This window comes from Bufo bufo, chromosome 2 (genome assembly GCF_905171765.1).
Source record: "Bufo bufo chromosome 2, aBufBuf1.1, whole genome shotgun sequence".
NCBI classification, from domain to species: domain Eukaryota; kingdom Metazoa; phylum Chordata; class Amphibia; order Anura; family Bufonidae; genus Bufo; species Bufo bufo.
In genome coordinates, this window is record NC_053390.1 from 273,875,936 (window position 1) to 274,020,114 (window position 144,179).

The 144,179-nt window shown below is 44.7% G+C and overlaps 2 protein-coding genes across 4 annotated transcripts; both read left to right on the top strand.

Moving 5' to 3' along the window:
- The first annotated feature begins 2,677 nt into the window (after nt 1–2,677).
- Nucleotides 2,678–12,684, top strand: CRYBB1 (crystallin beta B1). Its single transcript, XM_040420261.1, has 6 exons — nt 2,678–2,771; nt 3,086–3,241; nt 6,006–6,124; nt 10,098–10,230; nt 11,962–12,104; nt 12,498–12,684. Exons 2-6 carry the CDS (start codon nt 3,107–3,109, stop codon nt 12,682–12,684), a joined length of 717 nt encoding a protein of 238 aa, XP_040276195.1. The 5' UTR covers nt 2,678–2,771; nt 3,086–3,106.
- Nucleotides 12,685–46,696: 34,012 nt separating this feature from the next.
- On the top strand, nt 46,697–111,510 carry TPST2 (tyrosylprotein sulfotransferase 2). 3 transcript variants are annotated; one of them, XM_040416550.1, is made up of 7 exons: nt 46,702–46,825; nt 89,964–90,017; nt 96,453–97,374; nt 101,321–101,519; nt 102,624–102,674; nt 106,404–106,446; nt 111,485–111,510. In XM_040416550.1, exons 3-6 carry the CDS (start codon nt 96,527–96,529, stop codon nt 106,431–106,433), a joined length of 1,128 nt encoding a protein of 375 aa, XP_040272484.1. In that variant the 5' UTR covers nt 46,702–46,825; nt 89,964–90,017; nt 96,453–96,526; the 3' UTR covers nt 106,434–106,446; nt 111,485–111,510. The 3 variants fall into 3 exon arrangements, with proteins under 3 accessions (XP_040272485.1, XP_040272484.1, XP_040272486.1); XM_040416552.1 differs by lacking the exons at nt 46,702–46,825; nt 89,964–90,017 and adding exons at nt 67,087–67,158; nt 67,194–67,227; XM_040416551.1 differs by lacking the exon at nt 89,964–90,017 and having other exon boundaries at nt 46,697–46,825.
- Nucleotides 111,511–144,179: the final 32,669 nt, after the last annotated feature.

A 144,179-nucleotide genomic window follows, 5' to 3' on the forward strand; every position in this document is an offset into this window, starting at 1 on the left:
ACCACTCAATTAATGGCCACGGGATGGTTGGAGGTGCACTTTGTTCTATATTGATTGCATTAAGAAATACAATATACAGATGTCTTACTCCGTAATATCCAGAAAGCAAAGCGGTTCAATAGTGTTTGGAAGCACAAAGGCAAAATCACAGCCACAATAAATTGAATTCATAATCTAGATGGATTGGCTTGTTTAGCACAACGTACCAGTTAGATGTCTTTACAAAGTCAAATTAAAGCGACAGTAGATGGAAAAGCAGGAAAAGCCGAATGCAATTAACGTCTAGCTTTACTGCAGCTATTTCCAAGCCACAGATTAACACGTACGTGTATGTGTGTATATATTTATCTATATTACACTGTATATATGTAAAATACCCTCCACCTGCATACAGTTTTAAAAAAAAAAATCTTTGCTTCATGGCAAAAACAAATTCATCTTTGATATGCACTAATTATGAGACACTTTCCATATTCATTTTCAACAGAGGACAAAAATGTGGATATATTGGATATATGGGGATATATATACATATACTGTATATGGGGAATATGTAGAACAGTGGTTCTCAGATCAGTTACATTTTTTTTTTTTTTTTGGAGGGGGCAATTAATAGTGAAATGTATTTCACATGCGATAAATCAGGTAAGGTCACACACCTTTAAGGCTGATCAACTGAAGGACATCAAGACAGAGCCTCCGATGGATACCATTAAAGAGGACCTTTGACTAGTCCTGACATTATCATATAAATAGCTGGCAGGGTAGGGCATACTGAAGGCATGTGAGATCGCTTGCTATTTTTCCTATGCGCTGCTCCGTTCCCCCGCTGTGCCCCCCGTTCTAGTTTTAAGCTCTGTATGTAAATCCATACCATCGGTACAGGGAAGAGGAGACGGCCGTGTTTCTCAAGGGGCGTCTCCTTCTCCAATCGCAGCGGAGAGTGTCACAGCCAGGGAGAAAAAAAACTCACCTTTTCCTGTGACGATCTCCGCTGCGAGTGGCCAGCTCACAGCCAGGGAGAAGGAGACACCCCTTGAGAAACACGGCCGTCTCCTCCTCCCTGTACCGATGGTATGGATTTACATATAGGGTGGGAAACCAGAACGGGGAGCACAGTGGGGGAACTGAGCAGCCCATAGAAAAATAAGCGGTATCACATGCAATTAGTATGCCCTACCCTGCCAGCAGTGGCATACATAGAGAAGTAAGGGCCCCATAGCAAGGATTAAACATGACACCCCACACAGGACAGAAGGGTGTCTGCCTAAACTCTATTCTATGACCCTTGGCCCTTTTCCCTTTAGAAGGTAGAGTTCTGACCAAGTTTTCACCTCCAGAAGAGGAGATAATCCCAACTAAGACTGGGTCCCCTCTTTCCCTGGGCCCCATAGCAGTCGGATGGTCTGCCGCTATGGTAGTTACGCCCCTGCTTGCCAGCTATTTACATGATAATGTCAGGACCGGTGAAAGGTCCTCTTTAAAGTCAGCTGGGTCCTTTGGGCCCAGTAGGGTCTGTCATGTAATGGATCCAGCACTGCTGTCATTTTCTTTTCTTTTTTCTACGATGGAACGCACATGTGAACCTAGCCTAAGACAGGCAGTATAATATCAGGGAATGCTTAAAGAGGTTATACCATGATTGATGTAAAAAATGAAAATCAGACATCATATAGGACAATACCATTCTAACAAGACTAGAACCAGCCCTGGGTTCAGAGATCTCCACATTCAGTACTCCAATTGCTGGGATAGATTATCTTCAGCCTGGAAGCACAGGGGGTCCTTTCTGTTGCAGCTCTCTCCTGTGTAACTGTCACAGAAGATATGGCTATTGGCAGTTAAAGATTTAAACTGAGCACGTTAGACCAGATCAGTTAGATGGACAAAGAACAAACAGCAGGTGGCGCTATACAAATGCATTTTATTGAATAGCTCACTGGTTATGCTACATTTTTAATTACTGTACATACAATTACAAAGGTATTCAGATCCAGGTGCTGGTTTGAAAAATGTAGAATATGTTTCTTGACACAACCCCTTTAATAAAGAACGTATATCTGATGCCCAAGCCATTTTCTCAGCTATCAGTAAGGCTCTGTTCATACCACAGCCATGGCTTCCATTCTTAATAAAACCATGATAGGTGTGTTGGATTTTTACTATTGGTTTCCTCCAGGTTCCAGTGGGGTCCATTGGATGGCAAGAATAGTGCCCTTAGACTACATTATGCTTGCTGTTAAAACACCGGAACCTGGAAGGAACAGAAGACAACTCCTCTGTGATCAGAAACTAAGTTATAGGTCATCATTTCTCAGTTATATATTATCATATCTCCTCATCACATATCCACTTCCTTTAGTTTATCAAGGTGAAATCATCAATTTGTAATTTAACTGTAATAAAATAGTAATGCAGACATTTTCCTTAACGTCTCAATGTGTAGGTCTTGTAATAATCCCTATATACAGTACCTACCTTCCTACAGGACCCAATATACCATGTCAGGGATTTCAGCTATACATACTGAGCACACTTCTGCCCAACAATGTAAAGTGCTTGGTTCAGCTGCAGTAGATGGTGGTTGTTTCCAGATGACTGGGTACATTGAAATATGTGATGACTAGCAGCTTCCTAAGCAGACACTGATGAGCTTTGAGTTCTATTGTCCTGCACTATTTGGAGTCTGCCTTTGCCAGGGTATAAATTCTGGGTCATACAGTATCTCCGACAACAAGCCTTGTAGCTCCAGCAAGGATCACCTTCATCAGGTAAGAAACAGTTACTACTAAGCACGTGCAACGAGTTGGTAGGTACAGTATGGTGAAACACTTGGACAGTCCGTTAACCTTATGTGGTACATCCAGCCTTCTTAGCTGATGGTCATCGCCTTAGTAAAGTGCATTGGATTGAAAATATCACTTTATAAAATATCACATAATGTATTCATATATTGTAAATATAAAGCGTGCAAGGGTCTAAAAACTGTATACTACAATAGATACTACTGTTAATAATAGTCTGTTAATCAGCATACAATAAATGTGTCATGTGCGCCTCACTTACAGTCTTATTTTTATTCCAGTTTTAGAACTACAGCTTCAAAATGTCCCAGACACCTAAAGCTGCTGCTGCTGCCAGCCAAGGCACTGATACCAAGGAAAAGGGGACCCCTGTTCCAGTTCCCGTTCCTATAACCAAGCCCTCTAAATCTGGTGAAACTAGCCTGGGAACCTTCAAGGTCAGACTGTCCAAAAACAAGGAAACTAAACACAGTGGCGTGCCTAGGGTGTTTGTCACCCGGGGCGGGTCCTTTCTCTGGCATCCCCCCTAATACTTAAAAAAAATTGTACCCCCTCACAGTAGTATTGCCCTCATTGTACAACCTTCACAGTAGTTTGTACAAATGTGTTCCCATCTCACAGTAGATATGCCCACATTGTGCCCTCTCACAGTAGTTATGCCCACATTGTGCCCCCTCACAGTAGTTATGCCCTCTCTGTGCCCCTTTCACAGTTGTAATGCACTATTTGTGCCCCCTTCACAGTAATAATCCCCATTGTGCCCCCTTCACAGTAATAATCCCCACTGTGCCCCCTTCATAGTAATAATCCCCATTGTGTCCCCTTCAAAGTAATAATCCCCATTGTTCCCCCTTTATAGTAATAATGCCTACTGTGCCCCCTTCATAGTAATAATGCCCATTGTGCCCCCTTAACAGTAATAATGCCCTTTGTGCCCCCTTAATAGTAGTAATGCCCTCTGTGCCCCTTCACAGTAATAATGCCCATTTGTCACCTTAATAGTAGTAATGCCCACTGTGCTAGTAATGCCCTCTGTGCCCTTTACATAGTAGAAATCCCCATTGTGCCCCCTTCACAGTAATAATGCCCATTGTGCCCCGTCACATTAGTAATGCCCTCTGTGCACCCTCCATAGTAGAAATTCCCTCTGTGCCCCCTCTATAGTAATAAAGTCCTCTGTGCCCCCTCCATAGTAATAAAGACCTCTGTGCCCCCTCCATAGTAATAAAGACCTCTGTGCCCCCTCCATAGTAATAAAGACCTCTGTGCCTCCTCCATAGTAATAAAGACCTCTGTGCCCCCTCCATAGTAATAAAGACCTCTGTGCCCCCTCCATAGTAATAAAGACCTCTGTGCCCCCTCCATAGTGATAAAGACCTCTGTGCCTCCTCCATAGTAATAAAGACCTCTGTGCCCCCTCCATAGTAATAAAGACCTCTGTGCCCCCTCCATAGTGATAAAGACCTCTGTGCCACCTCTATAGGAATAAAGACAGCTGTGCCTCCTCCACGGTAATAAAGTCCTCTGTGCCCCCTCTATAGTAATAAAGACCTCTGTGCCCCCTCTATAGTAATAAAGACCTCTGTGCCCCCTCCATAGTAATAAAGACCTCGGTGCCCCCTCCATAGTAATAAAGACCTCTGTGCCCCCTCCATAGTAATAAAGTCCTCCGTGCCACCTCCATAGTAATAAAGACCTCTGTGCCCCCTCTATAGTAATAAAGACCTCTGTGCCCCCTCCATAGTAATAAAGACCTCTGTGCCACCTCTATAGGAATAAAAGACCTCTGTGCCCCCTCCATAGTAATAAAGACCTCTGTGCCCCCTCCATAGTAATAAAGCCTTCTGTGCCTCCTCCATAGTAATAAAGACCTCTGTGCCCCCTCCATAGTAATAAAGTCCTCTGTGCCCCCTCTATAGTAATAAATACCTCTGTGCCACCTCCACAGTAATAAAGACCTCTGTGCCCCCTCCATAGTAATAAAGACCTCTGTGCACACTCTATAGCAATAAAGACCTCTGTGCCCCCTCTATAGTAATAAAGACCTCTGTGCCGCCCCATAGTAATAAAGACCTCTGTGCCCCCATAGTAATAAAGACCTCTGTGCCCCCTCTATAGCAATAAAGACCTCTGTGCCCCCTTCATAGTAATAAAGTCCTCTGTGCCCCCTCTGTATTAAAAAAAAAACACAGTAACTACTTACCTTGTCCCCTTCCTGAAGCTCACATACCTCTCTTCCCTGCAGGCACAGATCGCTCTGCAGCACTGTGTGGGCGGGGCTTATGCAGATTTCTAGGCTGCAGGCTCCTCCCACACAAGCTAGCAGCGCAATCTGTGTCTGCAGGCTGAATGGTGGAGTGGGGAGAAGTCTTCCTGCTCTACCATTCAGAGCGCCGGCCTGAAGGAGGGGAGGAGTGCAGGGAGCTGAGCGGTGAGTGACAGGACCGCAGCTCCCAGTGCTCCAGCAATGAGCGCTTCCATCTGTATTGATGGAAGCGCTCATTGCTTCTGGCACCTCCCTGAGAGCTGGCACCTGGGGCAGAGCGCCCCCACGCCCCCTTCCTTAGCACACCACTGACTAAGGGTTTATTCACACATCCGCGTGTGTTTTGCGGATCCACGGATCCGCAAAACACGGACATCGGCAATGTGCGTTCCGCATTTTGCGGACTGGACATCGCCGGCACTTAATAGAAAATGCCTAATCTTGTCCGCATTAGGACATGTTCTATTTTTTGGTAGAACAGAAATGCGGACCTGGAAGTGCGGATCCGCATTTCCGGATCTGGGCAGCACATCGTGCGGCCCCATAGAAATGAATGGGTCCGCAATTCTGTTCCGCAAAATGCGAAACAGAATTGCGGACGTGTGAATGGACCCTAAAGGAAAACAAAATCCATGTCAGTAACATATTTATATGTACATATTTATTCACCAACTTAGTGCGACGTTTCGACCGTTATGGTCTTTTTCAAGCCTTGAATAAGACCATAACGGTCGAAACATCACACTAAAATGGTGAATACATTTTGGAATACAGAGGACAAGTGAGTGCTGCGGTTTCCTTACAAGTTTTGCGTATAGCTGGGGGAGCTTCAGTCAGACTGGCGCTCAACACAGTTGGCACCACCACTAAAAGGTTCTGTATACTTATCTTTTTATCGTTGTGCTGCTACACCTTTCCTTTTTTCTCTTCCATAGGTGATCATCTTTGAACAGGAAAACTTCCAAGGAAGACACATGGAGCTTCTGAATGAGTGTGTGAACCTCGGGGAGCGAGGCTTTGACAGAGTACGCAGCGTTATTGTCGACTCTGGACCGTAAGTGCTAAAAGCCCCAGCTGACATCCCCCCCTTCATTTACCAAGTGCTGATAACAGTATTGTCCATAACTGACATCTATTTTTACATTATTTTTATCACCTTTTTAAATTTTCCAATAACCAAGGAAACAGTGATCAACAATAGATATGACACAAGAAGACTTGAATACTTTAACGGCCTTATTTATCAAAAACTGACCTTGTTCCCTTGGCAGCAAATCACAGAGCAGCTTTCATTTCTTACACTGCTCAGGAAAAATAAAAGCTGCATTGTGATTGGCTCTCATGGGCAACAACATAAGAACTGTTTTTTGTCCGGGATTTGGCACTAATTCCAAAAACAAGCCATATCCCTGCCGGGTCCCATTAAAGTCAAGTGAGGTCTGGCAGTGCTCTGGCCCTTTCCGGATAAGGTAGGCTGTTCCTCTGCTGAATAGTTTTAACGCTAGAGTACATCTAGCCTTCGTGTCGATAAATGGAGTCCAAAGTGTTTCGGAAATGATCATGCACCAGGTACTGGCTAAATAAGTATTTGTGCCAATGCAGTGCCCTTTCTAAATTGCTACTACAAGTATTGGATATGATGGGGGGCATTTATCAAGGCCTTTGCGCCAGTTTTGTGGCATCAAAAAGTAGCACATTTTTGTAAAGTTATTATTTGTGCAATAACTTTTAAACTTTTTGTTTTTTATGACGTTCACACCCTTTATGTCATAAATTGGCATTAAGTATACTACAAATATATGTGTGCACATAAGTGGAGTAGATTTGGTCATTTATCATTTAGTAGTGCTACTAATTTACTAATTCATTATTAAAAATATAAAGCCTCATTTACACGTCAGTGTTCGGTCAGTGATTTCAATCAGTGATTTTGAGCTAAAATCAGGTGCGGCTCTAAACACAGAACAGATGCAGATCTTTCCCTTATGCCTTATGTCTGTGGAGGCTGTAATCTTGGTTTTGGCTCACAATCACTGATGGTAATCACTGACCGAACACTGACGTGTGAATGAGGCTTAAGACATGGTGCAGGTTTTACCTCGTGCCACATTTGTTAACAAGGCATGCGTAGTGTTGATATACGTGGCTCTCTGTGGGCATTTTTTTTAATTCACTCTTAAAGGGGTATTGCCAATTTAAATTTTTTTTTAAAGTATAATTCAGTATGAAAAACTAGTTACGTTTGTCATTTATTTTCTGTTACAAAAATGCTCCAGTTGTGTGTTATTCCATTCACTCTATTATAATGGTGGCCCCTGGTGTTTACTCTGTAAAGAGGTGGTCGCAAATGCTCAGTTCCTTCCTTCAGCTGCCACCAGCCATATCTAAAGTTAGAAGCTGTGGCAGTTACAGGGAGAGAGCTGCACAAAGGACAGGCTCTCTGACCTTTCATAGGGAGAGAGCTGCAGCAGAAAGGACACATCCCCTGAAAAAGTATATGCCCCCTGAGCTGCCAGCCTGAAGAGAATCTAGCAGAGCAATTGAAGCAATGCATGAGATGATCTCTGGTTCCATCTGAAATACAGAGCTGGTTCTAGTTTGTCATGTACTAAATGATTCTGATTTTAATTTTGTTCATCAATCAGGCCATAATCTTTTTAATTTTACCTTCAAAAAATCGAACATGTGAAAGCACACTGATATAAGCAACGGAAAAAAATTGAAATCTTAAAATTCCAAACCTGAATCACCTTCACAGCACAGTACAATGTTATGATATATATCTATATCTATATCTATATATATATATATATATATATATATTTATATTATATAAAATTTGCACCTTACAATATGTTTTATTAGCCCTTTTGGGCTCAAGAAGAATTATAGCTGCTCAGAATTCGATCACATTTTGTTTTAAGCCTCTGAATGACTAAGATTAATATATCTCACTCTCCTGGTGATCTTTCGTTATTATCCCCATCTCATGTTCAATGGTAGCAAGTTGGAAATATTATAGGCACCTTATAGAAATTTCTTAGCTGGCGCCAAAGGCTAATGCTCAGCTTAAAGAAAATTGGAAGAGACAGTGCCAGCGCAGGATGTCCATGGCTGATTTATGAGTAGCACTCTAGTCCATGAATATGACACTTGAAAATAAGTGAAAAATGTAGGTAGCAATAAACTCCTACATCTTCCCCTGGCAAGAATGATTACACGGGTTTGTTTATACACCGTAAAATATATTGAAATGTATATAGCGTATATATGATTTATTAGCCCGAGAGGATGATTCAGGCCTGTGCATCCACGCACCTGAAAAAATACTTCTTATTGTGAATGGGAAATATATTCCAAATATTCAGATAGGATACAGAGGACGTACTAACAAATGAAAGGCTACAATTTGTATCCATATTGTAGTCATTACATACAAGGAGGTGTCAGAGAGATCAGAATATATGGATAGAATCGTTGTGGGATGGGCTCTAGTGAAGAAAGATTTCCTGAAATTAGATGAGGAAAATGTGTCCATCTTCACAGTGCTCTATTTTAAGAAATTTGAGGAAATGCACATATCCTTAATGGATACTGTCTCTTGAAATATTCCTGCTCAATGATTTTCTTTCCCTTGTGTTTTGGGTTTTACCATTTTTTGTCACTTCACTGAATGTTATACATTTAAAGAAGCACTATAGATTTTTTTTGTTTATTTTTTTTAATCATTTCCCCGGTTGTAAACTACATGAATAGGTTAGTGCAGTCAATCGTCTTACAGCTGCTTTATTGCAAGATTATCAGCTCCGGTTTGGGTCTGCTATTACATCATGTGACCTGCATCTGTTATGTGGATTGGAAATCAGTCTCTCTACGGATTCCTATAGGAACCACATTAAGGCTCTCATATGACTTCCAGTCTACACAGCAGACACTGTAGGACTCAGGTAGTCAGACTTTGGGTCACACAATGTAACAGCAGACTCCAACCCACAGCTAATAATACTGCAATAATGCAGCCGAGAAGATGATCACATGGTCACATAATGTAACAGCTGACCCGAATATGAGCTCTGAATTGCCCATTAAAATAACTGTACTTCTCTATCCCTGAAGTAGTTTATAAAATGGGACCACCATAAAAAAATCTGAGAGTGCTTCTTTAAATGGCTTGTTCACCCGTCTGCACATTTTCTACAGACCCCCATTTGGCGAACCCGTAGAGGGAATTATACTTACCCGATCCATGCTGGTGGGTTCTGACTCCATCCCTGCCCCATCTGCTCTGTCGATCCTGGGTCTTCCTGCATCAATATCTGGTTTGATGGCAGGTTATGTGACTGCTGTGGCCAGTCACCCATGTGGCACGTCCATGAGTCATGAGCCAGATCGGTGACACGTGACCCGGGCCCCTGATGTGGGGGGATCCGGACCTGCAGAGCGAGGGGGGCAGCAATGGAGCCAGAACCCAGCAGTGGGAATCAGGTACGTATGACCACCACTGGCATTCCCGCAACATTGTGGGGTCTGTAGAAAACCCCTTTTAAACATCATGAATGTAGCATTTAGACTAGGGCTACACGGAGACACTGGTCGCAGCTGGATTTCTTGCGATTGCCGTGGCAATCCCATTAATTTCTATGGAATAACCACTGCTCTGTGATCCTGCCAGCGACAGTGTCGCCGTGAAGTCTTAAAGGGGTTGTGCAAATGTTTCAATTTAGCTCCTATCCATAGATAAGTTATTGGTGGGGGTCCCAGCGGTTAGACCTCCACTGATTAGTTAGTTATCCCCTATACTGTGGATAGGGGATAACTTGAATACTTGGCCAGCCACTTTAATAGATGTTTTCATCCAAAAGATACACTTGAGTAAGAGATTTACTAGTCTGACATTGACATAGACTTTATTCTTATTATTTTCACTTTTCTCTTCCACTGTTGTCATTGTGTGTTTTGTGGTGATCTTTGATGTTGTTCTGTTGTTTGTCATGTAACATGTGGACTCCACGTACACATCTTCTCAGCTGGGTTGCTTACGAGCAGTCCAACTTCCGTGGCGAGATGTTTATCTTGGAGAAGGGCGAGTATCCTCGTTGGGATACCTGGTCTAGCAGCCATAGGAGCGACTGCTTCGTGTCCCTACGCCCCATCCGAATGGTACGTTTCAGACATTTCCACATTTATACATTACCCCCAAACAAGATTAGCATTGAGTTAGCTGTGGCTGCTATGGGGCTTATAGAATACAGTTTGTCTTATACCTTCTCCCAAAATGGGGGGTGTAGACCTGAGCAAAGCTCTTCCTCTCCTTAGGCCATACCTTAGTGATCGAGATTGACCCGATAGTTTTATCCCCCTTCTTATACAACTAATGAGAAAGGGGATGGGATGAGCAAAAGCCAAGCCATCCTATACTGGGTGAGTCATGTAAACCTACACCAGGAAGGGGCTTCTTTTGATTTCTCTATATTGATGTATATGTACTTTGTTAAACATGTAAAAGGCCTTGTAGGAGGACGGTCCTCTCAAAGAAGATGCCAATATACACAGAAGATAGTGGAATTGAAAATCTGTGATAGATAGATAAACAGATGGTTATCCAAAACCAAGTAATCTGTTCAATGGAAACATATCAGTACTTAAAGGGGTTGTGTCACTTCAGAAAATGGCATTTATCATGTAGAGAAAATGAATACAAGGCACTTACTAATGTATTGTGATTGTCCATATTGCCTCCTTTGCTGGCTGGGTTCATTTTTCCATCACATTATACACTGCTCGTTTCCATGGTTATGACCACCCTGTAATCCAGCAGCAGTGGTTGTGTTTGCATTCTGTAGGAAAAGGTGCCGGCCTCTATGGTGGACGAGACCGCAGGAACGCATACAGGCTGGAGCTTTTTCCTATAGTGTGCAAGCACGGCCACCTATGCTGCATACAAGCAGTGTATAATGTGATGGGAAAATGAATCAAGCCAGCAAAGGAACAATATGGAAAATCACAATACATTATTAAGTGGCTGGTGATAACTTTCTCTACATGATAAAGGCCACTTGCTGAGTTGAAACCACCCCTTTAAGATGTCATTTATCATTTTGCTGAAATTCTTTACGCTTCAAAGACATAAGCAGGTCAAGCAGAGTAAGCAGGTTTTAAGGAGGCATTTTCTGAATCCTGTTATAAACAAAAGAAGTTGTCAAAATTTAGTATCTGAGCCAAGAAAAGTATGCAACTCTTAAGCAAGATCTCTGTGGTATTTACATACAGCCTTAAGCCTGAGAATGGTTATTTTCTTGCCAGATTTACGTCTCTCCTCAGCATTTTGAAGGTTCAATTTATTTTCAGCTGGTATCTTTCTTTCCACCGTTATTATGGATTGTTAAGGACAAAGCACAGTATTCTGGCCGCAGTTGCAGCTGAACTCTGAAAAAACAAGTTTATTCTGGTAGAGTGTCTTTATCTACAGCTGTTTTTACAGCCTGTTGTTGGCTCCAGCTGCCCATTCAACCAGTTCATGAGAGTAAGGCTATGTTCAGAATCCAATCAGTGTGAAGTCATAGGATGTGAGCCAAACACTGGCCAAGCACTTAATGTCAGATTCCTAGCTAAATCGAATCATTCACCGATGGGAAAAACATTTCCCTTAAATAAGAAAACAGTAACCAGCGAAACAATGATTTTTAAGGTTGCTTCAAATTCGACAAGTGATTAGTGTTTGTTGTAGAAGAAAATGACTTGATAACCATGAGAAGGTGATGAAAATGCTTTAGCCTTGATGCTTTTTTATTTACACCTTGTACAGTATTTTTCAGGAAGTGGAATATAACAACCATATAGACAGTGTCATTGCTAAGTCTTGTAAATTGTATATTTTCTGCACATCTGCAGGATAGCCAAGAACATAAAATCTCCTTGTTCGAATCCGCCGACTTCAAGGGCAACAAGATGGAAATCATTGAGGATGACGTGCCCAGCCTGTGGGCCTATGGATTCTGTGACCGCGTGGGAAGCGTAAAAGTTCCTAGTGGAACGTAAGTCATGCACATGCTAAGTGGACTATAAAAGGACTATAGACAATGGGGGTCATGTACTAACATTCTACCGCAGTTTTGAAAGTGCAATTTCCCATTTTTACACTTTTTCAAAAAGTAGGTGGGATATAGACTCATTTGACAACACTGTGCCAGAAAACTGGCACACATTATACCAAATATGTACTCCAACTTTTAGCAGCACAGCTCCCCAGACCTACTTACCTCCATCTGCAACCTTTAGGATAGACCACACACACATAACACAGAGAAAAAGGACATTTTAACCCCTTATGCAGTTGGCCGCTGGTGAACTTCACAACCACTTCACTTTTTCTTTTCATAACTGTCCAGGAAATATAATAACAATCTTTGCTTTTTGCTTTGATACAGTTGGGTCGGATACCAGTATCCTGGATACAGAGGCTACCAATACCTGTTCGAAATGTGTGATTACAAACATTGGAATGAATGGAGTGCTTTCCAGCCCCAGATCCAGTCTATACGTCGTATCAGAGACATGCAATGGCATCAGAAAGGGTGTTTTCTTATCCCCACCTCTGCCACCATCACCAAGTGAACATACCAGATGTCCCCAGCTTGACAGAGAACCTTTAGGAATCCTTCTTGCAAATTGACCTCATCACCATTTTTTTAAATGACTCTGTCAATTAATTTGTTGTATATTGCACATTTCATGGATGTACTACTTTATGATGCAAATAAACACAGTTTCTGAGGTATACGGTCTTATAAATCAAAACTATGCACCCTTTCAGGCCCACTGCTCTACAGAGAATCACATAGCTAATATTTAGACCTGTGTGGGACAAAAGAGCGCCTATGTTTTTGAAGCAAATTATTTAATGGTTTAGTGAACTGTAGAACTACACACACACTGTGTCATTGTCACCTGTAATATATAAATGTCATTTAAGAACTTATGCCTTCAATTTTTAGTTACCAATGGTTTCGACAGATGATTAAAATTTAGTGGCCAGATTATATATTTCAATCACTTCCTTAAAGCAGCCCTCTGGTTCAACAAAAAATGCACAATTACTAGGAAATGAAAAGAACTCTTAAATGGTGCCTGGTTTTCATGTTTTTAGTTGCAGATCCGGTAACTATTGGGCTCCTTTTTGATGGCCGTACCACATCTCCACTTCACCCAAGACACTTCCTACTTGTCCATCTCTGCTCTTGGATTGGCCATCACTGTTCATGTGAGCAGTGCTGGCCAATCCAAGGGCAGCAGGAAGTGTCTTGCACTGTATACATCAGGCAGACTATGAAGCGGTGCGGCCATCTTAGATGGTAGAAACGGAGCCAAGAAATTGACGGTAAAAAGAGGAAAAGGAAGGTATTGTGTAAGTGTTCTGTTCTTTCCCCAGTTAATGTGATTTTCTTTCCTTAAACCGGAGGATATCTTTAAAGTGGTCATCCAGTGTGATTAAATTTTTTATATACAGCTGACAGAAGTCATGTTCACTTTCACCATGACACTGCTGTTGCCATTCTGATCTTGCTCCAGTTCCAGCTGCTCTCCACTTCCCAATCCCAGCTTAACATACTGGAAATGCTACCACCACTACGGCCAGTGATTTGCTTAGCAGGCCTTTTCTAGCATTTCTAACAGCAGACATTGGAGAAAAGCAGGGGCCGGAGCAGCATCAGAAAAACAGAAATGGGGGATCTGGGAGAGTGAGTATGACTTCTTTTTTTATTTAACACACCGTGAGCCACATCTATACTGTATTTTTTGGACTATAAGAGGCACTCCACAGTTGGGGGAGACCAGCATCTACTAGGGGTTCTATCTCAGGCTGCATAGCAGTTAAGGATGTGGACCAGGTAAGTGTTAAAACAAGACCGGGATTGGGAGTGAGATCTGCAGCCATTGCCTGCATCACAGCAGATAGAACAGGCCATCCCAACCAGCTCTCATGTTGCATATGTTGTAAGATATGAGGGTATTAAGGAGCTCCAGGCTGCCAGTGCCTCAGGATGCACATGTGGCTAACCGCCAATTGATGGGCCGCACATGTACTGCTATTTGTTTCAAACAGCATGTACAGTTGCTGCCTGGCAATTAGCAGTGAGCTGCATACGCGTCTTGTATGGGCATTCTAAGTGAATGCCTGGATGTGAATCACATGAACCTATTGTGGAATATTTTAATACCCTCATTCTGAAATGCCGGATTTGCAACATTGACAAATGAGAATAACTAATGTCAGCATTTCCTAGAAATTGATGGATGTTCACTTTAGGAAGCATTTCAAGAGTCGCATTGTGGATGGTATAGATATTCTCAACTTACAAAAGGTTTTCCACTCCCAACCCCAATTTTTTTATGCCCAGAACAGTGGTTAAAATAAAATAAAAAATTCACTCACCTATTATTCTGGAAGGAGTCTGGTGCACCACATTCACGTGCCGCTTAGGAAATATTCACATCACTGCTGAGGCCAGTGAATGACTGCAGCAGCGCACTTGATACTGTCCTAGACTCACACATCGGGGACTGTAAGGAACCGTACTTTTCTTCACAGCAGCAGTGAATAGGTGAGCAGATTTTTTACTTTTTAAACACTTTCCAGGGCCTAATTAAAATTGGGTTTTGGGACAGAAAACAACTTTCAGATCTCATTGCTTCTAACATTAGATTGCCTGTTTGCACATAGGAACAAAGCGAGGTTTGTTTTCTAAAATGTATAAGCTTTTGAGTCCATTGGGGAAGACAAAAAAGGATTTGGGAGAATACACTATTGATAGTGTCATTAATGAATGCTCTTTAGATTATTCACACTGCTTTGCACAGTTTATGCTGATACACAGATTATATTTTACCCCAAAATTGCTAAAGTGTATGGGTAAAACAGAGGATGATCTATGTCCAAAATGTTCTGAAGATAAAGCTGGCTTTATTCACTTGTTGTGGCAATGCCCTGAGTTACAAAGATATTGGAAGAACGTGATAGGAGTAACTGGACTTACACTGAAATGAGAGATCCCAGCGGATCCACTTCTATGTATTTTAGGGGACAAAGGTGTTATAAAATCAAAAACTAAGTTCATTCTTTTTAGGCAAGTGGTTAGCCGAAGTCTCTCCAGATATGAGTTAATAGAACCAACCAGTAAATAATGCTATATGACAAAAGGTATTACTGTAATAAGGATAAGGAACAAAGATTTATAAAAAAAAATTGCTTGGTATCTTACATGAGATTTTTTCTATTTTCTTCCCAACCCCTTTTGGGATCATTATACTGATCTTGGTGTAAGCTATAACTGATGGCAATTGTCTTAATTTTTTTGCTCTTTAATTAAAATTAAGACTTTAAAAAAGGGCGCAATAACCATAGGAGATAATGGCATTGTTCCATCTTCCCTATTTCCATTCTCCTGTTGTCCTCTCTGTGTTACCGGTAATTGTGTTAAGCAATAGTTCTGCCAGTTCTATAATAAATTCATGATGTAAAAACACAGTGGATGAAGACCAGATTAAAAGGAATGTGGCATCAGAAAATGACCTATTGTTTAGGTTTTTATATTAAACATACTTTTAAAGAATCTTTGGTGATGTTATTTTTTCTGTACCACAATATGCCACAAAATCCTAAAATTCTGCAGTTTTCACACTGGCCATTAAGCCCAATAATAGGCACCACCTCCCAATTCTGCACAGATAATTTTTCAGTACCGTATTGTTCGTCCTATAAGATGCACCTGTCCATAAGACGCAGCTAGGTTTTAGAGGAGGAAAATAAGAAAAACTATTTTCACCAGACCTCAACTCACAGCCTCAATGAGACCCCCAATGTTAATCAGACCCCAGAACAGTTAATAAGTCCCCCAATCAGACCTCCATGTGAATGACCCCCAATCAGACCTCAATAATTCCCCCAATTAGACCTCACATCAGACCTCCATGTGAATAACCCCCAATCGGACCTCAGATCAGACCTCCATGTGAATGACCACATGCTCAGGTCAGATTAAAATAAAAAAAACAACTTAACTCTGCTCCAGATGCCACTGCCACTTCTCACATCCAGTGCTCTTATTCTCATCCCTGCTGCTCGCTGTGTTGTGACCCAATGCGCACAGTGTGAGGTCACAGATCGCTGATGTCCTCACGCTGTGCGCAGTCACATCACAGTGAGCGGCCGAGGAAGACCAGGAAACGGTGAGTACAGAGCCCGGGGAGTGCTGCATTCACAGCTTCCCGGTCCTCCTGTACGAATGAGCGCTCATTAGTATTCGCCCCATAAGACGCTTTTTTTTTTAGGGGGGGGGAGTTTGTCTTATAGGGCAAAAAATATGGTAGTCATCTGATTATAATAACAGGCAGACTAACAATAACAGATATCACCTATATATAGATAACACTGAATCCCAGTAGGTGATGGCCACAGCTTATCTACCCGCTTCTTGTACAATGACCTCTGCACAGGTCACATAGTATAACTGGAAAACTTTCCCGTAAAAGTCAATAAGGTCCCCTCCCCACTGTGCCTATTGCCTATGTGGCTGCTGTACAGCAATTATCTAATATTTAAATGCTGTTAACAACAACTCGGGCAAGATGGCTGACTCCATAATCATATTTAGGAAATAGAATAAAAAAGAAAAACAGACATGTATCTGGTAATAGGCTACTTTCACACCTGCGTTTAGGTCGGATCCGTCTGGTATGTGCCCAGACGGATCCGCACCTATAATGCAAACGTTTCGATCCGTTCAGAACGGATCCGTTTGCATTACCATGAACAAAAAAATAAAAATAAATTTTTTTTCTTTTTTTGTTCATGATAATGCAAACGGATCCGTTTTGACTTTACATTGAAAGTCAATGGGAGACGGATCTGTTTGAAAATTGAGCCATACTGTGTCAACTTCAAACGGATCCGTCCCCATTGACTTACATTGTAAGTCTGGACGGATCCGTTTGCCTCCGCACGGCCAGGCGGACACCCGAACGCTGCAAGCTGCGTTCAGGTGTCCGCCTGCTGAGCGGAGCGGAGGACAAACGGAGCCAGACTGATGCATTCTGAGCGGATCCGCATCCATTCAGAATGCATTAGGGCTGGACGGATCCATTCGGGGCCGCTTGTGAGAGCCTTCAAACGGAACTCACAAGCGGAGCCCCGAACGCTAGTGTGAAAGTAGCCTTAACTGGCAGAAAAAAATGATAGGTGACACATCCCCCTCAAAGGGGTTGTCCTATTAGGATTCTTCTCCTCCAGAATTTTGTATTGGACATCCACTAGGCCTATTCAAATGATCAATCATACCATGTCCTCCTTGAACATGGGCTGTTGTTTCCAGGAGCATCTCTAGCGATTAGAGAGTGGTGTAAAGCAAGAGATCATCCTTTATTGTAGTCATATGACATAACTGGGCATATGAAAAGGGTGTTGTCAATGTGGGGCAACTCCTTTAATAAAAGCGAAATAGGGCAATAATAGGTTATTACATACCATAGGCTTTCACAACCTCACTGGGCTTTGTTTGTTAGCCTGCAGCCATGATGTGACCACCATAGCTGCAGTTGGAGGGAGGATCAGAGTGGTGGGGGATAAAAAAGGCAATTACAATTTCTCTTCTCACTATTACTGGCTATGGAGATTTCTTTAATGAGTCAAACAAGCCGTTTAAGGTTAGTGTGTCCTACTGGCATATGCAGGGCCTGCTTACTTTTTTACTATACAGTTTTCCTATATAGATGGATATAATTAAAAAAAAAAGATCTATACCGCAGGGTATAATTTTTTTAATTTTTTTTTATTTTACTATGGAAGTCAGAAGGTGCTACTGCATGCCTACACAGTGGTATACATCACAGCCTTCCCCTGGCTCTATACATTCGGGAATACTCCCTACATATACCACAAATGGAAGGAGAAAATAAATATGTGGACGAAGCCAAAGAAGTATCTGTAGGCATAGCAGTTCTTGTTATTTCTGTGTGTTTTTTCCATCTGATTTTATTTAAATTGTTCCACTTTTTTATTCTAAGCTAGAGCAACCTTTACGCTCATTTACAACCCCCAATGGAGCTTTAAAGGGGTTTTCTGGAACTACAGTGAAATCTTTGTTCTAACGTGTGGAAGGAAGATCCATTCTTCTGTACTTATCGCCCAATGTGTCACCAATTCCTCCCTCTGCACAGTACTCACATGACTGCCTATGCCAGGAGTTTCCGCTCCCGTCTCATCCGGAACGTCTTTCGATCTTCTGCAAAGTACAGGTGTCATCGCTGATGTCCCATACATTGGTTAGGAAACCCAGCACAGAGACAGGAAGTATGGCAACAAAACATCTGGGACCACAGTGGTGACGGAGAGAAAACAGTAAAAAATACAGAAAACCAAAAAAAAATTATAATCATGTGGACAAATATGCATTATTTGGTTAGCTATGGCATATAAAATAATTTGCCGTTTGGGCCAGGAGAACCCCTTTAACAATTAATAAGCTGCAGTAAATTGTAGTGAAATATTGATAGGTCAAAATATGCTAACAAAAAGAAAGAAGACACCAACATCAGTGGGTTTACTTATTGTTATTTGTACAGGGAGAACTATTTGTCTTTGATTAGACATTTTTCAACAGCTCCTAGACAGCAGAGATTAGTAGAAAGCCCAGAGACCTTCTCGGGGTTCATTTTGGCCTGCCCTCTTTTTCCTGCCAGTTGTGTCACCTAATAAAAATCCTTGACACAGAGCTATGATATTCCTATCAGCTAGATTAACGTGAAGATTTTACCTTTCTTTAGAAGTGGGGATGGCACAGGAAGACATGGGGAGTAAGTGGAGTCAGCTCATCATCTCTGAAAATATACAGTACAGACCAAAAGTTTGGACACACCTTCTCATTCAAAGAGTTTTCTTTATTTTCATGACTATGAAGGCATCAAAACTATGAATTAACACATATGGAATTATATACATAACAAACAAGTGTGAAACAACAGAAAATATGTCATATTCTAGGTTCTTCAAAGTAGCCACCTTTTGCTTTGATTACTGCTTTACACACTCTTGGCATTCTCTTGATGAGCTTCAAGAGGTAGTCCCCTGAAATGGTCTTCCAACAGTCTTGAAGGAGTTCCCAGAGATGCTTAGCACTTGTTGGCCCTTTTGCCTTGACTCTGCGGTCCAGCTCACCCCAAACCATCTCGATTGGGTTCAGGTCCGGTGACTGTGGAGGCCAGGTCATCTGGCGCAGCACCCCATCACTCTCCTTCATGGTCAAATAGCCCTTACTTTCAAAGTTTTCCCAATTTTTCGGCTGACTGACTGACCTTCATTTCTTAAAGTAATGATGGCCACTCGTTTTTCTTTACTTAGCTGCTTTTTTCATGCCATAATACCAATTCTAACAGTCTATTCAGTAGGACTATCAGCTGTGTATCCACCTGACTTCTCCTCAATGCAACTGATGGTCCCAACCCCATTTATAAGGCAAGAAATCCCACTTATTAAACCTGACAGGGCACACCTGTGAAGTGAAAACCATTTCAGGGGACTACCTCTTGAAGCTCATCAAGAGAATGCCAAGAGTGTGCAAAGCAGTAATCAAAGCAAAAGGTGGCTACTTTGAAGAACCTAGAATATGACATATTTTCAGTTGTTTCACACTTGTTTGTTATGTATATAATTCCACATGTGTTAATTCATAGTTTTGATGCCTTCAGTGTGAATCTACAATTTTCATAGTCATGAAAATAAAGAAAACTCATTGAATGAGAAGGTGTGTCCAAACCTTTGGTCTGTACTGTATTTGTATCTAACTGCAGAATTTAATCCTTAATCCTGAACAAAACAGAAATGTAGAAGGAACTACTAGCCTGAAACCGAATAAGATAAAACATCTATAGAAGGCTGTTCAACCATGGGTCCCATGACCCTAACTAACAAGGAAAAACTGCCTATGTCTGTTAACCGAAATGTGGCAGTTTTGGTTCCTTCCATCTTCAGCATGGGACCAAATATAAGCGTTCTCTAAGCTAAAAAGGGACACTGCACTTTGAAAAACCTTTTGAAATGTCATAGCAATATATCAAAAGTTTTTATCGGTGGGGTCTGAGTGCCAAGACCCCCACCGATCATTAGAATGAGGAGAGAGAAACGCTCAGATAGTGGGCTTTTTCTCCTCACTGCAGGAGATGGAAGCTAGATGGACTCATTGGAAAGTCTATGGGCCCGTCTCTTGCAGTGAAAAGAGAAAGAGTACTCTATGTGAGCGCATCTCCCTCCTCATTCTAGCGGTGGGGGTCTCAGCACACAGATCCCCTCCGATCAAAATCTTTGAAATGTCGCTATGACTAGTGAAAAGTTTTTTCAAAGTTCAGTTCCACTGAAAGCTGAACCTAGGAATGAATAATAACAGTACAAAGGAGGTACACTTGTCCCCAATGCTTGTCAGTCTGCAGGGTGTTCTGAGACAAACCATCTTAAAGATACACTGGAGAGAAAACAGGGGTTAATGTCTCTTCTATTTTCGGCATTCGTGGGGCTTAGTCAGAGGTGCAGCTTTTTAAGGGGAAGATGAAGCTTCGTACTAGCATCGCTTCCTCTTCAAACAGCTGATTGGTGGGGGTGCAGGGAGTCGGACCCCAAATGAGGATAGGTCATCTATAGGCACAACTGTAGTATACGGGAGTTGTAATACCCGTTACTACCAAAGGTCACTTGGTGTGCTGTCGTCCCTCCTTAATATTGGGGAGTTGTTGTATGCCAGTTTTATAAAATGTAATGTAATGTGTGTATTTCCCTGTCACTGAAACTTGCACTTACAGGCCTGCTAGGGGTGTCATTCCTACTTCTAGTCCATAGAGGGAGCTAGGGAGCCCTAGTTTATATAAGGCCAGTCAGGGAAGTAGAAGAGGAGACGGAGTCTAGTTTCAGTAAGCTACAGTTGGAGATTAGACAATGTCTGAGACAAGTCCAGGCCTGAAGCCTGCTGTTCAGGAGAAGATTCCCTCCTGAATACCCATATGCTGAAGCAGGAACATCTTAGCCTAAGGGCCTGAGGAACCATTCAGAAGCTAGGAGAGACTGAGGCAAAGATCAGAGGAGCCAGAGGTACTGAGAGAAACAGAGGAGGTACTCATTTAAGCCATAATCAAGGATATAAAGCCAGACTTAGGTTAATGGGCCTTGGTGAAGAATTGCTACATTCCAGGATCAGACAGAGTTAGAGTGCAAGCTCCTTTGCTGCAAATCCTGTGTTCAACACTCTGTAATTACCCTGCTGTACTGAATTGCCTGCATCGACCGAATTGCAAAATCGACTGTATGCTGAGGAACTGCGTTTCCAATATTGTCTCTGCCTGCAAACTACTAAAGTTGAAGTTCTGTTTTAAGACTACGTTTCCTCAATTTATTCCTGCATCCGCAAACGGCGTGCCACCGTTTACTTGGCACTGGCGTCACGAACTATTCCTTACCTATACCTGCCCTTGCAGAGAGTCAGCTGTACCAGGTTAGTGTACATTGCACTACATCACCCAGAAACACCTACTACACACAACTTGAGTACACTGCACTTCTCTTTTGGCGTTCCACGAACAGGATACGCACGCTTTCTAGTGCAAGAAGCGTGAACTTTGTGCCTTATACAGTTGCCCTGTGACCAAAGTGCCAATTTGCCTGTTTATTCAAGTGGACTTTGTGGATTAAAAATCATACCCAAAGTGTACCAAAAACTTCTAAAAAACGCTGTACAGTATTGCGCTGCACAGAGGAATAAAATCGCTGCATTGGAGTGTGGTTTTGTGGACTTTAAACATTCCTGCTTGCCGTCAGTGAATAGACAGCGTTTGTACCTAAAGATGGCCGCTGGGCTTGCTGAATTTACTGCTGCGTCACCTTCATCCCGAAAAGGCGGGAAAAATTGGCGCCTTTCTGAGGAAAAAGCGGGAAGAAGGTCAAGGGCAGGCGCCACGGCTTATCTGGACATTTGCATGTCTGCCAGCATGGACACCGCCTTCCATATACTGGAATACCTGGGGGGCGGCTCCCCAGTGCAGTGGGAGGAGCTGGCTACTCTAATTGACGCGACCCTATCGCTCTCCTCAGAAGGATCGAGCATGTTGGATTGTGAGCAGAGTGTTGCTGCAGCGTCCGCACCAAGGATTGAAAAGATGACTGACACCGGTGTAGAGCCAGAGGAGGCTCCACCGGCCTACGCTCCGGGACCGGAGCAACCCGCCTGCCGCACCAGGGAGAAAGAACCCGAGCCCTACTATGGCTCATGGAGGGACTTTTTTCAGCCATCGTTCAAATGGTCTTCCCTGATGGCGGAGATCCGAGAGGCCGCTATTAAGCGGAACATAAAGACTAAGATCGTGTATGAGGAATTGACCAAGACCATCCACGAGAAGCATACGCACACCCAACCCCGCCTGGAAAGGAGAAAGGGAGTGGTGCTGTCGTTTGACAAATCCCGTGGCTACGGGTTTATTCAAGACTATCTGACTGGCAGAGACCTCTATGTGAATCGAAGGTCTGTCAAAAGAGACTACCTCCCTTCGTACCAGCACAGCCTCCGCGAGGGAGAGGAAGTGGAGTACACCCCTGCCGAGGGCCTGCGAGGCCCCTATGCGACTGCTGTGACCCGTCCGAAGCGAGGACCTGAGGATTGGGAGGCAGAAGAAGGAGAAGACTACTCTGGCTGCGAGCGAGAACCGGAACGCTCTCCAGAGCCGGCCCATCACGCCTTTCAGGAGCGGAGCTCCTTCATCGGGCCGAACGTCTTCTGGCAGCCAACCGTGTTGGAGAAATGGGTGAGCCCCTATCCTTCCCCCGAGCTGCCTCGTCGGGAGAAGACAATATCTGAGCTGGAACAGTTAAAAGGACTTAGTGCTACCTTTGAGAACATCCGGATGGGACGGAGACCAGATGCAAGTCCAGAACCTGAAGAGGCCGAGTCTGCGTCATCGGTGACTGTACCTGCGCCGGCGGCGCCAGCAGAGAACAGCGACTCCGACACAGAGAGTATCGGTGAGCAGATCGTCCGGCTGGAGGAGAAGTTGCGGGAGTTGCGTAAGACCTACACCGCCAGGATCCAGACACCGCCGAGGAAGGATGAGGTAAGGGTGCCTGTCACCACCCGCCGACCGCCTTCTGTTGTCACCGCTCCGTCAGTGCCCCAGACCGGATCCACGATTGCCGTGAATTGCTGCACCCAGAGCACCGGACCGCTTGCTGCGGCGGTGCCAAACATGTCACACCCTGCAGTGATTATGCCAGGGCCGGCACGGCCCACCAGAGGGTTCACCCCTAGGCCTATGGGGCCAATACCTATTAGGGGCCCCTTTACCCTGCAGCTGCCCCCTGATACTGTTATGTGGGCGCATCCTCCTGTAGAGGAATACTACAGAAGATACCTGCCAGCAGAGCCAAGCAGCTACAATATGCCACTGTGATCAGCCTGCTAGGCCTTTGATTTATTTCTTCAGAAGGTGATGTTAACCCTTCCAGGACAGGAGTCCTATGTTGCTGGTCCTTTGTTGCAGCTGCCAGTTTGTCCACGGCTCAGTGGTAGGTGTTGACCACTGAAATCACAAAGTCAGCAAGGCCACGTTTGTTTCCAGGACCTCCTGCCTGCTTTTGCTACCCACGCCAAGTTGTGCCTGTTCCTTTGTTGCACCTTTTACCCTTCACCCCCTTTTCAGGTTGATCAGGGGTATTACAGCACTTGTCTTTGCTGTCCATTTTATTGTGCAACCAGTTACCAAGGAACCGTGCCCGGAGACAGACTCAAAAGTACCTGAGCCTCTGAGATTCTTACTCTTTTAAAAGTATTGTGCCCAGAGATGGACTCCACCGCATGAGAGCCTCTGTGATTTAATAAGAAATAACCTGGGTACGGACTCATGTTTGTTATTTGAGCCTCCAAGAACTTTTATACCGTTTTCTACTGTTTTATCATGGACTTATTCATTGTCATGGACTATCCTGGTTCTAATGTTACGCTGTGCCAGGTCAGCGCCCCCGTTCCATTCACTATCCTGAGAGAAGAGAACGACGCCCCTTGTCACCACACTTCACTTTTGCCAATTGGACCTGATGTAAATGTAAATGCAGATGAATTACATGTATGTATGCCTGCATGTCTCTATTTTCTATTTCAGGTAGAGATTCCAGTTGGGAGACCCATGATGGAGTACGAGGTCGTACTCAGCTTAAAGCAGTGGGGTATGTAGTATACGGGAGTTGTAATACCCGTTACTACCAAAGGTCACTTGGTGTGCTGTCGTCCCTCCTTAATATTGGGGAGTTGTTGTATGCCAGTTTTATAAAATGTAATGTAATGTGTGTATTTCCCTGTCACTGAAACTTGCACTTACAGGCCTGCTAGGGGTGTCATTCCTACTTCTAGTCCATAGAGGGAGCTAGGGAGCCCTAGTTTATATAAGGCCAGTCAGGGAAGTAGAAGAGGAGACGGAGTCTAGTTTCAGTAAGCTACAGTTGGAGATTAGACAATGTCTGAGACAAGTCCAGGCCTGAAGCCTGCTGTTCAGGAGAAGATTCCCTCCTGAATACCCATATGCTGAAGCAGGAACATCTTAGCCTAAGGGCCTGAGGCACCATTCAGAAGCTAGGAGAGACTGAGGCAAAGATCAGAGGAGCCAGAGGTACTGAGAGAAACAGAGGAGGTACTCATTTAAGCCATAATCAAGGATATAAAGCCAGACTTAGGTTAATGGGCCTTGGTGAAGAATTGCTACATTCCAGGATCAGACAGAGTTAGAGTGCAAGCTCCTTTGCTGCAAATCCTGTGTTCAACACTCTGTAATTACCCTGCTGTACTGAATTGCCTGCATCGACCGAATTGCAAAATCGACTGTATGCTGAGGAACTGCGTTTCCAATATTGTCTCTGCCTGCAAACTACTAAAGTTGAAGTTCTGTTTTAAGACTACGTTTCCTCAATTTATTCCTGCATCCGCAAACGGCGTGCCACCGTTTACTTGGCACTGGCGTCACGAACTATTCCTTACCTATACCTGCCCTTGCAGAGAGTCAGCTGTACCAGGTTAGTGTACATTGCACTACATCACCCAGAAACACCTACTACACACAACTTGAGTACACTGCACAACCCCTTTAAGAACATAATATTAGCAGATTGCCTAGTAATATATTTTTACGTTGTTCCAGTAGGGAGCTTAGGTTTAAATTTCTTTAATGGATCAAAGATCAATTCAAATGACTCTCCTGTATGTACAGTTGTCTAATAAGAAGCCATGACTAAACTGAATGAGTTAAAAACAGCATGGACAATAGCATACCACATTGGTTTCTGATGTCACTTTGTATGCATGGATCAAATTCTGCAACTGTAGGCAATTTATTTTTGTATGAGCTTTGTCAGCAAAACTGTCTGTCTGATATCTATCAAATACGACTTTCTGAAGGACTGTCCGCATTCTGCCAAGCTGAAATGCTTGGTTTACACAGGGTGTTTTGTGCTATTTACTGTACGTATCTGGTATTTTATATACAAAAACACCTTACCAGCAAGAAGGGGTAATTTATTAAGACCAATGTTTTAGATGCTGGTCTTAATAATGCCCTGTGCTGATGGTGGATCCGCCGGAGTAATGTAGAGGTGCCAACCTCTGCATAACTTCGGCAGATCCACCACCGCTTCTAAATCTACGCCGACTCCCTTGCTGGTGTAGATTTAGACCATTTTCTACACCTAAAACAGGCATAGAAAATCATGAAAAAGACTGGCCTGCCATCCCATCCCCTTTCCCCGCCACGCCCACTTTTGTAAACCTGGCGTGAGCAGGGAAAAGTCACGGCATGCAGCGCAAAGAACTTTTGCATCGCAATCTGCGCCAAAAAATACGCCTAATTTAGATCCCCACTGATCCTCAGGATTGCGCAAACCCCACCAAACCATACATTTACTGTATGCATGCCCAGAAGCTGCACCCTGCTATGTATGTAATGTTTTTTTTTCATGGACCTCTAGACTATAATGTGTGTGAGAGATGCGCAATCATAAACAAAATAGTACATGCTTTAGTGGTGTAACCGCGGACCCACGGTCAGTGGAAGATCACTGATGTGAGAATACACACACTAATGTCATTGGTTGCGTGGAGACCACCATGTCCGCGATTAATTGACTTGTGAAAGAGGCCTAAGGCTTGAGTCAGTAAAATACGAGGGAGAGTTAAAAACATCTTCACATACCAAATAAAACAGCATTCTTGATTATTCAAGCAGAGTGCCGTACCCTTCTATTGTTATAATCTGGACCAAATACTTAACTCTGTAAAAGGGGCAAGCTGACTACAAGTTTAGTATTTGCTACGTATATTTAAAAAACTGTGACACATAGGAAACCAACAATAACCAAACACCTTCTTCAACTATCTTTCCACATGAAAGCAACTTCTTACAAGTGATATCTGACAGGAAGTAATGCTACTGTATCTGCATGCTCTCTTCTCAGAAATAGTGCTGCAAGCCTTTGTTATATCAGCTTCAATGTATGTTCTAGAAAATACTGACTATAAAAAAAATCATATACAACCCGTAGTCTTGCACTCAAGATCTTCCAGTTTGTTATGCCTCCATAAATTGTATCCATAGGCAAAATAAAGGTTCTACGGCCCCCCCCCCCCCCCCACACCAGTATTTTAAAATTGTTTGCAACACTAGCTAATGGCAGAGTAGGCAGTGTGGTTTGCAAGGTCCCACTTACCTCATCATTTGCCAGGTGTTACAGACATCCTGACACAGACACCTTTTACCTTTTAATGGCTTAGAGAGAGACTTCCTACCTCAAACATATACTTGGGTCCTTGTTTATGTTTGTGTTATTCTGGGGGTGAACGGATCGCTGCTCTAGTCTAAGGCTCTCCCCCACCTAGGGATGAACAACTCCTGTGGTGTCCCAGGCTTATGTCTGACTTTAGCTGATACCTGTATGCGACTATTCTTTTTTATTTATATGTATCTCCTGTCTTTGTGTTCCCTATCCCTCCCCTTGTGTGTGTCCTTACCTTTCCTTCCTCAGAATGGTGATGACAGTCAGGTAGGCTTTGCTTTTTCCCCATCTAGTTATTATGGTTAACTTAAATTTTTGTACATACAATATGAGGAGCTTTAACAAACTGAAAAGAAAAACTAGGTTCTTTACTACTCACTGAAAAAAGGATCATAGTTGCCATATTCCAGGAGACTCATTTTTAAGACATGTACTGTATATACCTAAATTAGTCTCTAAATATTTTCCAACCTGGTTCCAGGCTCCTGTCCCATTCCACAAGATATGTGGTGCCTCTATTGCCCTACATAAATCTGTCCAATATCACTTTATAGCCTCTGAATTAGACTTGGTGGGAAGATAACTATTCATCAAGCTCTCGATTGCCCATGCAGTTTATACATTGGCTTCTGTTTATTTTCCTAATGAGGATCAGTTTTGCTTTGGTTCTGCTGTGCTGATCGCTCTTGCCAAATTAGCTGATGGCTCTCATAATCATTTTTGGTGGAAACCTCTTCTATAACTCTTATCTCGATTCATCATTAGGTAGGACCTCCATCTCTGTTATTCATGAACTACAGAGCGTGCTAGGTTCCCTTAGACTAACTGAACTTAGAAGAAGTTCTCCATCCTAGGACTGAGATTATAGCTTATCACTCAATGTCCCGCAACAGCTATCCTCTTCTCTCACCACCTGTTAGTTCTCTCCACTAGATGTTCCATTGACTCCTTCCTGTTAAGAGACCATGCCCCAGTTGTGGACACCCAGTATCTCGGGCTTGGGTGTGGAACTGCGTTCTGGCTCCTGGTGTCTCAACAAAAATATTTTAAGTTACCCTTTATGCCTGGAGGAGGTAAGGACCACTAGAGACTTCAACGTTTTACATGTAAATGACCCTTCTAGTGCACCAGATGGGAGGCCTTGAAATGTGTTATTTGGGGTGTCTTTATTTCCCATGGCTAAGCTTTCCTCTTTATTAGCTGACTTCTACTGTAAACAGTTCTCCAACATGTTCCTCCCAACAGATATCCTGAAGACCTAGACTATCCACCAACAGATTGTCTCTGATTTAGATCACTGTTCCCTTTGTCTTATGCATACAATTTGTAGGGGTTACTTTGAATATGGAAACTGCTGTACTCTATTAATTCCCCTTTAAAAGGGCCCTTTTACTCCCCATCAGAGATATTAGAGGAGTTTTGTACTTTTCATTCAACATTATACTCAATCCCTAGCGATAGGGAGGGTCAGGAGGGATTTTTTAAAATCCTTGTGTCTTCCTACTTTAAGTCAGGATCAGCTAGACGTCTTAAATGGAGAAGTTACAGCAGAGGAGGTTCAGCATACTGTAAGGGATTGCTTTCAAAAGCAGGGCGGCGGTGACAGATTCTCTTGCAGACCACAGGGTTAAAGTCCAAATTATGCTTTATTTTTTCATTACACTCCGGCAATACAGGCAAACCCTAGTTATGGCTCATTGGGTAAGGTGAAGATCCAGCACCAAAAAAAGCATAAACCAAACCAAAATAAACACCTGCCCTCTCTGGGCTCTGGATAATACAGTGAAGATCCTAGCTCACCTATTGAATACAAGTCACACAGAGAAATCGGCTTCCCTAGCCCCAGGGCAGCTAGCTTCCCAGACTTTCTACAGGCATCACTCTCCCCAGACTGACAGCCTGGACTGTGTCTTATTTCCCTTTAATGATCCCAGCTGGCTTCAGCTGGGGATCCCTCAGGCTAGGGGAAAGTCTGCCCCGGAATGGGGTGGACTGGGGAGGTCCCTCTACCAAGCCTACCTTCCCTAGTCCAATAAAATCCAGCCCATAATCTTAACAAAACTGTCTCAGCAACCTACACATTGCTGAGTTGACTCCAATAAAATGCCCGCCATCCTATTAGTACACACAAAACCTGTCCTAATTACACATGAGGACAAGTTACTTCAGAACACTGAGGTAAAGAGCCGCCTCATCCTCCTCTCTGCTCTACTTGGCAGGGATTATTATCCTGAATACAGATTATAAGATCCTCAGCTAAATCTCTGTAGGAATGGAGTTCATGTACTTCACGTCTCCTCATGAACTCCATTCCTACAGAGATTCAGTTGAAGATTATATTAATCTGTATTCAGGATCATAATCCCTGACAAACAGAGCAGAGAGGAGGATAGGGCAGCTCTTTAGCTCACTGTTGTGAAGTAACTTGTCCTCCTGTGTTATTAGGACAGGTTTTGCTTGTACTAATAGGACGGCGGCCATTTTATTTCTCCTACTGATCTGATTCCTGTTTTAAAATGGTTTTCAATTTTAAAAACTGAACGCCAAAGTTATTCACTGAAGTCTCATAAGACTTTGGTGATAATTCATTTCAACTCTCCGGAGCCCATACATTTAAAAGTTGTATAGTGACGAATTTCTGTACAGTATGCAAACAAAGTTTTAACTGAAGCAACTTCGGATCCAGGATCCTTGCTTCGCTCAACACTAATTGCAGTGTATATAATTTATTACTGTGTATTGTATGATGATATTACTGTGCATATCCTTTATTACTGTGTGTTCTCTGGTTATATTATGGTATATACCCTTTATTACTGTGTATTGTATTACTGTGTATGTCCTTTGTTACTTTGTATTGTATGGTGATATTACTGTGTATATTATTTATTACTGTGTATTGTATAGTGATATTATGGTATAGAGTCTTTATTAACTGTGTATTGTATGGTGATTAGTGATGGACGAACATCAGCCGGTACGATTCGCGAACGCGCGTTCAGGATCAAATGTTCGCGAACCGTGCGTTCGCAGCGGGCCTCATTCACTTTAATGGCAAACGAACCTGAAGAACCTTCAGGTCATATTTGCGGCCAGCAAACACTAACTAAAAGTACACAAATAGTCCTACAACATGGACAGTGATATACCAGAGGGGGGATCATTGGCAAAAATTCCCACAAAAAATATGTATTTTAATCAGGGGCCATTTTTATGCGTTTTTAAGGGAAACTCTCAAAAATGTGCCCTGCTGGAGCCTAGAAAACTTTTATTTCCTATCGGTTTGATATATACAAATGTGCAGCGCTCCATATTTTTCTATCCTGCGGAGTCCATAAAAAAAATGCATACGTTAACGTAAAGTTTTTTCTACCATGGAACTGTATGATGAACGGACGCCACAGTACGGCATCAGTCTGAGGCATCTGTTAACGCATACATTTTTGGTATGCATTAAATGGATGGCAAAAATAGGATGTGAACCCAGCCCTAGTGTCAGAATAAGCACCAGTACACAGCGGAGCGGAGAGGGGAGGCCGCCATGTACTGACAGAGCGCTACCTGGTCCTGGTGGTCAGGGATGAGAACTGCGCTTCCTAAGGATCATTTTCTACTGGGAAATACAGGGCACAGTATAATACACTAGAATCTATATAATATAAAGATATTATCCCTACCCCCCGAGTAATAATACAATTAGGTGGTTATTTATTATATAGAAATACGTCTATGTTAGGCGTATTTCGGACACAGATTGTGGCGCAAAGGTCCTTAGCACCGCAATCTGCATATTTTTCCCGCTCATGCCAGGTCTAAAAAAGGATGGCGTGGGCAGGGAAAGGGATACAGTTATGGCCATCCAGTTATTAGATACCACCGCCATACATTGACCGGATAACACCTCTGTACAGTGACCGGATAACACCACCATACCGTGACCAGATAAAAGTGTATAAGAGGGCACAGTACAGGAAATGACTAGGGGCTCTGCACAGGGTGTGGTAAGAGGGCACAATGCAGGGTATAAGGGGGCATAGTATGGGGTGAGGGCACAGTCACATGACCCTGTGACATTAGAAGGTCCTTATGGTGAATGCGGTTCATAAGCCACCATAATGAGAGGCAGAGGAGTGAGACAGGGGTGTGATTATGTGGCTAGAGATAAAAAAATTTAACTGTTGGCCAGTACAGGCCCCAAAAATTAGGCAATAGGCATTCACCTGACAGCGAAGAACTTTGGATTCTGTGGCTGGAGGTACATTAGGCGGTCACAGGATAAATATGTAACTGTCGGCCAGTATAGGCCCCAAAAATTAGGCAATAGGCATTCACCTAACAGCAAAGAACTTTGGATTCTGTGGCTGGACGTACATTAGGCGGTCGCCGGATAAATATGTAACTGTCGGCCAGTAAAGGCCCCAAAAATTAGGCTTTTACCTGACATAAAAGGCCTTTTATGCCGCTGTATATACATAAGGCAAGGGCCATTCTTTGCTCTGTGTTGTGACGGATATGTGTGGGCTGACATGAGGAAATTCAATTACACGTGGTCATCACAGGTGTTGAATTCCTCCGAGATCCATGCCTCATTCATTTAAAAAAATGTGAGGTAATCCAAACTGTCGTGAGCTAGGCGAGTGCGCTTATCGATCACAATCCCCCCTGCTGCACTGAACGTCCTTACGGACAAGAAACTCGACGAGGGGCAAGCAAAGAGTTCCATGGCAAATTGTGCCAGCTCTGGTCACAGGTCAAGCATGCACACCCAGTAGTCCAGGGGTTCCTTGCTTCTCAGAGCGTCCACATCGGTTGTTAACCCGATGTAGTCGTACGCCTGTCGGTCTAGGCGTTCTCTGAGGCTGGATCCGGGGGGAGGCTGTCGATGGGTTGGTTGCAAGAATGATCTCTCTCATATCCGAAGTGACCAGCACATCTTCAAACCGCCCTCTTTTTGCAGGCACGGTAGGATTGGTATCCGCAATGGGTAAAAAATCCTCTGCTAGTGTCACGACTGTGAATGATCCAGACAGGTCTGGGAGGAGAAGGTCGCAGCGACTTGCTACTCGCGATAACTTGTGAGTTTGCTCCATGGTTCAGGGTATGTCATCCGGGTTTTGCCTTGTGAACCTTTTTGTCCTGACTGGAAGTTTGTAGGCATCCTTCTCAGGTGAGTCCTGTCTGCCACTCCCAGCTACTATATTAGTTTCAGCTTCACTTGCAGTCATTGCCAGATATAGTCCTTACTTCCAGTTCTATTCTGACCTTTGAAGGAGATCGTTTGATGGTGTTGCTGTGGAGCTTTTGTCCGGCGTGGACTGTCGTGATTGGGATCGCCTTCTCTGCTCGTGACTGGATAAGTCTATCTCTGCTATAGTTTGTTTGTTGCTGTCTTCCCCTGCTGTTCTCCTAGGCATGAGTGATGGTGACTAGTGCTCCCATCGGCCTTTCCCCACTAGGCTTGTTAGGGTGACTAAGGGTTTAGGCATCCTGCTCGCCGGACGGGTTCACACCCCGTCTAGGGTATCAGGGCAGACAGGTGCCAGCTTAGGGTTAGTCAGGGGTGGTCATACTATTCCCATCCGTAGATAAGGGTCCCCCTTCCCCTCCGTCTGGTGCGACACGACTGCTGCTGGGATAGCGGTCGTGACAGTATATCTGGCCTTTTAAAAAAAATAAAATGTGACATTTCTTTTTTTTTTTTGCTTGCTGTTTTGCTTTGTATTTTTCTGTTCCACTATGGATCCGGTTACGGTTTTGGCGAAACAATTACAGGGATTATCCCTTGAAGTGGCAGGATTAAAAGCAACAGTGCTGCAGCAGCCATCCTTGGGTTCCACCGTTGCTACGGGAAACCAAGGTACTCCTGAGCCAAAAGTGGCTTTACTTGATAGGTTCTCAGGAGGGAGAGACCAATTTGTAACCTTCAGAGAAGCTTGCAAATTGTTCTTCAGGTTACGCCCTAGATCCTCCGGCGGTGAGGAACAACGGGTGGGCATTGTAATTTCTCTCCTGCAAGGAGATCCGCAGGCTTGGGCTTTCTCCCTACCATCAGACTCTCTGGCCTTACGATCAGTGGAGGAGTTTTTTGAAGCCCTGGGTCTCGTATATGATGACCCGGACAGGGTCTCACTGGCTGAGTCTAAGCTACGTAGACTTCGGCAAGAGAACCGGTCTGCTGAACTATATTGTTCCGAATTCCGTAGGTGGGCTACTAATACGTTATGGAACGACTCGGCCCTTAGGAGTCAGTTCTGCCAGGGGTTGTCTGAAAAATTAAAAGACGCGCTGGCGGTATACGAGGTCCCTGGGTCTCTGGAGGCTGCTATGTCTCTGTCCATAAGAATCGACAGACGACTCAGGGAGAGACTATTAAATTTTACGGAGGCCTCTATAGGGCAGGGATCGATTTGTTATGATCCAGTCGAACCAATGCAAATAGGGGGCGCCACTAGACGGGTGAATCCTCCTAAGTTCCGCCGTAGGTCAGAGGTTTGTTTTCGTTGTGGGGGGAGGGGTCATTTTGTAAAGGTTTGTCCCTCAGAACCCAAGAGACCACAAACAAAGGAGCCGCCGGAAAACTAGAGTCCTCAGATTGTGCGGAGGATAACAGTCTGGGCGTATTCGTTTCCTCCATACGCATGTCTCAGTTTTTGTTGTCCGCTACCGTTGAGGCGGGCAATAAGACAGAGATCTGTTCCGTCTTTTTGGACAGTGGGGCGGGGGTCAACTTGGTGGATTCACGGTTTGCTCAGGCTCTGGGTTTTACTCCGGAACCGATACGCAGAACTATTCCTGTTTTTGCCATCGACTCCTCCCCTCTTACTCAGAAATAGTTAACTCAGATCATCCATAATATCCATCTGCAGGTAGGGGACCTCCATAAAGAGCATATCTCTTGTTATGTCCTGGACGGTCTTCCGGCTCCTATGGTATTGGGGCTTCCCTGGCTGGTGACTCACAATCCAGTGGTGGATTGGCAGGCCGGGGAGATTGTGGAGTGGAGTGAACATTGTAAGGACAACTGCTTGAGTAGTAGGTGCTCTACACTCTCTGTAACATCTTTACCTGCCTTTCTGTCAGATTTTATGGATGTGTTCTCTGAGAAGGGTTGTCAGGGGTTACCACCTCATCGTCCATATGATTGCCCGAAAACCCAGTTATACAATCTTTCCGGCCCGGAGAGGAAGGCTATGAAAGATTATATTTCGGAGAGTTTGGCTAAGGGACACATCAGACCCTCTTCTTCACCTGTGGCTGCAGGGTTCTTTTTCGTTAAAAAGAAATATGGGGGCCTACGTCCTTGCCTGGATTTCCGGGAATTAAACCGGATAACTATCCGAGATCCCTATCCTCTTCCTCTCATTCCCGACCTCTTTAATCAGGTTGCTGGTGCTAAATGGTTCTCCAAAATGGATCTCAGAGGAGCCTATAACCTGGTTCGCATCAAAGAGGGGGATGAGTGGAAGACGGCTTTTAATACTCCGGAAGGGCATTATGAAAATCTGGTCATGCCATTTGGTCTTACTAATGCGCCTGCGGCATTCCAACATTTTGTCAACAATATTTTTTGTCACCTTATCGTTGTCACCTTATTTGTTGTGATATATCTTGATGACATCCTGGTCTATTCCCCGGATCTGGATACACATAAGATCCATGTGAGACAAGTTCTGCAGATATTAAGGGCCAACAAATTGTTTGCTAAGTTAGAAAAATGTGTGTTCGCCATAAAAGAACTGCCATTTCTGGGGTATGTGTTGTCTGATTCAGGTTTCCGCATGGATCCAGAGAAAGTCCGGGCGATTATAGACTGGGATCTGCCTGAGAACCTGAAGGCATTGCAACGCTTCCTGGGGTTTGCCAATTTTTATAGAAAGTTTATAAAGAACTATTCCTTGGTGGTCAAACCACTGACGGACATGACCCGAAAGGGATCCGATTTTTCCAAATGGTCACATGCAGCCAAAACTGCCTTTGCATCTCTGAAGGAGAGATTCACCTCGGCCCCTATTCTCGTACAGCCAGATGTCTCGCTTCCTTTTATTGTAGAGGTTGACGCATCAGAGGTGGGGGTGGGAGCGGTACTATCTCAGGGCCCGTCCCCTGGTGAATGGCGTCCGTGTGCTTTCTTTTCAAAGAAATTGTCTACTGCAGAAAGGAACTATGATATTGGCAACAGGGAACTTTTGGCTATTAAGTTGGCTTTTGAGGAGTGGCGTCATTTTTTGGAGGGGGCGGTTCATCCCGTCACGGTGATTACTGATCACAAAAACGTATTATATCTGGAGTCTGCTAAACGTCTCACCCCTAGACAGGCTCGGTGGTCATTATTTTTTACTAGGTTTAATTTTGTAATAACCTATCGCCCGGGGGCAAAAAATACTAAGGCGGATGCCTTGTCTCGAAGTTTTCCTGGAGGGGGTGATGTTGAGGTACCAGAGCCCATTTTGCAAAAGGGGGTGGTGGTCTCTGCATTACACTCAGGTTTAGAGGGGAGGGTGTTGGAAGCTCAGGGGGACGCCCCGGCCTCCTGCCCCTCGGGTAAACTGTTTGTGCCAGAAAATTTACGCCTGGAGATACTAAAAGAACACCATAACTCCACACTGGCAGGACACCCAGGTAGTAGGGCAACCTCTGAATTAGTGTCTCGTCGGTTCTGGTGGCCTAAGTGGCGCCAGGAGGTGTTGAATTTTGTGTCTGCATGTGCTACCTGTGCTCGTTCTAAGGTAAATCATGCTCGTCCGGCAGGGCGTCTTTTACCTCTAGCCATCCCCAACAGGCCTTGGACGCACCTATCAATGGATTTCATTACGGTTCTACCAGTATCAGCGGGGAAAACTGTTATTCTTGTAGTTGTTGACAGATTCAGTAAAATGCTAACACACTGGCTCAGGTTTTTATTGACCACATCGTGAAGCTTCACGGGGTCCCTTCCGATATTGTTTCGGATCGTGGTACCCAATTCGTTTCTAAATTTTGGAAAGCTTTTTGTTCTCGTTTAGGGGTTCATCTGTCGTTTTCTTCATCTTTCCATCCACAGTCCAACGGTCAGACTGAACGTACCAATCAAAACCTAGAGACATATTTGAGATGCTTTGTTTCCGAAAATCAGGAGGAATGGTCATCTTATTTACCGTTAGCCGAGTTTGCCATTAATAATCGCCGTCAAGAATCCACCGATAAGTCACCATTTTTTGGTGCGTATGGTTTCCATCCTCAGTTTTGTACGTTTAGTGAGGGGGGGCCGTCTGGGATTCCCGAGGAGGAACGATTTGCGTCTTCACTTTCTTCAGTGTGGCAGAGTGTGCAAGAAAGTTTGAAGAGAATGGGTGGTAGATACAAACGTGTGGCTGATAGGAGGCGCTCTGAAGGTCCGGACCTTGGGGTGAATGACTTGGTGTGGTTGTCTACCAGAAATATCAAGTTGAAGGTTCCCTCATGGAAATTAGGTCCGAGATTTATTGGTCCTTATAGGGTAATTAAGATCATTAACCCGGTGGCTTTTCGTCTGGAGCTACCTCAGACTCTAAGGATCCATAATGTCTTCCACAGATCTCTGCTTAAGAGATATGTAGAACCTCCTGAACCATTGCCACTACCGCCTCCACCGGTGGTTGTTGATGGCAGTCTTGAGTTTCAGGTAGAAAAGATTGTTGACTCACGATATGTTCGCCGCTCTCTTCAGTACCTGGTGCACTGGAGAGGTTATGGTTCCGAAGAGAGAATGTGGGTTCCAGCTTCAGAGATAAAAGCGGACAGACTCATTCGGGCTTTTCATAGCTCCCATCCGGAGAGGCCTGGTCTTGAGGGTCCAGGGGCCCCTCATAGAAAGGGGGGTACTGTCACGACTGTGACTGATCCAGACAGGTCTGGGAGGAGAAGGTCGCAGCGACTTGCTACTCGCGATAACTTGTGAGTTTGCTCCATGGTTCAGGGTATGTCATCCGGGTTTTGCCTTGTGAACCTTTTTGTCCTGACTGGGAGTTTGTAGGCATCCTTCTCAGGTGAGTCCTGTCTGCCACTCCCAGCTACTATATTAGTTTCAGCTTCACTTGCAGTCATTGCCAGATATAGTCCTTACTTCCAGTTCTATTCTGACCTTTGAAGGAGATCGTTTGATGGTGTTGCTGTGGAGCTTTTGTCTGGCGTGAACTGTCGTGATTGGGATCGCCTTCTCTGCTCGTGACTGGATAAGTCTATCTTTGCTATAGTTTGTTTGTTGCTGTCTTCCCCTGCTGTTCTCCTAGGCATGAGTGATGGTGACTAGAGCTCCCATCGGCCTTTCCCCACTCTAGGCTTGTTAGGGTGACTAAGAGTTTAGGCATCCTGCTCGCCGCACGGGTTCACACCCCGTCTAGGGTATCAGGGCAGACAGGTGCCAGCTTAGGGTTAGTCAGGGGTGGCCATACTATTCCCATCCGTAGATAAGGGTCCCCCTTCCCCACCGTCTGGTGCGACACGACTGCTGCTGGGATAGCGGTCGTGACAGTTAGTGCCCGCAACAGCAGAATGCAGCATCTGTCACAGCAAGGCCTGGAAATGCTGCATTCTGACAGCCCTCTGTGATGCTGGTAACTTGTCCGCCATTTTGTGTTTCTACCGGGGGTTTAAGTACGTTGCCACCCAGTACAGGTCCTTGACCTTTATGCTTTTTATATGGGGGTCCCTCTTCAAACACTGGAGCATGAAGGCCCCCATTTGCACTAAATTGGAAGTGGTGGACTGCCCTGTCTCCTGCTCATCGCCCAGTAGAATGTCGTCCTCGGTCTCCTCCCCCCAGCCACGGACAACACCAGGGATCCCCGAAAAGTTTAAAGCCTGCTCTTCTTGCTCCTCCTCCTCCCCCCAGCCACCATCCTCCTTTGACTCCTCTTCAGACTCCTGCTGACTTGTCTCAGATGGAGTAGCCCCGGGGAATTCATTCAGTATTGCGACTTCCTCATCTTCCAGCTCCTCGACGGCTTGATCAATGACACAAGGCAATGCACGCTCCATAAAGAAGGCGTAAGGTACGATATCACTGATGGCGCCCTGGCTGCGACTGACCAGTTTGGTGATCTCATCAAATGGCCGCAGAAGTCTGCATGCATTTCGCATGAGCAGCCACTGGCGCGGTGAAAAGAAACCAAGCTCCCCAGAACCTGTCCTGCCGCAGAGTTCGTACAGGTAGTCGTTAACGGCACGTTTCTGCTGAAGCAGCCTATCAAGCATATACAAGGTGGAGTTCCAGCGCGTCGGGCTGTCACAAATCAGACGTCTGATGGGCAAGTGGTGTCACCGCTGAACGTCAGCAAGGCAAGCCATGGGCGTGTATGATCTTCTAAAATGGCCAGAGATTTTCCTGGCCTGCCGCAAGACGTCCTGGACCCCGGGGTATTTGGCAACGAATCGATGCGCGACTAAGTTCATGACGTGTACCATGCACGGCACGTGTGTCATTTTGCCTTGTTTCAGCGTGCTCAGCAGATTGGCACTGTTGTCACACACCACTTTACCAACTGTCAAATTGAGCGGGGTTAGCCACTGATCGGCCTGTGACCGAAGAGCTGAAAGCAGTGGACCGGTGTGGCTCTTGGCTTCCAGGCACAACAGCCACAGCACACCATGGCAACGTCTCACCTGGCACGTCGAATAGGTTCTGGGGAACTTGGGGAGTGCAGCGGAAGAGGAAGTACAGTAGGTGTTTGTGATATTGTGCTTTTAGCACGACAGCGTCGCGCTGATACTCGGCGACATGGTGCCGAGATCTCGCACTCACTGGAATAGTGACAGCACATCCCAGCAAGCGCGTCATAGAAGCGACGGGAGATCCGACTTGGATTCCCGCCAATTCTACACGTGTGCGGCGTTTGTTATGAATCCTGAGAGGGAAGTCCCCGCCGGATTTTAAATAAAAATCCGGCATGGGTCCCCCCCTCAGGAGCATACCGGGCCCTTAGGTCTGTTATGGGTTGTAAGGAGAGCCCCCCCTACGCCGAAAAGAACGGCGTAGGGGTCCCCCTACAATCCATACCAGACCCGTATCCAAAGCACGCTACCCGGCCAGCCAGGAAGGGAGTGGGGACGAGCAAGCGCCCCCCCCCCCCTCCTGAGCCGTACCAGGCTGCATGCCCTCAACATGGGGGGGTTGGGTGCTCTGGGGCAGGGGGCGCACTGCGGCCCCCCCACCTCAGAGCACCCTGTCCCCATGTTGATGAGGACAGGGCCCCTTCCCGACAACCCTGGCCGTTGGTTGTCGGGGTATGCGGGCGGGAGGCTTATCGGAATCTGGGAGCCCCCTTTAATAAGGGGGCTCCCAGATACCGGCCCCCCACCCTAAGTGAATGAGTATGGGGTACATCGTACCCCTACCCATTCACCTGCAAGAAAAGTGGTAAAAACACAAATAAACCACACAGTGTATTAAAATATTTTATTTTTCTGCTCCGGAGGCCCCCCCCTGTCTTCTTTATTAGCTCTTTTACCAGGGGGGGCTCTTCTTCTTCCGCTATCCCGACGGGTCTTCTCCGCTATCCGGGGGGTCTTCTCAACTCTCCGGGGTTCTCCTTCTGTCTTCTTCCGCTATCCCGACGGGTCTTCTCCGCTATCCGGGGGGTCTTCTCAACTCTCCGGGGTTCTCCTTCTGTCTTCGCCGCTCTCCGTTGTTGACTCGGCGCACCCCGGTTCTTCGTCTCGCGAGAGCTCGGATTTTAAATAAAAATTTAGCGAGACGAAGAACCGGGGTGCGCCGAGTCAACAACGGAGAGCGGCGAAGACAGAAGGAGAACCCCGGAGAGTTGAGAAGACCCCCCTGTCTTCTTTATTAGCTCTTTTACCAGGGGGGGCTCTTCTTCTTCCGCTATCCCGACGGGTCTTCTCCGCTATCCGGGGGGTCTTCTCAACTCTCCGGGGTTCTCCTTCTGTCTTCGCCGCTCTCCGTTGTTGACTCGGCGCACCCCGGTTCTTCGTCTCGCTAAATTTTTATTTAAAATCCGAGATCTCGCGAGACGAAGAACCGGGGTGCGCCGAGTCAACAACGGAGAGCGGCGAAGACAGAAGGAGAACCCCGGAGAGTTGAGAAGACCCCCCGGATAGCGGAGAAGACCCGTCGGGATAGCGGAAGAAGAAGAGCCCCCCGCTGGCAAAAGAGCTAATAAAGAAGACAGGGGGCGGCCTCCGGAGCAGAAAAATAAAATATTTTAATACACTGTGTGGTTTATTTGTGTTTTTACCACTTTTCTTGCAGGTGAATGGGTAGGGGTACGATGTACCCCATACTCATTCACTTAGGGTGGGGGGCCGGTATCTGGGGGCCCCCTTATTAAAGGGGGCTCCCAGATTCCGATAAGCCTCCCGCCCGCATACCCCGACAACCAACGGCCAGGGTTGTCGGGAAGGGGCCCTGTCCTCATCAACATGGGGACAGGGTGCTCTGAGGTGGGGGAAGGGGCCCTGTCCTCATCAACATGGGGACAGGGTGCTCTGCCCCAGAGCACCCAACCCCCCCATGTTGAGGGCATGCAGCCTGGTACGGCTCAGGAGGGGGGGGGGGCGCTCGCTCGTCCCCACTCCCTTCCTGGCTGGCCAGGTAGCGTGCTTTGGATACGGGTCTGGTATGGATTGTAGGGGGACCCCTACGCCGTTTTTTTCGGCGTAGGGGGGGCTCTCCTTACAACCCATAACAGACCTAAGGGCCCGGTATGCTCCTGAGGGGGGGACCCATGCCGGATTTTTATTTAAAATCCGGCGGGGACTTCCCCCTCAGGATTCATAACAAACGCCGCACACGTGTAGAATTGGCGGGAATCCAAGTCGGATCTCCCGTCGCTTCTATGACGGCTCTGTCTCCATCGCGGCAAGCCAGCTCGGCGCTGGCTCCCGCGATGGGGCTCGTAGGTGCTCAATCTCGCCGAGAAAGAGAGCGAGATTGACACAAAATCGGGTTCACCTACTGTAGCAGTGGAAAAGGAGGAATTAGCCGAGGAGGAGACAGAAGATGGAGTAGGAGGAGAAGAAGAGGCAGGCCTGCATGCAATCCGTGGCGGTAACACCAAATCCACACGGTTGCCACGGGTTACATGCTTGACGGCCATTAGAAGGTTCGCCCAGTGGGCAGTAAAAGTTATGTACCTTTCCTGCCCGTGTTTGCTAGACCACGTGTCTGTGGTCAGATGTATCTTGGCACTGACACTGTGTGCCAGAGATATATTAACTTGCCGCTGAACGTGGCCATATAGTTCAGGGATGCCCTTCTGGGAGAAATACTTGCGGTGTGTTGGCCACAAATTTTCTAAAGGCCTCCGAGTCCACCAATTTACACTCACCTAAAGAATTATTAGGAACACCATACTAATACGGTGTTGGACCCCGTTTTGCCTTCAGAACTGCCTTAATTCTACGTGGCATTGATTCAACAAGGTGCTGATAGCATTCTTTAGAAATGTTAGCCCATATTGATAGGATAGCATCTTGCAGTTGATGGAGATTTGATGGATGCACATCCAGGGCATGAAGCTCCCATTCCACCACATCCCAAAGATGCTCTATTGGGTTGAGATCTGGTGACTGTGGGGGCCATTTTAGTACAGTGAACTCATTGTCATGTTCAAGAAACCAATTTGAAATGATTTGAGCTTTGTGACATGGTGCATTATCCTGCTGGAAGTAGCCATCAGAGGATGGATACATGTTCTCATTCTGTTCACGCCAAATTCGTACTCTACCATTTGAATGTCTCAACAGAAATCGAGACTCATCAGACCAGGCAACATTTTTCCAGTCTTCAACAGTCCAATTTTGGTGAGCTCGTGCAAATTGTAGCCTCTTTTTCCTATTTGTAGTGGAGATGAGTGGTACCCGGTGGGGTCTTCTACTGTTGTAGCCCATCCGCCTCAAGGTTGTGCATGTTGTGGCTTCACAAATGCTTTGCTGCATACCTCGGTTGTAACGAGTGGTTATTTCAGTCAACGTTGCTCTTCTATCAGATTCAATCAGTCGGCCCATTCTCCTCTGACCTCTAGCATCCACAAGGCATTTTCGCCCACAGGACTGCCGCATACTGGATGTTTTTCCCTTTTCACACCATTCTTTGTAAACCCTAGAAATGGTTGTGCGTGAAAATCCCAGTAACTGAGCAGATTGTGAAATACTCAGACCGGCCCGTCTGGCACCAACAACCATGCCACGCTGAAAATTGCTTAAATCACCTTTTTTTACCATTCTGACATTCAGTTTGGAGTTCAGGAGATTGTCTTGACCAGGACCACACCCCTAAATGCATTGAAGCAACTGCCATGTGATTGGTTGACTAGATAATTGCATTAATGAGAAATATAACAGGTGTTCCTAATAATTCTTTAGGTGAGTGTATATGATAGTAGTTGGCGGGCTAGCAGTTCCGACAAGCCAGCGGTCAGCCGTTGGGCAAGAGGATTATCCGGCGTCATCATATTTTTATGCTCGAACATTTGGGCCACGGAAGCCTGCCTTCTGCCAGATGAACGCGACGATGGCACGGTGGAAGGTGGAGTGGAGGACAAATGGGAGGAGAGAGAAGGAGAAGAGGCAGGACGTGGAGCGCCGGGAGTGTGGCTTTGTGGGTTCTGACAGCGTTGATCCCACTGGGCTCAGAGATCGAAGGCCAGGTACCTTCTTAAGGCGGTCGTCCCTAGGTGAGTGTTGGGCTTACCGCGACTTATGCGTTGACAGCACAGACTGCAGATGGCAACACTATTATCAGCAGCTGACACGTTAAAAAAGCCCACACTGCGGAGCCATGTGCCGGCGCCTTGGGAGCGCAAGACGTCACAGTGCATGGTGGATGGCTCGCTCCAGATATATTTGCAGTCTGCTTTTTGCCTCCTGTGCACTGCGAGTTCTGCCTGCTTCTCCTCCCTAACTGCTGCTCCATCTCTCCCTCTGAACTTCCCTCCTCTTCCTCTCTTATGGGCACCCACATGATGTCCATCGACACATCATCATCGTCACTTTCACCACCACTGACATTAGAGATGTTGGAGTAGGCAGCAACAGCGGGGACCAACCTCTTCCTCATCCGATGCCAAGAATGGCTGGCATCGGTAAGGTCTGGGAATGGATGGGAAAATAATTCCTCTGACTCGAGTGGAGGGGCTATGGTGGTGGTGTCTTTGGGGGTGCACACAGCAGAGAGTGAGGAGAGTGCAGATACAGAGGATGAGGAGGGTGCAGAAGCGGAAGGCTGAGTGAGCCACTCAACCAACTCTGGTGCGCCCTTTAAAGTTATCACACGCTCCTTCTGCAACTTCCCACTTAGGCTCCGGCCTGGTGTACCTGCCCGACTCCTACCATCCCTGCGGAACGGTCTGCCTCTTCCTCTGCCTGTCATTTTCTAAATGACCCTCTGCCTATGTCGGTAGAGAAGAGCAGTATTTGTGGTAGAAGGTATATCGCAGCCCTGAATCAGTATTTGGTGGAAAAAGTTATATAGCAATAGCACCCCTCAATCAGTATTTTGTGGAAGAAGGCATATGGCACCCCTCAATCAGTATTTGGCGGAAACAGGTATACACCACCCCTCAATCGGTATTTGGCGGAAACAGGTATATAGCACCCCTCAATCATTATTTTGTGGAAGCAGGTATATCGTAGCCCTCAATCAGTATTTGGTGGAAGAAGGTATATAGCAATAGCACCCCTCAATCAGTATTTTGTGGAAGAAGGTATATGGCACCCTTCAATCAGTATTTGTCGAAAACTGGTATATAGCACCCCTCAATCAGTATTTGGCTGAAACAGGTATAAAGCACCCCTCATTAAGGATTTGGTGGAAGAAGGTATATGGCACCCCTCAATCAGTATTTGGCGGAAACAGGTATATAGCACCCCTCAATCAGTATTTGGCGGAAACAGGTATATAGCACCCCTCAATCGGGATTTTGTGGAAGAAGGTATATCGCAGCCCTCAAGTAGTTTTTTTGAGGGGACAACAGGTTGCAATTAGTTACTCCAATAGCGTTTGTCCCTCTATATACCTGCAGTATCGCAGCAGAACTGCACACAACTGCTGCTCAATACAAATACACTATAATATAATTTCTATGGTAGAAAGTATATTATAAGTATATCACACCTCTCAGTATATCACACCCCTCTATATCACACCTATACCAGTTCTTAAAAGGACTTTTGTGGCCCTATTAGCTAGCGTTTGGTGTCCCTAACTGTCCCTGCTCTAAAATGCAACCTCTCCCTACACTGGCAAAACACATAATGTAAAATGGCTGCCAGATCGGGTTCTGTTATAGGGTAGGGGGTTTGTCCATGTGCTGAAACGTCTCAATTGGCTGTCCTGTTCAGCCCTATGCAAAAAAATATGGCGCGTGCAAATATCGCCATATGTTCAGCGAATCGCGACCGCCGGGCACAGTAATATCACCATACAATACACAGTAATAAAGGATATACACAGTAATATCACCATACAATACACCGTAATATCACCATTAGAGATGGCCTTGCGGTTCGCAAGGCCATCTCTAATGGTGATATTACGGTGTATTGTATGGTGATATTACTGTGTATATCCTTTATTACTGTGTATTGTATGGTGATATTACTGTGTATATCCTTTAATAATGTGTATTGTATAGTGATATTACAGTATAGAGCCTTTATTACTGTGTATTGTATGGTGATATTATGGTATATAGCCTTTATTACTGTGTATTGTATGGTGATATTATGGTATATATCCTTTATTACTGTGTATTGTATGGTGATATTATGGTATATAGCCTTTATTACTGTGTATTGTATGGTGATATTACTGTATATATCCTTTATTACTGTGTATTGTATGGTGATATTATGGTATATCCCCTTTATTTACTGTGTATTGTATGGTGATATTATGGTATATATCCTTTATTACTGTGTATATCCGTTATTACTGTGTATTGCATGGTGATATTACTGTATATATCCTTTATTACTGTGTAAATCCTGTATTACTGTGTATTGTATGGTTATATTATTACTGTGTATTGTATGGTGATATTATGGTATATCCCCTTTATTACTGTGTATTGTATGGTGATATTATGGTATATCCCCTTTATTACTGTGTATTGTATGGTGATATTATGGTATATCCCCTTTATTTACTGTGTATTGTATGGTGATATTATGGTATATATCCTTTATTACTGTGTATATCCGTTATTACTGTGTATTGCATGGTGATATTACTGTATATATCCTTTATTACTGTGTAAATCCTGTATTACTGTGTATTGTATGGTTATATTATTACTGTGTATTGTATGGTGATATTATGGTATATCCCCTTTATTACTGTGTATTGTATGGTGATATTATGGTATATCCCCTTTATTACTGTGTATTGTATGGTGATATTATGGTATATAGCCTTTATTACTGTGTATTGTATGGTGATATTATGGTATATAGCCTTTATTACTGTGTATTGTATGGTGATATTATAGTGTATATATTTTATTACTGTGTATTGTATGGTGATGTTATAGTATAGAGCCTTTATTATTGTGTATTGTATGGTGATGTTATAGTATACATCCTTTATTACTGTGTATTGTATGGTGATGTTATAGTATACATCCTTTATTACTGTGTATTGTATGGTGATGTTATAGTATACATCCTTTATTACTGTGTATAGCATAGTGATATGGTGTATAGCTTTTAGTACTGGGCACTGTATGGCACTGTCATTATTGGGCACGCTATGGAGATATGCTGTTTCTTAGCACACTATGGCACTGTAGTATCATTACTATAAGGCTACATGCACACGAACGTTGTTTGTTTCCGTGTCCGTTCCGTTTTTTTGTGGATAGGATGTGGACCCATTCATTTCAATGTGTTGTCCGCATCAGTATGTCCGTTCCGTAGCCCTGCAAAAAAAAAAAAAAAATGTCCTATTCTTGTCTGTTTTAGGCATTGTCACAATGGATCCGCAAAAAAAAAACAAAAAAACGATGGCATTCGGATGTCATCCGTTTTTTTTGCGGACCGCAAAATACGTACGGTCGTGTGCATGTAGCCTATGGCAGTATTTTCCAGGCAAGGATCTTCAAATACCTACAGCAGGGTTACTGGCCTGGCGGACTGCGGCCCCTCTGCATGTCCCACCTTCATCTTTATCTGTGCCCTGAGGAGGCAGATCGAGCGGAACACAATAGTGAAGCAGGGGCCCTCAGCTCTGCCACCGGTGGTTCCACGTAGGCAAGACGCAGTGACACGTCCACAGGCCGGCTCGGCTAAGGTGGGCTAGGTATTTAAATTAGAGGCAAAAAAGGGTTTCAATCTCTGTGGGGGCATTTAGGTGGGAAACACTTCAGGGGCATCACTGGGGGGGGGGGGGGGCTTGAGATCTTTCTGCCGTCAGGGGGCCTCATACTGTGTGAAGGGCAGGGGGCACTAATGGGGCATTCTTACTGTGTCAGGGGCACAGAGGGCACTGGATGGGAGGTGAAGCATTATGTGCACCCCTCGCATGGTCCTTCAGTGGACGTTAGACCCCGGTACATGGACTCTTCTAAAAGTACTTCAGCCCCTCCTGCCGCCGTCAGTGACACGCGACTACCTGTTACCGTTACACGTCGGGGCCTTCACCCCACTATGCCCTCCGGGGTGCTATGGTTTTACCACATATATAATACACTTTCCGCTGCCGGAGGCGGACCCCGCCACATAACCGAGAAGACGGGCGGCCACAGCCTCCGAGATCACGGACAGGCCTGAGAGGCGGAGCCTAGGCGCGCGTTCCGGCGTGGGCGGAGACTGTGTGTGTCTGGCAGTGGAGGAGGAGGAGGGTTCGGTGCGTGGGTGCGCGCCCCGGGCTGTGAGGACTTTGCTGGTACTAGAGAGAGAGGTTCCCCGTTTACTGGCAGCTTCATGCAGGAGACGACGGGAGAGGTGAGTGTCGGGGTGGGGGCCCTGCATCCCCTCAGCTTCATGTGGCCGCGGCTGTGCTGATGGATATCCATGTGTCTGCTGTATGACGTTATCAGGGCTTATATATATGATGGCACTGCCCAGTGTTACCCCTGATGTCAACTGGAACCCTTGCCCCTATAATCACGATCTGTTTCTGGGAAAGCTGGGTGGCAGCTATGTGCCCTCTAACACTAGGGTTGACTGCCCAGGGAGCCCAGCAGGGCACTGGGCAGGTCAGCCACTCAGGATACTAGGAAAGCTGAGTACTGAGTATTGTCTCTTTTGTGGGTCGTGAAATAACTTTTTGATGAATTTTTATTAAAACTTCAGGACCTTATGAAGTATCGGCCATTGCAGCGGTGGCACAAGTCGCCCTGTGCCCATGTTCACACACTGACGTCCCGAATGCAGCGCGTGCGGACGTGTTATCTGCGTATATCCTCATCGCGGCTGCAGATTAGGTTGATTGGATAATGTGTGTGGATCCGCTCGGCAGTCCAGAGTGGATTTGTAGAGATCCGTTTCTGAAACCTGATTACTGCTGAAGATTAAGAAAAAATCCACTTTTGATTATGTTTATCCTGTGAACGTGTTAGCTGACGCCACTTGGGTCAGGTGGATAATAGTCTGTATTTGTTCGTGACGCCACTTGGGTCAGGTGGATAATAGTACTACCCCAGGGCCCTTCCAAGGTGTTATAACGCACGTCCCAGAGTAGGAATGCCAGAGTGGTGTAATGGCCTATAATGTCTCTATAGGTGGTGGTAATTGTGTCAACGGTGTCTCCTACCTGGGTACGGCTGGACTCCTCACTTGCAATAAACTTGAGTTTAGTGATAGTAGGAGTAATAGAGGAATTTTGCAGAAGAAATTAGGTCCAGACCTTTAGATTAAGTTAAACGTTGCTTTACTTGACATAACTTGCATCCAAGCAGTATAAAGCTTTGGTCTCTTGGTCCCAGCAGGTTTTGGCAATGATTGGCAGGAATGAATACTTCTGCTTTAAATGCGGAGCTTGCACGATAAACGTCTGCTTGGTAGCTCTGTAACTATGGCAGGATTAGCTTCTGCACTTATCTGGTACCTGCTGTGTGGGGACAGACTACCTGAGGAGGAATAGGCTTCTCCTAGGCACTGGACTTATCTCACAGATGGATTCTCAGGGGATGCTTTTTTCCTGGAACTCTGGAGTTGGTCTGTAGTTTCTGCTTTCCTCATCCAGCAGAGCTGAAGATGCTCAAGCTGGGTATATGGCCAAGTCTCAGCTGAGACTAGGTACTTGCTGTCTCACACACACACACACACACACTACCCCTAGTGGGCTGCACTACACCTAACTTCCTTCTCCACCCATGCTGCAGGATGTGGGACCAGCACACCTCTCCACAGAGGGGGAGCTCAGCTGGAATAATCTATTCCAGCTTAGATTCACTGAACACTAAACTGTACTTGCCAATGCGTTGCTGCCGGCAAATTACATGAACAATTGCTTTTTACATAGTTTTGTATGAACATTCGTGGAAGACATAATATAAATTACATCTGATGACAGTATAAAGGCTCTTAGGAGATAGTAGCAGGGTAGAGGCGTGTAGTAACACAACTCTGGGGTGTTAGGGTACTTTCACACTAGCGTTTTTCTTTTCCGGCGCTGAGTTCCGTCCTAGGGGCTCAAATCCGGAAAAGAACTGATCAGTTTTATCCCCATGCATTCTGAATGGAGAGTCTGTCCTTCAGGATGCATCAGGATGTCTTCAGTTCAGTCTTTTTGACTGATCAGGCTTTTCAGAAAAACGTAGCATGAAGTATTTTTACCTCCGGCCAAAAGGCCTGAACACTTTGAACGCCGGATCAGGCCTTTTTTCCCATTGACTTGCATTAAAGGGTTTCTGTCACCCTGCAAAACTCATTATTTTTTTTTTGGATAGTTAGATTCCTCATAGTGCGATATAGCAGAATATAATAGTCTTACTTACATTCATGCGGCCGATTCTTTATAAAACAAACTTTTATAATATGTAAATTCGGGCTCTACCAGCAAGTAGGGCGTCTACTTGCTGGTAGCCGCAGCAGAAATCCGCCCCCTCCTCTTGTTGATTGACAGGGCCAGCCGTGATCTCCTCCTCCGGCCGGCCCTGTCAGTAATTCAAAAATCGCGCGCCTCGCGTCATTCGGCGCAGGCGCTCTGAGATGAGGAGGCTCGTATCCTCAGCACTCCCTCAGTGCGCCTGCGCCGATGACGTCTTCTCTTTCGGTGATGTCATCGGCGCAGGCGCACTGAGGGAGTGCTGAGGATACGAGCCTCCTCATCTCAGAGCGCCTGCGCCGAATGACGCGAGGCGCGCGATTTTTGAATTACTGACAGGGCCGGCCGGAGGAGGAGATCACGGTTGGCCCTGTCAATCAACACGGCGAGGGGGCGGATTTCTGCAGCAGCTACCAGCAAGTAGACGCCCTACTTGCTGGTAGAGCCCGAATTTACATATTATAAAAGTTCGTTTTATAAAGAATCGGCCGCATGAAAGTAAGTAAGAGCATTATATTCTGCTATATCGCACTATGAGGAATGTAACTATCCAAAAAAAAAAAAAAAGAGTTTTGCAGGGTGACAGAAACCCTTTAACGCCGGATCTGTTGCTGTGTGTTCAGTCAAAACGGATCCTGCTTTTGCATGTTAAACCCGAAAAATTTGAAAAAAAAGTTAGTCCATAAATGGCGGATCCGTTTTTTCCAATGCATTTTTTCATTGTGATCAAAATCCTGATCAGGATTCAAATGTAATCCGTTTTCACACGTTTTTCCGCATCCGGCGGGCAGTTCCGGTGTCTGAATTGAACGCCGGATTAAAACAACGCTAGTGTGAAAGTAGCCTTACAAACTAGGGGTGCACCGAAATTTCGGCAGCCGAAAATATCGGCCGAAAATGTACCTAATCCATTTCGGCCGATATTGTTACATATCGGCCGAAAATATGGGGTGTGGGATTTGTCACCCACCATCTGCGGGCGGGCGCCGGGCGGGCGGTTTACTGCATCTTTATTTCACCTTGACGCTCCAGTAAGAACTCTGCAGGCAGAGCGGAGGGCGGCGTAACGTCACTTACTCACGTGATGCGCCTGCTCCGCCTCCTTCATTCATAAAGTGGGCGGAGCAGGTGCATCATGTGAGTAAGTGACGTTACGCCGCCCTCCGCTCTGCCTGCAGAGTTCTTACTGGAGCGTGACGATTGTAAGGTAAAATAAAGATGCAGTGAGTGATGCTGTGAGCAGCAGGGCCGGGGCTGTTATGGGTAGGGGGATCGGTCTATGGCACTGCTATGGGGAGGGGGGATCTGTGCACTGTTATGGGGAAAGGGATCTGTGCACTGTTATGGGGAAAGGGATCTGTGCACTGTTATGGGGAAAGGGATCTGTGCACTGTTATGGGGAAAGGGATCTGTGCACTGTTATGGGGAAAGGGATCTGTGCACTGTTATGGGGAAAGGGATCTGTGCACTGTTATGGGGAAAGGGATCTGTGCACTGTTATGCCCATAACAGTGCACATATCCCCCCCCCTCCATAACAGCGCCACCCACAGATCCCCCTCTCCATAACAGCGCCACCCACAGATCCCCCTCTCCATAACAGCGCCACCCACAGATCCCCCTCTCCATAACAGCGCCACCCACAGATCCCCCTCTCCATAACAGCGCCACCCACAGATCCCCCTCTCCATAACAGCGCCACCCACAGATCCCCCTCTCCATAACAGCGCCACCCACAGATCCCCCTCTCCATACCAGCGCCACCCACAGATCCCCCTCTCCATAACAGCGCCACCCACAGATCCCCCTCTCCATAACAGCGCCACCCACAGATCCCCCTCTCCATAACAGCGCCACCCACAGATCCCCCTCTCCATAACAGCTCCACCCACAGATCCCCCTCTCCATAACAGCGCCACCCACAGATCCCCTCTCCATAACAGCGCCACCCACAGATCCCCCTCTCCATAACAGCGCCACCCACAGATCCCCCTCTCCATAACAGCGCCACCCACAGATCCCCCTCTCCATAACAGCGCCACCCACAGATCCCCCTCTCCATAACAGCGCCACCCACAGATCCCCCTCTCCATAACAGAGCCACCCACAGATCCCCCTCTCCATAACAGCGCCAATCATTAAAAAAAAAGTATTTTAAAAGTATTTGGGCAAAAAGGCAGTTTCGGTTTTCGGTCAAGGGCATCCTGAATTTTCGGTTTCGGACCAGAATTTTCATTTCGGTGCACCCCTATTACAAACATAGCCGGAGGGCTCATTCACACGACCGTATGGCCGTGGTGCCCATATTGCGAACCGCATCGGCTGTGTGAACTCCGTGCTGCTTTGCAGACCCATTGACTTGAATGGGTCCACGATCTGCAAGATACAGCAAAACATAAGACATGTCATATGGAAACAGTTCCGCAAGCTTTCGGGTGCGTGCCTCCGCACCACAAAAGATAGGACTTGATCTGTATTTTGCCGTACCTTGCGGATCGTGGACCCGCTCAAGTCAATGGGCCTGCACCACAGCACGGAGTTCACATGGCAGACCATACAGTGGTGTGATTGAGCCCCACAGCCTTCTATACGGGCTGAGCTGTGGATGCAGTTTTTATGGACAATCCCTTACATATAACTTAGGAACTTTTATTACCTTTTTTGGGGTGTTAACAGGAAAAAAGCAGTCCCGCCATTGTTTTTTGCACTTTAAGTTTATAACATTCAACATGCAGTATTAGGCCTCATGCACACGACCGTTGTTTTGGTCCGCATCCGAGCCGCACTTTTTGCGGCTCGGATGCGGACCTAATGACTTCAATGGGGCCGCAAAAGATGCGGACAGCACTCCGTGCGCTGTCCGCATCCGTTGCTCCGTTCCGTGGTCCGCAAAAAAAATATAACCTGTCCTATTCTTGTCCGTTTTGCGGACAAAAATAGGCAGTTATATCAATGGCTGTCCGTGCCGTTCCACAAATTGCGGAAAGCACACGGGTGCCATCCGTGTTTTGCGGATCCGCAAAACACACAACGGTCGTGTGCATGATTATGATAGTGTTATACGTTTTTTACTACTTTTGCACATGGTAGCATGTCTTGTTACGTCGCCACTTTCCAAGAGCTGTTGTACCCATATGAGATACTTTTCATTGGCACCATTTTTTGGGGTACATCGGACTTAGGCTAGTTTCACACTAGCGGCAGGCTGTTCCGGTGGGGGAACATCTAGTTGTTTTATTTCGGCATGCACAGTGCACTAGCGGTAGCACGGATCCGGCAGGCTGTTCACCCGCCGGAACAACCTGGTGGAGAAGGCTGCCGCTAATGTGAAAGTAGCCTTATTGATTAACATTTATTATTTTGGGGGCAGAAATGAATAGGAAAAAAACACTCCATATTTTTTAAGTTGTTGACTGGGCGTGGGCGGTTTAAACAACATGTTATCTTTATTATTCAGGTTGTGATATCACATGTGCTTTTTTTTTGTTTTGTTTTTTAACCACTTCTAGTAAATAAACACTTTTTATAGGAAAAAAGTGTTTTTTTTTTCTTTTTATTTCTTGTAAACTTTATTACCATTATTCATAGTCCCATTAGGACATGACGTTTAGAATGCACTGGTATATCTCTACACCATTATAGCCTGTCACTGTAACAGTGACCGGCTGTGGTACAGTCTATGGACTCGTGTACACAGCCGTAGCCTGTTTTGTAGTGCGCAAATTGGGGTTCCAAAAACACGGATACCAGCCTTGCGCGTTCCGCATTTTGTGGAACTTAACGTCTTGCCCTTTATGTCCATAAAACAGACAAGAATAGGACATGTTTTGTTTTTTGTGGGTGCCACAGAACGGACAGACACTTTTGTGGCCCCACTAAAGTGAATGGGTCCGCGCAAAATGCTGATTGGCTGCGCACTGCACCAGGATTAATGTAGCTGGCGGTAGGGACTGAACAGACTACACGGACTGCGCTGATACAGCGCCCTGGACCAAAGAAAGTCACACGTGTAGAAATAACACATAGGATTGCCTGTACAGACGTTATTGTGACCCCTACTGGCATGGTGATGAGGGGAGCGCTCTCGGCCTGTTGAGGATGTAGGTCTCTACAGATAGGGGTTATCCTCTGCAGCACGCCCAGGTGGTAGTACGACTAGATGTAAATGGCATGGCTATCATTGCATTACAGCGCGTGACTGTAAGTATTATCTCCACATACTTCTTTAGGGAGTTTCTCAAGAGCTGAAAGAAATGAACTGCTTCCTTATTTTTCACTTTCCAAGGGCTCATGCACACGCGGTCCGCAATGCACGGGCACCTTCCGTGGGGCAGGCGCATGGGGATCGCAGACTCATTCACTTGAATGGGTCCTCGATCCCTCCGTTCCGCAAAAAGATAGAGCATGCTCTATCTTTTTGTGGTGCGGAGGCACGGAACCCCAGAAAGCAGTCCGTAGTGTTCCGTTCCGTGCTTCCGTTCCGCATCTCTGGATTTGCGGACCCATTGAAATGAATAGGTCCACATCCGTGATGCGGAATGACAATGGAACAGTGCCTGTTTATTGCGGATCCGCAATACGGGAACGGGACACCAACGGTCGTGTGAACGAGCCCTAAGTGTCCTCTTTTACACAATGGGGAGAATTCATCAAGCCCTGTACTCCACAATTCTGGCTTCAAAAAGTTGCAGTATAGGGCTTTTACACGAACCAATGTTTCAGTCAAATATCGGGAGTGAACCAAACGTTCCTGATAATTGCCTGATCGTCTGTATTTATATGCTGCGGTATGGGGTTACAGCGATCGCTTTTCCCCATAGAAATGTATTGTGCCAGGGCAGCAGACCCCAGTTTACACCGCACGACCTGCTGCACAGGGACTATGATTTTAGGTACACGGTCGCCTAATGAATGGCATTTTATACACAGGCCAGTTTTCGGGAACAAGCGTTTCTACAAATGCTCACCCCTGATAATTGGCCTGATTATCAGTCTGTGTACAAGGGCCTTTCTTCCGTGACATCTCGCATTTGCTGTGCCGCTGTATGTGAATGAACAATCGCTTGGTCACACACAGTGATTGCTCCATGGAAATGAAGCAAACGAGTGAACGAGTGACAATCAGCTTGCTGATTACTGGTAGATAATATAAGCTTGATGAGTCCGGAGAGGAACGCGGGGGGCTCGTAATAATACGGTTAGTGCATTTATCATGGCTTCCTAGGGTCCGGTTTTGGATTGTCCTTATCGGGGAGGGTGCAGCATGTTGGGGGTACGGCCACACTGCGTGGTTGCGGATGAGTACTGCGCGGCCATATAGCGAGCTCTAAACGAATGAAGGCCGCACTGTTCATTTGGTCTGCATTGTTAATGGCCTTGCAGCACCTACAATACCGAGGGGCTATTAACAATACAGACCTACTAAACCGTGCAGTTGTCATTAGTTTAATTAGATCCCGCTACGGCCGCTCAGTGCTCTAGTGCGACCAAGTCGTAACCTTAAAGGGGTTGTCCGGGTTCAGAGATGAACCTCATGTTCACTTGTTGTGAATGGATCATCGGAGCATTTCTTGTTCCAATTCTCCTCCTTGCGCTGCATCGCGCAGGGCAAGGGCTGTTTTTTTTGTTTTTTGTTCGTTTTTTTTAATTAATTCCTCACTATTCTAGGTGGAGGCTTCCGCCTAGCAGCGATCACGGAGATGTCACCGGCACTAATGGGCAGTCTGTAGTGCTGCCCATGGCTCTAAGACAGCCCATTTGTGCCAGTGATGTCACCAGGATCACTGTTAGATGGAAGCCTACTCCTAGCATGCCCATGAGAGGCCCGGTATGTCACCGGTAGTAAAGAAAAAGCCATTGACCTGCACAAGTAAGGGGGAGCGTCGGCGCAAGAAATACTCCAATGCGCTACTCTTTCGTGCTGAATGAGTGACGATGAGGTTATGTCCGGGTTCAGCTCTGAACATGACCGCACTGTGGGTAGTACTAACCATGACCGCTACAGCTACCCTCCTTATCACCTATTAGGGTGCATTCACACGACCGTATCAGTTTTGTGGGCCCCATTTAAAAAATGCTTATTTTTGTCAGGCAAATGTACAGGAATAGGACATGTTCTATAATTTGTGTTTTAGCTGCACAGTTGCAGATAGCACAAGGATGACATTCACGTGCTGACCCATAGAAATGAATGGATCGATCCGTGTGCGATCCGTAAAAAATGTGGATGAGACACTGATTCAGAATACAGTTGTGTGCATGAGGCCTTAGGGGTCCATCAGATGTTCGGCGTCAATACCAATAAAAAAATACCACAGCATGACCATCCCCCCCCGCCACTGATGTAAACTGTAACTTTAGCAAAAATATTAAGCAAGGTGTGAAAGGGTTATTCCAGTTCTGATACAACAGATACAGATTAGATTTGGTGGGGGTCCTACTGCAGGAACCACCACTGTTCACAAGAACCCCGTACTCCTCAGGGTTTCCCAAAATGACTGGAGCGCTAAGAAGCCCTTAGGCTGGGTTCACACGGGCGTTGCGGGAGCGTTACCGGAACACCCGCGATTTTTCCGCGCGAGTGCAAAACATTGTAATGCGTTTTGCACTCGCGTGAGAAAAATCGTGCATGTTTGGTACCCAAACCTGAACTTCTTCACAGAAGTTCGGGCTTGGGTTAGGTGTTCTGTAGATTGTATTATTTCCCCTTATAAGGCCTCTTTCACACGACCGTTGTGTGCACCCGTGGCCGTTGTGCCGTTTTCCGTTTTTTTTCGCGGACCCCATGACTTTCAATGGGTCCGTGGAAAAAACGGAAAATGCACCGTTTTGCAGCCGCATCCGTGATCCGTGTTTCCTGGCCGTGAAAAAAATATGACCTGTCCTATTTTTTTCACGGCCAACGGTTCACGGACCCATTCAAGTCAATGGGTCCGTGAAAGAACACGGATGCACACAAGATTGCATCCGTGTCCGTGATCCGTGGCCGTAGGTTACTTTTTATACAGACGGATCCGAAGATCCGTCTGCATAAAAGCTTTTTCATAGCTGAGTTTTCACTTCGTGAAAACTCAGAACCGACAGTATATTCTAACACAGAAGCGTTCCCATGGTGATGGGGACGCTTCTAGTTAGAATACACTACAAACTGTGTACAAGACTGCCCCCTGCTGCCTGGCAGCACCCGATCTCTTACAGGGGGCCGTGATCAGCACAATTAACCCCTTCAGGTGCGGCACCTGAATGGGTTAATTGTACTATCATATCCCCCTGTAAGAGATCAGGGCTGCCAGGCAGCAGGGGGCAGACCCCCCCCCCCTCCCCAGTTTGAATATCATTGGTGGCCAGTGCGGCCCCCCCCCCCCCCTCTATTGTAATAATAGGTTGGTGGCCAGTGCGGCCCCCCCCCTCCCTCTATTGTAATTATTCGTTGGTGGCACAGTGTGCGCCCCCCATCGGCCCCCCCTCCCTCTATAGCATTAACAACATTGGTGGCCAGTGTGCGGCCTCCCATCTCCCCCCCCCCTTCCCCCATCATTGGTGGCAGCGGAGTTCCGATCGGAGTCCCAGTTTAATTGCTGGGGCTCCGATCGGTAACCATGGCAACCAGGACGCTACTACAGTCCTTGTTGCCATGGTTACTTAGCAATAGTACAATAGTAGAAGATTCATACTTACCTGCTGCTGGCTGCTGCTGCGATGTTCGTGTCCGGCCGGGAGCTCCACCTACTGGTAAGTGACAGGGTCTGTGCGGCGCATTGCTAAATGAACTGTCACTTACTAGTAGGAGGAGCTCCCGGCCGGACACGAACATCGCAGCTCCCAGTTAAGTATGAATCTATACTGTACTATTGCTAGTAACCCGCTGCCACCAATGATCGGGGGGGGGAGATGGGAGGCCGCACACTGGCCACCAATGTTGTTAATGCTATAGAGGGAGGGGGGGCCGATGGGGGGCGCACACTGTGCCACCAATGTTGTTAATGCTATAGAGGGAGGGGGGGCCGATGGGGGGCGCACACTGTGCCACCAATGTTGTTAATGCTATAGAGGGAGGGGGGGGGGCCGATGGGGGGCGCACACTGTGCCACCAATGTTGTTAATGCTATAGAGGGAGGGGGGGGGGGGGGGGCGATGGGGGGCGCACACTGTGCCACCAACGATTTATTACAATAGAGGGGGGGGGGGGCGCACACTGTGCCACCAACGATTTATTACAATAGAGGGAGGAAGGGGGGGGGCGCACTGGCCACCAATGATATTCAAACTGGGGAGGGGGGGGGGGGTCTGCCCCCTGCTGCCTGGCAGCCCTGATGTCTTACAGGGGGATATGATAGTACAATTAACCCCTTCAGGTGCGGCACCTGAGGGGTTAATTGTGCTGATCACGGCCCCCTGTAAGAGATCGGATGCTGCTAGGCAGCAGGGGGCAGTCATGTACACAGTTTGTAGTATATTCTAACTAGAAGAGTCCCCATCACCATGGGAACGCCTCTGTGTTAGAATATACTGTCGGAAATGAGGTTTCACGATCTAACTCATATCCGACAGTATATTCTAACATAGAGGCGTTCCCATGGTGATGGGGACGCTTCAAGTTAAAATATACCATCGGATTGGAGAAAACTCCGATCCGATGGTATAAAAGGGACTCCAGACTTTACATTGAAAGTCAATGGGGACGGATCCGTTTGAAATGGCACCATATTGTGTCAACGTCAAACGGATCCGTCCCCATTGACTTGCATTGTAGTTCAGGACGGATCCGTTTGGCTCCGCACGGCCAGGCGGACACCAAAATGACTTTTTTTTCATGTCCGAGGATCCTCCAAAAATCAAGGAAGACCCACGGACGAAAAAACGGACACGGATCACGGAAAAACGGGACCCCGTTTTGCGGACCGTGAAAATATACTGTCGTGTGCAATAAGCCTAACATAGTTATAAGGGAAAATAATAGCATTCTGAATACAGAATGCATAGTAAAACAGCGCTGGAGGGGTTAAAAAAAATAAAATAAAAATTTAACTCGCCTTAGTCCACTTGATCGCGCAGCCGGCATCTCTTCTGTCTCCTTTACTGAACAGGACCTGTGGTGAGCATTCATTACAGGTCACGGACCTGTGGTGACGTCACTCCGGTCATCACATGATCCATCACCATGGTAAAAGATCATGTGATGACCGGAGTGACGTCACCACAGGTCCTTGATCTGTAATGAATGCTCACCACAGGTCCTGTTCAGTAAAGGAGACAGAAGGAGATGCCGGGCATCGCGATCAAGTGGACTAAGGTGAGTTAAATGTTATTTATTTTTTTAACCCCTCCAGCGCTATTTTACTATGCATTCTGTATTCAGAATGCTATTATTTTCCCTTATAACCATGTTATAAGGGGAAATAATAATGATCGGGTCTCCATCCCGATCGTCTCCTAGCAACCGTGCGTGAAAATCGCACCGCATCCGCACTTGCTTGCGGATGCTTGTGATTTTCACACAACCCCATTCACTTCTATGGGGCCTGCGTTGCGTGAAAAACGCAGAATATAGAGCATGCTGCGATTTTTCACGCAACGCACAAGTGATGCGTGAAAATCACCGCTCATGTGAACAGCCCCATAGAAATGAATGGGTCGGTATTCAGTGCGGGTGCAATGCGTTCAACTCTCGCATCGCATCCGCACGGAATACTCGCCCGTGTGAAAGGGGCCTTACTGTTCCATCCATCTCCACATATTGGAATTTCTCAGCAAATTTGAAAAGTAGTAGCTGCAACCCCAGAGCTCAGCTACTACCTTGTCTCTCCGGCTTCGAAGCTACACGGCTCTGGCCCTTGTGTATTGGGTAGATCTGGTGACTGCTCCACAGCCTCTATTGAAGTGAATGGTAACTAGTACACAAAGGCTAGAGCTACAAGGTAACAGCTGATTGGCAGGGTGGTGGACCCCACCAGTCTGATATTGCAGGCCTATCATGAGGATAAGCCATCAGTATCAAAATCCTGGACAAACCCTTTAACCTGTTAACCTTTGAGGACCATAAGATTACCGTCATCAATATAAAAATAATTATATATTTTTTCCATTTAAGAATGTATTTGAACAATAAATAAAACCATTTCCACACTTGTCATTTTTGGGGGAGGAGTTATGACACGGGACAAATGTGATTATTTAGGTTACTTTTAATGGACGGCCAAAAGAAGCAAATATTTTTTTGTTACAGCAACTGAAGTTCGTACACTTCAGTTGCTGTAACTAAGCCATTTCATGAAATAACTGCCAAAAAGCTAGATCCATTTGTTGATAAGAACTTATATTTTGACTCAAAAAAAAAAAAAAAAGTATTTTAAGTTCTTAATCAGATGATACAGGCAATTAAAAACATGGGACAAATACGTCCCTTGGTCCTCAAAGGGTTAATGAAAAGCTCTTTATGACCAGACACGTTTGATTTGACGCACGGTTGATGGACAGAGACTGCACTCTCCATCTAGATGGCCACCACTGCACCACCAGTGTTCCTGCGCTGCCCCAGAGTGACCTCATTATCATACCCTCTCCAGGCTTGGCATTTCAGCTGGGATTAAGGGAAGTATGACCATATTCTCCCCCCTTTCTGCTACATCAATTGATTACTTTGATTAGCCTTTCCTGCTGTTTTTCCAGTTTTATTTATAAAGCCACATTATTACTATCCGTATTTAACTGGTCTGTGGTATGTGTTCAAAAGGGGCTTATTGGTATCAGCTTTGTGGACATTGGATGTGTGATGCAGATGCACTATATTTAGTCCCAAATTTGTGGGAATTGTTGTTCTTTATGGCCATGAGATTGACCATTATCATATGGGCATTATCACAATAGTTTAATCAGATTCACACACATACAGGTGAAACTCGAATAATTTGAATATCGTGCAAAAGTCCATTTATTTCAGTAATGCAAATTAAAAGGAATTGCATTAATGCAGCTTAAAATTAGAATTTTGTGAAAAGGCTCAATATTCTAGGCTCAAAGTGTCACACTCTAGTCAGCTAGATAATCCATACCTCCTGAGGGCGGCCATTCCGTTTTGCTAGGCAGGGCTTGACGTTTGATAGGGTAAGTGTAAAGGGTGAGGTATTTTTCCTTTCCTTGTCCTGCCCAGCCTCATTGTTAGTTGTTTTTTATGGGCACAATCTGGGTGAGTTGTAATGATGATCAGTAAGGTTACGTGATGTCTATATCTATCAGGACTGTGATGTAGTTTCATTTGGGGAAAACTGCAACTCTTTAAATATGCAAACTGACACCAAAATAAATGATTAAAATGAGTTCCCTATTTTTTGTCACTCAACTGTATATAATATATGTATGGTTTCCGTGAACGGGGTGATAATGGTAGCGGGTTTGGTTTGTATTTTATTATATGTTGTTTTTATTTTATTTCTGGCACATATGTTCCCTATAGTTATTAATGCCCCCCCACCGTGTTGCATTGTACACAGAGCTGATTAGCAGCTCTCCTGTGCCCAAGACACCCAGCAATCTCGTGATGCCCAGGATAGCCGCTTCCTCTATTCACTGCACTCGCTGAGCACTATTTACAGAGGAAGGCAGAATCAGTAAGAAACCACTTCGGACCAACTCCTGCCAGATTACAAGAACTTTAACCTCTTAAAGGGGGTATGCCATGATGGATGTAAAATCTAATCTCTAACAAACAGCCCTAACCTTATGTGGAACCAGAGATCTCCCCATTTATTGCTCCAATTGTCCTGATAGATTTATTTTAGGCTAGTAGTTCGGAGGGTGTGCCCCTTTCTCGGAGGGTGTGCCCCTTTCTCGGAGGGTGTGCCCCTTTCTTTTGTTTCAGACCGGCTCGCGCACAGGCACAGGTAAGGACTTACTTGTGCATCGCCGGACTTGTGAGTTGAGATGGCAGCCCGCATGTGTTCGCGGGCGAACTGGCCATCACTGGTTGTAACCTGTTGTTTTTTGGGCTCACACCAGGGCTCAGGAGGGAAGGAGTAGCATCTGGATTTTATAACATGGAATTTGCTGGAATGTTTTTTTTTTTTTTTTTGTGTGTGTATATGTGTGAGGGATCATTTTTTTGTGGCACAAGCTGTATTTTTTTATTGGTACCATTTTGAGGTACATTTGGCTTTTTGATTGTTTTTCATTTTATATTTTGGGAGGTGAGGAAGGCAAAAACTGCAATTCTGTCATTGTGTTTTATTTTTTATGGGGTTCACCTTGCCGTAAATATATTATCATTTTATTATGATGATTGATATGATTATGGCAATAATGGATGTATATAGTTTTATTTTTTTTCAGGTTGTACTACTTTTGCACCCTAAAATCACTTTTTAAAAATTTTTTTTTTTTATTAAAATTCAGTTGTATTTTGTATCGCTGTTTACAAGCATCCATAACATTTTTATTTTTTGCTATAGCTGTAGGGCTTCTTGGTTGCTTTTCATACCTGTTTTGGCAGGTGAGGTAACAAAAACAGCAATGTTGCATTGTTTTTCATATCTTGTCAGAAGGTCTTTTTAAATAGTTTCAGGCTCTCAGTATTGTATTTTTGCTATCTCAGTGTGACTGCTTTAGGTATTTGCAGTTACATCATGCCCTTCTTTCTTTACAGAATAATTAAAGTTTTAAGAAAGAATTCCCAGCAGTTTTCAATGAAGGTCCAACTGGTTGTTACCGGTTGGGATTGGGCTTCTCTACAGTCGGCCCCTGGCAGCACTGATGGGATGGTGCCAGACTATGACGGGACACCCCCCCCCCCCTACTGGTAATACCCAGTTACACCTTCATTGCAAGTGCGGAGCGCAAGAAGTTACTAAAACAGACATGTCAGGAGCGGTAACTGGTCCTCTTTAACGATAATATCTAAATCAAGGGTGCACTGGAGAAAAAAAGCAAAATCTGTGACCGCATTTGGAACTCTTCGGCCAATTTTTAAAAAAATAAAATGACGCAGTTTATTGTAGTCCATTACAAACTTTTGGATTGATGCGTTAATCACAATTAAGGTACAACTGTAATACGATATACCTTTTAAAATCCAATAATTTTCATAGTGGGAGACCTCACCCGAGTTGTAACTCCAGCCCCGCACTGTACGGTACTAAGGGAGGAGATTTGTCAAACTGGCTTAGTTGCCTATAGTAACCAATCACATTCCATCTTTCATTTTTGACAGCTCCTTTGGAAAATGTAAGGTGCAATCTGATTGGTTGCTATGGGCAACTAAGCCAGTTCTACTTTACACCAGTTGGATAAATATCCCCCTAAATCTTTACTAAGACTTCTTTTTCTCACCAGAATCTGTGGCCCAAATTTACTAATGTGTCTGCGCCAAACATCTGTCTAAAAAGTGGCACAGATTGGTGCAAAATAGCTCATCTAGGGTTTCCAAACTTTTTAATTTTTTTCCAACATGGTCGCCAAGGGGGTGGGGCTTTATTGGAAATTGGACAGGCCTAATATGTGCCATTTTGTGCCAAAATTGGAGCTCAAGCTATACAGTAGAAAAGTATCAAAATTCAACACATCCCAAAGATATAAAATGTACAAATCTTTATTATAGCCACAGCAATAAAAGGAAGTTAAAACATTGTATACAGTGAAGACCCCTACATATAAGTGCACCCCTAATTCTCAGTAAGAATAGTACTGGTACTCAGACAAACCACAAATAGAAATATATGATCCAATAAAGTAATGCACCTGATATCCAATGTCAAAGATAAATGCCCATACAAAATAATGGAGGTGTCCAGGTTAAGGTGTACACATTATCCACCCCGCGTATCACTGGCAGATACCAGCTTCCTCAGGGGTCTTAAATTAAAAATTGCACCTCAATTCTGGCGTCAAAATCTGTCTGAAAGTAAGCCAACCAATAGTTGGTATAGAGTAGGTACATTGAAATGGCACACCAAAAATGGTGCAACCAGAAGGGTTCTTCAACCCCACCAATAGTCGAGTAGGCGTTCAGGGCACACACTTATAGGTTTTTGTATTTATTGCATAAAATTCTCCAATATCAGCCGTGTATAATTGTGCATTCAGTTGAATAAAATGATGACGTTTCGGTCGAGATGGCCTTTCTCAAGTCTCATCTGCATTAATTTGAAGAGGGGAATGAGCTGCTGAAGAGAAGGGGATGTATAACATTCAGAGATTAGATACAAATAGATGTTGTGGGCTTTAGTCTGATTATCCCTGTGTTGTCTAGTAAAATTTGTGTGTCCAAGAAGCTGATGGTATCGTAGGCATAATGAAGTATAAGCTGTAACTCAGGGTAAATAGAATTAAGTTCCTCGTGAAATTGTAAAAGGGTATCCAATGACCCACCCCCTACGCAAAAAATATCATATAGTGGCATGTTGTTGGAATAGCGCATTTGAATAGACCTAATCCTCCTTGCATATGGACTTGTAAATTTTAGCGTAAGGGGGGGGGGGGGGGTGTCACATTGGACCCCATAGCGGTTCCCTGCGTCTGCAGGTAGAATTGATCAACAAGTAAGAGAAAATTGTTATGTAGAACAATGTGGAGTAGATCCAGAAAACGGCTCATGGCTGCCATTCCTTTTAAATGTTGGATAGACGTACATAGGCTGCAGACATCCCACATCATAGGAATACTGTCGGGTGATAGAGGATTATGAGATTGGATCATGTCTACAAATTGTGATGTGTCAAGTAGAAATGACCTGAGCTTGTATAGAGTCAGAGAAAAGTATCTATCCCTGTGCCGCATTGATCACAGACTCAGGTTGGATGAGAAATCTGGTGAATGGCTTTATGATTAGTACATTTGGGCCTGTGTCTCTCAGGATAAAGGGGTTGTCCGGGTTCAGAGCTGATCCCGGACATACCCATAATTTCACCCAGGCAGCCCCCCTGATGTTGGCATCAGAGCATCTCATGCTCTGATGCGCTTCCTTGCCCTGTGCTAGATCGCGTAGGGCAAGGGCTCTTTTGTTTACAATACCACACTGCCGGGCGGAACAATTACACACTGCCGTTTTACTGGCTAGGGCAGCGCTAAAGCCTGCCCATCAGTGCCGGTGACGTCACTGGGCTTCCTGGCAGCCCCATGGAGAGCCCGGTTCGTCACCGGAACTCCTGAAAATGCCTTTGCCCTGCGCGATTTAGCGCAGGGCAAAGGAGAGCATCGGAGCATGAACTGCTCCGATGCTCAAGTCAGGGGGGCTGCCTGGGTGAAAATGGAGGTATGTCCGGGTTCAGCTCTGAATCCGGACAACCCCTTTAAAGAGGTTTCCAGCTTTTGGAACATTTTTAGCGGGCTTCAGTTTTTGTTATGTGCACTGAAGTGAATGGGAGCAGCGCTGCAGTTAGGCCTCTTTCACACGGGCGTCGCGTGTGAGGGCCGGACAAGATGCGGGTGCGTTGCGGGAAAATGTGCGATTTTTTTTTTTTTTTTTTTTTTTTTTTTTTTTCTGCGCGAGTGCAAAGCGTTTTAATGTGTTTTTCACGCGCGTGAGAAAAATCAGCATGTTTGGTACCCAGACCCGAACCCGGACTTTACAGAAGTTCGGGTTTGGGTTAGGTGTTGTGTAGATTTTATTATTTTCCCATATAACATAGTTATAGGGGAAAATATTAGCATTCTTAATACAGAATGCTAAGTAAATTAGGGATGGAGGGGTTAAAAAAAAAAAAAAAATTTAACTCTCCTCATTTACTTGTTCGCGCAGCCCGGCTTGTCGTCTTTTTTTCTTCTTTAAGGACTTGGGAGAAAAAAAGGACCTTTTGGTGACGTCACTGCGCTCATCACATGGTCCATCACAAGTGGATGAGGTGAGTTTAATTTTTTTTTTTTTTTTTTTTTTTAACCCCTCCATCCCTAATTTACTTAGCATTCTGTATTAAGAATGCTATTATTTTCCCTTATAACCATGTTATAAGGGAAAATAATAAAGATCGGGTCCCCATCCCGATTTTCTCCTAGCAACATGCATGAAAATCGCACCGCATCCGCAATTGCTTGCGGATGCTTGCGATTTTCACGCAGACCCATTCACTTCTATGGGCCCTGCATTGCATGAAAAACGCACAATATAGAGATTGCTGCGATTTTTCACGCAACGCAACAGTGATGCGTGAAAATCACTGCTCATATGCACAGCCCCATAGAAATGAATGGGTCCGGATTCAGTGCAAGTGCAATGCGTTCACCTCACGCATTGCACCCGCGCGGAATTCTTGCCCGTGTGAAAGGGGCCTTAGATTCATCCACTGTACAATGGATGATGTGTAGTTTTGGCTCTGGAGCTACCCTGAAACAGCTGATCAGTGGGGGTCCGTAATGCCATGTGATGTCTCCGTACATCAATCACGTGGCCTAATTGCAGCAATGACTCCATAGAAGTGAATGGGGCTGAACTGCAATACCAAGCTCCACCGCTATACAATGTACAGCACTGTGCTTGGAAAGCTGGTAGGAGTGTGCCGACTCCCTGAAACAGCTGATCGGCGGGCGATCGGCGGGGGAGCCAGAACTCGGACCCCTGCTGATGTGATCATGAGGACCTATCCTGAGGATAGGTCGTCATTATAATTTCACGGATAACCCCTTTACAGTAATTTTTCATTTTTTGGCTACTTAAAATCCTTATACTGCGATTTATCAATATATAGTGCTCTTACTCTTTTTCGTTCAGTAGTTTCTTCAAAAAACAGACTTTTATAATATGTAAATTACCCCTCTACCAGTAAGTAGGGCGGCTACTTGCTGGTAGCAGCAGCATCCTCCTTTCATAAAGACGCCCCCTCCTCATGTTGATTGACAGGGCCAGCGAGCGCTCTCGTCCTCTGGCTGGCCCTGTCTGCGTTTTAAATCTCGCGCCTTCGCCGTACCGGTCTTCAGTCGGCGCAGGCGCACTGATAGGAGGACGCTCGCTCGGCCGCTCCTTCCTCAGTGCGCCTGCGCCGGGTGTAGATGTGACGTCATTGGTGCAGGCGCATTGAGGAAGGAGCGGCCGAGCGAGCGTCCTCCTCTCAGTGCGCCTGCGCCGACTGAAGACCGGTACGGCGCAGGCGCGAGATTTAAAACGCAGACCGGGCCAGCCAGAGGACGAGAGCGCTCGCTGGCCCTGTCAATCAACATGAGGAGGGGGCGTCTTTATGAAAGGAGGATGCGGCTGCTACCAGCAAGTAGCCACCCTACTTGCTGGTAGAGGGGTAATTTACATATTATAAAAGTCCGTTTTTTGAAGAAACTACTGAACGAAAAAGAGTAAGAGCACTATATATTGATAAATCGCAGTATAAGGATTTTAAGTAGCCAAAAAATGAAAAATGACTGTCAGGGGGTGACAGAAGCCCTTTAATATAAGTGAAGAAAAAGTTAAAGAAAAGTTTTAAAAAATATAAAAATATATTTTTTTTTTAATCACCCCCCTTCCCAATAACAAACGTAAATTATAAAAAAAAAATAAAGATCTCTTGCACCACCGCTCCTCAAAACACCCGTACTTTTAAAATACAAATGTAATTCTGTACGGTGAATGCGTAACAGGAAATGTAAGAGTGAGAATAGAGGGTATTAAAACACAAGGAAAACAATATAAATGTGGTATCCCTGTGGTTGTACGGACCCAGAGAATGAAGAGCACGGTCAGTTTTACCGCATAGGGAATGCTGTCAAAACAAAACCTATAAAACTGTGGAGGAATTGCATTTCTTTTTCTCAATTCCACCTCATTTGGAATTTTTGGGCTTCCCACTACATATACGTATTATTAAATGGTCCCATTAGAAATGACAACTTGTCCCACAAAAAAAAAAGTTATGCCCTGGTTTAGCACCAAAAAACGCACGGCGGCTCAGTTTACACTGCGTGTGGATGTATTTATCCACCATGCTGGTACTGTACAGCAGAACCACGTCAGTTCCGTGGGGTCATGGCCTGACCGCCGGTGACAGGATGACATGATTAGCCCTGGAAAGTGGCTCTTGGGATTACTGTTCTCCCAGCAGCCCTTCCGGTCATTGTGGTCCACACCCCTCCGCACTCACATAGGCTTATGGACCAGGGCTTGCTGATATAACATGAGTGACAAGATGAGTGAAAATGGATAGTCTTAATTTCACTCAATATTTTCTTTGTTCTCTGTGACCTTTAAAATGAAAGTCTGAGCACATTGGCTGTAGATGGCTGATTGATGACCTCTGTCTTCACAGGATTAATAGAACATCGGCTTCTTGGCTTTGTGCACGTTCCTCAAAAGCACCATTGATGTCTAAAAAAAAGGTTTTAATTTAGATATTTGCAGGATCTTCTCTGTCGGTTCAGTATCTGGGTGTGATCATCTGTGTTTTACTGTAAGCATTATTTAAAGGGCCTTTCCACCAAATTGTAATAATTCTGCTGAGGCTCTCGGTATAAGGCTGGAGCCAAAACCAGAAGTAAAGGCATAGGCATGGGGAATATAGAGGAAGGATTTCTACTTCTCCTTTCACTTCTAACTTTGACTCTGCTTGTGTGTTTCTAGCCTTGGGCCTCTTGCACACGAACGTATGGCTTTTTCAGTACTTTGGGGTCCGCAAAAAATACGGATGATGTCCGTGTGCATTCAGTTTTTTGCGGAACAGAACAGCTGGCCCAAAATACAACATGTCCTATTATTGTCCACATAACGGACAAGGATAGTACTGTTCTATCTTTGAGCGGAACAGAAAAAACGGAAATGGAAGGCATACGGAGTACCTTCCGGTTTTTTGAGGATCCATTGAAATGAATGGTTCCAAATACGGAACGTAAAAAAACGGAACGTAAACGGGGAAAAAAATCTTAGAGACTCATTCACACTTGTGTATTCCCGATATGTATTATTTACACTTTTCCATTAAGAAACTGTTGCCAATACATTTTAAGTGGTTTTATTCACTTTTACGTTTTTGTAAGCCCACTTTCTTGTGCTCGTGGCGTTTTTTTTTTTTACCATGCAGCATGTTCCAGTGGATCCATATTGGTACCATTTTTTTTTTTTTAACATACAAGTCATTGGGTCGAATTTAAAAATGCATAGTTTTCTTAGAACCCCCTGCAGCTCATGTGGCTGTGTCAGAACCGCAACATGGGAGTAGTGCAAGCGTTTGATCGCTTGTACTATTCCATGCAAAACTTCTGGGCACCATTGGGAGACAGAGGGAGGCCGCTTTCTTTGTGCAACCACTCAGACACCGTCGTCACTAAGATATCTGAGGGGTTTTAATGTCCATGATAAGGGTACGACCACATAGTGCGGTTGTGACCACAGTGGATCCTAATTAAATTATTGACGACTGCACTGTTTAATGTATCTCCATTGTTGATGACCTCACGGCCGTTAACAATGCAGTCCGCCTGAACAGTGTGGTCCTCATTAGATTACTTTGAGCTTGCGCGACTATGTTGAAACTGCGCCATGTAGTCACATCCTTAGGCCCCTTTCACAAGGGCGAGATTTCCGCGCGGGTGCAATGCGTTAGGTGAACGCATTGCACCCGCGCTGAAACTGGACCCATTCATTTCTATGGGGCTGTGCACATGAGCGGGGATTTTCACGCATCACTTGTGCGTTGTGTGAAAGTCGCAGCATGCTCCTCTTTGTGCGTTTTTCACGTAACGCAGGCCCCATAGAAATGAATGGGGTTGCGTGAAAATCGCAAGCAAGTGCGGATGCGGTGCGATTTTTCACGCACGGTTGCTAGGTGACGATTGGGATGGGGACCCGATCATTATTATTTTCCCTTATAACATGGTTATAAGGGAAAATAATAGCATTCTGAATACAGAATGCATAGTAAAATAGGGCTGGAGGGGTTAAAAAAAAATAATAATAATTTTTTTAACTCGCCTTAATCCACTTGTTTGCGCAGCCCGGCTTCTCTTCTGTCTTCATCTGTGAGGAAAAGGACCTTTGACGTCACTGCGCTCATCACATGATCCATCACCATGGTGATGGATCATGTGAATGTGTCACTCCGGTGACAGGTTTTAGAAGGTCTGAAAGATTATCTGCACATTAGTGATCTGACAGCCTCTTGGTTTTGGTTTCACTTTGTCTGTGTGTTGCTTGTATGTCCACACCTCCTGTTCAGGTGTGGATCATGTGACCTTTACCTCCCTCTACTTAGTCTGACTCTACCCATCACTCCTTGCTCTGGATAGCTTCTTTGGTTTTTGGAAGAGCTGGAGTGTGGTTCTAGTTGAAGTCCTGTTCATCCATCATCCATCAGCCTCAGAAGTTAAGTGTTCCGTTTGTTGTATTTTGTATTTTCCCCCCCCCCCCCCCCCACCTTTGTTGTTTACTAGGCCTCAGCGAGACGCTGGTTCCTTCACCAGGGAAGGAGTAGGTAGTCTCTGCCCTGTCATTTACATTAGGGCATCTGAGGGCCACCAGGGTTTTCTAGGTTCCTGTGTATGGGCATGTTATAAGGGAAAAATAATACAATCTACACAACCTTGAACCCAAACCTGAACTTCTGTGAAGATCGGGTCTGGGTACCACAGTGGGTTTTTTATCACGCGCGTGCAAAACACATTGCACCCGCGCGATAAAAACTGAACAACGGAACGCAATCAAAACTGACTGCAATTGGGTACCTTCTCGTGCGGGTTTGCCACAACGCACCCGCAACGCATCCGGACCTTATCCGGACACGCTCGTATGAAAGAGGCCTTACTGGTCTCTCATCCTGGCCATTGCATGGAAGTGTCAGCGGTATTCAACAGCCAGCACCCCCTCCATATACCCCTACCAGCATGATGACGTACATGTTCATCAAATGTCGGGAAGGGGTTAAAGGGGTTTTCCGGAGCTGAACCCGGACATAACTACTTCTTTACTCATTAACTATGTATGAATAGAGCATCAGAGCATTTCCTCGCTCCTATGCTTCCCCTTGCCTTGCGCTGCATTGCGCAGGGCAAGGTCTGCTCAGTTCGGCTGAGTTCCCCTCTGGCGTGAAGTAGAAAAGGCGGGGAGCTGAAACCAGAACTGATCCCGTCATTTTCTGAGGGATCGTTCTCCTACATCTGGCGCATTCGTTGTGATGCTGGATGCTCAGTTCTTCTCTCCAGCACTGTCAGTGTGCAGACGTTGGATGGGTGCAGACGTTGGATGGGTGCAGTTCACGTATATCATCCGGCTCTCTGGTATTAAAATTTTGGAAATAATTCTGCATATGATTGCCCATTAACCTTGACTTTCTTAAGTAATGCAGTGTGGTAAACCAGTCTGTTATGTAACAAGTGTCAGTTCCTGTCCCACTCTGATGAGTCACACGCTTGTGGGTTCTGTATGCAGGGCACGGGTGGGTACATATATCGAACCAGAAGAAGCCGCAGGTCTTTAGAATTTAGCATTGAAGAAATCAAGCTTTTTCACAATTGGTCCTCATGCAGACGGCTGTATGTATTTTTCGGTCCGCAAAAAATGGATCCGCAATAAAAATACGGATGACATCCATGTGCATTCCGTATTTTGCAGAACGGCACAGTGGGCCCTGATAGAACAGTACTATCCATGTTAGTAATGCGGACAATAATAGGACATGTCCTGTTTTTTTGCGGAACGGACATACGGAAACGGAGTACCTTTTTTTTTTGCAGACCCATTGAAATGAATGGTTCCGCATACGGTCCGCAAAAAAAAAAAACGAACGGGCACGAAAAGAAAATACGCTTGTGTGCATGAGCCCTTATAGATAACACAGGATCCACCATTCACACGGACGTCATCCGTATTTTTTGCGGTTCTGTTTTTTGTGGACCGCAAAATACATACGGTCTTGTGCATAAAAACATGATCTAAATTGTCATTTTCTGATCGCACTGATTTTTTTTTTATAATTCTTCCAATTTATTTCATACAGAGCATTGAAAACTGTTTGCTTGTTAATTCATTAGCATCACTAAGAAGAAAATATACTTTTTTGCCTATATAGTATAGTATAGGCCAGGGCTTGACAAATTTCCTTGGAATCTAGGAGCCAGCTAAAAAAGTTAGGAGCCGTTTTTTTTTTTACCTTATAAAGCCTTATTTTCAGCGACAAAAATAACACCTCTTAAATTAACATATAAAGAAGTCTAGAACCAAACAACATGGGCATTGTTTATCAGTGTACTGTGACATCACTGTGTGCCGCATCTCTTCAGTGTACTGTGATGTCACTGTGTATAATCCCTGTGCTGCAGCTGACAGAACTGAGATCCTTCCCCAGGATGTTTGGTCCAGGTTCATCTCATAGTTCTTCTCATGTAAACTTATTTTGTGACTAGATAAAACTGAAGCAGCGCTGGGTTTGAAGAGAAATGTCCCTCGTTGCCACCTGTATCCGCCGTCACTGCGGGATCACTGCCCTTCTGCTGTCCCAGATTATTTGTCCTGTCCGGGGGGGGTAATGGAGTCGATGTTATCGGCGTCTCCGTGGCTGTCCTTGTGCTCCCTCCGCTGTGGACGCGCACTGAGTCCAGGCCGCGATTTGGTTCCAGCTCTTGCCGAATCTACATCCCGTGCTGTGATGGGGAAGGGGTGGGACTGCGGTCCTGTTTGTCGGAGGGATCTCGGAGCACACCCCAATAACCGGACTTCTCTGACACCCTAATAATGCTCCCCAATAACTTCCCCTCTCTATTACACCCCTATAGTGCACCCCAGTAACTGGACTTCTTTAACCCTTCAATGCACCCCAATAACTTTCCCTCTCTATTAGACCCTAATAATGCACCCCAATAACTAGACTTCTCTACTGCACCCCTATAATATCCTCCAACTGCACTTTTTACCTCCCCCTCACCATGAGTCTAAACTTTCAGACTTCTTCATGACACCGTGGGAGTTGTTGTGCACCCTGCACCCCGGGTCTCGGTGCACCCTTCACCTCCCTCCCGCACCCCGCTTCTTCCCCGGTGACTCCCGTCAGAACGTCTCACAACTCCAGGCTCTCGCTCTGCCCCTCCCCGGGAAGTTGTGTAAGTTCTCCCCCGTTCACAGCCGAGTCCCCGCTCTTACTTTAAATCAGGCTGCCGCTGGCCGGTCCCGGGCTGAGCTGCTGACACCGCTGGGAGCTCCGCTCTCTCACACTCTGAGCCCGGGCAGCGTGCAGCTAACTCTTATATGCGGGCAGTCACCCACTAAAAAGAGACATGTCACTCCGGAGGGGCTCCTCTCCGAGAAACGCTGGAAGAGTCTTAGTACAGGAAAATGGAAACCCTGCCGTAGTCACCTACGCCGCTCCTGGGACATGAGGCGTGCGGTGGAGAGCGCCTAGCGGGCAGCTGAGCGCTGCCACGTACATGTCGTGTGTCACTCCGCGGCCAGCTGACACTGACAGCCAGCGGGGAGAGGGAGTGATCTCACTCTGCTTAACCCGTCATGTGCACCGCCTGTCACATTGTTAGCCTCGCGGTCTTAACCCTCCAGTGGCTGCGCTCGGCTGCTGGTGTGCTGGGCCTATTTTCAAGCAGGGGCAAATACCCAGGCGCCAGGACAAAATTCCTGATCACCATGGCGACCTGGCGCCTGGGATTTGTCGAGCCCTGGTATAGGCTGTTATTAAAGGGATTATCCCATGGAAAATATTGTACTTTATTTTTTACACTAGCATTTGGATCTGAATGCCTTTGTAATTACATGTAATTAAAAATGGAGACTAGCCACTGAGTTATGCAATAAAATGTATCGGTATGAACCACCTGCTTTATGTTCTTTGCCTTATATCTCCATCCATCTCATTCCCATGCTCAGTACCATCCTGCAACTTCCATCAGTCATATCTACTGTTAAAAGCCGTAACCGTTTCAGGGTAAGAGCTGCAGCAGAAAGGACATGCCTTCTGACCTGCCAGTCCGAAAAAATTGTAGCCGAGCAATTCAACCCCATAGTGACCACCGATATGCCTTTATACCGCTAATGGGCCTTAGACTAGGCCACCTCTCTTTTATGGCAGCCCAGTCAGCCCTCCTCCTAGCAGGGGCTCAGCTCTTACATGAGAGTTGGGCTTCCGCCTTAATTGCTGGATCGGCAATTCTCATTGGCTGTTTAACCCCTTAGATTCCGTGGTCATTAGCTACCGCCGCAGGAGGAAGATACCTCTGTCTCCCATCGGCACCCATAAATAAGATTGCGAGGTGCCGATGTCTTCGCATGGCAGCCTGGGGCCTAATAAAGGCCCCAGGTCTGCCTGCAGAATTTCCCTATTGGGCTGCACCTCGCTGTCATTATAGCACTGACAGTATAATTCACTGTACTGCATAAGCAGTATTATAGAAGCGATCAAAAGATCACCTAACAGATGCTGCCTCTGTGCCTTACCAGGAGACAGTTTATGTACTGGCTTTAATATTAGCTGCCTCAATGGTCCAGACCTCTGTTATGGCCCCTGACCTATATACATCTCCATATCTGCTACCAGGTATTGGCATCCTTGTAACTTCAGCAACAGCTAGTAGTTCAGCTACTGTTTGTGTACCTGCTTCTGCTCCTGAATTGGTTTCTACAGCCATATTGTCTACAGCAATAACTGGAGTTACAATGGTAAACTATGGCAGGACACCGCATACAGCTACAGTACATACCATGGAGATTGCTGGAACTTCTACTGGAGCACAGGGTGCTTCCCCTCATTCTATTCTTAATGGTGAACCTTTTCATACACGCTCTCAGATGAATGTACCTCCTCAGATGGAGAGGAGCTAAATACCATTTTAAATAATGTGAATGATGTATACGGGCATATTGACAAAAAAGTACTCTGATAAATAAAGCGATTTATAGTGAGTTCCAACAAAATGAAACCCTTAAAAAATAAGCCTTTATTAGTATTCTTAAAAAGACCCTTGGTGGTCAAATGTAACTAAATAATAAACATAAATACCCTTATTCAAAACAGTCAAGGGCCCAGGGGTAGGTATATGCGAGGATACAACCATGTGAGGAAAAAACCTTTCCCAATAATGATCCTGGTTGATCCTCAGCCCGGAGGCATCACCTAGTGATCCTCCGTCCTCGTACCTGCCCTCGATTGGGTTCATCAGGGGGTAGACATAGAGGGTGGTTAAAAAGGGCTAACCACCAGCTACAATTCTCCCCCCCCCCCCCCCCCACCTTCTCCTTCACCTACAAGAAAGCAGGAGAGGCCCTTTTTAACCACCCTCTATGTCTACCCCCTGATGAACCCAAATACTGGGGGAAACGCGGCGGGATGATAGGGTACTAATTGGTTTGCTAGGGCGCATTTAGGGCAATCCAGGGCAGGTACGAGGACGGAGGATCACTACCACTAGGTGATGCCTCCGGGTTGAGGATCAACCAGGATCATTATTGGGAAAGGTTTTTTCCTCACATGGTTGTATCCTCGCATATATCTACCCCTGGGCCCTTGACTGTTTTGAATAAGGGTGTTTTTCCCCGGCGCCTCCACAACGGCACTCCAGGAGGGTGTCCCCGCCTCCCCAGGACAGGAAACAACGTAGAAGCTTAAGTTTAAAAGGCCCCCTCCCCTTACCTGCTTCAGTTTTTGTTGTTTCCTGTCCTCGGGATCGCGTGGAAGCCGCTCCTGCTACGGCGGGAGGTAAAGTGCACGGCCTGGAGGATTCCCCTGTCTGGGAGGGCCGTGCAGAGGTGGGGGTATCGGACTGCCCTGTATCTTAGGCATAAGTCCGTCTATGAAGGCAGCCACGGGCCTCCGTTCCTTCTGTTCGGAAGGAACGAGGGATCAAGCGCGCATGCGTACAGACGGAAGTGAGCTCGTCAGTCCTCGGCGTCGCTTCCGGTGGCGTGTGACGTCAGAGGACTGGCGGATATAAAGCGGGTCCACTTACAGCAAAGGGGTCTATCAGATTCCGTAATATCTACCTTACTGTGCAGTAAAAAGGCCTCTACCTCTCAAATCTATAAGAGAACTTGGGAAACCTTCCTAAAGTTTGCAGGAGATAGAATATACTACAATCAGGAGACAAATATTCCACTCATACTGGACTTTTTACAAGCAGGCCTAGATAAGGGCCTCAGACCCAACACTATAAAAGTCTCAGCATTAAGTAGCTTCCTTGATGTAAAATTGGCAGACCTTCCATTAATAAAGAGGTTCATAAAAGGAGCATTCAGAAAATGCCCATTCATTCAACCATTCCCCCATGGGATTTGAACCTGGTGCTAGAAGTCCTAATGGAGGCCCCCTTCGAACCGTTGGAAGAGATCTCACTTAAACTTCTGTCCTTAAAGACTACCTTTCTGTTGGCCATAACATCAGCCAAGAGAGTAGGTGAGATCCAGGCATTCTCCTGTAAAGCACCTTATCTTACAATCCTAGAAGACCGAATTATTATTAAACATACCCCAATGTTTCTACCTAAAGTGGCCTCGAGGTTCCACCGCCAACAGGAGGTGTCACTTCCATCCTTTTGTGAGAATCCAACCTCAGACCTAGAAAGGAAATTCCATAACCTGGATGTCAGGAGATGTCTACTAACGTACCTGGAAATCTCAGCGACATTCAGGAAATCGGACCATCTCCTCCTTCAATATCAAGGGCAGCGCAAAGGATCAGCAGCAAGCAAAAGCACTATATCCAGATGGATCCGGAACACCATCGAATTTTGCTATCTACAGAGGAACTTGACCCCTCCTGAGGGGATAAAAGCACACTCTACCAGAGCTGTGTCGGCCTCATGGGCGGAAAACGCCTCGGCCTCAGTAGACCAAATATGTACAGCGGCTACATGGAAAAATCCAAATACTTTCTTTAAACATTATAAGTTAGATATACTCAGAAGTCATGAGTTATCATATGGCAGAAAAGTTTTATCTGCAGTAGTCCCACCCTAAAGTTCTTTTCTCTATTAATCCTCCTGGAGTGCCGTTGTGGAGGCGCCGGGGAAAAGAGACGATTACTCTTACCGGTAATTGGATTTTCCAATAGCCTCCACAACGGCACTGGATTCCCTACCCAAGTGGTATAAATTATGTGGAATGTTATGTTACTCATGTTATGTTGTCATTGTATCAATACAGTTTTTGCACCAACTAACTAAGGCCTCTTTCACACTTGCGTTGTCCGGATCCGGCGTGTACTCCACTTGCTGGAATTACACGCCGGATCCGGAAAAACGCAAGTGTACTGAAAGCATTTGAAGACGGAACCGTCTTCCAAATGCGTTCAGTGTTACTATGGCACCCAGGACGCTATTAAAGTCCTGGTTGCCATAGTAGTAGTGGGGAGCGGGGGAGCAGCATACTTACCGTCCGTGCGGCTCCCCGGGCGCTCCAGAATGACGTCAGAGCGCCCCATGCGCATGGATGACGTGATCCATGTGATCACATGATCCATGCGCTTGGGGCGCCCTGACGTCACTCTGGAGCGCCCGGGGAGCCGCACGGACGGTAAGTATGCTGCTCCCCCGCTCCCCGCTACACTTTACCATGGCTGCCAGGACTTTAGCGTCCCGGCAGCCATGGTAACCACTCTGAAAAAGCTAAATGTCGGCTCCGGCAATGCGCCGAAACGACGTTTAGCTTAAGGCCGGATCCGGATCAATGCCTTTCAATGGGCATTAATTCCGGATCCGGCCTTGCGGCAAGTGTTCCGGATTTTTGGCCGGAGCAAAAAGCGCAGCATGCTGCGGTATTTTCTCCGGCCAAAAAACGTTCCGTTCCGGAACTGAAGACATCCTGATGCATCCTGAACGGATTTCTCTCCATTCAGAATGCATTAGGATAATCCTGATCAGGATTCTTCCGGCATAGAGCCCCGACGACGGAACTCTATGCCGGAACAAAACAACGCAAGTGTGAAAGAGCCCTAACCGAGTCCTATCTCATCAACTGAAGCAGGTAAGGGGAGGTGGCCTTTTAAACTTAAGCTTCTACGTTGTTTCCTGTCCTGGGGAGGCTATTGGAAAATCCAATTACCGGTAAGAGTAATCGTCTCTTTTGTTTATTATTTACAGGTAAAACTCGAATAATTAGAATATTGTGCAAAAGTCCATTTATTTCAGTAATGCAACTTAAGGCTACTTTCACACTGCCGTTCGGAGCGGGTCCGTCTGATGTATCATCAGACGGATCCGCACCTATAATGCAGACGTTTGCATCCGTTCAGAATGGATCCGTCTGCATTATAACTTAGAAAAATTTCGAAGTGTGAAAGTAGCCTGAACGGATCCGTCCAGACTTTACATTGAAAGGCAATGGGGACGGATCCGTTTGAAGATTGAGCCATATAGTGTCATCTTCAAACGGATCCGTCCCCATTGACTTACATTGTAAGTCTGGACGGATCCGCTTGCCTCCGCACGGCCAGGCGGACACCCGAACACTGCAAGCAGCGTTCAGGTGTCCGCTTGCTGAGCGGAGCGGAGGCTGAACGCTGGCAGACTGATGCATTCTCAGCGGATCCGCGTCCACTGAGAATGCATTAGGGCTGGACGGTTGCGTTCGGGGCCGCTTGTGGGCCCCTTCAAACGGAGCTCAGGAGCGGACACCCGAACGCAGGTGTGAAAGTAGCCTAAAAGGAATTGCATTAATGCAGCTTAAAATTAGAATTTTGTGAAAAGGTTCAATATTCTAGGCTCAAAGTGTCACACTCTAGTCAGCTAATTAATCCATACCAATCAAAATTGTGACTTTGGGGTTTCATAAGCTGTAAGCCATAATCATCCAAATTATAACAAATAAAGGCTTGGAATATCTCGCTTTGCATGTAATGAGTCTATCTCATATGTTAGTTTCACCTTTTAAGTGGCATTACTGAAATAAATGAACTTTGCACAATATTCTAATTTTTCGAGTTTCACCTGTAGATACATTTTGAAAACCAAGGGTCGTTTTAAGGATACTAATAAATGTATATGTATACGGGCATAGTATCAAACAGCCACAAGGAGAGCCTTGACTGAAGGTCGTGTTTAGAGCTGTGTTGCACAATGTAGCGCTTCACTACATGTCCATATGGTCTCTAGGATGGAAGCGGTTTCTTTTATTCAGCATGATCTTCGGAAAATGAGGCAACGGCTAGTAAAGGTGGAGGAGATGGAAGAGACTGACGCCTTTTATAAGGGTACTTTCACACTAGTGTTAGAGGAATCCGGCAGGCAGTTCCGTTGCTGGAACTGCCTGCCGAATCCGGAAATTTGTGTGCAAACGGATATCGTTTGTTTCCGGATCCAGATGTGGATCCGTTTGACAAATGCATTGAAATACCGGATCAGTCTCTCCGGTGTCATCCAGAAAAACTGATCCGGTACTTTTATTTTTTTCTTCTCATTTTTTTAAGGGTCTGCGCATGCACAGACCGAAAAACCGGAACACTTGGTACCAAATCCAGCATTCCGGCAAGTGTTCCGGAATTTTGGGCATGTTGGGAGTTGTAGTTTTAAAACAGCTGGAGTTCCGCAGGTTGAGCATCCCTGATCTAGAGAACCTCTCTAGGTGTAATCATGTACAACTTACTGAAGTGCCAGAGAAGATGGGCAGGAACCCAGTTGACTGTTTTAAAAACCGGCTAAGGCCTCATGCACACGACCGTTGTGTGCATCCGCGGCCGTTGTTCCATTTTCCGTGTTTTTCTGTGGACCCATTGACTTTCAATGGGTCAGTGGAAAAATCGGAAAATGCACCGTTTTTCATCCGCGGCCGTGATCCGTGTTTCCTGTCCGTGAAAAAAATATGACCTGTCCTATTTTTTTTCACGGACAACGGTTCGCGGACCCATTCAAGTCAATGGGTCCGTGAAAAACCACGGATGCACACAAGATTGTCATCCGCATCCATGTCCGGTTTTTTTTCAATCATTTTAAAGGCAAACTTGACTTAGAATTTTTTTTTCACTTTTCATGTCCGTGGATCCTCCAAAAATCAAGGAAGACCCACTGAAGAAAAAACGGATCACGGAACTACGGAACACGTTTTTGCGGACCGCAAAAAAAAAACTATCGTGTGCATGAGGCCAAATAGATACATTTAAGGGCTCGTTCACACGAAAGTTTTTTGCGTTCCGTATATGGGCCGTTTTTTGAGTTCTGTATACGGAACCATTGATTTCAATGGTTCCGCAAAAAAAATATGAATGTACTCCGTATGCATTCAGTTTCCATATTTCCGTTTTCCGTTCCATTCAAAGATAGAATATTTGTCCTTTTATTGCCCGCAAATTGACTTGAATGGAGCAACGGAACGCAATGGGTTTGCAAAAAAACTGATCACATACGGAATGTATTCCGTATGTCTTCCGTATCCGTTTCGTTTTTGCGGAACCATCTATTGAAAATGTTATACCCAGCCCAATTTTTTTTAATGTGATTACTGTATACTGTATATGCCATACGGAAAAACTGAATGGAACTGGAAACGCTACTGAAGCAAAAAACGGAAAAACATATCCGTTAAAAACGACCCGCAAAACATTGAAAAAGCCACTGTTTGCAGTAGAGGGCCAATAGAGACCCAGCTTCATGGTGCAGGCCCATTGACGTGTTCTATCTTTTGCAGCACGGACCCGGAAGCACACAGAAGGGCTTCCATGTTATTCTGGGTCCTTGCAGCCAGTAGATCTTGAGACATTTGTCTCAATTTAAAAAAAAATATATAGCACTGACCCCCATCGTCTGGGAGACTATGAAAAGTTATATGAGGGGAATATGTATTAATAAAAAAAAAAAAAATCAGTGTCCTTAAAACTAAGAGTAGGGAATTAATGGCTATATTAACTCCCCTGGTTTTAGAAACTGAAAGGGCCTACGTAAATGATCCATCAGTGGAAACAGAGAATACCCGTAGGGAGGTGCAGAATCATTTTTATCTCTGTTGCTGAAGATAAAAGGTTTTTCTTGAAACCAAAATAGTTTCAGATAGGAGAAAGTGCTGGCCATCTTTTGGCAATTATTCTAAAGGCTCTGGATGCTTCTCCTTATGTTGCTGCTCTGAGATCTTTGGTCTGGTGATGCAGATATTCTGCAGTTATTTCTAGAAGAATACTTCAGGGAATTATATCATCATGCAGTTTTTGAAGCCAAAATCAGGAGTGGATCCTAAAAATAGAGAAAGTATTAAGGACAGATTCAACGTCTCCTTTTGGCTTCCAAAACTGCATGCAGAAACCTGAACGTGTGGCCATGACTCGTAAAACCACGCAGCACGCCCCAACTGTGTGGCTGTACCCTATGGTCCTTTTAGAAGGACCTGCAATTTGGCTAGTTATCTTGGATGAGCAGTTGTAGAAACATTCGTTCATGACAATTGGCCTGTTTAAAAGGTGCCGATGATCACAAGATGAATGAGCCTATGATGTCTGTGCAAGCAGCATACAAGTAATCTAGCAGAAGTCAGTTCAGGCTGCAAAGGGTCAAGTGCAGCAACTAGAATCTATTGCCTAGGCACCTGCCCTAGTGAGAAGATGCCCTAAATACCCATGTGAAGGTTGCCAAAGGCTGGGAGCAACAGGGGTTGTGGAAGAGGCTGAGAGGACACCAGAAGAGGCTGCAGGCATTACGTACAGACCTAGCCTGGACATGAGCAGAGCATCTTGGTTGCCAGGCCCACCAGGGAGGCAGAGGAGGACAATGACGAGCATGGGCCGCCTGAGAAGCAGAAGATGACAGAGGAGTGAGAGCAAAAGAGCTCCAGCGGGCTTGGACCTCCGACATGATCAAATCTTTTATTATTGTAAAACACGCTCTCAGTTTTAAAAAGAAAAATGTAAACCCCTTCAACGTTCATAGCTTAGGTGATTGTGCAGATGCCACTGCAGTGAGGAATTATTTTTAGTACTTTGTTCTTTCTATGTTCTTTTTTTTTTGTGAGCGTTTGCTAGTTTGCATCTAATTTCCATCCAGCAGGGCCCATGTCATATGTGGCGCAGCTGTGCAGAGACCCGCTGTACGTGCAGGAAGTTGTGGGTTATCCGCCCCATTATCTGATCTTCACAGGTTACACTGAATTGCTTTTTTTACTTAACTATTTTGGGTTTATGAATTATAAAATACAAGGAAAGCAGCTAAAAAGGTGTGTAAGCCTTTTTTATTCATAAATATGTCCTAAAATTAAGGGGGATTTACCCTGATCATAATGCTAAATGTTACTACATGAAAATCCATAGTCACAGGTGCACATCCATAAAGCTAGCATTCAGACAGCAAACAAAAAACGTATGGCAGCACACCATTACATGCAAACAATAGAGCTAGGGATTATTCTGTATTAAAGTGGGACAATACCTACTATACATGAAAATTGGAAGCTCACATTTTTAATCAAACGTGTGCCGGGCCCATCTACTGGCGTCAAGGTGGCTTCTGCAGATGGGTACCTAACACTAACAGAACTCCAGCGGGCCCCATAGCCGCCGGGTTTCTGCTTTTTTAAATGACAGAGACCCGCGGTATGGCTGATAGCATAAATTTTTCTCTTCAGATGCCGTGTTCAAATGTGACCACAGCAGCTAATCGGTCCGCAAGCGGAAGTCGCACGCTTCGGCTCCAGTAACAGAGTTCCCCGGCTGAAATCGGGGAACCTGTTACATGGCTGAAATAGCCCGAAGCCTCAAGCAGGCTTTAGTATCTATTTCAGGAATATACCAATACAGGCCACTAGGTGGCAGCATTGTATTGTTAAATTGCAAATTAAGTGTTCAATGATGGCTATATAGCCTTCAATGGGCAATCTAATGATTGCCAGTTATCACCCAAGGTGACTTGTAAAAACTTTTTTTTAACTTTTTTTTAAGTATAAAAAAAATCACTCCCCTTTCCTTTAAGGGGGTATTCCCATGTCAGACAATGGGGGCATATCGCTAGGATATGCCCCCCATTGTCTGATAGGTGCGGGTCCCACACCTACAACGAGAACGAAGCAGGGAGCGATGTGGCTGGAGGACTCTGGATTTCCCGGGGTCCGTCCACCACCAAGAGCTGCTCCCATAGAAGTGAATAGGAGCGCACCGCGCGGCCCATGCTCCCATTCATTTTTATGGGGCAGACTGCAATAGCTGAGCCAGCGCGCGGCTATTTTCGGCAGTCCCGTAGAAATGAATGGAGGGCGGCTGCGCATGCACAGTGCGCTCTTAGTTCATTTCCCGGCTCCGTTCTCACTGTAGGTGCGGGTCCCAGCTATCAGACAATGGAGGCATATCCTAGCGATATGACCCCATTGTCTGCGATGGGAAAACCCAAAAAAAAAAAAAATACTTAATCAATAAAAAAACTAAACATCATGGGCTTCGCCGTGTGCGAAAATGCCCATAGAGTTAAAATATAACAATATTAATGGCATACAGCAAATGGCGTAACAGGAAAAAAAAAAATGCCAATTTGCTGTTTTTTGTCACTGCAACTACCGGTACCCAATAATTTTTTTATAAAAAGTGATCAAAAAGTCGCATACACTTCTAATTGGTATAGCTGAAAAAAAACTGATCGTCACGCAAAAAATTAGCCCTTACACAGCCCCGTACACAACTACAAAAAATTTATAGAGGTCAGAATATGGTTATAATTTTTTATTTTTTCCCTCCAAAGGTTTTAATATTTTTTTTTTAGTCTTAAAACGCAAAAAAAATTATATAAGTGTGGTATCATTGCAACCGTACTGACCTGGAGAATGAAGATAACGGGTCAATTTTACCGCATAGCGTACAGTGTAAAATAAAATAAAAACTTTTACAGAATTTCTTTTTTTTTTTTTTTTTTTTTTTTAAATTCTACCCCATTTGGAATTTATTTTTCTGCCTCCTACTACATGTTGGGCTACTTTCAGACTAGTGTTAATATTTTCTGGTATTGAGATCTGGCATAGGGCAAAAATAAACGCTTCCGTTTTGTCCCTATTCATTGTCAATGGGGACAAAACGTAACTGAACAAAATGGAATGCTCCAAAATGCATTCTGTTCTGTTCTCATACCGGAGAGCAAACCGGTTTGCTTTCCGCCCTGGGATGCGGAGCAAGACGGATCATCATTGTCATGACCCACAATGCAAGTCAATGGGGACGGATCAGTTTTCTCTGACACAATAGAAAACGGTTCTGTCCCCCATTGACTTTCAGTGGAGTTTATGACGGATCCGTCTTGGCAATGTTAAAGATAATACAACCGGTTCTGTTCATAACGGATGCAGATGATCCATGACGGATCCGCACAAAACACGAGTGTGAAAGTAGCCTTATGCAACCGTAATGGTGCCATTATAAAGTACAACTTGTCCCACAAAAAATAAGCCCTCATAAGGCTATGTGAATGGAAAAATAAAAGTTAGGACTATGGGAAGGTGGGGAGTGAAAACGAAAACGCAAAAAAAGGAAAATCTCAGGGTCCTCAAGGGGTTAATATAAATGCTGAATATTGCCATAGTTGCTTGGTTTATCAGCTAATTTAACTGTATGCCTATGGCTTAAAGGGGCATACTCTCCCGCCAGAGCTGGTTTTAAAGGGGTATTCAGAAAGGAAAAACATTTATGTGCTTGGGGTACTGTTAAAAAAAAGCAGTACTAACAATGCTGCCTCTTTCCCCATTGCTCTTTGCTTCCTGGTCCAGCACTGACATTCTGACACAGGGACGTGTGACCGCTGTAGAGGTACAGGTCTGCTTGTGGGCCAAATCTTATATCAAAATGGTAAGACAATACTAAAATCAATTAAGCGTACTGGGAAGCAGATCCAGCATGTAAGACCACCGTGCATATACGTGCAGCCATACGGCCTCCATGCAGCATATCTCCATACATGTGTCTTGTTGTGGAGACACACTAGAGAGGCATCATAGGCATCAGTGTCAGCCTCTCCGTACATGCTGCATCAGGACCACATCTGCTGTATTGTTTTTGGGGTATATTCACACCGCGGTAATGGTATGGCACAAAACTACCGCAATAAGCATGTGTCTCCATGTAGTTTTGCTGCGCTATTATCACTTTTTTTTTTTTATTCAATAGGAACTGTTGCTGAAAATTGTGACAGAAATTTTATGCAAAATGATGTATTTTTGCTGCATTATTGATGGATCAATTACTGCTCCGTGCAGGCAAATAATTATTAATTATGAAGGATTTGTCTGGCGAGCGCAGTGAACCTTCACCTATAATATTTGGCCATATTAAAGGGGTTTTCTGGGACCCAGCAGGCCCCATAAACCCCACTGCACTACTCATATCTTGCCTATATGCTTACTGTTTTCAGGTCTGGGCTGTGGGCAGGGGAGGTGTTGGGTTTTGCAACGTTTTGTGCCTTTTTTTGTCTTTTTACACCATTCATTTCTCCTTTGAAAAGTGGGTGTGGTTATGTTAATGAGCTCACTTCAGATTGATCACTGAGACTTTAATCTCACTCCAGTAGGAGGATGGCGTAGACAAATTTATCCAACTACATGTGGCATTTAAAGAGGACCTTTCACCTGTATAAACTATGGTAACTGAGTATGCTGACATGTAGAGCGGCGCCCGGGGATCTCACTGCACTTACTATTATCCCCGGGCGCCGCTCCGTTCTCCCGTTATAGGCTCCGGTACCTTTGCTTTTTAAGTTATAGTAGGCGGGTCTTCCCTTGTACTGTGGGCGTCTCCTTCTCCTAGGCTGCAGCTCTGGCCAATCGCAGCGCACAGCTCACAGCCTGGGAGGTTTTTTTCTCCCAGGCTGTGAGCTGTGCGCTGCGATTGGCCAGAGCTGCAGCCTAGGAGAAGGAGACGCCCACAGGACAAGGGAAGACCCGCCTACTATAACTTAAGAAGCAAAGGTACCGGAGCCTATAACGGGAGAACGGAGCGGCGCCCGGGGATAATAGTAAGTGCAGTGAGATCCCCGGGCGCCGCTCTATATGGCAGCATACTCAGTTCATATAGTTTATACAGGTGAAAGGTCCTCTTTAATAAATGTGGCATAAAGTATGCCAACACAGACTCAAGCAAAACTGACAAATATTCCCTTCATGATAAATTCCCTTCCCAAAAAATAAAATAAAGTGTTGGGGTGCATTCACATATTGCAGTTATATGACTTTTTTTTATTTTATTTTTTTATGCTATTCTTGAAAAACTGCAGTGTTTTGCACATGTCTTGAAAAAGCTTGGCATGGGAGCCCGCCGTTTGTAGTTACAGGCCTGTACATAAGCCCTTATTATTGGTGTTACTTTTATATTGCTGCATGCTCCTTTATTATGTCCAGCTTTTTTTTAATTGGCTCTTTGTGACGGAAGCTCCTAACCCAGATCATTTATTGTACTGTTTGCATTTAGTGGCCCTTTGTATCGGTAGAGAATAGTGAAGCAGGCTTGTGTCTCGTAGACGGTCCCTTTATGTGTATTGTAGTGGTTGCTATAACTCAGGTTTATTGCCTTTTTATGCTTACAGCACAGTTAGATGACAATATACTGAGAGAACAATACTCCATCATATAGGTTTTATACGCTTCCACATCTTAAACTATATTTAGTCACAGTCCTGGAACAGCTGGAAGCAATATCTAGATGGATATTATGGAGAAGAACGCTCTGTGATGTGCAGGTGGGAACTTTGGCCTAGAGGATGAGGCTCGCGTTGTCACTGCAATCCACAACTCTAGAAGGGATTTATTTAGTGCTTTGTTCTGTAGCACACTGCACCGCACTGGTATATGAATTCTTTGTGTAGTGGGAAAATATTATATATATACTTTGGATCTAATACTAAAGTTCTGTTCCTATACTGACATGGTGTGCCTCAGGGAGCTGTCAGTGTTCCTTATTCTCAGTCACTTTCAGCTTTTGGAGAGATGTCAAGTTCTTATGCGTTTTATATCCATTGGCATCTATTAGTGATTGTAACTCATAGGACAGACTTCTCTTTATAGAAGTGAGGTGCCCCTGGAAATGTGTCCATTGAGTGGCGATTATTTTTCCTGCCTGTCAGAGCTACGCGCTTAGTGAAACAGTGGGATACAGAACCTGAAGGAGGTTTGCAGTTTTGTTAAAGTGAACAGTCAAGACAGAAAATGCACACTAAAATAAAAAATAAAAATAATGATATGCAGCTCAGTTGTCCCCCTTCTACTCGTAGGACAGCTGGCTGGAGCAGGAGCCTCCCTGCTGTGCCCCACTGCAGTAGTACAAACGTTTGGTAAACCCGCCCCTTTGCTAAGCCACACACCATCACCCAGGATCCCAATCCAAAATGGAAAAGAGTAACAGGAGATTGACCCCTGTGTTCTCTGCAGGATTTCCAGAAGATCTGCGGAATCACACCAAAAATGCTGCAGGATGACAAACAAAAGAACTGTATTTCTTAAAGTCTATGTACACCTTTTGGAGGCAATTTTAGTTTGATTGCATTTTACTCATCTTTGGCTAAAAATCATATTTTCAGTTGGCCTTTATTCAAAATATTGAGCCGTTCTGTCACAAAGTGTTAACTGTTTTTCTACCTGTGTGACTTTCACTTTCACTTGGTGCCAGTCTAATCTAATAAACCTTATCTCTAAACTACTAAGAGGCCAGAAACACTTAAGTCACATTCTTATTAGTAAGGCTACTTTCACACTCGCGTTTGGTGCTGATCCGTCATGGATCTGCACAAACGCATCCGTTCAGATAATACAACTGCATGCATCCATTCAGAACGGATCCGTTTGTATTATATTTAACATTGAAAGTCAGTGGAGGACGGATTCGTTTTCTATTGTGCCATATTGTGTCGGTGAAAACTGATCCAACCCCATTGACTTACATTGTGTGTCAGGACGGATCAGTTTTCACTGACACAATATGGTACAATAGAAAACGGATCAGTTTCCTCAGACGGACACCAAAACGCTGCAAGCTGCAAGCAGCGTTTTGGTGTCTGCCTCCAAAGCGAAATTGAGGCGGAACGGAGCCAAACTGATGCATTCTGGGCGGATCCTTATTCATTCAGAATGCATTAAGGGCAAAATTGATCCGTTTTGGACTGCTTGTGAGATCCCTAAACGGATCTTACAAACAGAAACCAAAACGCCAGTGTGAAAGTAGCCCAAGATAAAAACTGAGCTATAATGAGTGTTTATAATGTCAGAGAGCAGAGATAAGGAGTCCGTCTGCTCCTGCTCTGATGGAAAAGACAGAAAAATTCCAAAGGGTGCTACTAGAGCATCTCGGCTATGTACAGAAAAAAAGGACACCATATTTTTAATAAAGACCAATTGAAAAAATTATTTCTAGCTCAAAATGAGTACAATGCAATAATTAAAAAAAATTCCCCCAGAGGGGTACATGGCCTTTAAGTAGGGCTGCAGTAAACGATTATTTCAGAAATCGAGTATTCTATCGATTTTTTTTTTATTTTTATTTTTCCCGATTAATCAAGTAATCTAATAAGAAAAAAATAATTAATAGACTGTTTTCCTTTATAAAAACTCATCAGACCCCCTGCCATCAGTCCCCAACACCCTTTGTTCCCTTCTGTGCGATCAGCCCAAGTGCATCAGTTCCCCCCAGTGCCATCAGCTCCGCCCCCCCCAGTGACATCAGCTCTGTCCCCCCCCCCCCAGTGCCATCAGCTCTGTCCCCCCCCCCCAGTGCCATCAGCTCTGTCCCCCCCCCCCCAGTGCCATCAGCTCTGTCCCCCCCCCCCAGTGCCATCAGCTCTGTTCCCCCCCCCAGTGCCATCAGCTCTGTTCCCCCCCCCAGTGCCATCAGCTCTGTGCCCCCCCAGTGCCATCAGCTCTGTGCCCCCCCCAGTGCCATCAGCTCTGTGCCCCCCCCAGTGCCATCAGCTCTGTGCCCCCCCCAGTGCCATCAGCTCTGTGCCCCCCCCAGTGCCATCAGCTCTGTGCCCCCCCCCAGTGCCATCAGCTCTGTGCCCCCCCCCCAGTGCCATCAGCTCTGTGCCCCCCCCCAGTGCCATCAGCTCTGTGCCCCCCCCAGTGCCATCAGCTCTGTGCCCCCCCCAGTGCCATCAGCTCTGTGCCCCCCCCCAGTGCCATCAGCTCTGTGCCCCCTTCCCAGTGCCATCAGCAAATAATGTGCTATTACAGAGATGTGAAACAAATCATTAGGAGGACACTAAACCTAGAACTCAGTAATTAAAAAAAAAAAAAAAAAAACTTAAAAAGGGTAGGGCTGAAACTATTAGGCCTCATGCACACGACCGTTGTTTTGGTCCGCATCCGAGCCGCAAAAACTGCGGCTCGGATGCGGACCAAAACAACGGTCGTGTGCATGAGGCCTAATAGTTTCAGCCCTACCCTTTTTAATTATTATTTTTTTTTTTTTAATTACTGAGTTCTAGGTTTAGTGTCCTCCTAATGATTTGTTTCACATCTCTGTAATAGCACGTTATTTGGGAATGACTAGGACTTGCAGGTGCTATGAACTCAGTGGTGTTGGATAACATGGTGGTGTGACATTTGCACTCCTTCTGTTCTGGAGTCATCACCCGGTAATAATGCAGAGCAGTCTGCAGTGAGAGTATGTGAAGATTTGCAATCTCCGTGCAGCTGGTTTGCAGGTAAGGCTACTTTCACACTCGTGTTTTGGGCGGATCCGTCATGGATCTGCAAAAACGGATCCGTTACAATAATACAACCGCATGCATCCGTCGTGAACGGATCCGTTTGTATTATCTGTAACATAGCCAAGACGGATCCGTCATGAACTCCATTGAAAGTAAATGGGAGACGGATCCCTTTTCTATTGTGCCAGATAGTGTCGGAGAAAACGTTTGGCTCAGTTTCGTCAAGTGGACAGCAAAACTCTGCAAGCAGCATTTTGGTGTCCGCCTCCAGAGCGGAATGGAGGCTGAACGGAGGCAAACTGATGCATTCTGAGCGGATCCTTAGCCATTCAGAATGCATTAGGGCAAAACTGATCTATTTGGACTGCTTGTGAGATCCCTGAACGGATCTCCCAAACGGAAACCAAAACGCCAGTGTGAAAGTGGTTTTACATCTATATAATAATTGTTGACTTTAGAAGACTTTATGTATTTATTTATTTTTTTCAAGAAATACTTTGGTCATTGTAAATATATTTGCCCTGCTTGCTTAAAGGGAAACTGTTACCACCCTGCAGTGTCTGTAGCTGCTTGTAAAGTTATTTCAGAATATACCTTTATGTCCAATTGAAAGTTCTCTATTCTCCCCCCCCCCCCCCCCCCCCCCCCAAAAAAATATATAAATATAAAAATATAAATATGCAAATTAGGCAGAAAAAAGCCCAAAAGTCTGTATTTTGTTGAACCCAGCTGTACCCATCAGCAGTGAGCCCCGCTCCTCCTCTTCTCTCCCCCTGCGCACCTTCCCTTTGTGTTGGCCCGCGTGGTCTGTATTTATCTGCTCCAGCAGCCTCATTAAAGGGCATCTGTCAGCAGACTCACCTATGACAATGGCTGACCTGTTACATGTGCGCTTGGCAGCTGAAGGCATCTGTGTTGGTCCCATGTTCATATGTGGCCGCATTGCTGAGAAAAATGATGTTTTAATATATGCAAATGAGCCTCTAGGAGCAACAGGGGCGTTACCATTACACCTAGAGGCTCAGCTTTGCACCAGGTGTGATGATGGACTCATAATAGAGACACTCGCTTTCTCCATAGTATAACCATTCTGGAACATCTTTTCCTAAAACTGTGTTGTTTCTCTGTTAGGTTGGTGTCCCTCTGCCGCATCTTCCAGACATCTGACCCGAACACACAGCATTATCATGATTTATGATTCTGTACTCGCATGATGATGTGAGTACAGCAGACCCATGGTAGCCCTGGGAGATGTGGCCAACACACGGTCATCTGATGCCAACCTAAGTCTTACTAGAAATTGAATAACAGGGTTTTGCCAGTTGGAGGTGTCCCTGCTCGCCCTCCTATTATCCAGTCGGTGCTGCCTGTGTGAAGGACTTGCCCATTTTAAAAGAGGCATAATAACACCCAGGGCTAAGTTTATTTTTACATTTCCAGTAGGAATAACAGGAGCACAATACAGGCATCTAAGAAAAGATGCTCCAGAACTGTTCTATTGTGGCAAATACGAAAGCTGATGGGTCCTCTGTGACATGAAGATAACCAGCATTGTAGTATCAGAGGAGATTTTTCTTCGATATCTCATTGAATTGTAAGTGGATGTTCCCCCTTTCTCTTTCAGAATGTACCATTTTAAACAGCAAGAAGATGTCATCGTAAGATGGTTTCACCATAGGTAGGTGGGTTCACCCTCCGTAATGAAGGCTGGTATAAATATTTCATCCTGTAAATGGAGACGCTATTGCCGGACCATTAATAATTAACCCTTGTTTTGAGATTGTATAATGTGATCACCATAGACCTTTGCTGCCATATTGCTCTGGTAGTATTTGCCTCATATGACCCCCCCCCTCTCCACATGACCAATCACAATTAAAGTGGTCTTGATAGGGGCCCAGGGCACAAACAGCAGTTTCTGTATCCTCCATCTACTGTAATGGAGAGTGACCACGATTGCACTTTCTGGAGGTTGTTGAGGTCCCATTGGTTGGGCCCCGCTGATCAGTGTGAATGTGATCACGCTTGCCTGGCCCTGTCAGTCATAGTGTAGAGGGCATGACAGTTGCAGAGAGAGCTGAGCCTCTAGGTGTAATGGCAACGCCCCCGATGCTCCTAGAGGCTCATTTGCATATATTAAAACATAATTTTTCATGGGGGGGGGGGGGGGAAAGAAAAATGAAGACTCAAACTGTCTTGTAATAAGTTAATTTTATTTGAATAATAAAAACGATTTGATTGGAAAAAAAAAAAAAAAAACATAATTTTTCTCAGCAACGCGGGCACATATGGACATGGGACCAACACAGATGCCTTCAGCTGCCAGGTGCACATGTAACAGGTCAGCCAGTGTCATAGGTACAAATCAGACAGATGCCCTTTAGGGGCAAATCTTTAATGATCACTACTCCTGACATATCTGCTTTAGTAACTAGTTGCATTCTCCCATGAAATAATTCTGAAGCTTCTTTTTTACCTTAACTTTGACTATTTAATCAAGGAATGGCAGCGTGCAAAGGAGTGTGTCCTGGCACCAATCGGATAATGTCTAATGTTAGAGGCAGAATCCAATAAGTGATAACGGAGGCAGCATGTCCGGTGAAAATCCCTTTATTGGTGATTTTCACCGGACATGCTGCCTCCGTTATCACTTATTGGATTCTACATTTAGGAGCCTCTATGGATCTAGGGCTCCAGGTGGGCTGCTGCATTCCGGATGACCATAAGATCTGGCGAGTGCGACTCCATATTGATGTTTTTTTAATGTTAGGGGCAGACCCCCACCAAGTAACAACAAGTTGGCATTTTTTTCATTAATTTCCTGGAGGAATAACAGGGAAAATGCACAAACAGGGTTCTAAGAGAAGACAACCCCAAACAGTTATTTAATTGGAAATGCAAGTCTTTTGTAAATCGATATATCAGGAGAGGTGACGGGCAACGGCACTATGACAACACCCACACAATAGGGGGCATTTATCAAGACTTGGTCCCTCTGCGCTGGAGTGGGTTGCGCCTAATCTATTACGTGGCAGATGCCTGTTAATAAACTAAGCTCATGTTTGGCAGTCTGTGCGCCATCTAGGGGCTGGCATAGACTTCAGCTATAACTTACGCCAGTTCCTAGAGTACTTTATAGTGAATCCGGCGGGCCATGAGAAGCCTCACCTCTCCTGTTAAGCCCCGTCCATTTTCTCGCTTGGAAAAGTGGCAAGAAGATGAAAAAGTTGCAAATTAAGGTGCAAATATGGTGTGCGCGGTAATTTGCGGATTTTTTTTTTTAACTCCACTATTGTCATGTAAAGGCATTGATAAGTGTTCCCCAATGTTTTTTGTGTTTTTGTACTGCAAGCCTTAAGTTCAATAACAGCAGTATTTCCCTTTAAAATACTCCCCTGCAAAGTGCACTTTTTATTTCACACCTGTCAAGTTCAGTTACAAAAGATTTTCCACTGTGCCACGGTACTGGTGCGGTGGTACTGTAGCCGTGGCATGCCCTTCCTTCACGTGTCTACCTCACAAACATACATTCCAGGCCACAGACCAGTATTACACTGCTGTGCAGGGCGACCCCCCCGCCACCCGTCCTTCTACAGTTCTTCATATCTGCTGAAACTAGATATGTATGGAAGTAGAACTCCTCTGGGAACTGCTGTGTATACAACTTTTATCTGTGTGGAGCTCATGTATCCAAGGATTACATACAGGCCCATTGATTTCTAGTGGACAACCCCTTTAATATATGAATCGCTTTCTTTGGCCCCCTGGGGAGATAAGCCGCTGGTAGACTCTCTACGCATAAAAACCTGCATGCTTGACCAAGCTGCCACCAGTCGGCCATCTAAAGGGTATGCCCAGCTCCCCTGGTGTTGTGATCATTACATATCCAGGTACAGTGAGCAGTCCACGAAGCGCTTTTAACCCTCTGTTTGCCACCCAAACGTACCTCACTGCAGCTTGCCATCCCTATTTCTCTTTCATTAATTGAACACTATGAGCAGTTTGAGGTCTGATGGAAATATGAAGCGACAGTCTGAACAGGTGGGGCCGCCCTGTTACAGGACTTGTTTCACCTATTCCTTTAAATGCAATATACCATATATCCAGTCCGTCAATTGTGATGGTTTATCGCTGCGTGTCTCGGGTGTGTTGTGGGTTCAATTCACACAAAGTAAAATGCAGTATGTATGTATGAGGCTTCAGCACAACTTACCACGGGTATTATCACTTTCACTTTCCCACAGCGGAATAGAGTCTCACAGACGTCTTCTATCATAAAGCATCCTGTGAAACATCAGAAAGGTGCACTGATGGTGAAGTACTGTTTATACAATCACTCACAGACACTCCCTGCTGCAGCCAGTGCAGGCTCCTGACAACAGAAAAAGGAAGCAGATCTATATTCACCTGATGTGCCTACATTGTGAGTATACTGGCAAAGATCTAGCGGTGATTGTAGAAACGGTACTTCACCATCAGTGCACCTTTCTGATGTTTCACAGGATGTTTTATGATGGAAGACGTCTGTGAGACTCGATTCCACTGTGGGAAAGTGAAAGTGATACCTGTGGTAAGTTGTGCTGAAGCCTCATACATACATACTGCATTCACCTATTCATTGGCTTCACTAAAAGGAGTAAGAACTCCGACACGAAGTCCGTTTTTGGACAAGTTGGACATTCATACGTCTGTCTCGAAAAGGGGATTAGTAAGAATTGGCAGCACTAAGTATATTTGTACTGGGTTAGTCAGTAAATAGAAGATTCCTCAGTGGCTGATACCTTTTAATGGCTAACTGAACAGATGACACAATTGCACTCTGGTTTCTTCCTCAGGCGTTGTATTGCTAACAAATCAGGCAAATTGCTATAAAAAAATAAATAAAATAAAATACACCATTTCAGGTTCACTCTTTTAAGAGAGACTACACACACCACTTTAAGAATAGTAAAACAAAGAAGTAATAGTGATAATCCGGAAAATGTATGTCCTTGTTTTAGCAAATTAAGTAAATACAAAGGATAAAATCCATGATTACTAATTACAACCACACTTCATCTAGAGTCCTGACTACATCCAGAATGAAGGCACACATCAGCTGAGGAGCCCGTTTCAGTCTCCACATAGGTAAACTCCAACTTTTTAACTGAAAAGGTCCAGCTTTTATACTGTTTTAACTAGGGATGTCCCGATACCATTTTTTTTAAGACCGAGTACATTTAAGTACTCACCAATACCAATTATAACAGCGGCGCAGTTGCTGACAGCAATGAAAAAAATTAAAGCTGGAATTTGGTTGCTATGGACAACTGCTTTACTTTTCCTTTGTACAAGGGTTAATAAATGGGCATATAACAGTGTTTCCCAACTAATGTGCCACCAGCTGTTGCAAAACTGCAACTTCCAGCATTCCCTTTGGCTGTCCGGGCATGCTGGGAGGTGTAGTTTTGCAACAGCTGGAGGCACACTGGTTGGGAATCACTATTATATGCACATTCCCCCCCTCCCCCCCACCACCACCACCACCACCTTATTTTATATTCACTGTTTGAACATGAAATGGAGAGAAATTAACTGAATTTCTCCTCCATTTCATGCACCGTACCCACCTTGCCTGCTGTAATCCTTCCCGTGCGGATGCACCAGAGTACTGGGTGGAAGTGGAGGGAACCTGTCGCCTGGAAAATACATATTAAACCAACCACAGTACCTTAAAGTATCCCCCAGTGTGTTGCTAATTATGATTTTCTTTCCTCATTCTGTCTCCTCGTATTTGTTAAAATCGCAGTTTTAATGTCTGTTGGCACCTTCTCCAAGTCAGGCTTGAAGTCAAGGGGGCAGTGGCCTCCTTGCTTCAAGGCACGATAAGCCCGCCCCTTACCCCTGCTCTCTCTATTGTGATGGACATCTTGCCTTGATGCCGGGACTGCGCTCTCCTCGCGCATGCGCCGTGCGCTGCCTGTTGCAGCGCGATCCCGGCTCCCTTGCCCACTCAACGCCTTTATTTTGCAGACTGCGCATGCACCGTTCAGTTCCATCGTGCTCGCGCCTGGCCATCGCGTCTTTAGCGTGAGTGTGATGGATGGAACTGAACGGCACATGCGCAGTCTGCAAAATGAAGGCGGTGAGTGAGGGAGCCGGAATCACAGCAAGATGTCATCTGGGACACTGCTCCTGCCGCTGCACGGCCATCAGGTATCGGCAGTCGTATCGGCGACATTTGCACGAGTACAAGTACTCGTGCAAATGTCCGGTATCGGTACCGATACTGGTATCTGTATCAGGACATCCCTAGTTTTAACCAAAGAGCTCCACCCCCTAATGGAATGTAGCCAGCCTATGCAATCCATAAAGCTCACTGTGTATCTTGTTCATCTGTTATGAACCCCAGAGTGGCCAATTCTTAGGGGGCGTTTACACCTACAGATTATCTGGTCAGAAAATCTGTCAATCATTGGTCAGATGGCCATTTACACACACAGATCTTTTGATATACTCCCCAACTAATTGGTCTGATCGGGCAGAAATTGGTCAGATAATCTGTTGGTGTAAGATATTACAGCAGATTGTTGGGAAGGAAGTGTTCCTCCCCAACAATCTGCTGCCCGAGATGGGGAAGAGCGATCGCTAATGCCATCACTCTTCCCCGTAACAACTCGTTGTTTTTCTTAAATGAGGATTTTTGGTTCGGAAAGACGTTCTAATTACCTGTTGATCAAGCATTTTGCTTGTTCCTCGTGTAATCGGCGGTACCTTTACACCGCCAGATCATCACTAACAATTGTTACTTTGAACGCTCTTTACTGATGATCTATGCGATTCTTGGCCCATGTAAAGGGCCCTTTAGATTCACAATAATTTAGAATCCCACGACAAACTATGCAGACAATGCTTCTCACTCTTGTACACATATTTCTAAGCGAGTCCATGTTCTTTTAGAGGTCATCAATAAGTGGTACAATACCTAGTACACATATTTCAGACAGTTCTTTGTTTAGTCTTTCAGATAAAATGGACAAAGCCTTCCACACGCATTCCAGACCAGTTTTTTTCTTCATTCTATCAGGTCCAGACAGATATTTACTTTATACATAGGTCAGGATAATTTTATCAGACCCAAAGATTCCAAACGATCAGAGACTCCATATTCCCACTTCAGGCGTCTCTTAAGACAGTATCTGAAGAGTCACATATTTATACACCAAAGTACATAGGACTAATGAGGTAGATTAGTATGAGTGAAGGAGTAAACAAACAGTTGTAGCACCTATAGAGGAATATTATAGATAAGAAGTGTGAAGGTCTCGTCTATCTCATTATTACTATGTACTTTGGTGTATAAATATGTTAATCTTCAGATACTGTCTTAAAGGGGTTATCCAATGATTAATGTAAAAATTAATGTGAAAATCAGACATCATATAGGACATGGCAATCTCTTTCTAACAAAGTCAGAACCAGCCCTGTACCTCACATGGATCCAGAGATCTCCCCATTCATTGTTCTGCTAGATTTATATCAAGCTGGCAGCTCGAGGGGAGGGTCTTTTCTGCTGCAGATAAGGGGGCGTGTCTCAGATTTTCCTATCACAGCTCAGGAGGCAGTTGAAGGATGAAACTGAGCATGTGCGTCCATCTCAGTGATCCAGACAAAGAAATAAGAAAAATAACAAACAGCAGGTGGCGCTATACAGATACGATTTATTAAATAACTCAGTGGTATGCAAAATTTTTCATTACATGCAATTAGAAAAACATTCAGATCCAGGAGCTGGTTTGAAAACTGTAGAATATTTCTTGTGGGACAACCCCTTTCAGAGACTCCTGAGGAAGAGGCCCAAATAGCTTTGAAAGCTTGCAATTATGTCATCATCTTTTCAGTTAGCCATTAAATGGTAGCGCTAAGGCGCCTTCCTTTAGCCGCTTTAAGTTAGAGCAGAATTCTGCCACCTTGTGTAAGTCTAGGGTACTTCATCCTGCTGGAAATAGAACAATATGGTAGATTTCAGTTTAGAACTGTTCTGATCAAGCCAGTTTGCCACTATATGGCGACATAACAGTAATGTGATCTGGTTTAGTAAAGTGTTGTTTTTTTTTTTTTTCTCTCTCTCCAGGGTCCACATGGAAATGTCATCCTATTGAAAGTTTACCAGCAGCTGTGCTAGTTTCCGCATGTTGACCAGTAAGAATGCGGTTCACGGTGAGGAAGGTGCTGTTAGTGTTTGGCTTCATTGTTTTGGTGGCCTTAGCCGTGCATCTTGGCCAGCAAATGCTGGAATGCCAACAGATTCTAGATGAAGGTTATAATAGAAGGAATTGGGGTGTCATGAAGCCGGAAAGTGAAGAACTTGTGATGATGGATGCCAACAACATTGAGTACAGATACAGTAAGAACATGCCTCTTATATTTATCGGGGGAGTGCCCAGAAGTGGTACCACCTTAATGAGAGCAATGCTGGATGCTCATCCAGATGTCCGCTGTGGAGAAGAGACGCGGATTATTCCCCGGATTTTAGCAATGCGCCAAGCCTGGTCGAAGTCTGGCAGTGAAAAGATGCGTCTTGATGAAGCCGGTGTAACGGATGGGGTCATGGACGCCGCAGTGCAGGCCTTTATACTAGAAATTATAGCAAAACATGGAGAACCTGCCAAACTATTATGTAATAAGGATCCCTTCACTTTGAAATCATCAGTTTACCTCTCCAAACTGTTCCCCAATTCCAAGTTTCTGCTGATGATTCGGGATGGACGTGCGTCTGTACATTCCATGATAACCAGGAAAATAACCATAGCTGGCTTTGATCTAAACAGTTATAGAGACTGCCTGACCAAGTGGAACAAAGCGATTGAGATCATGTACGCCCAGTGCTTAGAGATCGGGGAGCACAAGTGCCTTCCGGTGCATTATGAACAGCTAGTTTTACATCCTAAGCAAACCCTGCATGCCATTATTGAGTTTCTGGGCATCCCATGGAATGACGCAGTGCTTCACCATGAGGAACTGATTGGAAAACCAGGAGGCGTATCCCTCTCCAAGTGAGTACGGCCGTTGGGGGTGTTGGGGGTGCTGATACATTCCATAAGCTTTATTCTTGTTCAGTATTCACTTTTAACAGCAAAGCCGAAAAGCATCACAGTCGGGTAATTCTAGGCTATACTGACACCTTGTGGTTAGATTGAAAAGAAGCCATTATGCTACTACTTTTTTAATATTTTTTTCATGTGACACATAGCTCCTAAATTAATAGATTTATTATTCACAAAATAGGTGGTTATTTTTTTTAAACTTCTGCTCTATGCCTCTAGGGAACAATTGACGCAAGCCCAAAACCCTTGAGGCTATGTTTTAATATGGTTAAAGAGGACCTTTCACTAGATTAAAAAATCTAAACTAAGTATACAGACATGTAGAGCGGCGCCCAGGGATCTCCCTGCACTTACTATTATCCCCGGGCGCCGCTCCGTTCTCCCGGTATAGCCTCCGGTATCTTCACATGTTAGGCTCCACCCAGTGGAACCTGCCGGCGTCTTTCTCCTATGCTGTAGCGCTGGCCAATCGCAGCGCTCAGCTCATAGCCTGAGAGTTTTTTCTCTCAAGGTATGAGCTGAGCGCAGAGATTGGCCAGCGCTACAGCATAGGAGAAAGAGACGCCGGCAGGTTCCCCTGGGTGGAGCCTAACTATGAAGATACCGGAGGCTATACCGGGAGAACGGAGCGGCGCCTGGGGATAATAGTAAGTGCAGGGAGATCCCTGGGCGCCGCTCTACATGTCTGTATACTTCGTTGAGATTTTTTAATCTAGTGAAAGGTCCTCTTTATACTCTTACTCCAGAATCCAAATGACAACAAGTTTTATGTAACTTTTGCTAAATCCTTCTCTTGAAGTTTTGCTTTTTTGTATACTTTGTGCTTCTAGTTTTGAGCACTTTCAGGATCTCTGCCATGTTGTCATGTATGTATATGGGACGGAAACCTGTACATACCCATACTTCTTCTAGCTGAGGGTTTGCTACAGGTATATCCAGACTATGAATTCCTCCTGATCTGCCAGTATATTTGTGCCGCAGTCTTCCGTTTTAACTATGGGATCATGTGTCCACTGTAATCGCCCACCATCTTTTAGAAGGCAAATAAAGAATAGAGATTCACTGCTGGTGCACATTCAGACATGGGCTCACACAGTCAGGTTCCGCACAGAAAATCTGAAAAAAGTGACAGTACGTTATGTGTGAAGGAGATATAACCCTATCCAAATGTAGTGGGAAAAATCTGTGTGAATTTCACATCTGTGAGTACCCTTAGTGCAGATCTGTCCTCCGCCCTATGTAAGTGCAATATATTACAAGGACAGGTCCAGGCTTTCATCAGCCAAAACGTCCTAAAAAATGCTTCTCTAATTGGAGCACTCGGGCTGCTGTGTATACACACCTATACGCACATAGTGGATACTAGATGTCAAAAGGTGCAAATTGTTTTTGTGCCATTTTGGTAAATAGGCATACAGGCCTGATATATAATTTGCTTCCCTTTCATTGGGCAGCATATTCAAGGTAAATTTAATGCAAGGGTGAAAGTAATGATCCTAGAGCTCCTTTTGTCTCCCTCCCCACATTGCTGAGAAAAATGATGTCTTAATATATGCAAATGAGCCTCTAGGAGCAACGGGGGCGTTGCCATTACTCCTAGAGGCTCTGTTCTCTCTGCAACTGCTGCGTCCTCTCCACTGTGATTGACAGGTCCAGGTGTGATGACTTTTTCAATGCATCAAAATGCAGGGGGTGCGTAGTTGCAGAGAGCTGAGCCTCTAGGTGTAACAGCAACTCCCCCATTGCTCCTAGAGGCTCACTTGCATATATTAAAACATTTTTCTCAGCAATGAGAGCACATATGTACATGGGAACTCAGATGCCTTTAGCTGCCAAGTGCACATGCAACAGGTCAGCCAGTTTCATAGGTACAAATCTGCTGACAGTCAGGTCCATAAATATTGGGACATGGACACAATTCTAACATTTTTGGCTCTATACATCACCACAATGGATTTGAAACGAACAAAATGTACTTTAACTGCAGACTGTCAGCTTTAATTTGAGGGTATTTACATCCAAATCAGGTGAACGGTGTAGGAATTACAACAGTTTGCATATGTGCCTCCCACTTGTTAAGGGACCAAAAGTAATGGGACAATTGGCTTCTCAGCTGTTCCATGGCCAGGTGTGTGTTATTCTCTCATTATCCCAATTACAATGAGCAGATACAAGGTCCAGAGTTCATTTCAAGAGTTCTATTTGCATTTGGAATCTGTTGCTGTTAACTCTCAAGATGAGATCCAAAGAGCTGTCACTATCAGTGAAGCAAGCCATCATTAGGCTGAAAAAACAAAACAAACCCATCAGAGAGATAGCAAAAACATTAGGCGTGGCCAAAAGAACGGTTTGGAACATTTTTAAAAAGGAACACACCGGTGAGCTCAGCAACACCAAAAGACCCGGAAGACCATGGAAAACAACTGTGGTGGATGACCGAAGAATTCTTTCCCTGGTGAAGAAAACACCCTTCACAACAGTTGTCCAGATCAAGAATACGCTCCAGGAGGTAGGTGTATGTGTGTCAAAGTCAACAATCAAGAGAAGACTTCACCAGAGTGAATACAGAGGGTTCACCACAAGATGTAAACCATTGGTGAGCCTCAAAAACAGGAAGGCCAGATTAGAGTTTGCCAAACGACATCTAAAAAAGCCTTCACAGTTCTGGAACAACATGCTATGGACAGATGAGACCAAGATCAACTTGTACCAGAGTGATGGGAAGAGAAGAGTATGGAGAAGGAAAGGAACTGCTCATGATCCTAAGCATACCACCTCATCACTGAAGCGTGGTGGTAGTGTCATGGCATGGGCATGTATGGCTGCCAATGGAACTGGTTCTCTTGTATTTATTGATGATGTGACTGCTGACAAAAGCAGCAGGATGAAGTCTAAAGTGTTTCGGGCAATATTATCTGCTCATATTCAGCCAAATGCTTCAGAACTCATTGGACGGCGCTTCACAGTGCAGATGGACAATGTCCCAAAGCATACTGCAAAAGCAACCAAAGAGTTTTTTAAGGGAAAGAAGTGGAATGTTATGCAATGGCCAAGTCAATCACCGGACCTGAATCCGATTGAACATGCATTTCACTTGCTGAAGACAAAACTGAAGGGAAAATGCCCCAAGAACAATCAGGAACTGAAGACAGTTGCAGTAGAGGCCTGGCAGAGCATCACCAGGGATGAAACCCAGCGTCTGGTGATGTCTATGCGTTCCAGACTTCAGGCTGTAATTGACTGTAAAGGATTTGCAACCAAGTATTAAAAAGTGAAAGTTTGATTTATGATTATTATTCTGTCCCATTACTTTTGGTCCCTTAACAAGTGGGAGGCACAGATGCAAACTGTTGTAATTCCTACACCGTTCACCTGATTTGGATGTAAATACCCTCAAATTAAGGCCTCATGCACACGGCCGTGCCGGTTTTTGCGGATCCTCAAAAAACGGAAGCCGCCCTTGTTGCCTTCCACAATTTGCGGAACGGGCACTGGCAATGTAAGAATAGGACATGTTATATTTTTTTTAACGGGGCTGCGGAACGTTGAAGTAAAAAATGGGTCCGCATTCGAATGGATGCGGACCCAAACAACGGCCATGTGCATGAGGCCTAAAGCTGACAGTCTGCAGTTATAGCACATCTTGTTTGTTTCGTTTCAAATCCATTGTGGTGGTGTATAGAGCCAGAAATGTTAGAATTGTGTCGATGTCCCAATATTTAGGGACCTGACTGTATGCCGTTTAAGATACTAGGCCACAGGCCTAGAAAGCATACCTACTACGTACCTTGACGATGCTTCTGAACTTGTGTATCCTCTTTCCTAAGTGTCCCCTCAAAGTCTTTTGATTTTTGCATGCAAAATTATATATATACATTTTTCTTTTAATCTATAGGACTGAAAAGTCAACAGACCAAGTAATGAAACCTGTGAATCTTGAGGCCTTGACTAAATGGGTTGGAAAGCTTCCAACAGATATAGTAGAGGACATGGCTCGTATAGCTCCAATGCTTGCCCGACTAGGATATGATCCTTTTGCAAACCCACCAAAATATGGTAATCCAGATGCACTAGTGGTCAACAACACCCACAGAGTGAGTATGTCCATGATCTGCAGACTTTTGTAATATGCACTGTGTGTAGTCAGAGTACAGTCAGGTTCACTTCACCGTTTATTTTTCCGTTCTTCGGAAATGGCTAAAACGAACGCCAAATGTGCATAACTGAGCATAAACGGGGTCTGTCACCTACATGACATGATTTAAACTGATAATATAGCTCTGCGGGACGCAAATGCATAACACTGATGGTACCTGGGTTTAGTTTTTCAGAGTCTCCAAAGCACCAAAAACTAAGTTTTAAATATATGCAAATTAGCTATCGAGAATGCGCACCTGACTCCTCCCCTCAATATCATGCGGCCAGCCCTGTATCCTTTTGTCGACATTCTCCTCTCCATTTGTAATCCAGTGCCTCCGCGCTTCAACGCCGGGCCCGGGCATGCACAGTACATTGGCCACTGTGGGCAGAGGCATAGTAATAGATGGAGATGAGAATGACGACACAAGGATACAGGTCTGGCCAGACTATACAGAGGGGAGCACTGGGCACTTGCAATTAGCTAATTTGCATATCTTTAAAACTCCGTTTTTTTGGTGCTTTGTATTTGCGTCCCACAGAGCTATATCATCAGTTTAAATCATGTCCTGTAGGTGACGGACTCCCTTTTAAAATACAGGATCTGTTTTTTTTCTTTATTATTCTGTTCTTCTGAGGGATCAGAAGAACAGAAAAATAAACGATCTGAACCCGGCCTAATTTTGGTAATTGAAAGGGTTTTCTGGGCATTTAATAACTGTCCTTAGGAAAGGTCATCAGTATCAGATCAGTGGTGGTCAGCTGTTCCCAAGAGCTGGGACACCACAGCGCCAAGTGAATGCACGCAGCTGTACAGTCACCAGGCACGCCACTACACCGTGGACCAAGCTGTGGTATTCCTGTGTCTGGTGCCAGCACTATACTCTAAGATCAGGTCATCAATATTAAACTCCCTAATGTGTAGAATACATTTCTCACCTTACTTCTGCTGCAATTTAGTATTTTTATGTGATATACAATTATTATAATAATCATTATATATATACATATACATTTCTAGCCTAATTAATGGTAGCCCAATACTTAATATTATTTTCCAGGTCTTAAAAGGGGACTTTAAAACGCCGAGCAGCCTGAAAGGATTTCTCCAGGTTAGACTTCTTTATATTCTCTAATTGTTGCTGATTACTTATCTTTAAATGTGGGACCGTTTCAAAGGCAAATAACTGATGCTAAGGTGCTGGTTTACACATGCCTTTACGTGCATTTCACATCACAAGAAAATGACGTTTGTACTATATGCAAATGAGGTAAAAAGTGCCCACCAGGGCGTTTCCAATCTTTCAAAGAGCACAAACCGCCACCCAGTACCTCCCAACTCTGTGCCATGGCCTCTGATGTCACCTCTCCATTGTGTCCAGTGCAGTATGTACTGTGGTGTGCAGGCCCAGAACTCTGTAGGCTTAGTGTACGGCTACACAACGACATTTGTCACACGACAAAAGGATACAATGACAATGGGACTATGTGTTGGAGTAATGTCACACAAGATTTTTTTATAATGGCATGTCACAATGCGACAAAATAGACTGCCATAAAAGTCACGCGACATTACTCAGACAAATAGTCGCACAACAAATGTCGTCGTGTAGCCCGAGCCTTATTTAGCCCCAGGAGAGGCAGATCTGATAGTGTTAGTTTCCAATCTGTAGAAGCCACCTTGTCGCTGGTAATTTCGATCAAAAATATGCAAAGATCTTCAAATTTTTATACATAGTATAGCTGTATTGAATACTTACTATATATAATTTTTTTTTAAATACCCGTAAAAATTGTTTGACCAGACAAATGGCCCCAAAAAACTGCTTAAAAAACCCCCCATAAATTTAACCCCTTCCCGACCTGGCCAGATCTTTAAAGCTGGCGCCCGCTCCTGAGCGGAGTGGGCACCATAGCCGCAGGGTGCCTGCTGTTTTATACATTGAATACTTCAGATGCCGTGGTGCATCTAAGCCTGTGCAAACCTGGAAGCGGCTGCTCCCGGGTATTCTCCGGCTCCCTTCGGCAGCGATTGGAGGAGCCAGAGAATGACAGGAGGCTGCTGCACAGTGTTTCCTATGGAGCTTCTGTCTGTAGCAGGGCTCCATGGGAAACTAGTACATTTTTCATACACTCCAATGCTAGTGCAAAACTAATAATGGTTTTTAAAAATGTAAATCACCCCCTTTCCCCAAAATACCTTAATACATTATTTACTGGTCACAGAAAAATGTAAAAAGAAAAATGTTACTGGTCCTTAACCTATTCGCTACCAGCACCATAAATGTATGGCACTGGAGCGAAGTGCAGACACGGCGCCCGTTCGCACGTGCAGCAGGTGTCATGGCCGGCGGGCTCTGCGAAAACGCCTGTACTATTAAAAAAAAAAAAAAAAATTCCAGTACGACGAATTGCCAATTTGCCATTTTTTCATTGCTTCTTTTACCCAAAAAAATGTAATAAAATGTGATCCATTAGTCACACACACTCCAAAATGGTATCCATATAAACTACAGATTCTCCCGCAAAATAATTAGCCTAAAAACAGCTCAGTAGATATAAACATTTTTTCAAAATGTAAATTTATTTTTACACTATTTAGACATAAAACCTACACATATGTTTTTTTTTTTTGTAATCATACTGACCCAGAGGATGAAGGGCATGGGTCAGTTTTGCCGCAAATGGAACGCCATGGGAACAAAACCCGTAAAGCGGTGGAGGAATTGCATTTTTTTCCAATTCCACCCCATTTGGAATTTTTTTCCTGCTTCCCACTACATTGTATGCCATATTAAATGGTGGCATTAGAAAGTACAACTTGTCCTGCAACAAAATAAGCCCTCATACAGCAATGTGACCGGAAATATAAAAAAGTTATGGCTCAAGGAAGATGGGGAAGAAAAATAAATGGCAAAAACAAAAAAAACTCCGGTATCTTAAGGGTTTAAAGGGTTGTCTCGCCATTACTAAGGGCCAGGAAACGGCAGGTGGCACCGCTGTTTCCCTAGCTCCCATTGCAACACATGGGAGCTCTGAAGACAGCGGAGCTGCGGTTCGACCTGCCATTTCCTGGCCCTTAGTAACGGCGTGACAACCCTTTTAACCCTTAGGATACCGGATTTTTTTTTTGTTTTTGTTCTTTTAAGTCTAGTTTTCTTTTTGGCCGGAGATAAAACCGTAGCATGCTGCAGTTTTATCTTTTGCCTGATCAGTCAAAAAGACTGACCTGAAGACGTCCTGATGCATCCTGAACGGATTGCTCTCCATTCAGAATGCATGGGGATAAAACTGATCAGTTATTTTCCGGCATTGAGCCCTTTTGACGGAACTCTATGCCGGAAAAGAAAAACACATGTGTGAAAGTACCCCAAGAATGACAAAGAAACCATGTAAGGCCTCTTTCACACTTGCGTTGTCCGGATCCGGCGTGCACTCCACTTGCCGGAATTACACTCCGGATCCGGAAAAACGCAAGTGTACTGAAAGCATTTGAAGACGGAACCGTCTTCAAAATGCTTTCAGTGTTACTATGGCACCCAGGACGCTATTAAAGTCCTGGTTGCCATAGTAGGAGCGGGGGAGTGGTATACTTACAGTCCGTGCGGCTCCCGGGGCGCTCCAGAATGACGTCAGAGCGCCCCATGCGCATGGATGACGTGTCCAATGCGATCACATGATCCATGCGCTTGGGGCGCCCTGACGTCACTCTGGAGCGCCCGGGGAGCCGCACGGACTGTAAGTATACTGCTCCCCGCTACACTTTACCATGGCTGCCAGGACTTTAGCGTCCCGGCAGCCATGGTAACCACTCTGAAAAAGCGAAATGTCGGCTCCGGCAATGCGCCGAAACGACGTTTAGCTTAAGGCCGGATCCGGATCAATGCCTTTCAATGGGCATTAATTCCGGATCCGGCCTTGCGGCAAGTGTTCCGGATTTTTGGCCGGAGCAAAAAGCGCAGCATGCTGCGGTATTTTCTCCGGCCAAAAAACGTTCCGTTCCGGAACTGAAGACATCCTGATGCATCCTGAACGGATTTCACTCCATTCAGAATGCATTAGGATAATCCTGATCAGGATTCTTCCGGCATAGAGCCCCGACGACGGAACTCTATGCCGGAAGACAAGAACGCTGCGCTTTTTGCTCCGGCCAAAAATCCTGAAGACTTGCCGCAAGGCCGGATCCGGAATTAATGCCCATTGAAAGGCATTGATCCGGATCCGGCCTTAAGCTAAACGTCGTTTCGGCGCATTGCCGGATCCGACGTTTAGCTTTTTCTGAATGGTTACCATGGCTGCCAGGACGCTAAAGTCCTGGCAGCCATGGTAAAGTGTAGTGGGGAGCGGGGGAGCAGCATACTTACCGTCCGTGCGGCTCCCGGGGCGCTCCAGAGTGACGTCGGGGCGCCCCAAGCGCATGGATCACGTGATCGCATGGCACGTCATCCATGCGCATGGGGCGCTCTGACATCATTGTGGAGCGCCCCGGGAGCCGCACGGACGGTAAGTATGCTGCTCCCCACTACACTTTACCATGGCTGCCAGGACTTTAATAGCGTCCTGGCTGCCATAGTAACACTGAAAGCATTTTGAAGACGGATCCGTCTTCAAATGCTTTCAGTACACTTGCGTTTTTCCGGATCCGGGGTGTAATTCCGGCAAGTGGAGTGCACGCCGGATCCGGACAACGCAAGTGTGAAAGAGGCCTAAAATGTTTTATGTTATTTTTGGTCAGACACATTTGTAACAGATTTTGCAGTGCTGTTACTGATAACGCGTGATAAAGATGGTTGAGGACCTTCTGACAAGTCCGATAACAGTTTGTCTTTATTTATTTCTAGATCCATCAGAATAACTCGTCCCACTGGTGACAGGAGCAATCAGGTACTGGTTTATTAGCCGTTATTCCTTATAGATCCAGATCATACATACCTACAATGGGCGTGAGCTTTGGGAGTGCTTCCATTCTTTGCTAGTCCTTAGATACTGATTGCCTACAAGATGTGAATTTTTTTTATTGCTGGTGTTACTGACATTTTATTAATATTTGCATGCTTTTTAGATGTTTTAGCGTTTCATCAGCTGCCTTGAGTTTCATGGTAGCATCAACTATGTGACTAAAGATACCGAATTACTGTTAAAGGGGTTGTCTCATGAGAACAACCCCTGTATCTATGCCCTATTGCCGCTACAGGGGAACATATAGCCAGACACCTGACTATACTAACCAACCCTGCTGATCACTGGCTGTTATTGCACCTTCTAGCTCTCTTCACACCATGGATTTTTTTTACAGGAGCCTTGATGCGTTTGCTATGATCTGCATGATATCGTTTTTCAGTCTATACGCAGACCAGCCGTAACTGTAAACCCACTGACTGGTGAAGTAAATAACAGGAATCATCTCTTTACAATGGCAGCTATCAAGGGGTATGACATATTAGGCAGCAACTGAACACTCAGCTCTTGAAGTTCGTGAAGAAAGAAAAATGGGCAATTGTAAAGATCTGAGCGACTTTGACAAGGGCCAAATTGTGATGGCTAGATGACTGGTTCAGAGCCTCTCCAGTAGTACTGGTCTTGTGGGGTGTTCATGGCATCCAGTGGTTAGTTAGTACCTTCCAAAGGTGGTCCAAGGAATGATAGCCGTGAACCTTCAACACAGTCGTTAAAACCCATGCTTAGTTATGCAAGTGGGGATTGAAGACTAACCTCTTAATCCCACAAATGTAGCCCAAATTGCTGAAAAAAATACAAATGTTGTCCCATCTTGGCTTTTAATGAGGAAAAGATGGGAATAACCACTGTAAGCACCTGCCGAGGGAAGCGGAGTTATGGAAATGGTCAAAAAGGCGGCACTCTGTTGTGTCCGTAACTCCCATAGCAATGAATGGGAGCTACACAAACAGTTTAGCACAGCAAGTTACAGTGTCCCAAACCCCTGGGTTACAGATACAACATATCTTGCTGTGCTATGTTTTGTGCGTAGCTCCCATTCACTGCCAGCTGCTTGGCCATTTCCATCACTCCACCTTCCCTGGCTGCACTTAAAGGGATTCTGTCACCTCTTTTTACCCTATAGAGATGCGGACATGCGCGGCAAGATCGCCGCTAGCATGTCCGCAATATACCTGTCCCATACCTCTGTGTGGTTTTATTGAGTGTAAAAAATGATTTTATATATATATATGTAAATCAGCCTGGTAAGGAGCCCAAGGGGCTGCACTAACCGTTCTGGAGCCCAGCCATGCCCCCCTGTGAAGGAGCCCAGCACCGCCTGTATCCAGGAATCTCCTCCTTGCTCAGAAAGTCAGAGGGTAAAAAGAGGTGACAGAATCCCTTTAAAGTGAACATTCCCATCTCGGCCTTTACAACCTCTTTAATGAACGCTATGAGAACAGTCAGAACACACAGTACATCGCAGGTAGCTGCGTATATGGCTGCATAGTTTCCCATCACATGTGAGCATCAGAATTGGAGTGGCCTGGTGTGATTCTTCTACATCACATGGGTGGCTGGGTGCATGTACCTTCTGATGATATAGGCAATGTTCTACAAGGAAACCTTAGGTCCTGGCATTCATATAGATTTTAGGAACTGTTCACATAAAAAAAAAAATTTTTATGTAGGTTTAATGTACACACTAAGGGCTCTTTCACACGAGCGGATCCCGTGCAGGTAATCCGCTGCGTGAAAAAGTGCTAAGCCCCGCTCCGGACAGCAGAGACACGGAGCATTGACATGATTGATAATAGGGATCGACCGATTATCGGTTTTAACGATATTATCGGCCGATATTCAGGATTTTGACAGTTATCGGTATCGGCATCTATTTTGCCGATATACCGATAATGTATTGGGAACACAGAACGCGCTGCTCTCAGCGCTCTCCGTGTTCCCTCCGCAGCACAGGGGAGAAGGAAGCAGTGTCTCCCTCCCCCTGTGCTGCTGCTGCCGCCGCCAATGAGAGGAGAAAGGACAAAAGAAGGGGAGGGGCTGTGGCCACCGCTCCACCAATGAAGATAAGTCTCATTAATTCATATACAGGAGGCGGGAGCTGGTACCGCAGATCGCAGCTACCGCTCCTAGAGGTCGGGAGCCGGCTATGTGATTCTGCAGCCAGCTCCCGCCTCCTGTATATGAATTAATGAGAGATTTCTCTTCATTGGTGGCGCAGTGCGCCCCCCCCATCCCAGTATTAAAAACGTTGGTGGCGCAGTGCGCCCCCCCCCCCCCCCCCCTTCAGTATTAATCATTGGTGGCCACAGGGTCCCCTCTCTGATCGGAGCCCCAGCAGTGTAAGCCTGGGGCGCCGATCGATTACCATGGCAGCCCGGACGCTATTGAAGCCCTGGCTGCCATGGTAAGCTCCATGCTGCTGTGTGCACAAAGCCCAGAGCAGCAGGGACAGTGTGAGATCCTATTCACCCTGATAGAGCTCTATCAGGGTGAATAGGACAAGGGTTCTAGTCCCTAAGGGGGCTAAAAGTCAGTAAAAAAAAAAAACACAAAAATATTAAGTATAAATAAAAAAGAAAGATTTACAAAAAAAATAAAATACACGTTAACAATAAACATATTAATTTTCAGCAGATTTGTGTAGGAAATGTTTTGTTTTTTTTTTAAATGAAAATTCCCAGAATATCTGTATAAATTATCGGCTATCGGCCTGAAAGTTCACAAATTATCGGTATTGGCCCTAAAAAATCTATATCGGTCGATCCCTAATTGATAATGCTCTGTGCCTCTCTGTAACCCTTTTACTACAAAATCACAGTGACAACTTTATCTCATTGTGATTTTGTAGTAAAAAGATCACAGAGAGGCACGGAGCATTATCAGTCATGTCAATGTTCCGTGTCTCTGCTACCCAGAGCAGGGCATGGCTGTCTTTCACGCAGCGGATTCCACGCATGACATCCGCTCCTGTGAAAGTTCCCTAAGGGGGGAATTTATTAAGAGGGGAAAATTTGAAGTCCGTTTTGCTTGAGTCTGCGTTATAGTACTTTGCCGTATTTAGCAAATGTCTCATGTTACTTGATAAATCTGTCTTATCCTTAGACCACTTGTGTATAGAGAAGCTCCTCCAGTTTTCCTTCTCCACCTTCCTCCTTTAAAAAAAAAAAGAAAAAAGTCTCAATGATAAATCTGGAGTAAAACTCATTAACACACCTACTTTTCCACCCACATTACAAAACTGCAGTAAGGGTGGGTTCACACTAGCGTTAGGGATTCCGTTATTGCTTTCCGTTATAACATGGCTATAACAGAATGCCCAGACAGAATGCAAAACGGAAGCCTTTTAAAGGCATTCCGTTTGCTTTCCGTCCTAATAGAAGTCTATGGGAAAGCATAACAGATCCGTCTGAGTCCCGTTATACAAGACGGAAAACAAACTCCTGTTGACAGGACTTTGTTTTCCGTCTTGCATAACGGGACCCAGACGGATCCGTTTGGATTCCCATAGACTTATATTAGTACGGAAAGCAAACGGAATGCCTTTAAAAGGCTTCCATTTTGCATTCCGTCATAATTACAAGTCTATGGCCAGAAGAACGGATCCGTCCTTCCGTCTTATTGATTCTGTTATAACGGAAAGCCATAATGGAATCCCTAACGCTAGTGTGAACCCACCCTAAGTTGTGTAAAAACGCAAACAAGTTGCTAAATTTTGTACAGTCGCTTACATTTTGCACGCCAGAATTGTGGAGTGAAGGTATGATAAATCAGGGCCTAAATGTGCCCATAATCTTTATTGCATGCAGAGGCCAAAAAAGTGTGCTTTTGACATCATCTGGCTGGCATACATCAGTATACCACAAAATAAAGGCATGGAGCAGCTTAGTAGACTGAGGTATTCCATCCCATCGAGTCACGTAACATATATGTGAGTATAGCCCTTGGTGGTCGCAGATGTGGTCAGGGAAGGGACAAAGCAGGCAGGCACGCTTCATAAGACTGTAAATGATGGTGTTATAGTCGTAGATGCGCTCTCTCTCTCCCAGCATTTATCGTGTGCATTGCATTCCTGACCTCTCCCCTCATGCTTCTTATCTGCGGTCTCTTTAACCCTTAGTGAGCTATCCGCTTCATGCATCATGTGCAGTGTGTCAGTTTGGTGAGAAGGTCCAGCAGATGGGCAAGGATCATTTGTGAGCTGTGTCTAGACATATACCACTGTATGCCTCTACTGTGGGGTACATTGCCGCTTTCCATTGGAGGTACACTTCGGGAGTCCTCCTGACATGCAAGTTCAAATATAATGTGAACAGTTCCATATTTTGACACATACCGCCGACCTCAAAATTGTTGCAGACCTTCATGGCAGCAGTACTCCCTATTGACATTGACCTCTTTCAGCATGATAAGTCACCGTTAAATAGTTCAGGAACATGACAGAGTTCAAGGTGTTGACGTCCAATTTCCCCAGATCTCAATCCAATTGATTATGTGTTGGATATTCTGAAAAAAAACTTAGCTTTTAAAAAAAAAACTACTTCTGGTTGCTGAGACCTTCCCTGATCTCTAAGATGAGCAGGGGTTCTCAGGACCTCAACCCTTGCTGATCAAAACTTTTGGCATGTCACTATGACAACGTCAAGAGTTCTTTTTTTCATGCTCTACTATTTTGGCTGCTGAAGAGGAAGTGTGAAACTGTCTGCTTTGACCAATCCCTTGTTAACGGAGACCCCAGTGATCAGCAGATAAACCTGGCAATGTGTGTAATTGTCCTGCAGCGCCACCTGGTGCCCTTTCAGTGAACTGTCCCTCTAGTGGCTCAGAATGCCATAGTTGGCTATTTGATGTGCATCTGAATATTTATGGACCCTATTATAATGGCAGTTTGGAGCTTTTCTTTCCAAAATTGAGACTTTGCACTGTTTACTTACTTTTTTTTTTTTTTTTTTTTTCATTTTTCAAGGTTTCAAGTTAACCTCATCATCAAGACCAGATCCTGAAAAATCCTGACATTGAAGGAATTCTGATAATCCAAGCATATTGCTTGCCAAATATTGCCAAACTGTGACTGTCTAGAGCGAATGTATTTGCACTTGTTAACTTGCATAGCTCATCTGACTTTTACTGTGATCTCTGGATCTTTTATTTGTTACTGAATATGGAGCCAGTATTTTATGAGCCACAAGCGGCTTTTATTTTTGACACATGAGGTTGGACTGTCCTTCTCGGTAAACTGGACGGAAGGGTATGTGCGTCCTCTCATCCATCACACAGACTGGTGACATGAAGGAGCGGCTGCAATAAATAGTTGTATTCTTTTCCTTACAACAGACTGATCCATTGTAATAGTCTATCATTTTGTTTCTTCCACGTGGTTGCAAACAAAGGAGACAAAAGTGAAATCAGAGTGTCTTTTTACATTTGGTGTTTAACTGTGTTCTTCAAATCTCTATTTAAAATTTTAATATATGATTCATCGCATTCCAAGTTTTTATTCAGATGTCATGATATTAAACTGTTTTAATAAAGTGCCAAATTATTGCCGCCTTTTATTGCAAAGAGGTTTTGCGCTATGGCGAGCAGGATTTTTCTAGATTGGTTGCAGAACATGATCTAAAATGCACGGTCAGTTGTTTGGCGTTCTTCTAGAATACTGATGACTGTGGTTGTCAAACCTCTAAAAATGCCAAACTGTAAAAAAAATAGAAAGACACATCCACTATGCATTGATATTTTACTTCTCAGCATAATGTATAAACCGGTACATGAAGCACTTTGTATAGGTTTGATCAAAATGCATAAGCCCACTCATCAGGTCAAAGTGGCCTCTTGAGCTGGTCCCATTTCTAATTTGGCGCAGCGCCACATGGCAACCAATGCCTCTGCAACACAGCAACTGCAGGCGGCAAGGCCCAAGAACACCACTGCGGTCGAGCTAAGCCCCTTTAGAACTGGATCACACCAGCCCACAGGTACAGCAAAAACATTGCCCCTTGTCAACAGATCTGAAAAGCTTTGGCAAACCTTCATAAATCAAGAAGAGATGATCACACCCCCACACCATAGAGATGGAAAAAGGTCTACAAAGAGGACAACAAAATAAGGAAGTATTACCAAGGTTTCCCTAGTATAAAAATAATAAACTGGGTATGGCCACACAGGATGGAAATTTGTGTGCGGCACATCCGCGGCGTTTAACAGTACCAGCCAATTGGGTAAAATATGAAGACATTTCTACATGCTGCGGAAAATATCAGCAGTGTAAATTGTCAACTTATGCTGGGATTTCTGGCCCAGATGTCCCCTTTTGGAATGCAGAAGGTGAAATTTGCAACAACTCCGTAAGAAATTTAACCCTGCTCTAATCATTATATGATGTCTATAGCAGTAGCTTTGACCATTGTGGTCTGGGCATCTGACTTGTGGGAACATTGTGGGAAAGAGGTGGGGATCTGACTTGTGGGAACAAGGTCAGATCTGATTGGTTGCTATGGGCAACTAAGCCAGTTTTCTAGTTAAACAGTTTTGATAAATGAGGCCCTGTGTGTTTTAGGATGCTCTTGCACAAAGTACGACCACCATAAAAGGCACAGTTGTTAAAGTGGCTAAGGCAAATGGCCCACGTGATTTTGATAAATATATATATATAATATATATATATATATATATATATATATATATACAATGATAATATTATATACAAGGGTATACTAAAATTCCTGGTTGTTTTCCTCGTACCATTTTCCCACTCACTGGCTCAGGATCCTTGAAAAGCTAGGTGTTTCTGTTGGTTATAACACTGTCATTCTATCAAAAGATGTGACTTTAAGAGATCCCTAGACATAACCTGAACAAGGAGGACATATCAAGGTCTGATATTTAGACTTTATTTTTTTTTTTTTTATTTTTTTGTTCTTGTATTTTAAATTAAATCCAGAAAAGTAAATTCTGTATTTGGATTTCCAAAATTGTAAGATGCCTTTACTGATGCACACTTGGGCCCAGAATGGACCAAATAATAATCATGATCTTTATATAGCGCCACCATATTCCACAGCGCTTTACAATTCAGAGGCTGCATGTACAAATCAAAATAGACATCACAGGATTACAGGCTAATATACTATTGAAACACTAGAAGTCAGGAAGGACCCTGCTCGCAAGAGCTTACAATCTATGAGGAAATAGGGGGTGACACAAAAGGTAAAATTGATTGTTTTATAAAGTGGTCCAGCCATCTTTGCACTAAATAAGAGTAGTGCAGATGGAGCTGCATGAGCTGGGGTGTGGGGATTACTGTATGATGATGGTGTTTGATTCTGAAGAATGAGGAGTGGGGAGCTAAGTGGGCAAGAGGCAGTTTAGAGAACGTGGTAAGCCTGCCTAAAAAAAAAAATGCGTTTTTAAGGCACGTTTAAATCTAAGGAAGTTGGGAATTAACCTGATTGTCTGGGGCAGTGAATTCCAGAGAGCTGGTGCAGCTCAAGAAAAGTCTTGAAGATTGGAATAAAAGGTTTGAATTTTTGAGGATAATTATCTTAGGGTGGTAGACAAAATTAGGGAGGATATGTAGGAGGGAGGTGCAGCATTGTGGGTGAGGAGTTTGAACTGTATTCTGTGGTGGTTGGGCACAGAGAGGAACCATCAGTTTAGTTGTTGGACAGAAAGATGAGCCTGGCTGCTGCAGTTAGGACAGACTGAAGGGGGGAGAGTTTAGTGAGAAAAAGACCGAATAGTAATAATTTACAGTAGTCAAGATGAGAATGAATCAAAGCAACAAGAGTTTTGGCCGTTTCCACCATGCTAAAAGGCTGGATTCTGGAGATATTCTTGAGGTGAAGACGACAAAGAGCATGCCAGTGACTGAATATGGGACACAAAGAAAGAGTCTGAGTTGCACATAACCCCAAGACCAGAAGTTATAGTACAACAGACTGACATTGAAATAGCAGGTTTAGGTAGGTTAGTAGATGGGGAAAGAAGTTCAGTTTTAGATAGAGGACATGATGTTAGAGACAGCTGCAAGACCATCACTGGTGGTTTGTAGTACTGCTGGAGTGATGTAATGGGATGAAGTATATAGTTGGGTCTTGTCACTATAGAGATGGTACTGAAAACCAAATCTGCTAATGGTCTGTCCGAAAAGGTCTGTATAGAGAGAGAAAAAAAATGGACAAGGCCAAGTACTGAACCCTGAAGAACTCAAACATCAAGAGGAGGAGGAGAAGTAGTACCAGCGAATGACAGACTGAAAAAGCAGCCAGAGATAGAGGAAAAGAACTAAGGCCCCTTTCACACGGGCGAGTATTCCGCGCGGATGCAATGCGTGAGTTGAACGCATTGCACCCGCACTGAATCATGACCCATTGATTTCTATGGGGCTGTGCACACGAGCGGTGATTTTCACGCATCACTTGTGCGTTGCGTGAAAATCGCAGCATGTTCTATATTCTGCGTTTTTCGCGCAACGCAGGCCCCGTAGAAGTGAATGGGGCCGCGTGAAAATCGCAAGCAAGTGCGGATGCGGTGCGATTTTCACGCACGGTTGCTAGGTGACTATCGGGATGGGGACCCGATCATTATTATTTCCCCTTATAACATGGTTATAAGGGAAAATAATAGCATTCTGAATACAGAATGCTAAGTAAAATAGGGCTGGAGGGGTTAAAAAAAAATTTAACTCACCTTAATCCACTTGTTCGTGCAGCCGGCATCTCTTCTGTCTTTAACTGTGAGCAATAGGACCTTTGATGACATCACTATGCTCATCACATGATCCATCACCATGCTATTATTTTCCCGCACTGTGCGGCTCTAGTGCTGGCAGCCTATCAGAGGAACAGGGAAGGGACACGCCTCTCCCCTCCCTGCCCCGCTGCAGCACAGCCATCTGTATCGCTGTCCTGAGGAAGGCAATACAGATGACTATGGAGATGAGCGCTTCCACAATGGAAGCGCTCATCTCCCTGTGCCCTGCCGCCGCTGCCCCCCACTTGTGAGCAGCGCCGCCAGCTGGGGGGGGGGGGATTGCTACGTTGCCCCCCCTGGATCCACCAGTGGGTCGAAAAGAGAGTTTGCAGAAAGGTAACTTATTAGGCAAGAATAGACCAGACTTTACAGGAGTTTAGAAGTAAAGTAGAAGTTAGAGACAGGTCAGTAGTTAGCAGCACAGGTCAGGTCAAGAGATGATTTTAGTAGAAGTAGTGGGGTTACAACATAATGCTTAAAAGAGAACAGAAAGATGTCAGGAGAGAGAGAGAGGTTAGATATTGTATTTAGGTGACTAATGACAGCCAGGGAGAGGGACTGGAGGAGGTATGAGGGAATAGGTAGTCTGTGGAGAAGAGAGGATCTTGGAGACTTCTCCATCTGTTATAGGGTCAAATGAGGAGAGAGAACAAGAAATGTGAGAGGGAGGGGAGATTATTTCCTGCCTGATGTTAGCAAACTTATCTTTGAAGTAAGTGGACTGGTCTTCAGCACAGAGGTCAGTTATTGGGGGGGGGTGTATTTTAGGGCTGAGGGAGTGAAAAGTATCATTTTACGCTATCTGAAAGTGAGGAGATTGGTCTGTTTGAGAAGGTGGAGAGCAGAGTTGTAGATTTAAAGTATACATTTATAATGGAGAAAATCTGCAGGGATTCGTGATTTTCTCCATAAACGTTTGGCACGCCTAGAGCAGCACTGAAGAAAACGAGTCTCAGGTGTGTGCCAGGGTTGCTGTGGTCTGTGTTGGGAAGGTTGGAGTGTAATGGGAGCTGCTTCACCAAGGCTGGTTTGGAGGATATGGTTTTTATGATTCGCAGCCAGATCGTCATGAGAGCCAAGAGATTGTTGCCAATGATAATGGTAGGGTGTCAACAAGTTGCTGGGAGTTAATGGCATGTAGGCTTTTGTATGTGTGAAAGGTAGGAAGGTCATGAGAAGATTAAGAGATATGTATAAGTAATTGAAAGATGATTGTGGTCAGAAAGAAGTAAAGTCAAACACTGAGCAGATGCGGAAGAAGACTAGATGAAGCATATTGCCGTCTTTGTGTGTGGCAGAGGAATTAGGTTGTGAGAGGCTAATGGGGATATTGGATCTTTAAAGTCACCCATTATAAGTTGGCAATTCAGCCAATAAAAATGAGGACACCAAGCAGCAAAATGATACAAGAACTGGGTGGGTGAGCCCTGGGTATAGACAACTGCCAACTGGGTTGAAGAGTCTGATGATGTGAACCTCAAAAGAGGTGAATGTGAGAGAGGGTACAGGGGTATTGACCTGAAATGTGCACTGTGGAGAAAGAAGTATGACTACTCTGGGGGTACAGGAAAAGTGTAGGCCATCAAAAGATAAAGCAGCAAGGGAAGCTATGTCATAATGTTGAGGCCATCTACATATATCTATTATTTTTACACTGATTCTAATCTGTTTCTACAAGATCTGAATCCACAAGATAGAAAAAAAAAAAACTGGCATGGTGTAATGCATGTCAAATTATTGCCCAAAGCTGCTAGGGGAAAATAAAGTGTTCAACTGAGAACAATACAGTGGCACTCTGGGTGCCTATGAGTTTGTATTACCAACCAATTATGTGCAGTTCTGTAGTTTCTGAAAAGTGATTTTTGTTTCCTAAAGTAGGGTTTACACACAGATTTCTGACCTATCAGACTAATTTTAAGGAAGGTTTTGGTCAGAGTTGGCTGTTTTCACACTCAGATATTTTGTTAGTTTAACATCCTTTTATGTGGACTGACAATCAGGCCAATTTTCAAGGATGAGCATTTGTAGAAAAGCTCCTTCCTGATCACTGTATCAAGTGATTGTGTCTTTTGGCTAACACCAAAAATGATTGCTTCTGTGCAGCAGATCGGCCTAGGTAAACAGTGACCTGCTGCCCAGAATCAATGATTCAGCAAGCAATTGCTTGTCACTATACTGTGGAGGTGACTGCTGCATGTGAATGCAGCTCTCACCTCTCCTGACGATCAGGCAATTATCAGGAATGAACATTTAGTAAAAGGACCATTAAAACCAATGCATATCTGCCTCATCTGTTATGATGGTCCCATAATAAAACCTTCATGTTCTCTATACATAGTTGTCATTCTGACGCGTTTCAGATGCTGTTTACACGCTACAATCATTATGATTATCAATACATTTTTATGCACATCACATTACATTAGTTTTTTGGCAGATGAGACAAATTCCATCAGATCAAATAACCATTTACACACAGTTCTGACTAATATTGGTCAGACCAGACAAAACAATTGGTCAGATATCTGTACATGTAAAAACACTCTATATAACTCTATATATTTACACAGGAGACTGACCTTTCTATAGAATACATTTTTCTGGGGGTTTTCAAAATCCAGTCATACTGCCGAGTCACAGATAGGTGGCAGTATTGCTACAAGTCAAGAAAAAAACTGTTCTCTGTATAAAAAAAAGACCACTACAGGACATAGGTATTTAAGGTATGCACGAAAAAAAGAATGTTCACGGGCTCATCCCTTTATTTGTATTGTAGGTTTTTTACCACTTAAAGACCCGTGCCATACATGTACGGCGCTGGTGGACGTGACTTAAAGGGTTTCTGTCACCCCACAAAACTCTTTTTTTTTGGATAGTTATATTCCTTATAGCGCGATATAGGAGAATATAATAGTCTTACTTACTTTCATGCGGCCGATTCTTTAGAAAACAAAGTTTTATAATATGTAAATCAGGGCTCTACCAGCAAGTAGGGCGTCTACTTGCTGGTAGCCGCAGCAGAAAACCGCCCCCTCGCCGTGTTGATTGACAGGGCCAGCCGTGATCTCCTCCTCCGGCCGGCCCGGTCAGTATTTCAAAAATCGCGCGCCTGTGGTCATTCGGCGCAGGCGCTCTGAGATGAGGAGGCTCGTCTCCTCAGCACTCCCTCAGTGCGCCTGCGCCGATGACATCACCGAAAGAGAAGACGTCATCGGCGCAGGCGCACTGAGGGAGTGCTGAGGAGACGAGCCTCCTCATCTCAGAGCGCCTGCGCCGAATGACCAGAGGCGTGCGATTTTTGAAATACTGACAGGGCCGGCCGGAGGAGGAGATCACGGCTGGCCCTGTCAATCAACACGGCGAGGGGGCGGTTTTCTGCTGCGGCTACCAGCAAGTAGACGCCCTACTTGCTGGTAGAGCCCTGATTTACATATTATAAAACTTCGTTTTCTAAAGAATCGGCCGCATGAAAGTAAGTAAGACTATTATATTCTCCTATATCGCCCTATAAGGAATCTAACTATCCAAAAAAAAAAAAAAGAGTTTTGTGGGGTGACAGAAACCCTTTAAGGACCAGAGCCGTACATGTACGGTGGGCTGATCGGGCGGGTGCAGGAGCTGCGCCCCTCTGATCAGCGGCACGGACCCGGCAGTTACTGACAGCCAGGCCCCTGCTGCATACGCAGGCATCGGTGAAAACACTGATGCCGGTGTGTTAACCCCATGTATGCCACAGTCAAAGCTGGCCGCGGTATGCCAAGGGTTCGCGAAGGGTACGTATGCCCTCCGCTTCCCCATCGGGTCCCTGCGCTGCAGTGACGGGGACCCGATGGCAGAGAAGGCAGCCCGATGCCAGCCATAGGCAACGGAGCTTGCCTTGTACGGAAGCCTGTGAGATCCAGCACCTTAGGCTGGGTCTCACAGGCAGTGTGTCAGCATAAAAGCAGGATGTATTGTAATGCATTGCAGAGGGCATCAGACCCCAGAAGTGGAAGTCCCAGAGTGGGACAAAAATAAAAAGTACAAAAAAAGTACAAATAAAAGTGTTTTTCATAATAAAAAAATTAAGTTTCAAGTAGAAAAAAAAATTCCCAAAATAAAACATAAAATTGTAAAATAATAGAAACCCAAAAGTGCAATTTATTGAAATAAATCGGGGAAACAAAATTATTTTAAAACATAAGCATTGGATAAATACATAAGGATGTCAGATAAAAAAGTAAAAAACAAATGTTACATTAAATCTCCTTAAGAACGCAGCTGAGGGATATAGGTCCCCCACAGATGGTAAAATCAGATAGAGAACAGTAGATAATTAAAAGTTAAATCACCAAAAAAAGAATGGCTGATGTTGTAACCAGTCCTAAACTGCTAGCGATTTGTATATCGTGATCACATAAGAAGTTCCAGCATATTATTTATTTATTTATTTTATGCACTTATATAGCGCTACCATATTCCGCAGCGCTTTACAGACATTAGCATCCAACTGTCCCCAATGGGGCTCACAATCTAAGTTATGTGTAGGCAGTGCAGACAGTACCATATATAAGATACTTCAATATAATATTTGGCTTATTCGTGGCGTCCCACGTTAAGAGCTTATTGTCGTCACCAACAACAGCGGGACAGAAAGTATGTACTTACAGTGGATATAAAAAGTCTACACACCCCTGTTTAAATGTCAGGTTTCTGTGATGTAAAAAAATGAGACAAAGATAAATCATTTCAGAACTTTTTCCACCTTTAACCCCTTCAACCCCGGGCCTGTTTTCACCTTCCTGCCCAGGCCATTTTTTGCAAATCTGACATGTGTCACTTTATGTGGTAATAACTTTAAAACACTTTTACTTATACAGGCCATTCTGAGATTGTTTTCTCGTCACATATCGTACTTTTTTATAAAAATGAGTAAAAAAATCATTTTTATTCATAAAAAAATACCAAATTTACCAAAAATTTTGAAAAATTAGCAAATTTCCAAATTTCAATTTCTCTAATTTTATAATAGATAGTAATACCTCCAAAAATAGTAATTCATTTACATTCCCCATATGTCTACTTCATGTTTGGATCATTTTGAAAATGAAATATTTTTTGGGGGCGTTAGAAGGCTTAGAAGTTTGGAAGCAAATCTTGAAATTTTTCGGAAAATTTCCAAAACCCACTTTTTAAGGACCAGTTCGTTAAGGTCTGAAGTCACTTTGTGAGGCTTACATAATAGAAACTGCCCAAAAATGACCCAATTTTAGAAACTACACCCTACTATTTTGGGGTACATATGATTTTGGCACCGTTTTTATTTATTATTTTTAACAATATTCATCTGACAGGTTAGATCATGCGCTATTTTTATAGAGCAGATTGTCACGGACGCAATGATATCAAATATGTCTTCTTTCTATGATGTTTGTTTCAGTTTTACTTACATAATATAGCATTTTTTAAAACAAAAAATTTGGTTTTTGTATCTCCATTTTCTGAACGCCCTATTTTTTTTATTTTCTTTGCCGAAAAAATAAAAAAATAGGGCCTTCAGAAAATGGAGATACAAAAACCTTGTTTTTTGCAGGAAGAGTTGACGTTTTTATTGGTACCAATTATGGGTACATTATTACACTTTATGGGGCAAGGTGACCAAAAAATTGGTTTTGGCACAGTTTTTATTTATTTATTTTTACAGCGTTTACCTGAGGGATTAGGTCATGTGACTTTTTTATAGAGCAGATCGTTACGGACATGGCAATACCTAATATGTCTACTTTTTCTTATTTATTTAAGTTTTACACAATAATAGCAGTTTTGAAACCGAAATAATTATATTTTAGTTTATCCATACTCTGAGAGCCATAGCTTTTTTATGTTTTGACCGATTCTCTTAGGTAGGGACAAATTTTTTGCGGGATGAGGTGACGGTCTGATTGGTACTATTTTGGGGGGCATACGCCTTTTTGATCCCTTGCTGTTGCAATTTTTGTGATGCAATATGACAAAAATAGCTTTTCTTTACACATTTTTTTATTTTTTTTTACGGTGTTCTCCTGAGTGGTTAGGTCATGTGATATTTTTATAGAGCTGGTTGTTACGGACATGGAGATACCTAATATGTATACTTTTTTTTTTCACTTTAGCACAATAATAGCAGTTTTGAAGGAAAAATTTTCATATTTTAGTGTCTCCATTGTCTGAGAGTGATAGCTTTTATATTTTTTGACAAATTCTCTTAGGTAGGGTCTAATTTTTTGCGGGATGAGGTGACGGTCTGATTGGTCCTATTTTGGGGGGCATACGTCTTTTTGATCACTTGCTGTTGCAATTTTTGTAAAGCAATATGACAAAAATAGCTTTTCTTTACACAGTTTTTTTTTTTTTTTTTTTTTTTTAAGGTGTTCTCCTGAGTGGTTAGGTCATGTGATATTTTTATAGAGCTGGTTGTTATGGACGTGGAGATACCTAATATGTATACTTTTTTATGGAGGATACAGCAGGGGCCTGGCTACCAGGGACTGCCGGGCAGGAACGCAGTGGTTCCCATAAGGTAGTAGTACGTCATGGGTCGGGAAAGGGTTAATCTGACCTATAAACTGTACAACTAAATTGAAAAACAAACTGAAATCTTTTAGGTAGAGGGAAGCACCTTTTGATTTTATTACAGCACTCAGTCTTTTTGGGTATGAGTCTATCAGCATCAGCATGGCACATTTTGACTTGGAAAGATTTGCCCACTGTTATTTGCAAAAACACTCCAAATCTGTCAGATTGCGAGGGCATCTCCTGTGCACAGCCCTCTTCAGATCACCCCATAGATTTTCAATCGGATTCAGGTCTGGGCTCTGGTTTGGCCATTCCAAAACTTTAATCTTCTTCTAGTGAATCCATTTCTTTGTTGATTTGGATGTATGCTTTGGGTCGTTATCATGCTGAAAGATGAAGTTCCTCTTCATGTTCAGCTTTCTAGCAGAAGCCTGAAGGTTTTGTGCCAATATTGACTGGTATTTGGAACCGTTCATAATTCCCTCTAGCTCAGGGATGGCCAACCTGAGGCTCTCCAGCTGTTGTAAAACTACAACTCCCAGCATGCCCACACTGCCTACAGCTTTCAGCCTACAGCAGGGCATGGTGGGTGTTGTAGTTTTACAACAGCTGGAAAGCCGCAGGTTGGCCATCCCTGCTCTAGCTTAACTAAGGCCCCAGTTCCAGTTGAACAAAAACAGCCCCAAAGCATGATGCTGCCACCACCATGCTTCACTGTGGGTATGGTGTTCATTTGGTGATGTGCAGTGTTGTTTTTGCGCCAGACATATCTTTTGGAATTATGGCCAAAAAGTTCAACCTTGATTTCATCAGACCATAACACCTTTTCCCACATGCTTTTGGGAGACTTTTTGCAAAATGTCGCCTGGCTTGGATGTTTTCCTTCGTAAGAAAAGGCTTTCGTCTTGCCACTCTATCCCATAGCCCAGACATATGAAGAATACGGGAGATTGTTGTCACATGTACCACACAGCCAGTACTTGCCAGATATTCCTGCAGCTCCTTTAATGTTGCTGTAGGCCTCTTGGTAGCCTCCCAGACCAGTTTCCACCTCGTCTTTTCATCAATTTTGGAGGGACGTCCAGTTCTTGGTAATGTCACTGTTGTGCCATATTTTCTCCACTTGATGATGACTGTCTTCACTGTGTTCCATGGTATATCTAATGCCTTGGAAATTATTTTATACCCTTCTCCTGACTGATACCTTTTAACAATGAGATCCCTCTGATGCTTTGGAAGCTCTCTGTGGACCATGGATTTTGCTGTAGGATGTGATTAAGAACATTTCAGGAAAGACCAACCAGAGCAGCTGAACTTTATTTGGGGTTAATCAGAGGCACTTTAAAAGATGGCAGGTGTATGCTGACTCCTATTTAACATGGTTTTGAATGTGATTGCTTAATTATGAACACAGCTACACCCCCAGTTATAAGAGGGTGTGCACACTTATGCAACCACATTATTATTATTTTTATATTTTTTCTTCCCTCCACCTAAAAGATTTCAGTTTGTTTTTCAATTGAATGGTACAGTTTATAGGTCACATTAAAGGTGGAAAAAGTTCTGAAATGATTTATCCTTGTCTCATTTTTTTTTTTCAGCACAAAAACCTGACATTTTAACAGATTTTAAGTTCTTAATACGTTTATTAACTATATAGCATTTAAGTAGACTGTGGATCACTGTCAGTATATTATTTTTTGACAAAACCATTGCTTTCATCCAAATTTATTAAAAATGTATAAAAAAACTGCAAAACTTAAAATACTTTAAGATATAAATCAAATATAAATCAAACATATGTTTTTCAATTCTTCCTTAACTTTTATATACAAAAGCGAGGATCATTAATATACTTATATATTGTACATATAAATTGTGCAAACATGAATATCTTATCTTCCACCAACGATATATCTTGCTACAGTTTTAAAATAATTTAGTTCCCTTTATTTATTTCAATAAATTGCACTTTTAGATTTCTATGTGACTCTGACTGCTGAGTGCCCATCTACTTTATATACAATTCTTCGATATTTTATTGATTTGGGTGCATCAATTTTAGTTGGAGCACCTAACATCCCTACAATAGGGTGAGCCGTCCCATATATTCATTATAAAAAAAAAAGAAAACCAGACATATTGGGTATTGCCGCATCCATAACGACTCGCTGTATAAAACTATCACATGATCCACCCCCTCACCTGAACGCTGTAGAAAAAATAAAATAAAAACTCATCATTTTTTTTGTCACCTTACATCGCAAAAAGTGCAACACCAAGTGATCAAAAAGGCGTATGCCCTCCAAAATAGTACCAATCAAATCATCACCTCATCCTGCAAAAAATGAGCCCCTACAGAAAACAATCAGGCAAAAAATAAAAAAAATATGGCTCTCAGAATATGGGGACACTAAAACATTTTTTTTTTTTTTCAAAAAGGCTTTTATTGTGTTAAAAGTGGAAAAAATAAAATAAAGTAGACATATTAGGTATTGCCGCCTCCATAACAACCAGCTCTATAAAAATATCACATGACCTAACCACTCAGGTGAACACTGTAACAAAAAAAAAAAACTGTGTAAAAAAAAAAGCTATTTTTTGTCACCTCACATCACAAAAAGTGTAATACCAAGCGATCAAAAAGTCATACACACTCTAAAATAGTACCCATTAAACCGTCATCTCATCCCGCAAAAAATGAGACCCTACCTAAGACAATCACCCAAAAAATAAAAAACTATGGCTCTCAGAATATGGAGACACTAAAACATTTTTTTTGTTTCAAAAATGCTTTTATTATGAAAAACTTAAATAAATAAAAAAGTATACATATTAGGTATCGCCACATCCATAACTACCTTCTGTATAAAAATATCACATGACCTAACCCCTCAGATGAACACCGTAAAAAAAAAATAATAATTAAAAACGGTGTCAAAAAAGCCATTACATCACAAAAAGTGTAATACCAAGCGATCAAAAAGTCATATGCACCCTAAAATAGTACCAATCAAACCGTCATCTCATACTGAAAAAAAATGAGCCCCTACATAAGACAGTCGCCAAAAAAAAAAAACTATGGCTTTCAGAATATGGAGACACAAAAAAAAAAACATTTTTTTCAAAAATGCTTTATTATGCTTGGTATTGTCAATCCGTAACAACCTGCTCTACAAAATAGCACATGATGTAACCTGTCAGATGAACATTGTAAATAACAAAAAATAAAAACTGTGCCAAAACAGCTATTTTTTGTTACCTTGCATCACAAAAAGTGTAATATAGAGCAACCAAAAATCATATGTACCCTAAAATAGTACCAACAAAACTGCCACCTTATTCTGTAGTTTCCAAAATGGGGTCACTTTTTTGGAGTTTCTACTCTTGGAGTGCATGAGGGGGTTTGTGACATGGCAACTTAAAATTATCTCAGTGAAATCTGCCCTCCAAAAACCATATGGCGTTCCTTTCCTTCTGCGCCCTGCTGTGTGCCCGTACAGCAGTTTACGATCACAAATGGGGTGTTTCTGTAAACTACAGAATCAGGGTAAGGCCTAGTTCACACGACCGTATGTCTTTTTCTGTGTTTTGCGGTCCGTTTTTTAATGATCCGTTGTTCCGTTTTTGAGTTCCGTTGTGTTTGTTTCTTTTTTCCGTTCCGTTTTTCCGTATGGCATATACAGTATACAGTAATTACATAGAAAAATTGGGCTGGGCATAACATTTTCAACGGATACGGAAGACATATGGATGCATTTCCGCATGTATTAAGTTTTTTTTGCGGACCCATTGACTTGAATGGAGCCACGGAACGTGATTTGCGGGCAATAATAGGACATGTTCTATCTTTCAACGGAACGGAAATACGGAAACGGAATGCATACGGAACACATTCCGTTTTTAATGCGGAACCATTGAAATGAATGGTTCCGTATACGGAACACAAGAAAATGGCCCGTACACTCGCAAAAAAAACCTTTGTGTGAACTAGGCCTAATACATATTGAGCTTTATTTGGCTGTTAACCCTTGCTTTGTTCCTGGAAAAAATGGATTAAAATGGAAAATCTGGCAAAAAAGTAACATTCTGAAATTTCATCTACAGTCGTGGCCAAAAGTTTTGAGAATGACAAAAATATTAGTTTTCACAAAGTTTGCTGCCAAACTGCTTTTAGATCTTTGTTTCATTTGTTTCTGTGATGTAGTGAAATATAATTACACGCACTTCATACGTTTCAAAGGCTTTTATCCACAATTACATGACATTTATGCAAAGAGTCAGTATTTGCAGTGTTGGCCCTTCTTTTTCAGGACCTCTGCAATTCGACTGGGCATGCTCTCAATCAACTTCTGGGCCAATTCCTGACTAATAGCAACCCATTCTTTCATAATCACTTCTTGGAGTTTGTCAGAATTAGTGGGTTTTTGTTTGTCCACCCGCCTCTTGAGGATTGACCACAAGTTCTCAATGGGATTAAGATCTGGGGCGTTTCCAGGCCATGGACCCAAAATGTCAACGTTTTGGTCCCCAAGCCACTTAGTTATCACTTTTGCCTTATGGCACGGTGCTCCATCGTGCTGGAAAATGCATTGTTCTTCACCAAACTATTGTTGGATTGTTGGAAGAAGTTGCTGTTGAAGGGTGTTTTGGTACCATTCTTTATTCATGGCTGTGTTTTTGGGCAAAATTGTGAGTGAGCCCACTCCCTTGGATGAGAAGCAACCCCACACATGAATGGTCTCAGGATGCTTTACTGTTGGCGTGACACAGGACTGATGGTAGCGCTCACCTTTTCTTCTCCGGACAAGCCTTTTTCCAGATGCCCCAAACAATCGGAAAGAGGCTTCATCGGAGAATATTACTTTGCCCCAGTCCTCAGCAGTCCATTCACCATACTTTCTGCAGAAGATCAATCTGTCCCTGATGTTTTTTTTGGAGAGAAGTGGCATCTTTGCTGCCCTTCTTGACACCAGGCCATCTTCCAAAAGTCTTCGCCTCACTATGCGTGCAGATGCGCTTACACCTGCCTGCTGCCATTCCTGAGCAAGCTCTGCACTGGTGGCACTCCGATCCCGCAGCTGAATCCTCTTTAGGAGACGATCCTGGCGCTTGCTGGACTTTCTTGGACGCCCTGAAGCCTTCTTAACAAGTATTGAACCTCTTTCCTTGAAGTTCTTGATGATCCTATAAATTGTTGATTGAGGTGCAATCTTAGTAGCCACAATATCCTTGCCTGTGAAGCCATTTTTATGCAACGCAATGATGGCTGCACGCATTTCTTTGCAGGTCACCATGGTTAACAATGGAAGAACAATGATTTCAAGCATCACCCTCCTTTTAACATGTCAAGTCTGCCATTTTAACCCAATCAGCCTGACATAATGATCTCCAGCCTTGTGCTCGTCAACATTCTCACCTGAGTTAACAAGACGATTACTGAAATGATCTCAGCAGGTCCTTTAATGACAGCAATGAAATGCAGTGGAAAGTTTTTTTTGGGATTAAGTTAATTTTCATGGCAAAGAAGGACTATGCAATTCATCTGATCACTCTTCATAACATTCTGGAGTATATGCAAATTGCTATTATAAAAACTTAAGCAGCAACTTTTCCAATATTTATGTAATTCTCAAAACTTTTGGCCACGACTGTACATTTTCCTTTAATTCTTGTGGAATACCTAAAGAGTTAACAAAGCTTGTAAAATCAGTTTTGAATACCTTGAGGGGTGTAGTTTCTAAAATGGGGCCATTTATGGGTGATTTCTATTATGTAAGTGTAACGCCCCAGAGTGGCATTACCACTTTTGCACCCTGCTACTATCTTTAATGGGCTAATGTAGTGTCATCCTATGTATTTATTCCAAGTCCTTCACAATGTGCATTTCCTGTTTTGCAACTGTTGCGTTCAAATGTAATATGCCTGATTCACCAGAAGGTGGCAGCATAAATGACAGATCTACAGGTACAGAGAATGGAGCTTTCCATTCCATTCTAACACCCCCTCTGTGAAGGAGTGGGCGAGTCCCGCTTCCTGCAGCAAGGGTGGAGTTCAGTATCTAGGTTAGTCTAGCTTACCCCCCTGCTAGGGGAAGGAAGCAGTGCATGTCTCTGCTGGACGAGCCCTGTCTAGGCCAACTAGAGCAACTTTAGCTCTGCTGGACATGGAGGCCACAGCTTGAAGCCTCTGAAGCCAGGAAGTATAGCTCACTGGACAAACTAAAGTCAGACTACAAAAGAGAAGTTGCAGCACCCAGAGGAAGCTAAGTTATACAGCTACCCTGTTAGTATAGCAGAGTCAGAGAGCAACTGATGTAGCAGAGTGGAGTTTGCCTGCCACAGTTAATGCTAATGCCTGCTGGGACCAAGACAAAATCTGTAACCCGTTTGGAGAAATGTTTATACAAAGTAAAGCTGTTATCAACTTCATCACAAGGTCTGGACTCCATTTATTTCATTATCCCCTTCATCAACAACCCCCCTTTTCATTGCTTCAGAGCCAACGCCTAGGGTCCAGCGTATCCAGGTAGGAGCACCGTGACACAAGCACAAAACTTAAAGGGACATTTAGGCCACCCTACACCACTCTGGCATTCCTACACCTGGGTACCATCCACATAATCACTAAAAAGGGCCCTGTGCCTTGTTGCTTCACTGCAACTGGCATCACGAAAACAAGCACTCTTTCCTCTTAACCTGTTTGGGACACATGGCGTACCGGTACGGCATGTTGTCCCGGTACTTAAGGACACATGACGTACCGGTACGTCATGTGTATTTCCGATCACCGCCGCCCAGCCCTGGAACAAGGTGCCTGCTCAAATCATTACATAAATAAAAAAAAATTATACATATTAGGTATTGCCGTGTCCGTATCGACTGGCTCTATAAAAATATCACATGACCTAACCCCTCAGATGAACACTGTAAAAAATAAATAAAAACTGTGCTAAATAAACAATTTTTTGTCACCTTACATCACAAAAAGTGTAATACCAAGCGATCAAAAAGTCATATGCACCCCAAAATAGTGCCAATTAAACCGTCATCTCATCCCGCAAAAAATGAGACCCTACCTAAGATAATCGCCCAAAAACTTAAAAACTATGGCTCTCAGAATATGGAGACACTAAAACATGATTTTTTTTTGTTTCAAAATAAGAAAATATATACATATTAGGTATCGCCGCAACCGTAACAACCTGCTCTATAAATATATCACATGACCTAACCCCTCAGATGAATACCGTAAAAAAAATAAAAAGGTGTAAAAAAAAGCTATTTTTTGTCACCTTACATCACAAAAAGTGTAATAGCAAGCGATCAAAAAGTCATACGCATCCCAAAATAGTGCCCATTAAACCGTCATCTCATCCCGCAAAAATCATACCCTACCCAAGATAATCGCCCAAGAACTGAAAAAACTATGGCTCTCAGACTATGGAAACACTAAAACATGATTTTTTGTTTTTTTTGACAAACATGATGTTTTGTTTTTTTTGACAACCTGGTCTTTAAAAATACCACATGATCTAACCTGTCAGATGAATGTTGTAAATAACTAAAAATTTAAACGGTGCCAAAACAGCTATTTCTTGTTACCTTGCCTCACAAAAAGTGTAATATAGAGCAACCAAATATCATATGTACCCTAAAATAGTACCAACAAAACTGCCACCTTATCCCGTAGTTTCTAAAATGGGGTCACTTTTTTGGAGTTTCTACTCTAGGGGTGCATCAGGGGGGCTTCAAATGGTACATGGTGTCAAAAAACCAGTCCAGCAAAATCTGCCTTCCAAAAACCATATGGCATTCCTTTCCTTCTGCGCCCTGCCGTGTGCCCGTACAGCGGTTTACGACCACATATGGAGTGTTTCTGTAAACTACAGAATCAGAGCCATAAATATTGAGTTTTGTTTGGCTGTAAACCCTTGCTTTGTAACTGGAAAAAAATTATTAAAATGGAAAATCTGCCCAAAAAGTAAAATTTTGAAATTGTATCTCTATTTTCCAGTAATTCTTGTGGAACACCTAAAGGGTTAACAAAGTTTGTAAAATCAGTTTTGAATACTTTGAGGGGTGTAGTTTTTAGAATGGGTCATTTTGGGTGGTTTCTATTATGTAAGCCTCACAAAGTGACTTCAGACCTGAACTGGTCCTTGAAAAGTGGGTTTTGCTTCTAAAGATTTACTTCTAAACTTCTAAGCCTTGTAACATTCCCCCCCAAAAAAATGTAATTCCCAAAATAATCCAAACATAAAGTAGACATATGGGGAATGTAAAGTAATAACTACTTTTGTAGGTATTACTATGTATTATAGAAGAAGAGAAATTGAAACTTAAAAATTTGCAAATTTTCCAAAATTTTTGGTAAATTTAGTATATATTTTTTATAAATAAAAAGGATTTTTTTTTTACTCCATTTTGAAGTACAATATGTGACGAAAAAACAATCTCAGAATGGCCTGGATAAGTCAAAGCGTTTTAAAGATATCACCACATAAAGTGACACTGGTCAGATTTGCAAAAAATGGCCTGGTCCTTAAGGTGAAAATGAGCCCGGTCCCTAAGGGGTTAAAGGGCCCTAGGGGGAGGCAATTTTGGCATCACAAACAGGATGAATGTGTGTGTCCTTGTACCACAAAGCCTATATAATTTGCAAAAACCCCTTTAAAAATGACTTTATTAAATTTGTTGCAGAGCGACAGGCGCAAAACTGTGCACGTCGACATCCGAATGGTTAATCCGCCATTTTTTTTTACGCAATGATTTATCACCTTTTTGTACAGTCAAAGCGGCAAAGTAAAGGAATGCCCCTATCTAAAGAGGAAAAATCCAGCCCTGCCTACAGGGAGTGACATGTCAGTGCAGAGAGAGGAAGTGGAAGCTCCTCCCCTAAAACCCCTCCCCCTTCTCCAGTTGGTGTTATCACTCTGCCACCCAGGAGGAGAGGCACCTTTGAAGGCCTCAACCCGATTGTGCCTAAGGAGGTGACGGCCCACGCTGCCAATATGTGGGAGTATAAGCGAGCCATCGAGGACTGGGCCATCCGAGTGTGGGACCGACCGCAGCTCCGAGATCCCCTTCTGGAGTGGAGAACCGGGTCAGTAGTCTGGTTCTAAGTCCAGCGAGGCAGTGGTTTCCTCCTGGATAAGAAAACTGGACGGGAGCTCTTCGTGGGACACCGCTCTGTGAAGCGTCATTACCTGTCGCAGGCAAGGCACATCCTCTACAAGGGGGACGTTGTGGAGTACACTCCCATGGAGTCCCTCAAGGGGCCATTTGCTGTAGCTATGATTCTCATGGAGAAACCCCTGGTACCCCTGACGGCATCAGAGACATGACAGGAGGACCCAACTACTGTGGGGAGGGTGTGCTGTCTGCTAATATGTGTCTAGAAAGATTGGGGACCACTGCCTCATCCTCCTAATGTGTATATGTTTTAAGGCCTTGTGCTTTGCCAAGCCAAGGAAAATGTGTAAAAGCTACCTGTTCAGAAATAAGGTGACGAAGCGTAAAGCATGACTAGATCTTGGTACTAGGAAAGGAATACAGGATGAAGCCACCCTTCTGTTTGCGGGCGTATCATAGCATGTGGAGGGATTACAGTACATGACACCCCCATGCTCCATATACGACTATGGCCACATCGTGGAGTATTGAGCGCTTAGTGCAGTATTTTAGATTTATTGGTTCACTGCGAGAGGGAAAACCGTGGTTAGACACCCTACTCATATAGGCAGGAACCCATAGGTAGCTGACTTATATGTTAGTCTATGTATGTGTATTTTCATGCAGCACTTAAATTTTTCCCCTGTACACTTAGAGCATACCCTAAGCACAAGCCGAGAGCGGCTTGGTTTTTAAGTAAGGGGGTATGCAACGCCCCGGAGTGGCATTACCACTTCTGCACCCTGCTACTATCTTTAATGGGCTAATATAGTGTCATCCTATGTATTTATTCCAAGTCCTTCACAATGTGCATTTCCTATTTTGCAACTGTTGTGTTCAAATGTAATATGCCTGGTTCACCAGCAGGTGACAGCATAAATGGCAGAACTACAGGTACAGAGAATGGAGCTTTCCATTCTATTCTAACACCCCCTCTGTGGAGGAGTGGGTGAGTCCCGCTTCCTGCAGCAAGGGTAGAGTTCAGTTCCTAGGTTAGTCTAGCTTACTGTCACGGCTGAGGATGGGGAAAACCCTCAGCCATGCGGTATCCGTAGATGGAGTCGCTGCAAGGCCAGGACAGAGAATTAGGGAGCTGGTCAACTCCTACACATCCCTAACTCTGACCCTGTCTCCTATCCGTATGAGCCAACCCTGAAGGTAGGAGGGCTCATACTCTGGAACCTGATATTCCTGCTCGCCCTCAGGGTGGCCCTGGACTAGGAGCAGGGTAAGACGACCCGTTCCTCATAGACACGGAGGAACAGGAGTCTCACTGGCCAAGCTACATAGAAAGGGGAACATAAGCAGACATATGGCAATGACAACCAGGGTGGCCCTCACTGGCAGATGGTAAATAAGCAGGAGGATGTCTCCAGCAAGCATGGCTGAAGCACCCTCTCTGACTACTGCCTTCCACTGAGGCTTTATAGGGCCAAGTAGCCACACCCACAGTCAGACACACCCAGTGCACACACACACTAGGAAGGAAGTTAACCCTTCCAACACCAGGGAAGGGAAGACAACAACTTAAAGGGGAAGTGCACACAACACATATAACACCCCGTGCACACCGATAAAAGGCACACCTATAAAGAGAGGTTGCCAGGTGCAACCGCATGCCTACTGCAGCAAGCTGCCTAGCACCGCTCAGGCTGCTCTGCTGCCACATACACAATGTTGCCAGCAGCAACCACAGGTGAGGCAACATACTATAGCCCTCACCTGTGATTGACAACAACACCAAGATCGCAGGCAACTGCATGCGGTTACAGGAGTCACGACCTTGACCATGGCCGTGACACTCCCACCCCTCAAAACCCCCCCACCAAAAAAAGGAAACTGGTGCGGGACCCAACAAGGGGATAGGAGAAGGGGAATCAGTGTCAGTACCTGCGAGTCTCCCCAGGACTGCTGCCGGACCCTGGAACAACACACAGGAACCAGGATCCGACTGCCAGCCTCTGGAACAACACACAGGAACCAGAGACCAGCAAAGAAACAGCCCGAGGAGACCGCACTGACACTGCGTCCACTCTCTATAAACGTCCCCACTCCAGTCGCTGCCAACAGACACTCCTATCCAGCACACAGCCAGAACACTAACGGAATGCTGCCAGCAGACGACCAGAGATAGGAACATAGAGAGGGACGAGGGATCACCAACACGGAAGGTAAGGTGGCGGGGAATATGCCACCAACCGCGCCGTTAACGGTGATCCCCAAAACGCTCTCCCTCCGGAGAACGCGCATGCAGGCCAAAGGCAGATGGCGCTGCATGCTGCACCCTCTTTCGAAGGCATACAACCGCACACCAAACAAACAAACGTACAAATATAAAAATAAGGGGATGCCAAAACAGAACACGGTGAAGGGATGGCGGGGAAGAGCCACACACCGCGCCGTCAGCGGCGAAACCCCCACAACGCTCTCCCTCCGGATAACGCGCATGCACCCCATCAGCATATGGCGATGCATGCTTCACCCTCTTTCGAGGGCCCGCCATGTGAGGAGCCATGGTTGTCATACTGTCACGGCTGAGGATGGGGAAAACCCTCAGCCATGCGGTATCCGTAGATAGAGTCGCTGCAAGGCCAGGACAGAGAATTAGGGAGCTGGTCACCTCCTACACATCCCTAACTCTGACCCTGTCTCCTATCCGTATGAGCCAACCCTGAAGGTAGGAGTGCTCATACTCCGGAACCTGATATTCCTGCTCGCCCTCAGGGTGGCCCTGGACTAGGAGCAGGGTAAGACGACCCGTTCCTCCTAGACACGGAGGAACAGGAGTCTCACTGGCCAAGCTACATAGAAAGGGGAACATAAACAGACATATGGCAATGACAACCAGGGTGGCCCTCACTGGCAGATGGTAAATAAGCAGGAGGATGTCTCCAGCAAGCATGGCTGAAGCACCCTCTCTGACTACTGCCTTCCACTGAGGCTTTATAGGGCCAAGTAGCCACACCCACAGTCAGACACACCCAGTGCACACACACACTAGGAAGGAAGTTAACCCTTCCAACACCAGAGAAGGGAAGACAACAACTTAAAGGGGAAGTTCACACCGATAAAAGGCACACCTATAAAGAGAGGTTGCCAGGTGCAACCGCATGCCTACTGCAGCAAGCTGCCTAGCCCAGCTCAGGCTGCTCTGCTGCCACATACACAATGTTGCCAGCGGCAACCACAGGTGAGGCAACATACTATAGCCCTCACCTGTGATTGACAACAACACCAAGACCGCAGGCAACTGCATGCGGTTACCGGAGTCACGACCTTGACCATGGCCGTGACACTTACCCCCTGCTAGGGGAAGGAAGCAGGTGCATGTCCCTGCTGGACGACCCCTGTCTAGGCCAGCTAGAGCTAAAGCAGGGACAGGGAGGCCACAGCTTGAAGACTCTGAAGCCAGGAAGTATAGCTCCCTGGACAAACTAGAGTCAGACTACAAAAGAGAAGTTGCAGCACCCAGAGGAAGCTTAGTTATACAGCTACCCTGTTAGTACAGCAGAGTCAGAAAGCAACTGATGTAGCAGAGTGGAGTTTGCCTGCCACAGCTAATGCTAATGCCTGCTGGGACCAAGACAAAGTCGGTAACCCATTTGGAGAAACCTTTATACAAAGTAAAGCTGTTATAAACTTCATCACAAGGTCTGGACTCCATTTATTTCATCATCCCCTTCATCAACAACCCCCCTTTTCATTGCTTCAGAGCCAATGCCTAGGCTCCAGCGTATCCAGGTAGGAGCATGTGCACAAAACGTAAAGGGACACCCCACACCACTCTGGCATTCCTACACCTGGGTACCATCTACACTATCACTAAAAGGGGCCCTGTGCCCTTGTTGCTTCACTGCAACTGGCATCACGAAAACAAGCACTCTTTCCTCTTAAAGGCCCCTGGGGGAGGCACCTCAAAGTGACTTCGCACCTGAACTGGTCCTTAAAAAGTGGGTTTTGGAAATATTCTGAAAAATTTCAAGATATGCTTCTAATTTTCTAAGGCTACTTTGACACTAGCGTTTTTGCTGAATCCGGCAGGGTCCAGCAAAAATGCTTCTGTTACTGATAATACTACCATCTGCATCCGTTATGAACGGATCCGGTTGTATTATCTTTAACATATCTTTAACATTGCAAAGACGGACCCATCATTTACTCCATTGAAAGTCAATAGAGGACAGATCCATTTTCGATTGTGGCAGATTGTGGCAGAGAAAACGGATCTGTCCCCATTGACTTGCATTGGGGGTCATGACCGATCAGTTTCCCAGGACGGAAAGCAAAATACAACATGTTGCGGTTTGCTCTCCGGTCTGGGAACGCAACTAAACAGAACAGAATGCATTTTGGAGCATACCGTTCTGTTCAGTTCAGTTTTGTCCCTATTGACAATGTATGGGGACAAAACTGAAGTGTTTTTCTTCCGGTATTGAGCCCCTATGACGGAAATCAATACCGTAAAACTTAAACATTAGTGTGAAAGTACCCTAAGTCTTCTAACGTCCCCAAAAATAAAATGGCATTTACAAAATGATCCAAACATAAAGTAGACATATGGGGAATGTAAAGTAATAACTATTATATGAGGTATCAGTATTTGTTTTAAAAGCAAAGAAATTTTAAATTTGGAAAGTTGAGAATTTTTCCAATTTTCTGGTAATGGCTTGGATAAGTAAAAGCGTTCCAAAGCTATTACCACATAAAGTGACACATGTCAAATTTCCAAAAAACAGCCTGGTCCTTAACACCTTAAGGACCTTGCCATTTTTCACCTTAAGGACCAAGCCGTTTTTTGGAAACTTGACATGTGTCACTTTATATGGTGATAACTTCGGAATGCTTTTACTTATCCAAGCGATTCTGAGATTGCTTTCTTGCTACACATTGTACTTCTTGATAGTGAAAATTTTTGTCGATATAATTCACCTTTATTTATAAAAAAAATCCAAAATTTACAGAAAACTTAGTAAAATGTGCAATTTTCTAAATTTTAATTTCTCTGCTTTTAAGGCAGATAGTGATACATCATACGAGAGTTATTACCTTACATTCCCCATATGTCCACTCTCATGTTTGCATCATGAGCATGATTGCCAGAAGTCTCACTAAAGAATTTTTCCAAAATTTAGGATAAAAAAAATTAAAATGAATTAAAATTCCAAATATTGACTGAAATTTACCACTATCATGAAGTACAATGTGTCACGAGAAAACACTCTCAGAATGGCTTGGAGGGGTGTGATATACCTGCTTCCACAAAATACTGATTAAGGGGTTCGATATACCTGCTTCCACCAAATATTGATTAAGGGGTGCAATATACCTGCGTCCACAAAATACTGATTAAGGGGTTCGATATATCTGCTTCCACCAAATATTGATTGAGGGGTGTGATATACCTGCTTCCACAAAATACTGATCAAAGGGTTTGATATACCAGCTTCCACCAAATATTGATTGAGGCCTACAATATACCTGCTTCCACAAAATACTGATTAAGGGGTTTGATATACCTGCTTCCACAAAATACTGATTGAGGGCTGTGATATATCTGCTTCCACAAAATACTGATTAAGGGGTTTGATATAACTGCTTCCATCAAATATTGATTGAGGGCTGCAATATACCTGTTTTCACAAAATACTGATCAAGGGGTTTGATATACCAGCTTCCACCAAATATTGATTGAGGCCTGTGATATACCTGCTTCCACAAACTACTGATTAAAGGGTTCAATATACCTGTTTCCACCAAATATTGATTGAGGCCTGCGATATACCTGCTTCCACAAAATACCAATTATGGGGTTCGATATACCTGTTTCCACCAAATATTGATTGAGGCCTGCGATATACCTGTTTCTACCAAATATTGATTGAGGCCTGTGATATACCTGCTGTCATGCCCTGCTCTGACTATGTGCGGGGGTCGGCCAGAATAGCAGCACGTGTTTAGTTTTTTGTTTTGTTTTCGAGTCGTGCTAGATCCGCCTCCCTTCAGGTGCACTGGGTGGGGTCATTGGTTTAAATCTCACTCATTCCCAGTGTTCTGTGTGGGTTATAGAAATCAGTCTGGCCTTGGAAGCAAGGATTGTCTGTTCCAGCTCAGATAAGATAAGTTTGGTTTCTGTTTTTGTTGTTTGCTGTCTAGGTTGTTTGTGTGTCGTCTGTCCCCTCCAGGTTCTGAGGGAGCAGGCTGCCCCTATTCCCCTTTCACCATCTCAGGGATTCTAGGGTATTTTCAGCCCAGGCACGAGGACACATTATTCCTACCTTCAAGGTCTGAATGTGGGCTTAGCAGTGTAGGGAGAGAAGTCAGGGATTTACTAGGAGGTGACCTTTCCCCAGCTTCTCGCCTAGAAACTTGTTTGTTGGTTTATCTGTGTATCTGAGATCCCGTCCGCCGTGACATTATAACCCGCCAATACTTTGACTGTCATTGCTCAGCGGTTTTGTGATGGCGTCAATTGATGCGTTAGTTGACCGCATGCCGGGGCTATCCCTAGAGGTTGCAGAGCTACGTAATTCGGTCACACGGTGTCAGAATGCTCTGGCATCAGGTGCAGGTCAAATTTGTGGGGAGCCTAAAGTCGCTCTTCCTGATAGATTTGCAGGGGGTACGGATGACTTTATCCGTTTTAGAGAGTCATGCAAATTGTATTTTCGGCTGCGTCCATCGTCGTCAGGTGATTAAAGTCAGAGGATAGGTATAATAATTTCTCTGCTTAAAGGGGACGTGCAATCCTGGGCCTTTTCTCTGCCGCCTGGTTCTCGGGCCCTCCGGTCAATGGAAGAATTTTTTAAGGCCCTGGGATTAATCTACGATGACCCAGATCGGGTCTCGATGGCGGAATAGAAATTACGTAATTTATTACAGGGTGAACATACTGCAGAGGCTTACTGTGTTGAGTTTAGGAGATGGGCTACCGAGTCAGAGTGGAATGATCCCGCGTTATGTAATCAGTTTTGTCAGGGGTTATCTGAGAGATTGAAAGATGCCCATGCTTTTCATGAGTACCCAGATTCTTTGGAGAATGCAATGTCTTTGGCAGTACGGTTAGATAGACGTATTAGAGAAAGGTGTAGGGCTCCCTCCGTGCAAGGGATCCCTTCTGTGAGTGGTTTTGTCTCTACTGCTTCCCAGGGTGATGTTCCAGGTAACTCTGGGGTAGGGGAGGAACCCATGCAGCTGGGTCAGGTTTCTTTCCGTTCTGGTAGTAGAGACTTTAGGAAATTGCACAAACTATGTTACTACTGTGGGAAAAGTGGTCATTTTATTTTTGCTTGTCCTTTTCTTAAACCGCATGTGGAAGAAAAAAAGAAAAAAAAAACTTTCCTGACTCTTGTTAGCGTGAATGGTGTGGTGGAGCAGGCAGGTATGCAAGCTCCCTGTAATACCCGTTTTCTCCTTCCAGCTATGGTGGCGCTAGACTCAAGAGAATTTTTTGTTGAAGTATTCCTTGACTGTGGTGCTGGGGTAAACCTTATTGACTTTCTTTTTCTTCAAAATCTGGGTCTAAGTACTTGCACTTTAGAAAGAGAGATTCCGGTTTTTGCAATTGATTCTTCCCCTCTTTCTCAAAGGAGTCTCACTCATATTGCTCATGGTATTCACTTAAGAGTGGGTGATTCACATGTTGAGATTATGTCTTGTTTTGTCATGAAGGATTTGCCGGCTCCTATAGTTTTGGGGTTACCATGGTTGATTAAACATAACCCAATTATACATTGGCAAGCGAGACAAATCATTGGTTGGAGTGAGTTTTGTTCGGATAATTGTCTTGGCACATCTATCTCTGGTGTGTCCACTACGGCTTTACCTCAGTATCTCTCAGATTTTGCGGATGTCTTTTCGGAGGGTGGGGCTCAGGAATGGCCCCCTCATCGTGACTACGATTGTCCAGTTAATCTCATCCCAGGGGCTAAGTTGCCAAAGTCTCGGCTTTACAATCTTTCTCAACCCGAAAGAGAGGTCATGCAAAGGTATGTCGCCGAGAGTTTGGCAAAAGGTCATATTAAGCCATCTAAGTCTCCCGTGGCAGTAGGTTTGTTCTTTGTAAAAAAGAAGGATGGATCGCTGAAACCCTGTTTGGATTTCCGGGAATTGAACCGTATTACGGTCCGGGATCCATATCCCCTGCCTTTGATCTCTGACCTTTTTGATCAGATTGTTGGAGCCAAGGTGTTCTCCAAGTTGGATTTGAGAGGGGCCTACAATCTGATCAGAATCAAGGAGGGGGATGAGTGGAAAACGGCCTTCAATACGCACGAGGGTCATTTTGAGAATCTGGTTATGCCTTTTGGGTTAATAAACGCGCCAGCGGTATTTCAGCGATTCGTCAATGACATTTTCCATCATTTGGTCGGGAGGTTCGTGGTGGTTTACTTGGATGACATTTTAATTTACTCTCCTGATCTGAAGACCCATCAGGATCATGTGAGACAGGTTTTGACAATCCTTCGGGAGAATAAATTATATGCCAAATTGGAGAAATGTGTGTTTTCGGTGCAGGAGCTTCCGTTTTTGGGATATCTGCTTTCTGACTCTGGTTTTCGTATGGACCCCGAAAAGGTCCGGGCGGTTCTGGGATGGGACATTTTGGGGTTTACTAATTATTATAGAAAATTTATTTCGAACTATTCTACCATTGTAAGACCTCTCACTGATATGACTAAGAAGGGCGCCGACGTCTCTGTCTGGTCGGATGAGGCATTGCAGGCCTTTTCGGCTATTAAGGAGTGTTTTGCGTCTGCTCCCATTCTGGTGCAGCCCTATGTGTCTCAGCCATTCGTGGTGGAGGTTGATGCATCAGAAGTGGGGGTTGGAGCGGTGCTGTCGCAGGGTTCATCTCCTGGTAAATGGGTCCCGTGTGCTTTTTTCTCCAAGAAGCTCTCGGTCGCCGAAAAGAATTATGATGTTGGAGATAGAGAGTTGCTGGCCATCAAGTTGGCCTTTGAGGAATGGCGTCACTGGTTGGAGGGGGCGTCTCACCCCGTTACTGTATATACAGATCATAAGAATTTGGCTTACCTGCAATCTGCCAAGCGTCTGAACCCTAGACAGGCCAGATGGTCACTATTTTTTACCAGGTTTAATTTCGTGGTTACCTTTCGCCCGGGGGATTAAGAACGTCAAGGCAGATGCCTTGTCTCGCAGCTTTCCTGGGGGAGGTGATTCAGAGGATCCTGCTCCGATTTTGGCTGATGGGGTGGTGGTCTCCGCTCTGTACCCCGTATTGGAGATGGAGGTGTTGGGAGCCCAGGAGGGGGCTCCTGGTTCTTGTCCCCCAGGGAGGTTGTTTGTTCCTGAAGGTCTGCGATATAAGGTATTCAAGGAACATCACGATACTGTCCTTGCTGGACATCCTGGTGGTAAGTCCACCTGTGACCTGGTGTCCCGGAGGTTCTGGTGGCCAGGGTTACGTAAGAGCATTGAGAATTACGTGGCAGCTTGTGAAACCTGTGCTCGGTCAAAGGTTGCTCATACTCGACCGGCTGGTTCACTTCTTCCATTGTCTATTCCGTCTCGTCCTTGGACGCACTTGTCTATGGACTTTATTACGGATCTGCCGAGTTCCTCCGGGAGAACAGTAATGGTTTACTTTATATCATTAACTAGTCTGCCAAGACTCTTGCTCAGATTTTTGTTGATAATTTTGTGAAATTGCATGGTATTCCTTCGGATGTGGTCTCTGATAGGGGCACGCAGTTTGTCTCCAGGTTTTGGAGGGCGTTCTGTTCTCGGCTTGGCATTCAACTTTTGTTCTCTTCGGCTTTTCATCCGCAGTCGAATGGACAGACAGAGCGTACTAATCAAAACCTGGAGACCTACTTGAGGGGCTTTGTGGCTGAGAATCAGGAGGACTGGTCCTCATTCTTGTCCCTAGCAGAATTTGCTTTGAATAACCGTAGGCAGGAGTCCACAGGTAAGTCGCCATTTTTTGGCGCATACGGTTTTCATCCTCAGTTTGGTACCTTTTCTGGGACTAGTTCCTCTGGGATGCCAGAGGAGGAGAGATTTTCTTCTGCCTTGTCTTCTATCTGGCGGAGGATCCAAGTGAATTTGGAGAAGATGGGTGAGAGGTATAAGCGAATGGCTGACAAGAGACGTGTGACTGGTCCGGACCTGTGTGTGGGTGATCTGGTGTGGTTGTCCACTAAAAATATTAAACTGAGAGTGCCATCTTGGAAACTGGGTCCAAGATTTATTGGTCCGTACAAAATATCGGCGGTGATCAATCCAGTAACGTTTCAGCTGGATCTTCCACAGACTTGGAGGATCCATGATGTGTTCCACAGGTCTTTACTGAAAAAATACGTGAAACCGGTGGAACCATCGCCATTGCCTCCTCCTCCTGTTCTGGTCAATGGAAATTTGGAGTTCGAGATCTCCAGGGTTCTCGACTCTAGAGTTCTTCGGGGTTCCCTTCAGTACCTGGTACACTGGAGGGGATACGGCCCTGAGGAGAGGATGTGGGTTCCTGCGCTGGATGTCAGTGCCAGCCGACTGGTGAGGGCTTTTTATAGATCTCATCCGGATAAGGTTGGCCCGGGGTGTCCAGAGGTCACCCGTAGAAGGGGGGGTACTGTCATGCCCTGCTCTGACTATGTGCGGAGGTCGGCCAGAATAGCAGCACGTGTTTAGTTTTTTGTTTTGTTTTGAAGTCGTGCTAGATCCGCCTCCCTTCAGGTGCACTGGGTGGGGTCATTGGTTTAAATCTCACTCATTCCCAGTGTTCTGTGCGGGTTATATAAATCAGTCTGGCCTTGGAAGCAAGGAAGGAAGGATTGTCTGTTCCAGCTCAGATAAGATAAGTTTGGTTTCTGTTTTTGTTGTTTGCTGTCTAGGTTGTTTGTGTGTCGTCTGTCCCCTCCAGGTTCTGAGGGAGCAGGCTGCCCCTATTCCCCTTTCACTATCTCAGGGATTCTAGGGTATTTTCAGCCCAGGCACGAGGACACATTATTCCTACCTTCAAGGTCTGAATGTGGGCTTAGCAGTGTAGGGAGAGAAGTCAGGGATTTACTAGGAGGTGACCTTTCCCCAGCTTCTCGCCTTGAAACTTGTTTATCTGTGTATCTGAGATCCCGTCCGCCGTGACACCTGCTTCCACAAAATATTGATTAAGAGGTTTGATATACCTGCTTCCACCAAATATTGTTTGAGAACTGTGATATACCTGCTTCTACAAAATATTGATTAAGGGGTTCGATATACCTGTTTCCACCAAATATTGATTGAGGGCTATGATATACCTGCTTCCACAAAATACTGATTAAGGGGTTTGATATACCTTCTTCCACCAAATATTGATTGAGGTCTGCGATATTCCTGCTTCCACAAAATACTGATTAAGGGGTTTGATATACCTGCTTCCACCAAATATTGATTGAGGCCTGCGATATACCTGCTTCCACAAAATACTGATTAAGGGGTTTTATATACCTGCTTCCACAAAATATTGATTGAGACCTGCGATATACCTGCTTCCACAAAATACTGATTTTGGGGTTCGATATACCTGTTTCCACCAAATATTGATTGAGGCCTGCGATATACCTGCTTCCACAAATACTGCTCTTCTCTAGGGACTAAGGCACAGGGTCATTTTGAAAATGACAAGCAGAGGACGAGGCAGGCCGTTCCGCAGGGGTGGTAGGTGTCAGGCAGGTGCACCAGGCCAGAGACTAAATGGGAAGTTGGAGAAGGCGCGTGCTATTACTTCAAAGAGTGCACCAGAGTTAGTTGAGTGGCTCACTCACCCTTCTGCACCCTCCTCATCCTCTGCATCTGCACCCTCCTCACTCTCTGTTGTGTGCACCCCAAACACACCACCTTCACCATCATAGCCCCTCCACTCGAGTCAGAGGAATTATTTTCCCATCCATTCCCAGACCTTAACGATGCGCAACCATTCTTGACATCAGATAAAGAAGAGGAGGTAGCAACGGCCGCCACCCAGCGGTCTGACGACAGTACCCAGATCAGCCCAAGGAGGGAGGTCCCCGCTGTTGCTGCCTACTCCGAGATCTCAAATGTCAGTAGTGATGAAGGTGACAATGATGACGTGGGTGCCCACAAGAGAGGAAGAGGAGTGGAGTTCAGAGGGATAGATGGAGCAGCAGAGAGGGAGGAGAAGCAGGCAGAGCACGCAGGGCACAGTAGGCAAAAAGCAGACTGCAAATGTATCTGGAGCGAGCCATCCGCCATGCACTGTCACATCTGGCGCTCCCAGGACGCCGGCACATGGCTCCGCAGTGTGGGCTTTTTTAACGTGTCAGCTGCTGATAATAGTGTTGCCATCTGCAGCCTGTGCTGTCAACGCATAAGTCGCAGTAAGCCCAACACTCACCTAGGGACGACCGCCTTAAGAAGGCACCTGGCCTCCCATCACCGAGCCCAGTGGGAGCAACACCGTCAGACCCCACAAAGCCACACTCCCGGCCCTCCACGTCCTGCCTCTTCTCCTTTTCCTCTCTCCTCCCATTTGTCCTCCACTCCACCTTCCACCGTGCCGTCATCGCGTTCATCTGGCAGAAGGCAGGCTTCCGTGGCCCAAATGTTCGAGCGTGAAAAGTTGATGATGCCATATAACCCTCTTGCCCAACAGCTGACCGCTGGCTTGTTGGAACTGCTAGCCTGCCAACTACTGTCATATAAACTGGTGGACTCGGAGGCCTTTAGAAAATTTGTGGCCATTGACACACCGCAATGGAAGGTCCCCGGAAGGAAATATTTCTCCCAGAAGGGCATCCCAGAGCTATATGGCCACGTTCAGCGGCAAGTGAATATATCTCTGGCACACAGTGTCGGTGCCAAGATACATCTGACCACAGACACATGGTCTAGCAAACACGGGCAGGGAAGGTACATAACTTTTACTGCCCACTGGATGAACCTTCTGACGGCTGTCAAGCATGTAACCCGTGGCTCCCGTGTGGATGTGGTGTTACTGCCAAGGATTGCATGCAGGCCTGCCTCTTCTTCTCCTCCTCCTACTCTATCCTCTGTCTCCTCCTCGGCTGACTCCTCCTTTTCCACTGCTACCGCCTCTTCCGCTGCACCCCCCAAGCTCCCCAGAGCCTATTCGACATCCCAGGTGAGACGTTGCCATGCTGTGATGCGGCTGTTGTGCCTGGAAGCCAAGAGCCACACTGGTCTTGCACGGCTTTCAGCTCTGCGGTCACAGGCCGATCAGTGGCT

Bases quoted from the DNA above. Each gene is read 5' to 3' on its own strand.
- CRYBB1 (XM_040420261.1), top strand. From the start codon at position 3,107: ATGTCCCAGACACCTAAAGCTGCTGCTGCTGCCAGCCAAGGCACTGAT. The intron at 6,125-10,097 runs GTAAGTGCTAAA...ACATCTTCTCAG, and splicing joins GTTATTGTCGACTCTGGACC to CTGGGTTGCTTACGAGCAGT. The intron at 12,105-12,497 runs GTAAGTCATGCA...GCTTTGATACAG, and splicing joins GTAAAAGTTCCTAGTGGAAC to TTGGGTCGGATACCAGTATC.
- TPST2 (XM_040416551.1), top strand. From the start codon at position 96,527: ATGCGGTTCACGGTGAGGAAGGTGCTGTTAGTGTTTGGCTTCATTGTT. The intron at 97,375-101,320 runs GTGAGTACGGCC...TTTAATCTATAG, and splicing joins GGAGGCGTATCCCTCTCCAA to GACTGAAAAGTCAACAGACC. The intron at 102,675-106,403 runs GTTAGACTTCTT...ATTTATTTCTAG, and splicing joins GCCTGAAAGGATTTCTCCAG to ATCCATCAGAATAACTCGTC.